The sequence below is a fragment of the Leucopleurus acutus genome (assembly GCF_964270905.1).
Source record: "Leucopleurus acutus genome assembly, chromosome: X".
Taxonomy (NCBI): Eukaryota; Metazoa; Chordata; class Mammalia; order Artiodactyla; family Delphinidae; genus Leucopleurus; species Leucopleurus acutus.
This window is the reverse complement of record NC_139148.1, coordinates 68,618,339-68,754,868: the sequence shown is the minus strand read 5'-3', so window position 1 is coordinate 68,754,868 and position 136,530 is coordinate 68,618,339. Positions and strand designations below refer to the sequence as shown.

The 136,530-nt window shown below is 37.2% G+C and overlaps 1 protein-coding gene across 1 annotated transcript; it reads right to left on the bottom strand.

Moving 5' to 3' along the window:
- Positions 1–21,083: 21,083 nt before the first annotated feature.
- SH3BGRL (SH3 domain binding glutamate rich protein like) lies at positions 21,084–114,146 on the bottom strand. The gene is made up of 4 exons (XM_082865339.1): positions 113,830–114,146; positions 40,647–40,832; positions 36,151–36,231; positions 21,084–22,617 (listed from the first exon to the last, which is right to left on the bottom strand). The coding sequence occupies exons 1-4, from the start codon at positions 113,872–113,874 to the stop codon at positions 22,585–22,587; spliced, it is 345 nt and encodes a 114-aa protein (XP_082721465.1). The 5' UTR covers positions 113,875–114,146; the 3' UTR covers positions 21,084–22,584.
- Between the last annotated feature and the right edge of the window lie 22,384 nt (positions 114,147–136,530).

The window sequence follows — 136,530 nt, the reverse complement described above, 5'->3', positions numbered from 1 at the left end:
ACTGAGATCAGTTGATTAATATCTTTCTATATCTTTGTCTATCTAAGTGAAATAGAGACAGGAAGAAGTTACCAGAATTTTAAATACTTACAAAATAAAGTATGAATTAATAGACATTTCTGTCAGTTTGAAAGTGCTTCAAGAAATGAGGATGAAGGTTTCCACCCCTAAGACTCTACATCTCAGATATTCAATGTCCAAGAATATTGTGGAGTAAGAATAAATATCCATATTTATTTTATTGTGACTTCATATTTTAAGGTCATGTACATGGGGAAATAATACATTTATGGGGTATGAAGAGCAGGTTTATCCCTTTGTGGAATAACTTAATTATGTTCCTGGAGACAAGGCACTTTGTACTTTATTATGAAAACATCATAAAAGGAAATTTTGTCATGCTGCTTGTTTTAGGATACTTATGTGGTATTTTTCATCATACATTATAGTATGAAATGACTGCTACTCTGAGGAGAATTTTTTATCAAACTTAGCTGGCAGCAGTTTGTGAAGGCCCAGGCAAGATAATTAACAAACTCACCTAGACACTTGAGTTTAGTGACTTCATAATTGGGAATTATCAACATTGATATTATAAGTTAATTTTAATTCTTTTTAGGATTTTGAAATGTTTCACAAGGCAAAGGAGAACAAAGAGATTCTGAAATTCCTGAAGATGGAATGAATGGGCAGCAATGACACAAAAGATGTTTACCAAGGTGGATCTACGTATACTTCCACATACATCAGTTACTTCTAATTATGACAATAGAACTGTTTCATTAAAGTTAATTGCTACCTAGACTAATTTGTAATCACTAACATGTGAGTCTTTCTATTTCCATCATGCATTAAAATCACTCTATTACATTGTGAACATTTTATAAAGCTGTGTAAAAACAAAAACTGTTAAATATCTATCAACATCAAACTTTTCTTTTAAGTCACTAATAGCTGTCAATTTATAGTCATGAAATAGACTTTTAATGTAATTTTCAATTTACTTTCAGTATTATTTTTTAAATGTTTCTCAGTATATTTAACAAAGGCCTGCATACTGTACTGGGGCTGTTTAAAAAAATAAAAGAAAAAAAAAAGATCACTGGACTCCATTCCAAATCCTCTCAAATGGAAATAAGGAGGGAATAAGAATTTGTATTGTTAACAAACTCCCCAGGTGACTTGTTTTGTTTTGGTACACTAAACTCTGGGAACCAATACCAAAGAATAACAAAAATTTTAGGTCATCCCTCCCTTGACTTCCACCTGTGCTATAAGGTAGTCTTCCTCCAAAATTTGTTTCTCCTCCTGTGGTTTCTATCTTGCTGAATGGCACCTCCATTCACTCAAACCCCAACTCCGAATCCTGAGTCATTCTTCTTTTTTTTTTCGGTACACGGGCCTCTCACTGTTGTGGCCTGTCCTGTTGCGGAGCACAGGTTCCAGAGGCGCAGGCTCAGCGGCCATGGCTCATGGGCCTAGCCGCTCCGCGGCATGTGGGATCTTCCTGGACTGGGGCATGAACCCATGTCCCCTGCATCGGCAGGCGGACTCTCAACCACTGTGCCACCAGGGAAGCCCTGAGTCATTCTTAATATCGCTCACTCCCTCACCCCTGTATGCAATCAATCACCAGACTCTAGATGAGCTAGTCTTAATACCTCAGTTACTTCTCCAGCTCTCCAGCTATTGCCCTTGTTCCTGTCCTCATCACTCTTGTCATGCCATTGCAGTAATATCTTAACTCCCTACTTCCAGTTTTAATATTCTAATATCTGCCCTTTGCATTGCTGCTAAGTCAGGACTTTTCAACCTTTACTGAACTTTGGAATCACCTGAAGAACTTGAAAAAACATGTCTGGATCCCACCTTTAATGATTTCAATGTGAACCTAAACTTGTGAACAATAGAATTAGAGAGATCTTTCAAAACATAAGTTTAGTCAAGTCTATGTAGCCTGCAGCAAAATGTTTCTCATAGTTTGGTATAAGAAAACCACATTCCTCAGTATCATCTGGATAACTTAATAAATATGTAGATTCCTGGACTTTTCCCCAGACCTCTAAAGCTGGGCAAAGATATTTGGATTTTATATGAGTAGCTTCAGATACCACACTAATTTTTGAGAAGTGCTTATCTATAGGTTAAAATCTAAACTCCATATTCATTCTCTGAAACAAACTTCTGTAGATCATTCTTTTCACACTTTTTAGTTACATCCAACTCTCTCCACCATTAACCCTACTTACCTGTTTGTAGTTTCCTGGATGTATCAGCTTTGCATTATCTTGCCTTTTTTTTGTACACACCTGCAGGCTTACATCATCCCACCATCTGCTTGACAAATAATTACAGATATTTCAAATAAAACTCCTCTAAGGTGCCTTTTGTGACCTCTTCCTCCCTTAGAGAATGAAACACCATTTTTCTTTATGACCTAGATGACCTACTACCTATTTTATTGCAGCACTAGTAACAGTTTAGAACTTTCACCTCCCTTGAAAGTCATAATTGTCAATACTTCTTCAGTGCTCACAGTGTTCCAGACACTGTTCTAAAGTGCTTTATATGAACTTACCTTATTTAATCCTTACAACTCTATGAGATAGGTTCTATAATCATCCTCATTCTATGGATGAGGAAAATGAGTTTCCAAGTAGTAATTTTCAAAAAGCTACACAGCTAATAAGTGATAAACCTAGATTTTGGAGCCATTGGATTGACGAAGTAAAAGGCTCTTAACAAGAAGAGGATCTGAAAGAAGAGAAGGCAGCAAAAAAGTGAATCAGTGGTGTGGGTCCCTATAAAAGAAGTCCCACAGATTGACCCTTCTTATGGTCAAAACCCCCAGAGAGATGGGAGATATAGTCCTTAAAACTCCCAGCTAGTTTTAGGGGAACCAGAAAACAGAAAAGAGTGGTAACTCTTATTTCTAAAGTTGAGCCAGAGAATTCTCACAACCTCTCACTGCACCACAACTGGGAAGTTGCAATTCTTAAGTGAGGGTCTAAGGTAATAGGATTGAGGGCAGCCTTGTAAAGCCTTACATTTCCATTACAGTGAGTGAAAGGGCACCCCAAGCTTCCCCATGCCTCTTATGGGAATAAACAAAGACCAACCAAATGAGAACAATTAAAAGTTATTCAGAGATTGCTATAACTAGTAGTCAGCCACCATCACTTACCTTTTTTAGAAGCTCAAAGGCAGGCAAAGGAGTGGGAAGGCTTTATAATGGAAAAATAGGAAGACTTCAGATATGTCCTGATTGGAAGCTGTTCGCCTTGGGGAAGCTGAAAACAGGCTAACTAGAAGCAGGGCATCCTAGATTAAATCTGTTAGGGGGGCATATTTGGTTTCCTCCACTTACTTCCAATTTGTAAGCAGGACCAAAATTAGGGAAGCTGGCAGTTTATCATGTTCTGGTCTTTTTGGACTGATTCTTACAGGAGGTTGTTTGACTTCCTGCACAGTTTACTGCAGAGGTTGGGGTTTGGCTTCCTGAGTTAGCTGTTGCAGGTTATGTGTTTCAGTTCTATTTTTATATGAGGACTGGCCTTTGTCTGTTTGTATATTCAGTTTCACATTCCACTCTAAGATAGGATCAAAGGTGGCTGAGTGTGAGCTAGCAGATATAGAAACCTTCAAATTCAGGAAATGGATGATGAGAGTTGTTATGAATCTGGTGACCAGAGAATAGAGGGATATAGGCATAACATCTGCAGTTTAAAATCAGTTTATTCTTTAAAACAGAGAAAATGCCTATTATGTGAAAAATGTTCTCTCCTTTAACACCTTATTCCTCCAGCTTTCAGGCAGAGACTAAGAAAACTGAGGAGGATTGTCATTCAGCATAACAACATTAACTGGAGCTGCCCAAAGGACTATTAATCTGGGTAGCATAAAAAGTGCACTGATTTTGCAGATACAACACCCTAATATCCATCCCCTGAGAAGGCATTTTTCTCATGTCCCCTTCTAAATCCCCTGTAATGGATTGAATGATGGCCCCTGAAAAGATATGTCCACATCCTATTCCTTTCAACCTATGAATATTAGCTTATTTGGAAAAAGGGTCTTTGTAAATGTAAGGATCTTGAGATGAGGAAATCATTCTGAATTATCCAGGTGAGTCCTAAATGTAATGACAATAATCCTTATTAGAGTGATATTATAGAAAGAAGAGAAGGCACCATGACCACTGAGGGAGAGATTGGAGTGATATGACCTCTTGCCAAGGAATTTCTGGAAACAACAGAAGCTGAAAGAGGCAAAGAATGGATTCTCCCCTAGAGCCTCCAGAGAGAATGCAGACCTGGTAACACATTGATTTCAAACTTCTGGCCTCCAGGGTAGTGAGAAATTAAATATCTGTTTTTTTATGTCACCCATTTTGTGGTAATTTGTGATGGAAGTCACAGGAAACTAATATTATGCCCCATGTGCAATTTCCCAAAATTAAGATAAAAGGGAATAAAACCATCTAGGGTCATGGGTGAAGTCAAAAGAGGAAGAGGTTTCCCCTTACTCCATTAGAGGATGAACACACGGATGCCGCCAAGTTCACAATACAAATGAGAAAGCTAGTGGAATAAAGCAAGAGTCACCGCGAAGTCCCAAGTAACTTTTATAAATTCTGCAATGCAGATATTTTGAAAAGGCAAGTGGCTACACAATGAAATTAACATAGATGTATGCCACCAGCATTTCTTAAAAATGAAATAAAACACTAGAAAATACTATAGTGCATGACACATCTTTTTTAAAAGTTTTTAACTCAGGACTCACTCAGGATAGAAAAGCAGTGGGTATTGCTTGAAAACATTGCAAGGTGAATTAAAAGCCCACAGACACCTGGGGCAAAAATTATAATTAAGACATAGAATACATTGCTTAAAGCTTCGGAGGAATACCTGAGGAATGAGTTTCTTTGGGGAATTACAGCATTCAAAAGTACCCATGTATACTAGGTAATTTAGAAAGGCAAACAATACCAAGGACAAACAGATGGAAAGTTATACTGTGTTCATGGACTGGAAGAATTAATATTGTTAATTCTCCCATACTACCCAAAGCAATCTACAGATTCAATGCAACCCCTATCAAAATAAGAAGAACAATTTTCACAAAACTAGAACAAATAACTAAAATTTGTATGGAAACACAAAGACCTCAAATAGCCAAAACAATTTTGAGAAAGAAGAACAGAGCTGGAGGAATCATACTCCCTGACTTCAGACTAAAAATGCAAAGCTCCAGTAATCAAAACAGTATGGTACTGGCACAAAAACAGACACATGGATAAATGGAACAGAATAGAGAGCCCAAAATAAACCCATACACTTATACCCAATTGATCTATGACAGAAGAGGCAGGTTATACAATGGAGAAAAGACAGACTCTTCAATAAGTGGTGCTGGGAAAACTGGACAGCTACATGTAAAAGAATGAGATTAGAACATTTTCTCATACCATATACAAGACTAAAGCCAAGTGGATTAAAGACATAAATGTTAGACCAGAAACCATAAAACTCCTAGAAGAAAACATATGCAGAACACACTTTGACATAAATTGTAGCAATATTTTTTTGGATCTGTTTCCTAAAGCAAAAGAAATGAAAATAAAAATAAACAAATGGGACCTAACTAAACTTAAAATCTTTTGCACAGCTAAGGAAGCCATAGACAAAATGAAATGAAAACCTATCAAATGGGAGAAAATATTTGTTAATGATATGACCAATAATGGGTTAATATCCAAAATATATAAACAGCTCATATGACTCAACATCAAAACAAAACAAAACAAAAAAACACCCAATCAAAAAATGGGCAGAAGGACTTCCCTCGTGGTGCAGTGGTTGAGAGCCCACCTGCCGATGCAGGGGACATGGGTTCGTGCCCCGGTCCGGGAAGATCCCACATGCCGCAGAGCAGCTGGGCCTGTGAGCCATGGCTGCTGAGCCTGCACATCTGGAGCCTGTGCTCCACAATGGGTGAGGCCACAACAGTGAGAGGCCTGCATACCACCAAAAAAAAAAAAAATTGGGCAGAAGACCTGAATAGTCCTTTTTCCAAAGAAACCATACAGATCGACAACAAGCACATGAAAAGATGTTTATCATTGTGAATCATCAGGGAAATGCAAATTAAAACCACAGTGAGATATCACCTAACACCTGTCAAAATGGCTGTCATCAAAAAGACCACAAATAACAAATGTTGGTGAGGATGTGGAGAAAAGGGAACTCTCATACACTGTTAATTGTTAATTGGTGCTACCACTATGGAAAACAGTATGGAGGTTCCTCCAAAAACTAAAAATAGAACTAACATATGACCCAGCAATTCCACTTCTAGGTATACATCTGAAAAAAAAAAAAGACACATGCACCCCAATGTTCATAGCAGAATTATTTACGATTGTCAAGATATGGAAACAACCTAAGTGTTCATCAACAGAGGAATGGTTAAAGAAGATGCGGCATATAGATATAGATATAGATATAGATATAGATATATAGATATAGATACAATGGAATATTACTCAGCCATAAAAAGAATGAAATTTTTCCATTTGCAGCAACATGGATGGACTTGGAGGGTATTGTGCTAAGTGAAATAAGTCAGAGAAATACAAGTAGTGTATATCACTTATATGTGAAATATTAGAAAAGAAACAAACTAGTGAATATAACAAAACAGAAACAGACTTAGAGATAGAGAACAAATTAGTGGTTACCAGTGGGGAGGGGAGGGGGGAGGGGAAATTTTGGAGTAGGGGATTAAGTGGTAAAACAATTATGTATAAAATAAATACTATACAAGGATATATTGTACAAAACAGGAAATATAGCCAATATTTTATAATAGCTATAAATGGAGTATAACCTTTAAAATAGTGAATCAATATATTGTACTCCTGTAACTTATATAGTATTGTACATCAACTACATCTCTATTTAAAAAGAAGCCAGAAAATCATAAAAGAGAAAAACCACCTTCACCAGATAAACAAATGCTGAGGAATTTTGTTACCAGTAGACCTACCATACAAGTAATGCTAAAGGGGAAAATGAAAGGACACTAGACAGTAATTCAAAGCCATACAAAGAAGTAAAGAATCACAGCATTGGTAACTACACAGATAAATATAAAAGCCAGTATTATTTTATTTTTGTTTGTAACTCCTCTGTTTATTTCCTATGTGAATTAAAAGATAATGCATAAAAATCTGTGTCATTGGTTACATAATAAAGATGCAATTTGTGATAAAAAAACAACATATAGGGGTGTTTGAAAAAGCTGTATAAGAGCAAATTTTTTATATGTTATTTCAGATAAGGTGGTATCAATTAGAAATATAGAAGGTCAATAAGGAAAAAGGGGACTTGAATAACAATATAACCTAAGCATATAAAGGACTCCACCCAACGGCAGCAGAGTACACCTTCTTCTCGAGAGTATATGGACTATTCTCTAGGATAGACCAGATAGGAAGAATAGAAAAACAAGAGAGCATCAATGGAACCAAAGTTTGGTTCTTTGAAAAGATCAACAAAATTTATAAACCTGTAGCTAGACTGACAAAGAAAAAAGCCTCAAAATATTAAAATAAGGAAAGAAGATGGAAACATTACTATTAATTTTAGAGAAGTTGAAAGAATTATAAGAGAATACTATTAATGATTGTAGAACAACAAATTAGATAACCCAAATGAAATGGGCAAAAATCTGAGAAACATGCAAACTACCAAAACTGACTCAAGAAGAAATTGAAAATCTGGAGAGAACTATATAAAGAGATTAAATCTCTCATCAAAATTTTCCAAACAAAGAAAAGTCCTAGACCAGAAAATTTTAATGGTAATTTCTGCCAAACATTTGAAAAAGAATTAAAACCAATCTTTCTCAAACTACTCTGAAAAATAGAAAACAATGGAATGCTTTCTAACTCATTCTATGAAGCCAGCATACCCTCAAACCAAAGCTAGATAAAGACATCACAAGAAAGGACAATAACAGCCCAATATCTTTTATGAATATAGGTGTAAAGATATTCACAAAATTACTTGTAAACTGAATGCAACAGCATATTAAAATGATTATACACCACAAGTGAGACTTATCTTATGAATGTGAGTGGTTCAACATAAGAAAATCAATTATTGCTATACACCACATTCACAGAAGGAAATAAAAAACACATAATCATTTCAATTGATGCCAAAAAAGCATTTGACAAAATCCAATACCATTTCATGATAAAAAAAAAAACTCTCAGTAAACTAGGACTACAAGGGAAATTCTCCAAAATGATAAAGGGAATTTATTAAAAACAACAACAACACATTGTTAACATCATTCTAAATTGGTAGAGACTGAAACCTTTCTCCCTAAGATCAGAAACAAGACAAAGATGTCTGCTTTCTCCACTGCTATTCAACAATTTACTGGAAGTTCCATCCATAGAAATTAGATAAGAAAAAGAAATAAAAGGCATCCAATTTGGAAAAGAGGAAGCAAAACTATTACTACTCACAGATAACATGATCTTATATGTAGAAAATCTCAAGGAATCCACAAAGAAGCAACTAGAGCTTATATTAATTCAGCAAAGTTGCAGGGTAAAAGATTAACAGACAAAAAGGCAGTTGTGTCTCTATAAAAGAGCAATGAAAAATATGAAAAAAATTTAAGACAACAATTCCATTTACAGTAGCATCCAAAAGAATAAAATAACTAAGCATAAATGTAACCAAGGAGATGAAAGACTTATACACTTAAAACTGCCAATTACTCATGAAGGAAATTAAAGACCTGAATAAATGGAAAAACATCCTGCATTCATGGAATGGAAAACTTAATGTTAAAATGGCAGTACTGTACCCAAATCAATCTACAGATTCAATTCAACCATATCACAATTCCAACAGCCTTTTCTTGCAGCAATGGGCAAATTGATCCTCAAATTCATATGGAACTGCAAGGAGCCCCAAATAGCTGAAACAATCTTGAAAAAGATAACAAAGTTGGAAACTCACAATTCTCAACTTCAAAACTTACTACAAAGTTACAGTAATCAAAACAGTGTGGCAATGGCATAAGGGTAGACATATAGACCAATGTAATTGAATTGAGGGCTCAGAAATAAAACCTATATATCTATGATCAATTAATTTTTGATGATGGTACCATGACTATTCACTGGGGAAAGAACAGTCTTTTTTTTTTTTTTTACATCTTTACTGGAGTATAATTGCTTTACAATGGTGTGTTAGTTTCTGCTTTATAACAAAGTGAATCAGTTATACATATAAATATGTTCCCATATCTCTTCCCTCTTGTGTCTCCCTCCCTCCCACCCTCCCTATCCCACCCCTCTACATGGTCACAAAGCACCAAGCTGATGTCCCTGTGCTATGCAGCTGCTTCCCACTAGCTATCTATTTTAGGTTTGGTAGTGTATATATGTCCATGCCACTCTCTCACTTTGTCACAGCTTATGCGTCCCCCTCCCCATATCCTCAAGTCCATTCTCTCGTAGGTCTGTGTCTTTATTCCTGTCTTACTCCTAGGTTCTTCATGACATTTCTTTTCTTAAATTCCATATATATGTGTTAGGATACGGTATTTGTCTTTCTCTTTCTGACTTACTTCACTCTGTATGACTCTAGGTCTGTCCACCTCATTACAAATAGCTCAATTTCGTTTCTTTTTATGGCTGAGTAATATTCTGTTGTATATATGTGCCACATCTTCTTTATCCATTCATCTGATGATGGACACTTCGGTTGTTTCCATCCCCAGATCATTGTAAATAGAGCTGCAATGAACATTTTGGTACATGATTCATTTTGAATTATGGTTTTCTCAGGGTATATGCCCAGTAGTGGGATTGCTGGGTCATATGGTAGTTCTATTTGTAGTTGTTATTTATTTTATTTTATTTTATTTTATTTTTTTTGTGGTACACGGGCCTCTCACTGTTGTGGCCTCTCCCATTGCAGAGCACAGGCTCCGGATGCGCAGGCCCACCACCCATGGCTCACGGGCCCAGCCGCTTCGCGGCATGTGGGATCTTCCCGGACTGGGGCACGAACCAATGTCCCCTGCATCGGCAGGTGGACTCTCAACCACTGCTGCACTAGGGAAGCCCTATTTGTAGTTTTTTTAAGGAACCTCCATATTGTTCTCCATAGTGGCTGTACCAATTCACATTCCCACCAGCAGTGCAAGAGTGTTCCCTTTCCTCCACACCCTCTCCAGCATTTAATGTTTCTAGATTTTTTGATGATGGCCATTCTGATTGGTGTGAGATGATATCTCATTGTAGTTTTGATTTGCATTTCTCTAATGATTAATGATGTTGAGCATTCTTTCAGGTGTTTGTTGGCAGTTTGTATATCTTCTTTGGAGAAATGTCTATTTAGGTCTTCTGCCCATTTTTGGATTGGGTTATTTGTTTTATTGTTATTGAGCAGCATGAGCTGCTTATAAATTTTGGAGATTAATCTTTTGACAGTTGCTTCATTTGCAAATATCTTCTCCCATTCTAAGGGTTGTCTTTTGGTCTTATTTATGGTTTCCTTTGCTGTGCAAAAGCTTTAAAGTTTCATTAGATCCCCTTTGTTTATTTATGTTTTTATTTCCATTTCTCTAGGACGTGGGTCAAAAAGGATCTTGCTGTGATTTATATCATAGAGTGTTCTGCCTATGTTTTCCTCTATGAGTTTGATAGTTTCTGGCCTTACATTTAGGTCTTTAATCTATTTTGAGCTTATATTTGTGTATGGTGTTAGGGACTGATCTAATCTCATACTTTTACATGTAGCTGTCTAGTTTTCCCAGCACCACTTATTGAAGAGGCTGTCCTTTCTCCACTGTACATTCCTGCCTCCTTTATCAAAGATAAGGTGACCATATGTGCGTGGGTTTACCTCTGGGCTTTCTATCCTGTTCCATTGATCTATCTTTCTGTTTTTGTACCAGTACCATACTGTCTTGATTACTGTAGCTTTGTTGTATAGTCTGAAGTCATGGAGCCTGATTCCCCAGCTCTGTTTTTTGTTCTCAAGATTGCTTTGGCTATTTGAGGTCGTTTGTGTTTCCATACAAATTGTGAATTTTTTTGTTCTAGTTCTGTGAAAAATGCCAGTGGTAGTTTGATAGGGATTGCATTGAATGTGTAGATTGCTTTGGGTAGTAGAGTCATTTTTACAATGCTGATTTTTCCAATCCAAGGACATGGTATATCTCTCCGTCTATTTGTATCATCTTTAATTTCTTTCATCAGTGTCTTATACATTTCTGCAAACAGGTCTTTTGTCTCCTTAGGTAGGTTTATTCCTAGACATTTTATTCTTTTTGTTGCAATGGTAAATGGGAGTGTTTACTTGATTTCACTTTCAGATTTTTCATCATTAGTGTATAGGAATGCCAGAGATTTCTGTGCAGGCCAATATCACTGATGAACATAGATGCAAAAATGATCAACAGAATACTTTCAAACAGAATCCAACAACACATTAAAAGGATCATACACCATGATCAAGTGGGGTTTATTCCAGGAATGCAAGGATTCTTCAATATACGCAAATCAATCAACGTGATACATCATATTAACAAATTGTAGGAGAAAAACCATATGATCTTCTCAATAGATGCAGAGAAAGCTTTCGACAACGTTCAACACCCATTTATGATAAAAGCCCTGCAGAAAGTAGGCATAGAGGGAACTTTCCTCAACATAATAAAGGCCATATGTGACAAGCCCCCAGGAAACATCTTCCTCAATGGTGAAAAACTGAAAGCATTTCCTCTAAGATCAGGAACAAGACAAGGTTGCCCACTCTCACCACTCTTATTCAACATAGTTTTGGAAGTTTTAGCCACAGTAATCAGAGCAATAAAGGAAATAAAAGGAATCCAAGTCAGAAAAGAAGAAGTAAATCTGTCACTCTTTGCAGATGACATGATACTATACATAGAGAATCCTAAAGATGCTGCCAGAAAACTACTAGGGCTAATGAATGAATTTGGTAAAGTAGCAGATACAAAATTAATGCAAATAATTGTCTTTTAAAGAAATTATGCAGGTACACCTGTCTATCTACATGGAAAATAATTAATATGGACCTCTATCTCAAACCATATACAGGTACAGAAATTAACTGAAAATGGACTAAAGACATACGTGTAAGATCAGAAACTATAAACCTCTCAGAAATAAGCATAGAGTTAGATCTTTGTGTCTTTTGATTAGGTAGTAGTTTCTTGCACCAAAACAGAAGCAACCAAACATAAAAAATAATTGGATTTCATCAAAATTAAAAATATTTGCACCTTAAAGAAGACTATCAAGAAAGTGAAGAAACAGCATACAGAATGGGATAGAATATTTGTAAGTCTTGTATCTGGTAAGAGTGGAGTATCTAGAATATATAAGGAACTCATAACTCAAAAACAAAGAGACAAACAATCCAATTAATAAATGGGCAAGGACTTGAATAGACATGTTTCCAGAGAAGATATACAAATGGCCAACACACAGGTAACGATGTTCAACATCATTAGTCATTTGGGAAATGCAATTGAAAAGCACAATAAGATACCACCCCACACCCATTAGGATGGCTATTATCAAAACAAAAAAAATCAAACAAACAGATATTAACAAGTGTTGGAGAGGATGCGGAAAAATTGGGACTCTGTGCACTGCTGGTAGAAATGCAAAATTGTGTAGCCCTGTTGGAAAACAGTTGATCAGTCCCTCAAAAATAACATAGAATTATCATATGACCCCAAACATATACTCCTAGATATATATACATGTACTCACATGTTCATTGTAGCCCTAATCATAATAGCCTAAGGTGAACACAGCCCAAATGTCCATTAACAGATGAGTAGTTAAATTGGTATATACAAACAATAGAATGTTATTCAGTCATAAAAGATTAAAGTACTGATATGTGCTATATCATGAATAAATCTCCAAAACATTATGCTAAGTGAAAGAAGCCAGACACAAAAGGTCACATATTGTACAATTCCATTTATATGAAATGTCAAGAATAGATAAGTCTATAAAGACAGAATGCAGATTTTTGGTTGCCTGGTGCTTGGGGGAGTTGGAATGGGAATAAACTGCTTAATGAACAAGGAGGTTTAATTTCATAAAATAAACAAATAAGGAAACAAACAAAAAGCTGCAGCATTACCTCCTATCTGAGTTTCTAGATTGCCAATCTGCTCTACAAATTCCAGACTTTCCAGTCACCATTATCGTGTGAGTCAATTCCTTAAAATAATTAATATATATTTATAATTCAGATATAAAATAATTCCTACATATATATAGGACATATATATATATATCCTAGATATGCATATATATCCTATTTGTTCTTCTGTTCTGTTCCTCTGAAGAACCCTCACTGATAGAGATTTTGGTACCTAGAGCGGTTTTACAGGAACAGAACCTTAAAGATTGAGTTTTTTCTCTTTTGTTTCTGAGGTTTCTGCAATTGTCTCTCTAAACTTATCAGATTTAAATGCATTAATGACTCTACTTTCAATGGTAAAATGGGAATCAATAGTCCAGGAATTATGTGTTAATAGAGAAATGCAAAATATTGCCATTGGAACTCCTAATAAAATACTTATAAAAGGCAAGGTTCTGGGTGACTATGTATTTGATGCCTTAGAACATTTTTGTCAAACTCAAAAATATAATGAGATTGGTAGACTCTTCCTAATTGCATTAGAGAAAGTGGGGAAAGGAAAAAAATACTCTTTTGTAAAATTTATTTTCCAGTTATAAACATATATGGAGAAATTGATTACATGTATATAAATGTGTATATAGAGAGATAGGTGTAGACAGAGGTGCATACACATATAGATGTGTATTCATTTATTTATTATCATGATTTAGGATGTGTGTGTCACTGGAGATCATAACCAACAAAGTTGGAAAGCCATTATTGTAATGGGTTGAAACAGATGACCCAAACCTAAAATTAAGGCTTTTTTACATTCTTTTTTTAAAAAAATATACATTTTTTCAGACTGTGTGTGTATGTGTGTGTGTGTGTGTATGTGTGTGTGTGTGTGTGAGAGAGAGAGAGAGAGAGAGAGGGAGAGAGAGAGAGGCTGGCTAAAGAACATTTGGATTGTTCTGAGTCCCTTCCTTCTATGACAGGGGTGTAATAATGAGATTAGAATATATTTCAAGTTAGTTTTTAAAAAACAGAAGTATTGTGTATAACATAGCATAAGTAAGCAAGGTATATTTCAATAATCTTACCTTACTTATACAGAGATAGTCTCCTATAGCAGCTTTGACCTGATTTAATTATCTAATATGAAGTCTGTTTATTAAATCAAGTACATTATAAAGATGAGTCATTAATAATTTGTTGGAATAATTTGGGGAGATAATCGATACATCAGTCTATGAGCCTTTGTGTTAAGAAAAGATATATGGTATCTGAGATGTGGAAATATATTGTAAAGTATGAATATATACAGTTAATAATTCCTTAGGCATAAATACTTGTTCCTCTAGTGCAAAGGCTTTCAAACTATTCTTGTTAGAGTCTTAGGAGTTCCCTAGAATTATTTGATGTTTGGCAGAGTACGGGGGAGAAAGTAGAGCCAGCATGACTCATATTCCCCCAAATACAAATATAAACACACACCTATTTTAATCAGAAAAACTCCACGTGCATGTCTTCCATACCGGGCACCTACTTCATATTTACCTTGAAGAAAAAGTTGTACCGATCAGCTTTAAAAAGCACTAACTGGTGATTGCTTCGTAACCAGAAGTGATCAGTATTGGAAATAGAAATGCATGTTTTTGAAAAAAATCTTGAAGTATGCCCTTTATAATGATTTTTTTGTCACTTCACCAACTTCTTTTTCAAGATGACCCTAAGAGAGGCATAGTAGAAACATCACTGGATTGAGTAAGAAACCCTAGACTCTTGAATACGTAACTTGCAAAATATTCTTATTTTGCAAGTTACCAGCTTTGTGTCCTAGGGTAAATCAATTGAGTTTTCTGGATTTCAATTTCCTTTTTGGTAAAATGAGGTTGGTTTAGAAAAGATTAAAGTAGCAAATAGGTTTTAACTCTTGTGCCAAATCTGGTGAGTGTTATTGCCTTTCTAAAGTAATGTGTTTAGAAGGATTCTGACGCACAGTAGGAAAGAGCACTATGATCCTTTAACAATATTTTCCATGGACAATGGAATGGGTAAGGAAAACTTTTGGGCAATTTATTTAACATCCCTGGGCTACACGATCTCTTAAAATCCTTTCCAATCTTAAGGAATGTAACATTTTTTTTAAAAAGTAAAGAAGTACATCAAGTAAAATGTAAAGCATATGAGTAAATGAGTAAATGCAATAAATTTCTGAGCAGATAGAAAATCAAATGACTTGAATGGGGCAGGGAGGGAGGGATGAATAGGTGGAAGAGAAGGGACTTTTAGGGCAATGAAATTATTATGTTACTGTAATGTAATGTAACATTATAACACTCTAATGGATATGACATTACACATTTGTCAAAACGCATAGAATTGTAAAATACAGAGTAAAGCCTAATGTAAGCTATGAACTTAAGTAAATAATAATTTATCAATATTGGTTCATCAATCATAACAAAATATACTCCAATAATGCAAGATGTTAATAATACTGGAAACTGGGAGATGGAGAGGAATATGTGAGAACGCTCTGTGCTTTCTGCTCAATTTTTCTTTAAACCTAAAACTGCTCTAAAAAGTAATCTATTAATTAATTTTTAAATTGAAAAAAATTACATGGACCACTCATTACAAAAGCAGACTGCCAAATAATGGCAGTAGGAAGTTTCAGAGAAGAATAAAAATATATTAAAGGGATTTCCTTGGTGGTCCAGTGGTAAAGAATCCGCCTTCCAATTCAGGGGACATGGGTTTGATCCCTGGTCCCAGAACTAATATCCCACATGCCGCCGCAGAGCAACTAAGCCCGCGCACCACAACTACTGAGCCCACATTCCTCAACTAGAGTGCCTGCGTGCAGCAAACTACACAGCCCGTGTGGTCTGGAGCCTGCACACTGCAACGAAAGATCCCACGTGCTGCAACTAAGACCCAACGCAGCCAAAACAAACAAACATATATATATAAGACTTGCCTACCTCCCTAGCTTCTTATCACAAGCACCCTCACATTTGTAATATGTGTGCTGACCACGGATAGTCTCTACCTTAGCCATGCTGATGTACTTATAGTTTCTTTAATGCTCCATGATGTCTCTCGCATCCAAGCCGGGGAACACACTGCTGCACTCCCCTTACTTTTATACCTAACTCCTTCTTAGCCTCTATGTCTTAGTTTATATATCACTTCCTATAGGAAAGTATGCCTGATCACCTCCTACATACAACACATAATGAGGTATCGCTCCTAAATCTTCTCTTAGCACCACTTACCTTTCTGTATTAGAAATGCCTAGCAATTTGTACATCATCCCACACTACACTATTAGTTTCTTAAAAGTAGAGATAATGTCTTGTTCATGGCAGTATTCTCACCCCTAAAAATGTGCCTGCTATCAATATACAGTATGTGACTAAAAATATGGGTTGAATGATTAATTATAATTACACCTCATAGTAGCACCTTAAAATTTAGACATTATAAAATGTAGAGAAAAAGATTTTTAAAACAAAGTTCTTTGATGGCCAGGAATGCATTTTTTATTTCCTCAGAGCATATCAAATCCATTGCAGCAAACAAAATATGTAGAATGGAGTTGGAAAGGCTATTTGCCATCAGCTACGTAGACTGATGTACCACTTGCTGAGGTGTCAGTCACTATACCAGGTGCTTACTTTGTGGTTTTTCCCACCTCCACTTCAAGCTAGTTATTATAAATTTAATGCACAGTCTTCTCCAATGCTTTCACTTAATATTTTACTAATACTTAGAAATAGCTAAAACCACATGTGATTTGCATATGTTTCCTCTATTGAGAGTAAAATGAAAAGAAATGGAATTATCCATAATTTATCCCAAGCTCCATCTATATGAACAAACCTGCTTGTTTTGACTGACTTAATCAATTGAAGTCAGGCCAGAAGCTGTCAATCCAATACCTTATTTGACTTTTTCACCTGAGTGAGCTGATAAAGTCAGCATAAGAATCAAAATGCTTTGTGAGTGAAGAGACAGATTTAAATTGGACAAGCAAAATCGTTGAAGTAAAATCTATACTTCCTCTTTGTTTTTCTAAATTGCTTGCATGTATTTGCCTCAGAATTCCATTTCACAGCTCAGACTTTATGCTGTCATAGCAACAGCAATATTCAGTAGGACCAGGATTTAATTTTTAAATGTAAGTAAATTTTACAAAAGTATTCAAGCCCCAGAATTTGACTTTATAGTCAATTTTTCAGAAATGTATTTATTTCATATATGGGCCCTAAGAGTAGAGATGGGCAGAAAATGAAGATTCCTTTCATGATAATTTTTAGGGTGACGAAAAACTACAGATGTTAGAGTTACTAAGACTTAGGTAACTACCATTTCCCAGCTGTGTGACCCAAGCAAGTTATAGAACTTCAGTTTTTCCATAAAAAATATGGAGATAATAATATCTACTGTATTAGTTAGGGTTCTCCAGAGAAACAGAACCAATAGAAAAAACACATACATCCATTTAAAATAATTGGTTCATGTGATTGTAGTAGTTGGCAAGTCTGAAAGTTTGAAATTTGCAAAGCAGGACAGCAAGCTGGAAATTCCAGCAACAGTTGACGTTGCAATCTTGATTCCAAAGGCAGTCAGGAGGCATAATTCCTTCTTCCTCAGGAGGTCTAGATCTTTTTCTCTTAAAGCCTTCAACTAATTGGAAAAGGTCTGCCCACAGTATGGAGTGTGACCTGTTTTACTCAGTCTGTTGATTTAAATGTTGACCACATCTATAAAAATACTTTCACAGCAACATCTAGACTGGTGTTTGACCAAATATCTGGGAATTGTAGCCTAGCCAAATTAACACATAAATTTAACCATTACACCTACTTCTCATGACTGTTGTGAAGATTAAGTAAAATTATGTAGGCATATGACCTAGCAGAATGCCCAGAGTTGATTCACAGCCTTCACTATGCCCAGTCACAATCTAAATAATTAGGATTCAAGTGAAGAAAAAAGTGAAGAAGGAAAAGGTGCTCTATATGCTCTGTAGCTCTTTTTTCTTTACTTAAAAGTGGGAGAGTAGAAATTAAGTTGCTAAAACAAGTACCCACTTCTGTCTCTCTGTCTCTTCTCCTACATTAATTCAGCAGTAATGCAAATTAATTACTCCAGTAGTAATATGAATTAATAACTCAAGGTCTTCAAGAATCTCAATGACTTGAACAATTTCTGAAATTGAGACCTTTTCTTTGTCCTTTCATTTTTAACTTTGGTCATGAGGTTAACCTTCCCACAGTATATTTTAATAAGAAACCTAGGAAGATCACCTACTTTTAAGGCTGTGTCATTTTTGCTAAAACTTTGAGGAAACTTATTTTTCTCATAAATCCCATGGCATGATAGGTTGGAGGGACTGAAGGCATACTATATTTCCATGTACATTCCAAGCATGTTAGAGCCAAAGAAAACTAATGTTAAAATGTTTTAACTTGTGGAGGAAATGAGAAAATGAGATATATTTTATCATGAAAAACAATCATGCTGTGCTTTTGTAATGGTGTAGTAAGGAGTATGGCAGAAATTCCCCCATCAAAACTGAAGAAAATTCAAAAGTAACTGAAAGTTCTGGAAGTTGTCCTAAGGGCATATAGCTATACTGGAATAAGAAATGACACCAGATGTTAACTTAATTCCACAGGAAGAAATAAAGAGACCCAAAATTATAAATAAGGTTAATATGCATATAAAACCCCTCTGTATTTATACAGTCCTCTTCCTTGGGGTACTAACGTTTATCCCTTTGCATATAAGACCCCTCAATTGCAGGGTTTTTAGATCCTTTTTTTTTGTCCAGAGGAATCCCCTTTATATTTCATATAGTGGTTTTAAAAAATGAAGCATAAAGGTTATGGGGTGTCATAACAAGGGGACTGAAGAGCACTTCTTCTAGTACAAGTGACAGAAGTGGGATGGGAGAAACGCTTAGTGGTCTGTCATCTTATGCTGAAAATAATCTTAATTTAAAAGGCTGCCTAGCAGAGTAAGATGCCTGCTCCCGCTCTCCAGATACTTCTTGCATGATCACCATTAGGTTCCATAATCTGGAAGCTTGAATGAGCCAGTAGGAAATGAAGGCATTTCCCACACCAGCTAGAATAGTCACGTGATACAAGGAATTCCATTCAATCCTGGGGTTCCTGCCTGTCAGGAGGAAGTTAGGAATTTTTCTCCCTGCTTCCAAAAACCTCTTCCCTTATAGGCATTTCTGGAAAACCTTAGTAGAGCAAAACGAATTTTGCAATCCTGCTTAACTCCCTAACATACCCCAAGAGTCATAGTAGATGGTGCTGTGTGAATATATATATATATATATATATATATATATACACACACATATACATACATATATATATATATATACACACACATATACATACACACACACACATCTGTATCTATATTGGTTTAATTTCATACATACAAGTAGATGGTTATATATTGTTCCCTAAATACTACTACTACTACTACTAATGAAGCTGTTTCTAAAGCTTCTTGTTTCTTGGTTCTGGAAACCAAGAGAGCTTTAACAGTGGGGAACCATGCTACTACCCTGCTTAGTGTGCTGCTTGGTAATTGGAGGGAACAGAGCAGACCAGCACACCGATGGAGGTGGAGACTTTGGGGAGTAGGTATCTCAGAAAATGAGTATACACTCCCAACCTCAGAAAGTTGAATCAAGAGCAATCTAGGAAAGCAGGGGCTCTGTTGCTCATGGAATACCAGAGACCCAAACCCCACCTTCCCGCTGCTTTGCTTTCAGGCTTGTGTACTGGTTTCACTGGCTTAGTTATTGCAGCTTCCTACTATCTCTTGGAGTTTAGTGTGTCTTTAGGACAGTGCAACATCTTTAGTCCTTCTTAAAAGAGGCCTCAGGGTCTTCCCTGGTGGCGCAGTGGATAAGAATCTACCTGCCAATGCAGGGGACACAGGTTTGATCCCTGGTCCGGGAAGATCCCACATGCTGCAGAGCAACTAAGCCCATGTGCCACAACTACTGAGCCTGCGCTCTAGAGCCCATGAGCCACAACTACTGAAGCCCACACACCTAGAGCCTGTGCTCTGCAACAAGAGAAGCCACTGCAATGAGAAGCCCGTGCACCACAACAAAGAGTAGCCCCCGCTCACAACTAGAGAAAGCCCATGTGCAGCAATGAAGACCCAACACAGACAAAAAATGAATAAATAAAATAAAAATTTTAAAAAGTGGGGGGGGGGCCTCAGCATAGCCTTGAAGGCAGCTCTCTAATATTCAGAATTTCACTTGCTTTTCTTGTATCTACAGGACATATAGTATTCAGCTGACAAAAAGAAAGATTTCAATTTGGCAAGACTCAATAAAACATTTTACTTTAAATATACATATATGCTAATTGTAAGGTATAGTCTAGTAGATATACACATCTCAAAAATGTCATCTGTTTTTAAAGAATGTCTATTTTTGACAGTGTTAACTTATTTGATATTAAAGTAAAAATGCCCACATAAAATATTGCAAGTATCATCATCTGCATTTGATATAGCTCAGGAGAAAATATTGAAAAATGTTTTAGCATTTTCCAGAATTTATTACAAGATACCTTGTTTACTTTAGAGTTCTCCATAGCATATTTTTGTACACAAAAAAATGGATTAGCTGTTTGATTCTAGTGTGTATTGCAAAATTCAGAGTCCTAAATAGGAAATTTAGAAAGTTTATTCAAATTGTTTTCTTTCTATTATTTTCTCTTTTCTCCTTCCCCATCATCTAAAAAATATATTACCCTTCTAAAATTATTATTACACTATTTAGAAACTCCATGAACACGAACACAAAAATTATGTTTCTGACAGTACTGAGTTTATTTTAAAGCATTGCATCATGTTTGAATCTCAGTAAACAAAGCCATGTCTTCATTGTATATTGATTTTGGCAAAGAGCACAGACTTGCATACATCAAATGATATGATAAAGTAATTTAAAGTAAAAGGTGTTTGCTTTTAGTAATGTGAAACTAAAGTACAATATTAATGTGGAACTAAAGTACAATATATGTGTCTTCTGGGTGATTTAGGCCATAATGTTTCTTATCTTCTTAGAAGTTTTCAAAATTAACATTTTTTAAATTGATCCTTTTATCTGATACTTACGCTATTCACTGGAATAGAGGCATAGAAAAGATTTTCTCTGCTTAGATTAATGTACTCATACAATATATGCCTAAGCTGAAACCAAAAGATCAAATATCTGAGAGATAGTGGCATTCGTGATCACAAGTGGTTTTAAAAGGGGAAAAATGAGTTCCAACCTATTTTAAAATATTTAATTAAAAGTCTGAGCTCTGGGGCTTCCCTGGTGGCGCAGTGATTGAGAGTCCACCTGCCGATGCAGGGAACATGGGTTCGTGCCCCGGTCCGGGAAGATCCCACATGCCGCAGAGTGGCTAGGCCCATGAGCCATGGCCACTGAGCCTGCGCGTCTGGAGCCTGTGCTCCGCAACGGGAGAGGCCACAACAGTGAGAGGCCCACGTACCACAAAAAAAAAAAAAAAAAAAAAAGTCTGAACTCTTTGCAAAAGGATGCCGTTTTTAACTTATTTGCCATCATACTTCCATAGCATACATATGCATATTTCACTGGGGCAAGCAACTTAGTAACATGATTGCATCATAGCTGTGTAGTTAAGCAAGAAATTTGTCAACTGAATACATCTTTATTTTGGTGGGAGGTCATCTGTTCCGATCACTGAAACATGCAATGAAAGGCTACATTTAGAAGCCTAGAAAACCTGTGGTTCAGTACATAGAAGTTTTAACTACAAAAGAATGTAAATGTTATAATTACCATCAGAAATTACAATGTCTGACATATCATAAACATTATCTGCAACTACTTTTTAATCACAATAATTTCACATCAAAAAGGTACATATTTTTGTTCACTAAAATTGAGGCAATTTGGGAACAAGAGACAGATTCTTTCTTTCTCACTCATCTTTTAAAGTTACTCAATGTAGAGTTACAGATATACTTAAGCTGCAATAATAATATCAAAAAAGGGAACAGGTGTTTGCTTTTTAAAATCACTGAAGTACATAAAATGCCTTAGCAGACAACAATACTATTCCATGACACCTCTTAAAATTTTAAGTTCATCTCCCATTCTCCTCATCATAATGTTCACATTTTAATTATGTATTCATTTTGATTGTTTGCATGTGAAAACAACAACTATCTATTATTTCAACATTAAGCCTATTTCTTTTGAAGCCAAGATAATTTTGCTATTTTATAAAAAGCAGTGGAGACTCCTTTGTCAGGATGCTTAAGGCAGAATGTTTAAGGTTCATGCTTGCTGCTTTGCCTGAGCTTCTGCTTCCTGAAATGAAAAACAAACAACACAGATTTAAATATCACAAAGCAGGCATCCGTGTGTATTTTGGTTAGACTATATTACCTCAAATTGCTAAGAGTATTCAAAATCAGAAAAATAGCCACCAGAAAAGACTGCTTAAAAATTCTTAATAGAAAAATTAAAAAATAGAAACTTCTGCCTAGAAACAGATGTCATAGAGGACTGTCTATAATTCCATAAAAGCAAGTGATTTACAATTATAGTTGACATTTTATTTAAAAGTAGCTAAGTTCCATTTTGAATGATTTTTCACAAAAATTAAGTGTTCAAAAACATTGTCACCTATAGTTACAGTCACGTGAGTTTTGTTTAAGGATTAAGCTACTTAGAAAATGTGTTATTTGCCAAAGTATTGTTGCTTTTAAATTTCATGGCAGTAGGCTCGAAGAGGTAAGGTTGTCTTTCTATTCCTGTGGATGGTGAGTACTTCTAGCATAGGAACTCTGACCTATAGGTGTGCTCTGGCACTTAACATAGTACTTGACACAAAATACACGTCAAGGAAAGTTTCTGGAAATAAGGATGGGTGGCAAGAGTGACTCTGGTGAAAGAAACCTCAGACTTGAGCTGTAGAAATCATGTATGCTAGACAATGTCACTCTAAACATCTGTCACTAATTGAGTACTTGACAGTCTCAGGAGGAGTGACAGCAGCTGCATATTCCAAAATAAGCCTCTAATGCTAACCCCAGAAGAAGGGGAAAAAACAAACAAACAAAAAGATGCTATATTTTTACCAAAAAAAAAGAGAGAGAGAGGTAGAAATGATAGAAAGAAGGAAACCAGAGGACAGTGTAATTCATTCTTAATACATCCTTAACAAAACATATGTAATACACTACTGACTCACCTTCCAAAACTCTTAGTCAAAAACCAAAAACAAACTTCCCTAAGCTCTTTTGAAATTTCTAACATGGTGTTTGGCTGTCTAAATGAATATATCTTAGACCCACATTATGTATTTTGTTTCATTTTATAGAACAAGCTTCCAAAAACTTCCTCACACAACACAGTGAATTTTATACTAAAACCCCTCAGTGGGGCTTTCCTGGTGGCACAGTGGTTAAGAATCCGCCTGCTAATGCAGGGGACACGGGTCCGAGTCCTGGTCCAGGAACACCCCACATGCCGTGGAGCAACTAAGCCCATGAGCAACAACTACCGAGCCTGTGCTCTAGAGCCCGCAAGCCACAACTACTGAGCCCACGTGCCACAACTACTGAAGCCCGTACGCCTAGAGCCCATGCTCCGCAATCAGAGAAGCCACCACAGTGAGAATCCTGTGCACCAAAACGAAGACCCAACACAGCTAAAAATAAATAAATTAATTAATTAATATAAAAAATAAAAATAAATAAAACCCCTCAATAGCATAGCATATATAGGTGGGGAAGCAGTGGTATAAAAATGTGAACACATGATAATGTGAAGTCCTTCTTCTTATGAGCACGTAATGCTTCTGAGTAACTAGTATTTTGGAGACAGCCTAGTTCCCTAAAGTTACACTTATCAATCTTTGTTGTAATTTGTCATAAATTCCTTAGCTCTCACTTATCCTTTTTAATGGAAGAAATTACTAGCATAAAAATCCAAAACAAAAGGCAATTCAAACTTCTTTGTAATTTGTATTTAAGAATACATCATATTTAAATTATTTACTTTTCTAATTATGTTTTATTCATCAAATATGTAAATTGTGCTACAAGCTTTATTATTATCTAAAAGTAAGTAGTCAGTATTTATAGTATCATGAGTTATTTAATCAACCAGAGAGCTCTAGAAACAGGCATATGATGTGTTCTCACCCTCTACTCCCACTATATACATCATTCTATAAATGCATTGGTTTTGAGTTAGATAATCCCAGGTTCAAATTCCATATCTGCTACTGAATTATTATGTAGCCTTGGACAAATTACTTAAATTATCTAATCATTAGTTTCCTCCTCTGTAAAATGGTATTGAGGACACCTAGCTCATAAGGACGAAGTAAAGATAAAATGAGATGAATGTGAACTGTGTAGCTCAATGCTTAGTCCATTGCAGGTATCCAGACTTCTTTCCTAACGTTTTCCTTTCCACTTTCTGCCTAGTCACTAAGACCAACACCACAGCTAAGTGTTATTAACATACAGTTTCTCTTGGAGATGCAATAAAATGGGATGGGCTTACTGGAAATAGGAATGCTTCAAATCTCACAGCAGAAGCAGATTTTCATGGCCCCTCCCTAAAGCTAGGTGGTTTAACCAAAGCCAATAAGAACACTTCTTTAACCAGCATGTTCTATACCCTCAACCTACTAGTGAACACGGCTTTTCCAGAGGAGTGGTATTCCTCTCAACATGAATATCACTGGATTTTTATTTTTTAGTAAAAATACATCAGTTAGAGAATGGAGAGGAAGATGGCGGAAGAGTAAGACGCGGAGATCACCTTCCTCCCCACAGATACACCAGAAATACATCTACACGTGGAACAACTCCTACAGAACACCTGCTGAAGGCTGGAAGAAGACCTCAGACCTCCCAAAAGGCAAGAAACTCCCCACGTACCTGGGTAGGGCAAAAGAAAAAAAGAAAAAACAGAGACAAAAGAATAGGGACGGCACCTGCACCAGTGGGAGGGAGCTGTGAAGGAGGAAAAGTTTCCACACACTAGGAAGCCCCTTCGCGGGCGGAGTCTGCGGGAGGCGGAGGGGGGAGCTTCGAAGCCGCGGAGGAGTGCACAGCAACGGGTGCGGAGGGCAAAGCGGGGAGATTCCCGCACAGAGAATCGGTGCCGACCGGCACTCACCAGCCCGAGAGGCTTGTCTGCTCACCCGCTGGGGCGGGCGGGGCTGCGAGCTGAGGCTCTGAGGCTCGGGTTTCGGTTTCGGACGGAGCGCTGGGAGAGGACTGGGGTTGGCGGCTTGAACATAGCCTGAAGGGGTTAGTGCACCACGGCTAGCCGGGAGGGAGTCCGGGGAAAAGTCTGCACCTGCCGAAGAGGCAAGAGACTTTTTCTTCCCTCTTTGTTTCCTGGGGCGTGAGGAGAGGGGTTTAAGAACGCTGCTTAAAGGAACTCCAGAGACGGGCACGAGCCGCGGCTAAAAGCACGAACCCCAGAGACGGGCGCGAGCCGTGGCTAAAAGCGCGGATCCCAGAGACGGGCGGGAGACGCTAAGGCTGCTGCTGCCGCCACCAAGGGGCCTGTGTGCGAGCACAGGTCACTATCCACACCCCTCTTCCGCGGAGCCTGTGCAGCCCGCCACTGCCAGGTTCCCGGGATGCAGGGACAACTTCCCCGGGAGAACGCACGGCGGACCTCAGGCTGGTGCAAAGTCACGTCGGCCTTTGCCGCCGCAGGCCCACCCCGCACTCCGTGCCCCTCCCCCCCCGCAGGCCTGAGTGCGCCAGAGCCCCCGAATCAGCGGCTCCTTTAACCCCGTCCTATCTGAGCAAAAAACAGACGCCCTCCAGCGACCTACACGCAGAGGCAGGGCCAAATCCAAAGCTGAGCCCCTGTGAGCTGTGAGAACAAAGAAGAGAAAGGGAAATCTCTTCCAGCAGCCTCAGAAGCAGCGGATTAAAGCTCCACAATCAACTTGATATACCCTGCATCTGTGGAATACCTGAATAGACAACCAATCATCCCAAATTAAGGAAGTGGACTTTAGGAGCAAGATCTATGATATTTTTTTCCCCTTTCCTCTTTTTGTGAATGTGTATGTGTATGCTTCTGTGTGAGATCTTGTCTGTATAGTCTTGCTTCCACCATTTGTCCTAGGGTTCTATCCGTCCATGGTTTTTAAAAAATTTTTTTTCTTAATAATTAATTTTAATTTTAATAACGTTATTATATTTTACCTTCGTTCTTTCTTATTTTCTTTCTTTCCTTCCTTCCTTCCCTCCTTTAGACAACGAATCATCCCAAATTGAGGAGGTGGTCTCTGAGAGCAAGATTTATGATTTTTCCCCTTTTACCTCTTTTAGTGAGGGTGTATGTGTATGCTTCTGTGTAAGATTTTGTCTGTATAGCTTTGCTTCCAACATTTGTCCTAAGGTTCTATCCGTCCCTATTTTTTTTTTCTAAATAAGAATTTTTTAATTCAATAACTTTATTATACTTTATTTTATTTTTACGGTATCTTCTTTCTTTCTGTCTTTTTCCTTCTTTCCCTCCTTCCTTCCTTCCTCCCTCCCTCTCTCCCTCCCTTCTTTCCTTCTTTCTTTCTTCCTTCCTTCCTTCCTTCCTGCCTTCCTTCCTTCCCTCCTTTCCTTCTTTCTTTCCTCATACTTATAATAATTCTCTCTACTTTTTCTCCCTTTTATTCTGAGCTGTGTGGATGAAAGGCTCTTGGTGCTCCAGCCAGGAGTCAGGGCTCTGCCTCTGAGGTAGGAGAGCCAACTTCAGGACACTGGTCAACAAGAGACCTCCCAGCTCCACATAATATCAAACGGCAAAAATCTCCCAGAGACTTCCATCTTAACACCAGCACTCAGCTTCACTCAATGACCAGCAAGCCACAGTGCTGGACAACCTATGCCAAACAACTAGCAAAACAGGAACACAACCCCACCCATTAGCAGAGAGGCTGCCTAAAATCATAATAAGGCCACAGACACCCCAAACACACCACCAGACGTGAACCTGCCCACTAGAGAGACAAGATCCAGCCTCATCCACCACAACACAGGCACTAGTCCCCTCCACCAGGAAGCCGACACAACCCACTGAACCAACCTTAGCCATTGGAGACAGACATCAAAAACAGCGGGAACTACGAACCTGCAGCCTGCAAAAAGGAGACCCCAAACACAGTAAGATAAGCAAAATGAGAAGACAGAAAAACACACAGCAGATAAAGGAGCAAGATAAAAATGCACCAGACCTAACAAATGAAGAGGAAATAGGCAGTCTACCTGAAAATGAATTCAGAATAATGATAGTAAGGATGATCCAAAATCTTGGAAATAGAATGGACAAAATGCAAGAAACAGTTAACAAGGACCTAGAAGAAATAAAGATGAAACAAGCAATGATGAACAACACAATAAATGAAATTAAAAGTCCTCTAGATGGGATCAATAGCAGAATAACTGAGGCAGAAGAACGGATAAGTGACCTGGAAGATAAAATAGTGGAAATAACTACTGCAGAGCAAAAGAAAGAAAAAAGAATGAAAAGAACTGAGGACAGTCTCAGAGACCTCTGGGACAACATTAAACGCACCAACATTCGAATTATAGGGGTTCCAGAAGAAGAACAGAAAAAGAAAGGGACTGAGAAAATATTTGAAGAGATTATAGTTGAAAACTTCCCTAATATGGGAAAAGAAATAGTTAATCAAGTCCAGGAAGCACAGAGAGTCCCATACAGGATAAATACAAGGAGAAATACGCCAAGACACATATTAATCAAACTGTCAAAAATTAAATACAAAGAAAGCATATTAAAAGCAGCAAGGGAAAAACAACAAATAACACATAAGGGAATCCCCATAATGTTAACAGCTGATCTCTCAGCAGAAACCCTACAAGCCAGAAGGGAGTGGCAAGACATACTGACAGTGATGAAGGAGAAAAACCTGCAGCCAAGACTACTCTACCCAGCAAGGATCTCATTCAGATTTAATGGAGAAATTAAAACCTTTACAGACAAGCAAAAGCTGAGAGAGTTCAGCACCACCAAACCAGCTTTACAACAAATGCTAAAGGAACTTCTCTAGACAAGAAACACAAGAGAAGGAAAAAACCTACAATAACGAACCCAAAACAATTTAAAAAATGGGAATAGGAACATACATATCGATAATTACTTTAAATGTAAATGGACTAAATGCTCCCACCAAAAGACACAGATTGGCTAAATGGATACAAAAACAAGACCCTTATATATGCTGTCTACAAGAGACCCACTTCAGACCTAGAGACACATACAGACTGAAAGTAAGGTGATGGAAAAAGATATTCCATGCAAATGGAAACCAAAAGAAAGCCGGAGTAGCAATTCTCATATCAGACAAAATAGACTTTAAAATAAGGACTATTAAAAGAGACAAAGAAGGACACTACATAATGATCAAGGGATCGATCCAAGAAGAAGATATAACAATTGTAAATAATTATGCACCCAACATAGGAGCACCTCAATACATAAGGCAAATACTAACAGCCATAAAAGGGGAAATCAACAGTAACACATTCATAGTAGGGGACTTAAACACCCCACTTTCACCCATGGACAGATCATCCAAAATGAAAATAAATAAGGAAACACAAGCTTTAAATGATACATTAAAAAAGATGGACTTAATTGATATTTATAGGACACTCCATCCAAAAACAACAGAATACACATTTTTCTCAAGTGCTCATGGACCATTCTCCAGGATGGATCATATCTTGGGTCACAAATCAAGCCTTGGTAAATTTAAGAAAATTGAAATTGTATCAAGTATCTTTTCTGACCACAACGCCATGAGACTAGATATCAATTACAGGAAAAGATCTGTAAAAAATACAAACACATGGAGGCTAAACAATACACTACTTAATAATGAAGTGATCACTGAAGAAATCAAAGAGGAAATCAAAAAATACCTAGAAACAAATGACAATGGAGACACAACGACCCAAAACCTATGGGATGCAGCAAAAGCAGTTCTAAGGGGGAAGTTTATAGCAATACAAGCCCACCTTAAGAAGCAGGAAACATCTCGAATAAACAACCTAACCTTGCACCTCAAGCAATTAGAGAAAGAAGAACAAAAAATCCCCAAAGCTAGCAGAAGGAAAGAAATCATAAAAATCAGATCAGAAATAAATGAAAAAGAAATGAAGGAAACAATAGCAAAGATCAATAAAACTAAAAGCTGGTTCTTTGTGAAGATAAACAAAATAGAAAAACCACTAGCCAGACTCATCAAGAAAAAAAGGGAGAAGACTCAAATCAATAGAATTAGAAATGAAAAAGGAGAGGTACCAACTGACACTGCAGAAATAAAAAAGATCATGAGAGATTACTACAAGCAACTCTATGCCAAAAAAATGGACAATCTGGATGAAATGGACAAATTCTTAGAAATGCACAACCTGCCAAGACTGAATCAGGAAGAAATAGAAAATATGAACAGACCAATCACAAGCACTGAAATTGAAACTGTGATTAAAAATCTTCCAACAAACAAAAGCCCAGGACCAGATGGCTTCACAGGCGAATTCTATCAAACATTTAGAGAAGAGCTAACACCTATCCTTCTCAAACTCTTCCAAAATATAGCAGAGGGAGTAACACTCCCAAATTCCTTCTACGAGGCCACCATCACCTTGATACCAAAACCAGACAAGGACGTCACAAAGAAAGAAAACTACAGGCCAATATCACTGATGAACATAGATGCAAAAATCCTCAACAAAATACTAGCAAACAGAATCCAACAGCACATTAAAAGGGTCATACACCATGATCAAGTGGGGTTTATTCCAGGAATGCAAGGATTCTTCAATATACTCAAATCTATCAATGTGATAAACCATATTAACAAATTGAAGGAGAAAAACCATATGATCATCTCAATTGATGCAGAGAAAGCTTTTGATAAAATTCAACACCCATTTATGATAAAAACCCTGCAGAAAGTAGGCATAGAGGGAACTTTCCTCAACATAATAAAGGCCATATATGACAAGCCCACAGCAAATATCACCTCAATGGTGAAAAACTGAAAGCATTTCCACTAAGATCAGGAAAAATACAAGATTGCCCACTCTCACCACTCTTATTCAACATAGTTTTGGAAGTTTTAGCCACAGCAATCAGAGAAGAAAGGGAAATAAAAGGAACCAAATGAGAAAAGAAGAAGTAAAGCTGTCACTGTTTGCAGATGACATGATCCTATACATAGAGAATCCTAAAGATGTTACCAGAAAACTACTAGAGCTAATCAATGAATTTGGTAAAGTAGCAGGATACAAAATTAATGCACAGAAATCTCTGGCATTCCTATATACTAATGAGGAAAAATCTGAAAGTGAAATCAAGAAAACACTCCCATTTACCATTGCAACAAAAAGAATAAAATATCCAGGAATAAACCTACCTAAGGAGACAAAAGACCTGTATGCAGAAAATTATAAGACACTGATGAAAGAAATTAAAGATGATACAAATAGATGGAGAGATATACCATGTTCTTGGATTGGAAAAATCAACATTGTGAAAATGACTCTACTACCCAAAGCAATCTATAGATTCAATGCAATCCCTATCAAACTACCACTGGCATTTTTCACAGAACTAGAACAAAAAATTTCACAATTTTTATGGAAACACAAAAGACCCCGAATAGCCAAAGCAATCTTGAGAACGAAAAAAGGAGCTGGAGGAATCAGGCTCCCTGACTTCAGACTATACTACAAAGCTACAGTAATCAAGACAGTATGGTACTGGTACAAAAACAGAAAGATAGATCAATGGAACAGGATAGAAAACCCAGAGATAAACCCACGCACATATGGACACCTTATCTTTGATAAAGGTGGCAGGAATGTACAGTGGAGAAAGGACAGCCTCTTCAGTAACTGGTGCTGGGAAACTGGACAGGTACATGTAAAAGTATGAGATTAGATCACTCCCTAACACCATACACAAAAATAAGCTCAAAATGGATTAAAGACCTAAATGTAAGGCCAGAAACTATCAAACTCTTAGAGGAAAGCATAGACAGAACACTCTATGACATAAATTACAGCAAGATCCTTTCTGACCCACCTCCTAGAGTAATGGAAATAAAAACAAAAATAAACAAATGGGACCTAATGAAATTTCAAAGCTTCTGCACAGCAAAGTAAACCATAAACAAGACCAAAGGACAACCCTCAGAATGGGAGAAAATATTTGCAAATGAAGCAACCGACAAAGGATTAATCTCCAAAATTTACAAGCAGCTCATGCAGCTCAATAACAAAAAAACAAACAACCCAATCCAAAAATGGGCAGAAGACCTAAATAGACATTTCTCCAAAGAAGATATACAGACTGCCAACAAACACATGAAAGAATGCTCAACATCATTAATCATTAGAGAAATGCAAATCAAAACTACAATAAGATATCATCTCACATCAGTCAGAATGGCCATCATCAAAAAATCTAGAAACAATAAATGCTGGAGAGGGTGTGGAGAAAAGGGAACACTCTTGCACTGCTGGTGGGAATGTGAATTGGTTCAGCCACTATGGAGAACAGTATGGAGGTTCCTTAAAAAACTACAAATAGAACTACCATATGACCCAGCAATCCCACTACTGGGCATATACCCTGAGAAAACCAAAATTCAGAAAGTCATGTACCAAAATGTTCATTGCAGCTCTATTTACAATAGCCCGGAGATGGAAACAACCTAAGTGCCCATCATTGGATGAATGGATAAAGAAGATGTGGCACATATATACAATGGAATATTACTCAGCCATAAAAAGAAACGAAATTGAGCTACTTGTAATGAGGTGGATAGACCTAGAGTCTGTCATACAGAGTGAAGTAAGTCAGAAAGAAAAAGACAAATACCGTATGCTAACACATATATATGGAATTTAAGAAAAAAAATGTCATGAAGAACCTAGGGGTAAGACAGGAATAAAGACGCAGACCTACTAGAGAACGGACTTGAGGTTATGGGGAGGGGGAAGGGTGAGCGGTGACAGGGCGTGAGAGAGTCGTGGACATATACACACTAACAGACGTAGTAAGGTAGATAGCTAGTGGGAAGCAGCCGCATGGCACAGGGATATTGGCTCGGTGCTTTGTGACAGCCTGGAGGGGTGGTATAGTGAGGGTGGGAGGGAGGGAGACGCAAGAGGGAAGACATATGGGAACATATGTATATGTATAACTGATTCACTTTGTTATAAAGCAGAAACTAACACACCATTGTAAAGCAATTATACCCCAATAAAGATGTTTAAAAATATATATATATATATATCAGTTATTTTATTCCATATCAAAACTATCAACTATACTGCAATATAAGAAATGCTAGTGCTATGAAATTATCTTCTGTATTAATAGAAGAGTAAAGAGCAAATATTTATATACCATGTTTAACTGCATCTAATATACAAAAGAATAAAAAATTTATTTGTCTTACAGAGGATTCCTTGCCTTATAGAAATATTTGCCATTGGGTACTTTTAAATCAAGCTTTCCAGTGCACTGGCTTTCAATAATTTTTAAATGTAAAGAGAATGTATTCTAATTATTTGGAAAATAAATAAATGGAGTAAAAAGAAAAACATTCATATTATTAGCTATGGTTCCTTTCAGTCTCTTTTTGTCCTGTACTAGATTTTAAATGTAATTATCAATAGAATGCTAATTACACAGTAAAAACAGTTCTGTAGCTCATTATAATGTATCTTTTCACAAACTCTCATTTTTTAATGAGAGCATGAGTTCACTCAGTGGATAAATCATTTCTGTTGACCCTATTTTTAGACATTTAACTTGTTTTCAAATTTTTTAAGATTAAAAATAACATTTTGATTTATTTTTTTATCCATAAAGACTTTTCCATGTATGAATTATTTCATTAGGCCTTACTACCCAGTACAATTACTGGATGAAGAAGTATAAACATTTTTGAGGTCCTTGATATATATTTGCTATTTTGGTTTTCAAACAGTAGTACCAATTTATATCATCACCAGTAATATATGAGAGAATATGTTTTAATGCACACTTCTCAGCACTGAGCATTATCACTTTGTTTTATCTTTGTTAACTTCACAGATGAATATTGTATCTCATTTTATCACATTTCTTTTTATTATGAATGCACTTTTCCAATGCGGGTTAATTAGTTGTATTTCTTATTGCGTATACTTTCTTTTCAGCCAGTTCTTTCTGGAAGACTTATTGTCCTATTAAATTAAAGGGGAAAACTCTGAAAGCTGAGCTGAAGGATAGAAAAATCATCCTTCTGATATCAAATTTATCACTTTTAATCTTGGGGAAAACCTATTAAATACTAACATTCAAAATCTCCCTATTACCAATCCACCCTTCAACTCCACTGTCAATTCCAGACCTCTTTTCTTTATCCCGATCTATCAGCTCCCTCTAGTTCAATCCTTGATAACATCTGCTGTCCTTTTACTCTATTCCTACTTCTAGGGTTAAACAAGGATGAAAAAAAAAACACTGTGAACAAGCTGACTGGTTCCACTGTGGGCTCATCAACTCTAACTTCAACAGGGAATTTTATCTTGCTCAGCCATCCTTCCATTCATGATCTTCGCCTACTCTTTAGCTTATTTTCAGCAAATGCATCTTTTCAATTCTCAAATTTCCCATCACTCCTAGCAGATGATCATTCTTCTTACCTCATACTAAAGATGAGACATTTTCAAATGTGAACTTCCCTAACCTCCCCACACATTAAAATTTCTATTTTTATCCTTCTCTCTTCATTCCATCCAGTCTCAGAAGAAAACTGCATGCCCTCTCTTTTCCAAGACTAACTCCTCCCTTGGATCACTCACTTTTCTGTTTCCTCCATGACTTTTGCTTCATTTCCCTATCACCCAGGTTAGAAGCCTCAGAGATAGCTTCAATCCTTCCCAGTTCTTTCCATACATAAACATCTCATAAATTGCCAAATGCTATCACAAGTGATTTTTCTGTGTCTCCTAAATCCATCTTTTCCTTTCTGTAACTGCAGTCCCACTTTAGGCCTTCTCCATTGCTTTTCTGGACTCTTAAGGAATACTCTAATGGGTCATCCCATCTCTAATATCTCATTTCTCCAATGTTTCACAATCCACACATCTGCCAAATTTATTTTCTTGAGACATAGATCAAATCACATCTTAAAATACAAAGATAATCACATCATTGTCTTCTCTCATTCCCTACCATGGCTTTTAGATGCCTAGAGAATAAAGCCGAAAGTATCTAGCACAGTATTCATAATCTGGCCCCACCCTACCTAGCCAATATTACCTCCTAATGCATCTCCCTTATTTAATATGTTCTATAGTAGATTCATGTTGCATTATACTCTGCTCCCTGAACATACCATTGGGTGCAGGTACATCCCAATGCAGTGGTTCCTATTGCAGCCACTGTGAAAGACGCCTAGTGTTACTTCAGTGTTTTAGAATCCGTAACAGCTCAAATGCCAATTCCTCTGTGGAACCTTCCCCAAACTCCTTAGTAGTAATTTATGATTATTTCCTTTGGATGCTTACTGTACTTTATTCATACCAACCATACAAAATTTACCATACTATATCATAATTATTTGTAGACATATTTGTTGTATAATTATTCATATACATGTTCCTCACTAGGTTATAAACACTTTGAAGGTAGAGATTATGTTGTATTCTCCGTATTTGCCCTATCATCAGTATCAAGTCAATGTTTGACACTCAGTAAATATTTATTGAATGAATAAATGAATGAATGGCTCATACTTTTCACTGAAGGAGAGTCATCAGTCACAGAAAACAGACTATCCTTCCTTTTATACTTCCTCCAATATGCACTGAAATCAATGACTTAACTTGGGTTTTACTAACTTGTTTAAATAAAAATGCCTTACCTAAGATTTCCTACAACTTAAATTATACAAAGCCTAAAATAAGACATTTTATCCATGGGAAAAGAAAGTTTGGCAAGAAAACAGAATTTCATAGTGACTCAGACAACAATGCCTCTAAACAGTCTCTAGTGAAAATACAGACAATAACACAGACTCTCAAAACTGGAGAAGGAGCTGGAGTTTGAAGAATCTGTTTAACAAAAATTAGCTTCTGAGAACAAAATGTAAAATGATAGAGCAGGGGACATACACTTTGATTAAACCAGCCTTTGTGGAGAAGAAATATGGTAAAAGGCAAACGTATATTTAAAGTCCATAGCTCTGAGACATTTTTTTAAACAGGCAACTTAATTTTTTATATTTTTCTTTGTATGATCTTCCCTGGGAACACCACCACTTGAAAAATTAATTTGTTGTTGGCAGGGGAAAAGCTCCAAATTCAGCCAGCAATTTAGTGATGAGTTTTGATACTCAAATGCTCTTAGTTAATTTGAATAGGTGACTCTAGCATTTGATGTCACACAAGGACAATAGATACTGACAAGAAGATTACTTTGAACTAAGATGCTTTCTGTCCACGTAATACCATACATGGCAACTGGAATAATGGTGCCTTTAAAATTGTTAACCACTTATTTGTGAAGGGGTCAATGAGAAATTTGCTGCCTTGGGCAGCTTGATAGGGAAGTCACTCGGCCTACCTTCTATCCACATACTTTATGTATTTAATTATGCACATCTGTCTTCCCTACTAGGGATTAAGTGTATGCGGAGCAGGGACTTTCCTTTTAGCTATGTTGCACTGCCTCTGGCTTAATCTGAGTACTTAATAAAGTGCAAATCTTACTGATTAAAAAAACCCAGCAGCAATAAAATGGCCTATAAAGAAGGGGAAAAATGAATCATACCTTTGAACCAGGTGGGGCTGTCAAGCCTAAAAAGGCATACACTGCATTATTTTCTCTGGCTTCAAAGAAGGCATCATAGTCCTTGATAAAAGAAGGCAACAAGAATTAGCAATATACAACCAACAAAGGAAAGAAAAGGGGAAATTAATTCAAAATTATCTGACTGGTCAATATCTTTGAAGGCAAACAGGCTAGCTAACTTCAATAATGCTAGAATTCTGGAAGGAGTAGTAAAGAGTCAAGGCTCATTGGATCTCAACTAATGTGGGTTAGAAGATATGCTGATCTGTGAGACAGAAATAGCAAAAGGACTTATTTCATACTGCATAGAACTTAAATCTGCCTCAGGGCAAGCAGCTTTCTCCATAGCCCAAAGCAGCCAACTATTTGCCAGTAAGATGTTGCTTACTTTTGGGAGGAGGCTATTGTTCCAGTTTGCCATTATTTCTCTTGCATTATTCATTAAGGTAGAGATGCCCTCAGAACCTACAGCAGACCAGATTTTAGCTATCCCATGGCCATAAGAATAGTAAATCTGTGCTGTGTTCAGAGGAAGGGTATGAGATTTTCATGAAATATGACTGGAAGAGCAAACAATCCGGGGATCCAATAAAAGCTTCACGTGACTAAATTCAGTTGGGCTTCCCATTGTCATCCTCTAAACCACCATGCATGCTCCAAAAGTAACAACCGAACTGCCTACATTTGACTATGACATATAATAAATAGCAAATATACTTAGAAAACACAGCCATTGTCTATACCTGGCCTTAGTTTGTTTGACTTAAAACACACAGAGAGGGACTTCCCTGGTGGTCCAGTGGTTAAGACTCTGCCCTTCCAATGCAGGGGGCACAGTTTCTATCCCTGGTCGGGGATCCCAAATGCCTCATGGCATGGCCAAAAAATTTTAAAAAATTAAAAATTAAAAAAATAATAAAGTGTTTCAAAATTTCTCTAAAAAAACGCAAAAACACAGAGATAAGCTTGGCATTTTGGCTGAGTTATTAGAGGTAAAATGAACTCATAATTTGCTGGCTTCTGTAGAGATTGCCTCACCAACAGATCACCAATTACAAGGTTCTTTTCTAGCATATATAGTTCCTGGTACTTGGAGGATCTGGAGGTATAAAGTTTACGGCCTCTCAAGCCATTGATGACCCTAAATCTGACCCCTAACTCAAGAAACATCAGAATTTCTCTCATTTAGGGACTCTTTTAACACAGTCAGTATTGTTTAGAGCCACAGAGATCTCCTCAAGGATTGTCTCAAAGCATCTTTTTGTGTACCCTAGATGTTGACAAAGGATTAAATCATAAACAACAGGCATTTATGACCAGCCTCCTATATTCTTTAAACTCACTATTCAAAAGTGAAACTAACTGGATCTTGATACAAAATCCATACTGAGACACATGACCTATAAGTTACTCAAGGTAAACAAGCAATATACATCATATCTATACTCAGCCACTTGGAAGTAACCTCAAAATGCTAGTTAAAAGAACGTAACAGTTATACAAGAGACATTTCTTACTATAATCAAATCAATAAAAACAGTCTGTGTCAATCTTTAAACTCATGTGAAAGAAAGTAGATCTTCAAATACATTGAAATCTGATCATAAAATACTATGTAGGGTAATCTAGTTATCTCTGCTTCAGGTGTTTGGGGAATCACAGTACATTATTTGTTGGCCCTGAACTTAGCACACAGAAACAGATTTGTAGCTCTGAGAGAAAAGAATATCATCTTCTCAATTAATCAGGATTAATTAATTTATTGTACAAATATGTATTGAGCACCTACTACATGCCAATCACTGTTCCTGGTGCTAAGAATACAAGAGTAAACAAAACATAGTCTGCTTCTTCTATAGGAATTCTCTTGAGGAAAATATACTTTATTTACATATTTGGGATTCCAATAACATTAATCCAGAATGTATTCTACCATATATTTGTATCATATTAATTATTTCATGAAAATGTGCTTTAGTTCTTCATATACACAGCATAAGCTCTTTCAGAACATAGATTACCCTTAAAAATTTTGTATCGTTTATAGCAGAGCTTCATTTATGTTGGCAGGGTAATTGTTTCAGTTACATCCTAATCTGGAAATAGAACCTAAGCTATAGCTCAATGATTCTAAAAAAGGAGGTAATTTTCCCCCAGGGATGTCTCGCAAAATCTGGAAACATTTTTGTTTTTTCACAACTGGGAGGGTGCTACTAGCACTCATGGATAGAAGCCAGGGATGCTGCTAAACATTCTACAATGCACAAGGGAGCCCCCATAAACCCAACATATCAGTATTGCCAAGGTTGAGAAACCTTGGGACAGTTTAAACAAGGGAATTTAATATGAAGAACCACTTACAAAAGATTAAAGAGCTGAAAGGCAGACAGGAGACGGTGAGGCAGCCCAGAGACTAGAAATAGCAGGAAGCTGCTACCACAGCTACTGCTGAAGGGAAAAGTGGAGAAGGTAGTATTACAGAGCTGGTACCACAAAGGAGATGTAGCCACTGTCATGGACACCTCCAGAAAAAGGGGGGATACCTTGGCTTTTCCTCTCCTCCTGCCCTCCACTCATCCAACCAGTGCATCCTATTACCGGCCAAACCTAATAGGCAGCCAGTTGGCAATGGACACTGGGAAATATAATTTGCTGAGGTCAGCCTCCCACAATACAGAATGAAACAAGAAAAGAACGAAGATGGGATCTTTGAGTAAACAGGAAAATTAACAGCACAGTGGTTTAATAGAATGAGTAAGAACTTCAGAATAAGACAGATCTAAGTTTAAATTCTAGCTGCATCACTTAATAATTGTATGATTTAGGAAGTTAGTTAACCTCTTCTAGGCCTCAATATCTTCATCTATGAAACAGGAATAACAATATCTACACCTCATGAGATTAGTATGAGAACTGATTAATATAGTACACATAAAGTATGTAGCACAATAGCTGACATATAATATGCTTTCTATGAACGGTTGCTATACACTTTTCTCCCTAATGTCTGTATAGGGACAAATCTTAATTATTGTTATGAAACTCCTAACTCAGTGCCTGGCACACAGCAGGCACTCAATAGAAAATGGATTCCTTTTCCATTAACAAATATTTGTTTGATTTGCATCTCACCTCCTGCACCTTCCTTTTCATCTTCCCATTTCTCAGTGATACTTGCCTTTTTTTCCATAACATACTCCATTCCCTTATAGTATGGCTTCCGAGGGAGAAATAAACCAGGTAAATTTGGCTTCTCAAACATCACCCTTATAACCCAAAATGTGTTTCTTTTAAAAAGTCAAACAAATTGAAATTCCTGCTTCAAAAAGGAGAGATTAAGACAATATATGCTGGCTTAGATTGGACTGGATGACCTCTGAGGCCTGTTTCAGCCCCTGAGAGTTGACAATTTGCAGAAATTTCAAATATAGAAGCACTGAGGTTTCACCATCTAAATGAATAGCCTAATTGTCTTTTCCTTATCTACATAATATGTCTTTACACATTGGCCCTGTTTGCAGCAGCAGAAGAAATCTTCTGGCCCCTCCTCAGAAGTGACAAATTCAATTCACAGAGAAAATATTTTATGCTAATGAACTTCTCAATTTTGCCATACCCTCCCCTAGGTGTTCTCCTTCTCACTCCCATATAAACACATGAGTTAGAAGATTTGGATTGCTGGCTCTAAAAACATTTGTTCCTCAATTATGCTAACTCTGAGGACACAGCAAACAGTTCTTTACTGGAAATTCCTATAGCCCTTACATATGCTTTCTGTACCATGTCATCACATGGATGTGGCCTCATAACCACTATCTCTGTTTCAGGTGTGTTTGATTCTACCCACACAACACTCCCAATCAGCTCTTTAAGAAAAGAGGCTTTGTTTTATACATACTTGTACTTGCCATGGTACCTAGAGTGGCCACAGGCTACAAATGTTACTTAAATACACAGTGAATGAACATTGAAGGGAACTACTTCATGGTTTAAATGAAGGCTAACCAAGATGACAAACTTGAAAGCACCAGTCAAAAAGTAAAAACTCTACTCCTGTTTCCCTCATCCATACATTAGTTCAATTAGCTAACTCAAAATTTTAAGAAAATTCATTAATAATATTCAAATAAAAATTTTACTACCTTGAAGCAGAAACTGAGATATTCCTCTTTTTAAACTAATTTTAATCTAAATAAGTAAAACAGCTCACCTGTTTTCAGTGGCTTCTTCATGGACATACCAGAAATAATATAAATGCTCTGGTCTGTACTTATACATTCACAGATAATTTTTTGGGGAATGACTCATCCATTTGCCTTCTAGTAGAAGGCAAAATACCCTAGCTGCCTAGGATGGATGTAGAGGATGAACAGGAGAAATGACTGTATGTAGATATGGGGTGGGAGTAAAAGAAAGTGGATGGGTTTGAGGCAATCCATTTTAAAAAAAAACAAGAATTTTAATTGGTTCCTTACCCCACGGTACTGGCTTTCATTGAAAATTTGAGGTGGCAAGGGGTACCCTGTGGCTGGTCGACTGTTTTCAGGTACATTTTCTCTCATCCACTTCCGATTCTCTTCATTGGCTGCAATATCTTTTTCTTCAAATCCTATTTTGTTAGCTTCTAAGAAACCAAGCACATCTTGCTGTTTCTTCTTAATCTAGGGCCCAAAGGACAAGAAGTTATATTGTTGAACAAACAGCTTTTATTATTTTTATCATATTCAACAAAAAATGTGTTAAGGAACTAGCAGAAATGAATTCAGACATGGATCAAGATTTGTGGTTTAACAGAAGATATATAGTTTTCCCTCTATTATTTTGTTGTTAATGTTGTCTCACAAGTGGACTGAAGAGCTTTCAGTTCACAGATCCTTTTATCAACCCAACTTTTCCTTTTTTTCACTGAAATGCTCACATCTAATCATGAAGAAGAAAAGATAGCTGATACATAGCAATAACCTCAAGTGCAATTAACTCAAAAGTTTGAGTAGTGGCAAGGTGTGTTTCCCGATTATCTACAAGCCTCTCTTAATTTTAGCCTTTGTTGAAAGTCATTCTGAACGACCTGAGTCTACTTCCTGTCTTAATAAGCATCATACAGTTAACAGAAATGAATATTTCCTTGAGAATGTTACAAGACTCTATGTGTCAATTTTCATCATTTGGAACAGAAACTGAACAAGTAAACAAGAGTCTTTTTCATGAAAGTGCTGAGCTACAACAACACATTTAATCAAGATGGGGCTTTGTCTTGTTTTATAATCAACCTGTCGCATTTTCTCAGCTAACACTTTATTGAAGATCAACAGAGGTTCCAACTGTGATGCACTAAAATCTAAAATGATTGTCCGAAACTGTATTTAATAGCTATTCAACAATATTTCTTTGGTGCCTCTTAAGTATGTAAGAAATTTATCAGGTTCTTTAAAATGTCTAAAGAAAAATAGCAGATTCCCTCCTAAAATTACAATCTAGAGGGAGGTATTAGACATAGATATATTAAAATTTTCAATTATAACATGGTATTTAAATATGAAGCTAAGGTGGTCAGGTGAGAGGAGTCAAGTGAATGACAAAGCCAAGAGTGCAAGGAACTTAAAAGAGAGAGCAAGTGCTTATTGCTATGAGTGATGCCACTTAGACTAAGCTTAATACTGACAGCACACATGCTGCATACTACATCCATCTATATTACATGCAGTCTATGGTTTTAGTGAAAGCATGATATACTTAGTAAAGTTTAATATAATTGTCCAGCTGTGAAAAATGAGCTCACAAATATTACAGCATATTGAACTAGAACAATAAAGGTACAGTACTACAAAATAAACTTGGAAACTTTCTAAATGGATGCTCATAATTTCTATGACTAAATTCTTACACATATTGAAGTCTCTAAATGAATAAACACTTGTGTGGGTGTGTATTTTGTCTTTTTAAATAGGTTATAATTTGTGACCCAGTCAACTTCTGCAAAGAGAAATTCAGATATATAAATTCCTTCCAATTGGTTCTGTTTGTTTCAAATGCTGCCACAAGAAGGGCTACACTAATTTGTAGTTAAATAATAAGACTGTCTTTGCCTAGCCAGTGCCTATCGATTTAAGAATGGGGTGAAGGAAGCATGAACAAATAGAATTTAAAGCTGCCTTTTCAGTCTTTTACTAATCTACTTACAAAATACACCCAAAAGGAAAATCAAGTCTGAATCCCCAGTTAGTCTGTTTGGCACTAGACTACTGCAGTGTTGCCACTGTGTAGTCATTTGGTAAACAAAGAGATCTGTGTGCATTTTAAATGAATACTGTCATGAGTCCTTAAGCCACTGGCTTCCTACTGCTTAATCTAATGGTATAACCACAGCAAGAAACACTTGTTTTCAGCTTGCCTGTTTTGAAATATTTTAAAAAATGCTTTGGTCACAATCAGCCATGTAAAGCTTGTAATTCACATCTCTTTACCAACAAGTCTACAACAAATCTATTAAGAATTTTCTTGTTGATCTCCTATCTCTACCCCTAGCTCCCTGGAGTTCTCCTGACAGATGTTCCAAGATGTGGCAGCATAAGAGCACAATGTAAGGTTTGCTATTTTACCGCTGTCTGCCTCCCCAAATACTGTTATTACTTTCTTTTTCAGTTGCAATTCTACCACATTATGTCTAGAGAGATGTTAAGGCTCAAGTAATTTCAGTAGAGCCTTGTGTGAAAAGAGGAGTGTAGATATTTAAAGGTAGTTTCTCAAAAACAGCTATGTCTTAAGGTGGTCACAGTAAAGAAAGTACAGTCATGCCTAATTTTCTGGGTTAAAAAGGCTTTTCTTTATCAGTTCTGAAAAATCTCATCTATCCAGCCCATTCTTTTTAAATTTTATCTTTATTGGAGTATAATTGCTTTACGATGTTGTGTTAGTTTCTGCTGTACAACACAGTGAATCAGCTATATGTATACATATATCACCATATCCCATCCCTCTTAAGCCTCCCTCCCACCTTCCCTAACTCAACCCTCTAGGCCTTTGCAGAGCATCGAACTGACCTCCCTCTGCTATGCAGCAGCTTCCCACTAGCCATCCATTTTACATTTGGTAGTTTATATATGTCAATGCTACTCTCTCACTTCATACTAGCTTCCCCTTGCCCTCTGTGTCCTCAAGTCCGTTCTCTACATCTGTGTCTTTATTCCTGCCCTGTCACTAGGTTCATCAGTACCGTTTTTTTTAGATTCCATATATACGCGTTAGTGTACGGTATTTGTTTTTCTCTTTCTGACTTACTTCACTCTGTATGACAGACTCTAGGTCCATCCACCTCATTACAAATAACTCAATTTCGTTCCTTTCTATGGCTGAGTAATATTCCATTGTATATATGTGCCACATCTTCTTTATCCATTCATCTGTCAATGGACATTTACATTGCTTCCATGTCCTGTCTATTATAAATAGTGCAATGAACATCAGAGTGCATGCATCCTTTTGAAGTATGGTTTCCTCTGGATACGTGCATAGGAGTGGGATTGCTGGGTCATATGGTAGTTCTATTTTTAGTTTTTTGAGGAACCTCCATACTGTTCTCCATAGCGGCTGTATCAATTTACATTCCCACCAACAGTGCAAGAGGGTTCCCTTTTCTCCACACCCTCTCCAGCATTTATTGTTTGTAGATTTTTGATGATGGCCATTCTGACTGGTGTGAGGTGATACCTCACTGTGGTTTTGATTTGCATTTCTCTGATAATTAGTGATGTTGAGTATCTTTTCATGTGTTTGTTGGCCATCTGTTTCTCTTTTTATGGAGAAATGTCTATTTAGGTCTCCTGCCCATTTTTGGATTGGGTTGTTTTTTTTGATATTGAGGTGCATGAGCTGCTTGTATATTTTGGAGATTAATCCTTTGTCAGTTGCTTCGTTTACAAATATTTTCTCCCATTCTTAGCGTTGTCTTTTCCTCATTTATGGTTTCCTTTGCTGTGCAAAAAGCTTTTAAGTTTCATTAGGTCCCATTTGTTTATTTTTGTTTTTATTTCCATTTCTCTAGGAGGTGGGTCAAAAAGGATCTTGCTGTGATTTATGTCATAGAGTGTTCTGCCTATGTTTTCTGCTAAGAGTTTTATAGTGTCTGACCTTTCATTTAGGTCTTTAATCCATTTTGAGTTTATTTTTGTGTATGGTATTAGGGAGTGATCTAATTTCATTCTTTTACATGTAGCTGTCCAGTTTTCACAGCACCACTTATTAAAGAGGATCCAGCCCTTTCTAATCTGGAGCTTTTTCCAGAGTCAGAAGGAACTGCAGTCTCTCTCCATTTCCTTCAGACATGGCTGTATGTGTAGACCCAGGAGGCTGTGAAACAAGGAGCACTGGGAGTACCGTCTATCCTAAAATTCAATTCTTCTGATGCTTGAAACTCTACCATGACCGGTTTACCAGTTTGGTCTTCATAGAAAGGGCAGTCAGTGTGCATATTTGGAGTGGAGGGAGGGATTGCCCGGAGAGAAGAAAGGCAAGGAAACAGTGACGTTTCTTTGTCTGCCTTAGAATTTTGCCAGAGTTGTCCCTATATAATTCTAATAGAAGGGTACACAAAATGTGTACCAGGAATGGCCTCCCAAGATAATCTCAAGAGGAAATTTCCAAGCCTTATTATATGTTAGTACTGGGTTAAGATTTGTACCAGATAAAGACCTTTAAGGAGAAAGGGAACTAAGACTTGTTGAGTGCTTGCTGAGTACCAAACTCTTTGTGAGGCTATGTACATATATCCCCTGAAATGCTCATAACAATTCTGAAAGGTTAGTATGATTATCCCCATTTTACAACAAAGGAAATTGAGGCTTAGATAGGTTAAGATACCTGTGCAAGAAGAATGATCTCTTAATTGCCTGTACTAAATTAAAAATATAAAGCTATCTGACTGCAAAACCCTGTTCTTTTTCAATACATGCAGTACATATTAGAATTCCCAATCTTGCTGGGGAAATAAGACGGAAATATATGGAAGAGTTCTTCTAAACTATGTGATACAAAATAGAAAGACAACAAAAGCTGAGATATCTTATGTTCTCTTCCAAATAGCCTAATTTACTGAATTTGATTTCCTAGTTATTATGGTCTCTTTCCCCTTGACCAGTCTAAACTGAGTTCCTAAGCCCACCAACTTGTGGGCTTGCTTGCACATGGGCAGCATGCACACAGAAGAACTGAATGGAATGTCATGAGGCCTCTGGTTTGTTGCTGACTACACTGAAAACAATGTAGCCCATGTCTCCCCTTTGTCAAGAGCTCGGTCACTTAATAGTTCCGAGTGGGCAAAGCTGGTATAGAGGCGTATTTCTGTACTTTAAATTTACAGAGAAACAGATGAGAAAGTGCAAGGGCATCAGACCCCTCCCATTCTTTACTTTTTTAAAATAAGCAATGTACCCATCACTTTAAAAAAAGAAAGTCCAACAACCTTTTCAAAGAGCAAAATTATCTGAACACAATGCACTACTCACTTGAAAGTAAAAACAGGGACTTCTCTGGTGGAGCAGTGGTTAAGAATCTGCTTGCCAATGCAGGGGTCATGGGTTTGAGCCCTGGTCCGGGAAGATCCCACATGCCGCGGAGCTACTAAGGCCGTGCACCACAACTACTGAGCTTGCGCTCTAGAGCCTGCGAGCCACCACTACTGAGCCTGTGTGCCACAACTACTGAAGCCTGTGCACCTAGAGCCCATGCTCCACAACAAGAGAAGCCATCACAATGAGAAGCCCGTGCACCACAATGAAGAGTAGCCCCCACTTGCCACAACTAGAAAAAGCCCGCGCACAGCAATGAAGACCCAATGCAGTCAAAATAAATAAATAAATAATTTTTTTTAAAAAAAGAAAGTAAAAACAAGCTTTTACTGAGTCAGTAACAGCAGGACTAAAGTTCCTTCTGACTCTGGGAAACAGTATGGACAGAGAAAAGTGCCAGGCAAGAAAGGTATTCAGGAATCATTCCCAAATTCTCATTATCTTATAAAGATGAGATTATTCAGAACTGAAATTTCATTTAGTCAAGAAAAGCCCTTTTAATTCAGAAAATGAGCATGACTGTACTTTCATCTCTTGCAGGTGAATTTCATCCCCACATAGTCTTATCAAATGTACATGCCAAGTGAAGTGTTAGCAGATTAATAAATAATAGACAAATTTGACAAAAGGTTGAAAGCCACAGAATCAAAACATATACTGTAATCCTACTGCTGCTACATTGGTTCCCTGTGGCCAGTTTCAACCTCAACCCCTACTGCTTAACTTTCAAGGTTCTGCATAATGTTCTATCTTCTCTAAAAATATGCATTCCCTGGGCGCCCCACAACATATCAAGCTGCCTTTATTTTTCCCTGAGTTTGCTGTGCCCAAGACCTTAGTGCTTTTCTCTTTGTTACCTTCTACTGCAAGTCTCCCCTCTTTCCACTGATACAATTCTAACTTATTCATCCAGGTGCACTCCCTCTGTGAAACCCTTGGTGGCCACTCCAGTCTTCTCCCTCTGACCTCCTACAGTCAGTATCACCCAGTTTGGAGCTTAATCAAATAGTACCAATGATTGCTAATCTTTTCACATGTCAAAGTCTCATCTCTTCAAGTAGTTGCTAAACCACCTGAAGGTAGGGGCCATGCCTTTTGTTTAAGCTTTCCTACATAGTGCTCACCTCATAGGCTGGACACAAAGTAGTTAATACTGATTGATCTAACAACTTCATTTTAAATCCAGGACCTCCAAAATGCTTGTTTTTAGTTTTTTATTTTAATAAACTTCAATTTTGGAATAATTTTAGATTTACAGAAAATTTGCAGATATAATATAGAGAGTTCCCATATAACTGTCACTGTTTCCCCTATTGTAACACCTTACCTCACAGTGGCACATTTGTCACAGCTAAGAAACCAACACTGATACATTGGTATAGTACTATTAGCTAAACTCCAGACTATTTGGATTTCACCAGTTTTTCCACTATGGTCTGTTTCTTTGTTTCAAGATCCCTTCCAGGATACCACATTACATTTAGTCATGTCTCTTTAGTCTCCTCTGGCCTGTGACAGTTTCTCAGACTTTTCTTGTTTCCCATGATCTTGACAGTTCAGAGGAGTATTGGTCAGGTATTTTGTAAAATGCCCCTCAATTCAGGTTTGTCTGATGTTTTTTGGATGATTATATTTCCACACTCTATGTTTTGGAAGCAATTCAATAAATCAATTATACATCAATAAATCTGGAAAAAAAATAACTCCAGCTATATAAAGCAAGAAAAGTGTCTCTTTTTAAAACTCTTACAGCATACTGTGAATCTGACAATACTTTCTAAGAAAGTTTCAAAAGAGTCAGGGAAGTTTGAGAAAAGTAGGTAGCTATAATCTAAAACCTATTAAAGCCTATTCTAAAGTAATATACATTAGTCTTTGTGGCTGACTGGGCTGGATTTCTCAAAGATTAAGTGTTATCTGGAAATATGTCTTCAAAAGAATTCCCAGGATTAAACATTTCGTGCATTATATTAGATTGATGGGTTCTCCAAAAGGGATTGGAAAAAATGTCATTTAATGGTGGGTTTTAGTTATGTTTTAGCCACTGTTTTCAATATCAGATATTTCCTGAACCCTTGAAGTACTAATGACTGGAATGTACAATATGACAATATAAATTCCAATTACCTAGAATTTGAGTGCAGGGAAATATTGTTGGTTATTACTGTTTGCACATAGACTCTCGTTCATCCCTAACTAGCAAAGTAAGTCTTTATTCTCCAAATTACCACTTGGCAATCCAAGAACAAAGCTGATTATAAAATACAGCCTTCAGAAATCTCCAGACCCAAACAGAGCACCTCATTGCTAGCACATTCCATGGTAGGGAGATAGCAGCTGTTCTAAGCAAAGCTTAGAAGAATTAAAGCTCAAAAATTTCACAAGATTTGGAGCTTTTGGACTCAAAGAAGCTATGGGTTCATCCAGCATATGTTGGGGTATCAGAAGGTATTCAGGAATTATTCCCAAATTCATAGGAATTTTGAGTACAGACAAGACTGGGAGACAGATATTGTCTTATTATTCATACCAGTTATAGAAGGCCAATTAAGTGACAGCTGCTAAAGCAGGTGTTTTGATACATTATTTAACTTAATATTCATAATAACTCTGTAAGGTAAATATTATTACCCTCATTTTATAGATTAGAATATTGAGGCTCAAAAAGGTTAAGTAAATTTACCCAAAGTCACAAAGTTAGTCAGTGGCAGAGCTGGTATTCAAACCTAAATGTCTCTAACTCCAATGATGAAGTTTGTTCCAATACATTGCCCTGTCTAGCTTCAAGATATTTTGCATGGATATTTTTTCTTAAGAGATTTTTATATAAGGTCGACAAGCTCTTACAAAGAGTAATACCACTTTTTGATGTGTTCTTACTATATAATTTAATTCTAAATTCTACTTACCAGACCATGATTTTGTTCCCATTATCATCCAAGTGAGTATGCACACAATTTAATCAATCTTCAAATTATTATGAGCAAAAAGTGACTGGAATACCCAATTCCAACTCTAGGATCCTCTGCTGCTAGGAAAGGATTAGTGTCAGACTCCTGCCTAGGTGATGTTAGACACTACCATTCAGTCAGGAATGCAGTTCATGGACTGACCAAGATGACAGAGTAGGAAGACTCTGAGTTCACCTCCTCCCTCAGGTACACCAAAATTACAACTATTTACAGAGCAACTGTCAATGAGCACAACCTGAAGACTAGCAGAAAAGGTCTTCAACAACTAAAGATATAAAGGAGAAACCACAGAGACAGGTAGGAGGGATAGAGATGAGGTATAGTCAAAAGACCTATACCCCGGGGTAGGTGACCCACAAATGGGAGGATAAATACAATTGCAAAGGTTCCTCCCAAAGAGTGAGGGATCCAAGATGCACAGCAGGCTCCCTAGCCCCAGGGTCCTGCACCAGGAAGATGACCCTTCAGAACATTTGGCTTTGAAGGCCAGTGGGGCTTACTTTTGGAAGAACCAGAATGCTGTAGGAAACAGACACTCCACTCTTTAAAGGGGTACACAGAAGCTCACACACTCTGAGACACAGGGCAGAAGCAGTTATTCGAAAGAAGCCTGGGTCAGACCAACTTTCTGATCTTGGAGAGCCTCCTGGAGAGGCAGGAGGCAGCTAGGAATCACACTAGGACACAGACTCTGGCAGTAGCCATTTCTGTGAGCTCATTCTACTTCAAGAACAATGGTGCCAGTAAATTCTTATTTTTTGTTTCCATCTGTTAATTTTTTTTTAAATTTTGTATACAAATTTTAAAGATTATTTTCTATTTACAGTTACTACAAAATATTGGCTATATTCACCCATATTGTACTTCCCATTCACCCACCCCTGTATTGCCCTTCCCCCTACCCCACTGGTAACTAGTTTGTTCTCTATATCTGTGAGTGTGCTTCTTTTTTGTTGTTGTTATATTCACTTGTATTTTTTAGATTCCACATATAAGTGATATCATACAGTATATGTTTTTCTCTTTCTGACTCATTTCACTTAGCATAACGCCCTCCAAGTCCATCCATGATGCTGCAAACGGTAAAATTTCATTCTTTTTTATGGCTGAATAGGATTCCATTGTATATATGTATATATATACCACATCCTCTTTATCTATTCATCTGTTGATGAACACTTAGGTTGCTTCCATATCTTGGCTATTGTAAATAATGCTGTTATGAACATCAGGGTGTGGTATCATTTTGAATTAGTGTTTTGGGTTTTTCTGGATATATACCCAGGAGTGGAAATGCTGGGTCATATAGTAGTTCTATTTTTAGTTTTTTGAGAAACATCCATACTGTTTTCCATAGTGGCTGCACCAATTTACATTTTCACCAACAGTGTACATGAGTTCCTTTGTACACAGAAAAAATAGAGTTTAAAACACAGAATTGGAAGATATAACAATTGTAAATATATATGCACCCAATATAGGAGCACCTAAATACATAAAGCAAATATTAACAGACATAAAGGGAGAAACTGACAGTAACACAATAATAGTAGGAGACTTCAACAGCCAACTTACATCAATGGACAGATCATTCAGACTGAAAATCAATAAGGAAACACAGGCCTTAAAGGACACAATAGACCAAACGGGCTTAATAGACATATATAGAACATTCCATCCAAAAGCAACAGAATACACATTCTTTTAAAGTGCACATGGAACATTCCCCAGGATAGATCACATGCTAGGCCACAGAACAACTCAGTAAATTTAAGAAGACTGAAATCATATCAAGCATTTCTCTGACCATAGTGCTATGAGACAAGAAATAAAATATAAGATAAACAGCTGCATTTTCTTTCTTTCTTTTCTTTTTTGTGGTACGCAGGCCTCTCACTGTTGTGGCCTCTCCTGTTCCAGAGCACAGGCTCCGGATGCGCAGGCTCAGTGGCCATGGCTCACGGGCCCAGCTGCTCTGCGGCATGTGGGATCTTCCTGGACCAGGGCATGAACCCGTGTCCCCTACATCAGCAGGTGGACTCTCAACCACTGCGCCACCAGGGAAGCCCCCTATTTTCCTTTTTTTTTTTTGATTAATTTTTATTGTAGTAGAGTTGCTTTACAAAGTTGTGTTAGTTTCTACTGTACAGCAAAATGAATCAGCTATACATATACATATATCCCCTCTTTTTTTGATTTCCTTGCCATTTAGGTCACCACAGTGCATAAGTAGAGTTCCCTGTGCTACACAGTATGCCCTCATCAGTTACCTATTTTATACATGGTATCAATAGTGTATATATCAATCCCAATTTCCCAATTCCTCCTGCCCCTCTTTCCCCAATTGGGAGATTGGGATTGACATATATACACTACCCTGTGTAAAACAGATAGCTATAGGAACCTGTTGTATATCACAGATAGCTCAGCTCACTGCTCTGTGGTGACCTAGATAGATGGGATGTTGGGGAGGGAGGTCCAAGAGGGAGGGGATATATGCATACATATAGCTGACTCACTTCATTGTACCGCAGAAACTAACACAATATGGTCAAGAGACTATACCCCAATTTAAAAAAGAAAGCTACAAAAAATAAAAGACAAACACATGGAGACTACACATTATGTTACTAAACAATGAATCACTGAAGAAATCAAAGAGGAAATAAAAAAATACCTGGAGACAAATAAAAACACAATGGTCCTAAAACTATGGGATGCAGTGAAAGTTGTTTTAACAGAGAAGTTTATAGCAATACAAGCTTATCTCAGAAAACAAGAAACATTTCAAATAAAAGTCTAACCTTACATCTATAGGAACTAGAAAAAGAAGAACAAAGTTAGTAGAAGAAAATAAATAATAAAGAGCAGAGCAGAAATAAATGAAATACTGAAAAAAAAACAATAGAAAAAGAAACAATGAAACTAAGAGCTGGTTCTTTGAAAACATAAACAAAATGATAAACCTTTAGCCAGACTCATCAAGAAAAAAAATAGAGAGGGTCCAAATCAATAAATCAGAAATAAAAGGGTAAAAGTTACAACCAACACAACAGAAATGCAAAGGATCATAAGAGATTGCTATGAACTATTATACATTAATAAAATGGGGAACCTAGAAGAAATGAACAATGTCATAGAAATGTACAATCTCCCGAGACTGAATCAGGAAGAAATAAAAAATATGAACAGAAAGATTACCAGTAATGAAATTGAATTAATAATTTAAAATACTCTCAACAAACAAAAGTCCAGGACCATATGGCTTCACAGGTGAATTCTAACAAACATATAGAAGAGTTAAAACCTATCCTTCTCAAATTATTCCAAAAAACTGAAGAGGAAGGAACTTCCAAACTCATTCTATGAGGCCAGCATCACCCTGATACCAAAACCAGACAAAGATCTCACACAAAAGAAGCAAATTACAGGTCAATATCACTGATGAACATATATGCAAAAATCTTCAACAAGATATTAGCACAGCAACTCCAACAATATATTAAAAGGATCATACACCATGATCAAGTGGGATTTATCCCAGGGATGCAAGGATTTTTCAATATCAGCAAATCAATTGATGTGATCCACCACATTAACAAATGGAAGGAAAAAACCCATATGATCATCTAAATAGATGCAGAAAAAGCTTTTGATAAAATTCAACATCCAATTATGATAAAAACTCTCCAGAAAGTGGGCATAGAGGGAACACACCTCAACATAATAAAGACCATATATGACAAGCCCACAGCTAACATTATACTCAATGGTGAAAAGTTGAAATCACCTCCTCCTAGATCAGGAACAAGACAGGGATGCCCACTCTCACCACTATTATTCAACACAGTATTAGCAATCCTAGCCACAGCAATCAGACAGAAAAAAAAAGAAATAAAAGGAGTCCACATTGGAAAGGAAGAAGTAAAACTGTCACTATTTGCAGATCACATGATACTACATATAGAAAATCCTACAGATGCCACAATAAAACTATTAGAACTCGTCAATGAAGTTGGTAAAGTTGCAGGATACAAAATTAATATACAGGAATCTGTTATATTTCTATACGTTAAAAACAAACTATCAGAAAGAAAAATTAAGAAAACAACCCTATTTACTGTCACATCAAAAAGAATAAAATACCTAGGAATAAATCTAAGTAAGGAGATAAAAGACCTGTACTCGAAAAACTATAAGAGACTGATAAAAGAAATTGAAGATGACACAAACAGATGGAAAGATATACTGTGTTCATAGAGTAGAAGAATTAATATTGTTAAAATTAACATACTATCCAAGGTGATCTACAAATTCAATGCAATCCCTACCAAAACACCAATGGCATTTTTCACAGAACCAAAACAAATAATTATATAATTTCTATGGAAACACAGAAGACCCCAAATAGCCAAAACAATCTTGAGAAAGAGGAACAAAGCTGAAGGTATCAAAGTCCCTGATTTCAAACTCTACTAAAAAGCCACAGTAATCAAAACAGTATGGTACCAACACAAAAACAGACACAGATTACTGGGACCGAATTGATAGCCCAGAGGTGCACCCATTATATGGCCTATTAATCTATGACAAAGGAGGCAAGAATATACAGTGGGGAAAAGAAAGCCTCTTCAATAAATGGTGCTGGTATAACTGTACAGCTAAATGTAAAAGAAGCAAACCAAACTACTTTTTCACACCATATACAAAAATAAACTCAAAATGGATTAAAGATTTAAATGTAAGACCTGAAACCATAAAACTTCTAGGAGAAAGCATGTGCAGTATGCTCTTTGACATCAGTCTCAGCAATACTTTTTAGATATGTCTCTTCAGGCAATGGAAACAAAAGAAATATAAACAAATGAGTCTACATTAAACTAAAAAGCTTCTTGCACAGTGAAGGAAACTAAACAAAATGAAAAGGCTGTCTACTTAATGGGAGATTACAAACAATATATCCAATGAGGTGTTAATATCTAAAATACACAACAAACTCAAACAACTAACATCAAGAAAAACAAGCTGATTAAAAAGTGGGCAGAAGACCTGAATAGACAATTTTTCTAAAGAAGACATACAGATGGACAGGCACATGAAAAGATGCTCAACATCACTAATCATCAGGGAAATCAATACCAAAATGAGATATCACCTCATACCTGTCATAATGGCTATTATCCAAAAGACAACAAATAACCAGTGTTGGCAAGGATATGGAGAAAAGGAAAACCTCATGCAGTAACACTGCAAATATAAACTGGTGCAGCCACTATTTAAAAACAATACTGAGTTTTCCAAAAATATTAAAAATAGAACTACCATACAATCCAGCAATTCCATTCTTGTGTGTTTAGCCAAAAAAAAATGAAAACACTAATTTGAAAAGAAACATGGTCACCTATATTCATTGCAGCATTATTTACAATAGCCAAGATATGGACGCAACCTAAGTGTCCATCAATACATGAATGGAGGGGCTTCCCTGGTGGCGCAGTGGTTGAGAGTCCACCTGCTGATGCAGGGGACACGGGTTTGTGCCCCAGTCCAGGAAGATCCCACATGCCATGGAGTGGCTGGGCCCATGAGCCATGGCCACTGAGCCTGCGCATCCGGAGCCTGTGCTCTGCGACGGGAGAGGCCGCAGCAGTGAGAGGCCCACATACAGCAAAAAAATAAAAATAAAAATAAAAAAAATACATGAATGGATAAAGAAAATGTGATATATATACACACTGGAATATTTAATTTTTTTATGTTGTGTATTTTATTTATTTATTTTTAATTTTTTGGGGTGCATTGGGTCTTCATTGCTGCAAACGGGCTTTCTCCAGTTGTGGCGAGATGGGGCTACTCTTTGTCGTGGTGAGAGGGCTTCTCACTGTTGTGGCTTCTCTTATTGCAGAGCATGGGCTCTACGCACTTGGGCTTCAGTAGTTGCAGCACAGGGACTTAGTAGTTGTGGCTCATGGGCTCTAGTGTGCAGGCTCAGTAGTTGTGGCACACAGGCTTAGTTACTCTGTAGCATGTGGGATCTTCCAGGACCAGGGACTGAACCCGTGTGCCCTGCACTGGCAAGTGGATTCGTAACTACTGCACCACCAGGGATGTCCCTACACTCTGAAATATTACTCAGCCATTAAAAGGAATGAAATCTTGCCACATGTGACAACATGGATGGCCCTAGAGGGTGTTATACAAATGAAATAAGTCAGACAGAAAAAGTCAAATACTATATGATATCACTTATATGTCAAATCTAAAAACAAAACAAATGAACAATCATAACAAAAGAGAAATAGAGTCATAGATAAGGAGAACAAACAGGTAGTTGGCAGAGGGAAGGGAAAGCTGGGGAGGAGAGAAATAGGTGAGGGAGATTAAGAGGCAGAAAGTTCTAGTTACAAAATAAATGAGTTAAGGGTATGAAATGTACAGTGTGGGGAATATAGACAATTATTATGTAATATCTTTGTAAGGTGACAGAGGGTATCTAGACTTATTATGGTGATCATATTGAAACATATAGCAATATTGAATTACTGTGCTGTGTACCAGGAACTAACATAGTGTCATAGGTCAATTATACTTCAAAACTAAACAGTAAAACAAACTCATAGAAAAAGAGATTACATTTGTGGTTACCAGAGGCACAGGTTGGAGGGAGGGGAAATTCAATGAAGGTAGTCAAAAAGTACAAATTTCCAGTTATAAGATAAATGAGTGCTAGGGATGTAATGTACAACTAAGAAATATAATTAAAACAGCTATATACTATATATGAAAGTTGTTAAAGACAGTAACTCCGCTGCACGGCCCAGAGGCTGTTGGTTCCGTCCTGCCCGCGCCTCACAACACTGCAGGGCCCAGCATCCCACTTTGGCTGGATTGTTGTTCAAAGAGACCACAAATAGGCTCCTTGGCTCCAAGAAACCAACAAAAAGCGATGTTTTGTTTGATTTTGTTTTGTTTTGTTTTTCCTCGCCATGTTTGGGAAGAAACATCATCAGCCTGAATTGGAATGGTGGAAACGGGACTCGAACTGAGAGTCCTGAAATCTGGATTCCTGCTTACTAATTTAGATACACCAGAAATACATTTACACGTGGAACAACTCCTACAGACCACCTACTGAACGCTGGCAGGAGACCTCACATCTCCAAAAAGGCAAGAAACTCCCCACGTACCTGGGTAGGGCAAAAGAAAAAAGAATAAACAGAGACAAAAGGATAGGGATGGGACCTGCACCAGTGGGAGGGAACTGTGAAGGAGGAAAAGTTTCCACATACTAGGAAGCCCCTTCGCGGGCGGAGACTGCAGGTGGCGGAGGGGGAAAGTTTTGGAGCCAAGGAGGAGAGCACAGTAACAGGGGTGCGGAGGGCAAAGTGGAGAGATTCCCACACAGAGGATCCCAACCGACGTGCATTCAACAGCCCGAGAGGCTTGTCTGCTCACCCGCCAGGGTGGGTGGGGATGGGATCTGAGGCTCGGGCTTCGGTGGGAGAGCAGGGAGAGGACTGGGGTTGGCGGCGTAAACACAGCCTGCAGGGGGTTAGTGCACCACGGCTAGCTGGGAGGGAGCCCAGGGAAAAGTCTGGACCTGCCAAAGAGGCAAGAGACATTTTCTTCCCTCTTTGTTTCCTGGTGCGCAAGGAGAGGGGATTAAGAGCACTGCTTAAGGGAGCTCCAGAGATGGGCATGAGCTGTGGCTAAAAGCGCGGACCCCAGAGACAGGCATGAGATGTTAAGTGTGTTGCTGCCGCCACCAAGAAGCCTGTGTGCGAGCACAGGTCACTATCCACACCCCCATTCAGGAGAGCCTGTGCAGCCCGCCACTGCCAGGGTGCTGGGGTCCAGGGACAACTTGCCCGGGAGAACGCATGGCGCGCCTCAGGCTGGTGCAACGTCACGCCGGCCTCTGCCGCCGCAGGTTCTCCCCGCACTCCATACCCTTCCCTCTCCCAGGCCTGAGTGAGCCAGAGTCCCCGAAGCAGCTGCTCCTTTAACCCCGTCCTGAGCGAAGAACAGACACCCTCCAGCGACCTACACGCAGAGGCGGGGCCAAATCCAAAGCTGAGCCCCGGGAGCTTTGAGAACAAAGAAGAGAAAGGGAAATCCCTCCCAGCAGCCTCAGAAAGAGCGGATGAAAGTTCCACAATCAACTTGATGTACCCTGTATCTGTGGAATACGTGAATAGACAACGAATCATCCCAAATTGAGGAGGTGGACTTTGAGAGCAAGATTTATGATTTTTTCCCCTTTTCCTCTTATTGTGAGTGTGTATGTGTACACTTCTGTGTGAAATTTTGTCTGTATAGCTTTGCTTCCACCATTTGTCCAAGGGTTTTATCCGTCCTGTTTTTTTCTCTTCTTTAAAAAATTTTTTTTCTTAATAATTATTTTTTATTTTAGTAACTTTATATTATCTTACTTTATTTTATTTTATTTTATCTTCTTTATTTTTTTCTTTCCTTCCTTCCCTCCTTCCTTCCTCCCTCCCTCCCTCCCTCCCTTTCTTTCTTTCTTTCTTTCCTTCTTTCTTTCTTTCTTTCTACTTTTTCTCCCTTTTATTCTGAGCCGTGTGGATGAAAGGCTCTTGGTGTTGCAGCCAGGAGTCAGTGCTGTGCCTCTGAGGTGGAAGAGACAACTTCAGGACACTGGTCAACAAGAGACCTCCCAGCTCCACATAATATCAAATGGCGAAAATATCCCAGAGATCTCCATCTCAACAAAAGCACCCACCTTCACTCAATGACCAGCAAGCTACAGTGCTGGGCAACCTATGCCAAGCAACTAGCAAAACAGGAACACAACCCCACCCATTAGCAGAGAGGCTGCCTAAAAGCATAATAAGTCCACAGATACCCCAAAACACACCACCAGACGTGGACCTGCCCACCAGAGAGACAAGATCCAGCCTCATGAACCAGAACACAGCCACTAGTCCCCTCTACCAGGAAGCCTACACAACCCACTGAACCAACTTTAGCCACTGGGAACAGACACCAAGAACAATGGGAACTACGAACCTGCAGCCGGAAAAAAGGAGACCCCAAACATAGTAAGATAAGCAAAATGAGAAGACAGAAAAGCACACAGCAGATGAAGGAGCAAGAAAAAAACCCACCAGACCTAACAAATGAAGAGGAAATAGGCAGTCTACCTGAAAATGAATTCAGAATAATGATAGTAAAGATGATCCAAAATCATGGAAATAGAATAGACAAAATGCAAGAAACATTTAATAAGAACCTAGAAGAACTAAAGATGAAACAAGCAATGATGAACAGCCAAACAACTGAAATTAAAAATACTCTAGATGGGATCAATAGCAGAATAACTGAGGCAGAAGAACGGATAAGTAACCTGGAAGATAAAATAGTGGAAATAACTACTGCAGAGCAGAATAAAGAAAAAAAGAAATAAAAGAACTGAGGACAGTCTCAGAGACCTCTGGGACAACATTAAACGCACCAACATTCAATGTTTAGGGGTTCCAGAAGAAGAAGAGAAAACAAAGGGACTGAGAAAATATTTGAAGAGATTATAGTTGAAAACTTCCCTAAGAAGGGAAAGGAAATAGTTAATCAAGTCCAGGAAGCACAGAGTCCCATACATGATAAATTCAAGGAGAAATATGTCACAACACCTATTAATCAAACTGTCAAAAATTAAATAAAAAGAAAACATATTAAAAGCAGCAAGGGAAAAACAACAAATAACACACAAGGGAATCCCCATAAGGTTAACAGCTGATCTTTCAGCAGAAACTCTGCAAGCCAGAAGGAAGTGGCAGGACATATTTAAAGTGATGAAGGAGAAAAACCTGCAACCAAGATTACTCTACCCAGCAAGGATCTCATTCAGATTTGATGGAGAAATTAAAACCTTTACAGACAAGCAAAAGCTGAGAGAGTTCAGCACCACCAAACCAGCTTTACAACAAATGCTAAAGGAACTTCTCTAGGCAAAAAACACAAGAGAAGGAAAACACCTACAATAATAAACCCAAAACAATTAAGAAAATGGGAATAGGAACAAATATTTTGATAATTAGCTTAAATGTAAATGGACTAAATGCTACCACCAAAAGACACAGATTGGCTGAATCGATACGGAAACAAGACCCATATATATGCTTTCTACAAGAGACCCACTTCAGACCTAGAGTCACATACAGACTGAAAGTGAGGGGATGGAAATAGTTATTCCATGCAAATGGAAACCAAAGGAAAGCTGGAGTAGCAATTCTCATATCAGACAAAATAGACTTTAAAATAAATACTATTAGAAGAGACAAAGAAAGACACTATATAATGATAAAGGGATGGATCCAAGAAGAAGATATAACAATTGTAAATATTTATGCACCCAACATAGGAGCACCTCAATACATAAGGCAAATACAAACAGCCATAAAAGGGGAAATCAACAGTAACACATTCATAGTAGAGGACTTTATCACCCCAATTTCACCAATGGACTGATCATCCAAAATGAAAATAAATAAGGAAACACAAGCTTTAAATGGTACATTAAACAAGATGGACTTAATTGATATTTATAGGACATTCCATCCAAAAGCAACAGAACATACTTTCTTCTCAAGTGCTCATCGAACATTCTCCAGGATAGATCATATCTTGGGTCACAAATCAAGCCTTGGTAAATTTAAGAAAATTGAAATTGTGTCAAGTATCTTTTCCGACCACAACACTGAGACTAGATATCAATCACAGGAAAAGATACATAAAAAACTCAAACACATGGAGGCTAAACAATACACCACTTAATAACAAAGTTTCCACTGAAGAAGTCAAAGAGGAAATCAAAAAGTCCCTAGAAACAAATGAAAATGGAGACACGATGACCCAAAACCTATGGAATGTAGCAAAAGCAGTTCTAAGAGGGAAGTTTATAGCAATAAAATCATACTTAAGAAACAGGAAACATCTCGAATAAACAACCTAAACTTGTACCTAAAGCAATTAGAGACAGAAGACGAAAACAACCCCAAAGTTAGCAGAAGGAAAGAAATCATAAAAATCAGATCAGGAATTAATGAAAAAGAAATGAAGGAAATGACAGCAAAGATTAATAAAACTAAAAGCTAGTTGTTTGAGAAGATAAACAAAATTGATAAATCATTAGCCAGACTCATCAAGAAAAAAAGGGAGAAGAATCAAATCAATAGAGTTAGAAATGATAAAGGAGAAGTAACAACTGTCACTGCAGAAATACAAAAGATCATGAGAGATTACTACCCGAAACTCTGTGCCAAGATAATGGACAAATTGGAAGAAATGGACAAATTCTTAGAAATGACAATCTGCCAAGACTGAATCAGGAAGAAATAGAAAATATGAACAGACCAATCACAAGCACTTAAATTGAAACTGTGATTAAAAATCTTCCAACAAACCAAAGCCCAGGACCAGATGGCTTCACAGGCGAATTCTATCAAATATTTAGAGAAGAGATAACACCTATCCTTCTCAAACTCTTAAAAATATATAGCAGGGGGAAGAACACTGCAAAGTCATTCTAGGAGGCCACGATCACCTTGATACCAAAACCAGACAAGGATGTCACCAGGAAACAAAACTACAGGCCAATATCACTGATGAACATAGATGCAAATATCCTCAACAAAATACTAGCAAACCAAATCCAACAGCACACTAAAAGGATCATACACCATGATCACGTGGGGTTTATTCCAGGAATGCAAGGATTCTTCAATATACTCAAATCTATCAATGTGATAAACCATATTAACAAATTGAAGGAGAAAAACCATATGATCATCTCAAAAGATGCAGAGAAAGCTTTTGACAAAATTCAACCCCCATTTATGATAAAAACCCTGCAGAAAGTAGGCATAGAGGGAACTTTCCTCAACATAAAAAGGCCATATATGACAAGCCCACAGCCAATATTGTCCTCAATGGTGAAAAACTGAAAGCATTTCCACTAAGATCAGGATCAACACAAGATTGCCCACTCTCACCACTCTTATTCAACATAGTTTCAGAATTTTTAGCCACAGGAATCAGAGAAGAAAAGGAAATAAAAGGAATCCAAATCAGAAAAGAAGAAGTAAAGCTGTTACTGTTTGCAGATGACATGATACTATACGTAGAGAATCCTAAAGATGCTACCAGAAAACTACTAGAGCTAATCAATGAATTTGGTAAAGTAGCAGGATACAAAATTAATGCACAGAAATCTGTGGCATTTCTATACACTAATGATGAAAAATCTGAAAATGAAATCAAGAAAACACTCCCATTTACCATTGCAAAGAAAAGAATAAAATATCTAGGAATAAACCTACCTAAGGAGAAAAAAGACCTGTATGCAGAAAATTATAAGAAACTGATAAAATAAATTAATGATGATACAAATAGATGGAGAGATATACCATGTTCTTGGATTGGAAGAATCAACATTGTGAAAATGACTCTACTACCCAAAGCAATCTACAGATCCAATGCAATCCCTATCAAACTACCACTGGCATTTTTCACAGAACTAGAACAAAAAATTTCACAATTTTTATGGGAACACAATAGACCCCGAATAGCCAAAGCAATCTTGAGAAAGAAAACGGAGCTGGAGGAATCAGGCTCTCTGACTTCAGACTATACTACAAAGCTACAGTAATCAAGACAGTATGACACTTCTACAAAAACAGAAAGATAGATAAAGGGAACAGGATAGAAAGCCCAGAGATAAACCCACACACATATGGTCACCTTATCTTTGATAAAGGAGGCAGGAATGTACAGTGGAGAAAGGACAGCCTCTTCAATAAGTTGTGCTGGGAAAACTGGACAGCTACATGTAAAAATATGAGATTAGATCACTCCCTAACACCATACACAAAAATAAGCTCAAAATGGATTAAAGTCCTAAATTCAAGGCCAGAAACTATCAAACTCTTAGAGGAAAACATAGGCAAAACACTCTATGACATAAATAACAGCAAGATCCTTTTTGACCCACCTCCTAGAGAAATGGAAACAAAAATAAAAATAAACAAATGGGACCTAATGAAACTTCAAAGCTTTTTCACAGCAAAGGGAACCATAAAGAAGAACAAAAGACAACCCTCAGAATGGGAGAAAATATTTGCAAATGAAGCAACTGACAAAGGATTAATCTCCAAAATTTACAAGCAGCTCATGCAGCTCAGTAACAAATAAACAAACAACTGAATCCAAAAATGGGCAGAAGACCTAAATAGACATTTCTCCAAAGAAGATATACAGACTGCCAACAAACACATGAAAGCATGTTCAATATCATTAATCATTAGAGAAATGCAAATCAAAACTACAATGAGATATCATTTCTCACCAGTCAGAATGGCCATCATAAAAAAATCTAAGAACAATAAATACTGGAGAGGTGTGGAGAAAATGGGACACTCTTGCACTGCTGGTGGGAATGTGAATTGGTACAGCCACTATGGAGAACAGTATGGAGGTTCCTTAAAAAACTACAAATAGAACTACCATATGACCCAGCAATCCCACTACTGGGCATATACCCTGAGAAAACCAAAATTCAAAAAGAGTCAATTACCAAAATGTTTATTGCAGCTCTATTTACAATAACCCAGAGATGGAAACAACCTAAGTGTCCATCATCAGATGAATGGATAAAGAAGATGTGGCACATATATACAATGGAATATTACTTAGCCATAAAAAGAAACGAAATTGAGCTATTTGTAATGAGGTGGATGGACCTAGATTCTGTCATACAGAGTGAAGTAAGTCAGGAAGAGAAAGACAAATACCGTATGCTAACACATATATATGGAATTTAAGAAAAAAAATGTCATGAAGAACCTAGGGGTAAGACAGGAATAAAGACACAGACCTACTAGAGAGTGGACTTGAGGATATGGGGAGGGGGAAGCGTGATCTGTGACAAAGAGAGAGAGTGGCATGGACATATATACACTAACAAACATAAAATACATAGCTAGTGGGAAGCAGCCACATAGCACAGGGAGATCAGCTCGGTGCTTTGTGACCACCTAGAGGGGTGGGATATGGAAACATATGTATATGTATAACTGATTCACTTTGTTATAAAGCAGAAACTAACACAGCATTGTAAAGCAATTATACACCAATAAAGATATATATAAAAAAAGGCAGTAAATCCCAAGAGTTCTCTTCACAAGGAAAATGTTTTTTTCCTATTTAATTAATTTTGTATCCGTATGACATGATGGATATTCACTACATTTATTGTAGTAATAATTTCATGATTATGTAAATCAAACATTATGTTGTACACCTTAAACTTATACAGTGTTGTATGTCAATTATATCTCAGTAATACTGGATAAAAAATAAAGTTGCATCTTTCTGTGAAAAAAGAGTAAAAGAAAGAATGAAGTTCCTAAGTACACACTGGGCCTGAAGGCCATTGTTCTTACCTTAATATCAGTAAAAATAAAATAAGATAGAGATGTTATTTATGGGTTCAAGGAATTTATAAACTATAAGATTATAAATTCCATACTAGCAGGTGATTTAAGCAATGGAATATACCCATCCCTTAATCAAAGACTGGTCTCTTTCTGCTGAAGGGAAATGTGTGGATTAGGAATGGGCTGATAAAAGGAAACAAAGGGACACAGACCCCGATTTAGGGTGTGCTAACAATGGACCGCAGAATTTTATATGTAGCAGGTCCCTCTCTGCTTTGCACCAAATTTACTCTTACTCTAAATTATAGTATAATAATATTATTGACTAAGTGTTTTTTATGGGCCAGGCACTATACTTGCTTACATTATTTAATTATCACAAAAATCTTATGAGCTGCTATTATTTTCATTCCAGATTCACAGATGAAGAAACTAATATTTAAATGGATTAGAAACTTTCTCCTAAGCACACACTTGCCCAAGATCTGTCAAAGTAAAAGGCACCACTTAAACACTAAACATAATGAATAACAAAATATTACCATACTTGTTATCTCATGCTAATTAGACTGTCAACTTAATGACATCTCCATGAGTGCAGAAATGGCTCATAATTCTTTTGTATCCTTCTTAATTCTAAAGCTTGGTCTAAAGTAAGGGCAAGAAAACCTGTTGATTTTTTTTAAAGTTTAATACACAGGATAGATTTTCCTAGATGACCCCTTCAGTCATTTCCCACTCTGAAGTACTGTGATAATGAAACAAAGAAACATGCCAAAAGCAATAAAAGCCTCCTGGAACTTTAAGACTTGGTAAGAAAAAGTTACCATGAAGAATCAATGATTCATATTAATTCCATTGCTTATACCAAAAGAAGAAAAAGTTATCTTCATTTAAAACTGTCATATGTTTGGACAAATAAAATATGAAGTTGAGAACAGTCCAATTGTTTGGACAAATAAAATATGAAGTTGAGAACAGTCCAAAGTGTTTCCACAAAAGTATCAGTGACTTGTGACCAAAGGTGCCTATGGGAAATGAGTGCTGAGGGGGAAATAGGGTAACAGGTGCTTGAGGCTGTTCTGGCAGCTTTTGGAGTGTCCTTAAAGCAAAAGCCTTCCTTGAAACAAATCACACTGTTAAAATACAATCAAACATCAAAGCTAAATATTTGTGACAATTACTAGTTTAACATAGGTGGATTTTATGTTCCATAAAATTTCAGATTGCTTGCACTAAGAATTTAAAAATAAACGGACCAATTCATTTCAGCTTCCACCTCCCTGCCTTAATCACTATCATTATCAACTCAGTACAGTGAGTTACTATACAGATTTCATTCCTCTTTAGGAGAATTTTGTCATAATAGAAGGAAGGGAATTTGGTATATGAAGAGATATAAAATGAAGAGGTATAAAATGCTGGTGATTTTATAGTCAGCAAAGATGTTCTCCAACTCACCACCTCTCTATGAAACAAATTCTGGCAGTGAGGAAACCTAATTACTAAAACCACAGCTTTCTCCTAAAGCCACACTTCCTGCAAATGCTACAGGGCTTCAAATTCCAGTCAGACAGATTCGCCAGGCAGCCATATAAGGGTAAGCAAAAACACACAAATCCTCCAACAGGCTGATGTAAGGTCACAGGGCAGGCACATGAGAACCAAATATGGTAGTTAAATTCTCCAGCTCACAACAGATACTTAAAAAAAAAAAAACCTGCAACCATGAACTCCAAGTTCTTGAATCACAAGAAAAGTAATAAGCAATTAATCTATTTTTATTAGTGCTGACTGGATGACAAATATGATCCAGTCTACCGTATATTACACCAGCTTTGCCTTTTTCATCCTTTCCTTTTCTGCGGCAGGAAAGGCTACTGTGAAATGTGCAGCCGAAGTGGGCAACAGGGTATTACATCTAAATAAACTAGTCCAATCTGCCTACAGAAAGAAATACAGATTTCCCAAGAGCTCCATGAGAATAGTGTCTGCCCCATTGTAAGGAAGGCACTGTCCTACACTATGACTAAGAAAAATATCCATATAAGTGACATCATTTGATACTAAAGATAAGGCCTGCAGGGATCCTTGTCCTCATTTAAACTCAAGAATAGAACAACATGAAGAAAAGATAATTTCCCCTACTTCTCACTACCAAAACCCCATGATTAACAGCAGGTAAGATACTGTCCTTTTTTCCAATGATCATAGAATTCTAATTAGCATTATCAATATGCCTTGGTAATTTTGAAAGCTGCTAATTCAGTCAAAGTCAAATAAAACCAAAAGCATTCTGAGAGGGTGCATCAAGAGCCATGGAAACCTTCATGTTCCTTGATCCAGTAATTTCACTTCTAGATTCCTAGTCTAAGTAAATAATCCAAAAGAGGGTAGAAATTGTGTGCCTGAAGAGGTTATGCAATGTTTTGGTGTGTTTTTCTTGTTTTCATTAATTTGTTTGTTTTTTAGTGGTGGAGAATTGAAAGATGCCTGCATGTCCAACCATTTATACTTAGTTAAATAAACAGTGATGTGATCATTCAAAAGATTGCTATGAACACATTAAAACTGACCACTGTACAATTATGTAGCAACAAGGAAAAATAGTTATGATATAAAGAGTGAAAAAAGAAGTCTACAGAATCATGTTTTAGCTGTGATTCCAACTGTGAAAAGGAGAACTATGCATGTTTTTAAAAGACTAGACAGGAATTCAAACACAATTATTACAACCTCTTAGAACAGGAGTGAGGGCTTAGCACCTTGCTCAGACGACTAATTAAGCTGTGCTGGGATTATGAGATTATGGGAATTCCCCCTGCCAAACTTTTCCAGTGGTTTTATATAGCTTTACATAATTTTAAAAAATATTTCAAAAAAGTCAATTCATGTATATTGAACTCATAGTAGAGGCAATACAATATAATGGAAAGACCACTGACTATAGCCCCCATGATCCTCACCTCCTGGCATTTACTTCTTTATAGAATCCCTTCCCCTGGAGTGTGGGCAGGAGCTGTTACTTGCTTCCAATCAGTAGAATATGGCAAAAGTGTTGGGATGTCACTCTAGTGATGATGTTATTACACCAGGCTTTATCTTTCTAGCTGACTCACACTAGAGTCTCTCTCTCCTTTGTTGGATACAAAGAAGCAACTGCCAAGAATACAACAGCTTCAAGGAAATGAATTCTGCCAATGACCACATGAGTTTGAGATGGATTCTTTTATAGTAGAGTCTCCAGATGAGAAACCTGTCCTGGTTGACACCTTGATTACAGCATTGTAGGACCCAGCTAAGCTATACCAGGACTCCTGACCTACAGGCACTGTGATATAATAGATGTGTATTATATTAAGCCACTAAATTTATAGTAATTTGTTAAACAGCATAGAAAACTAATACAGAACTCAAATGACTTGGGTTTGAATCTCAGATCCTTCACTTATTACCTGTGTGACAGAGCAAGTTGATTAACCTCTCTGACTCTCAAATCCCTCATTTATTAATTGAGAGTAATAATACTCGCCTCCCAGAACTGTTGTACAGAAAATTACAGACAACAGAAGCAATGTGCCTTTAAAACTGACTGCCACAAAATATGCTAGATTGTAAATTATAAGGTCTCTGAAAGCTGAAACCTCATCTATCTTGCTTATCATTCTATACAGTGTCTATAATCATATCTGACCCATAGCAGGTGTTCTATAAATATGAACCAAATGAATAAATAAATGAGATAAGCTCTCAAGGAAATGTAGCTACTTTAAATATACATAAGGAACTGTAGTTATACATAATTGAAAGAGAACCCCTGCCTTCAAGGTATTAAAAACAATGAATTACCCCATAGTGCAGCAATCACAATATAGGACAGCCTTTCTGGAGCAGTATGATAGTGAGGATATGCAGGTAAGGAGCCAGACTCTGGAATCAAACATAAGAAAATTGTATCTGCACAATTCAATGTAATCTTTCGATAAACTGCTATCAATATCAATAGAAAATATACTTATATGAAGATGATAAAAGAGGTATTTAAATCAAGCAGTGTAGTCACTAGATAGTCACGATGAGTGGTTTGTAAAATGCTGGACTGATGCCTGAACATTTGTAATGTCTAATGACTTTCCTCAGTCACTTCATGGGGCTCTTGAGAAGTAAGGTGGGCTATTTAGCACATCCAGGAAATGTTTGAGGGACCACTCAGAGACTGTAAAATTCTCCATGAGAAACCTCAGAAAGATGCAACTATTTATTGCGTTACATCAAAATCCCAGCATTGTGTTCAGAAAAAGTGTCTACCAAAGTAAAAAAAATTACTCTGGTAACAATCCATTAAAAAGTACTTCTAATATAAAAGAATCTAATAGAAAATTGACTGGCAGTTAAATATTGTCTAGCAATACATTCCTTGAGACCTAGTCAATTTCCATTAAAAACATCCTGCCATATTGTAAAATTGTTCTTTTTCATAGATTGGCTTCTTTTCCTGGCATCTATGAAAAGGCTCCCAATTGATAAATAAATCTGAAGCAGTAGAAAAAATTCCAAAGTTAAGTCAACTTGAATCACAAAACTTATACCCACAATACTCAGCTAGTGTTCACTGTAAAAATCCACCAATATTTGTTTCTGTGAAAAAGGGAAGACCAAAAATATTGGTGAACAATGAGTAAGGAAGTCATTGACTCAATCTCTGAAAGTCCCCCAAATCATTTTGTGAAGAAAAACAATAATACTACACAGACAAAGACACATGCACATTCTCAGAAATGCAATTTCTAATCACTCTAGGTTGAAAGAAAATGATTTCTCCACTTCCTTTTACTTTTTCAGAGGGAAAGGAAGCTGTATTTACATATGACTTACTGAATTTTCAACCCAAAGACATCTCTTTGCTATGACCAAATTCTCCCTCAGTACAATAAAAATATTTTAAGGCAATTACTTTTTCAAATTCAAGAGTCATATTATTGTAGCAATAGACAGAAGGGGAACAAAACATAAAGAATGTTTCAGGGAGGTCTGACATATTGCTAATGGCATCACTCAAAGTAGGCAGAGAATCTCAGTCTAACACCCACCGTGAAGCAAAGCATCAAATGCAGAAAAGAACCATAATCTTTTCACATTGATCAAATTCATGGAAATGGCACAAAATGCTCCAGTTCATCTTCCTTAAATTCAATTTATTTACCCTTAAAATTACTATTTTATCAAATCTGTAATAACAGGAGATAGTGAATCTTTGTATACGTTATCTAATGGGGCAATTTTCACAAATAGTTGTCAGATTTTAGATCACAGGGTCAGCTTTCCAAATAATTAAAACCTTATCTAACTAAATAGCATGCTTTATTACTGTCATATAGTGAGACAAATAGGTATGACTTCACTTTTTTTCATACTGAAAACAAATATAGCCACCCAATTTAAAGCTACCCTCAGTTACAGTCTATTTAAGGTAAAGGACTTTAAGTGGCCTTACACAAACATATGATGATTACATGTTTTTTGCTTTTTTAATGGAATTTGTGAGAATATCCACAAAGAAATGTATATTACTAAATGTTTAACAATCTAAAAGTTTTTTATATGAATGTTTCTTCAGGGTTGTAGGCTCAGTTGGTAGATAATTCTTGGTCTGGTTACCTTCACATACACAAAAAACTGCATGTCCCTGGTCACTCTCTCTAGACCCTTCTGGGAAAATAACTGCTAACCACATCCAGCTAATGGTGGGTCCATAGCATAATCCTTACACCTAAAGGGCTGCTTGTGATTTCAGAAAACACATAAACAAACAAACAAAAAAAACCCAAATACTACCATTTCACACTAACTTCGCTGTAGTACTGATTTTTTTCTTCTATAATTGGTGAGGTGATTAATATTTCATAACAAAGGAAATTAAACACTTTCCTTTCAAGGGAGCATGGCAACTCAGAGCATTCTGTATCCTTGCCCAAACAAATCCATTTGCCATAGGAGAAAAAATTAGTCTGAAGCCTGAACAGTGTGCCCCACATGAACATTCCAGAGAACAATATGAATGTACTCCCAGACTCAAGCCATAAAGCATATTCCAAACTGTCCAGCTGAGAACAATTGCCATGTATTATCTAATTAGTTAAATAAGACTAGGATCAAATGGTCCAAGAAATTAACCAACTAGCAAGCTAAGGCTGCTAAAACAAAAGAGGCCTGAGTCAGGTAGTTCTGTGGGCTCATCAGTGACTTTTTGGTGCAATTTAATTGCTACCATTGTTATTTGGACTATGACCATCGAGAACAACAGCATGTCCAGCAATAGGAACTGCTGTCAAGGATGGTGAAATGTCTGCTATTTTTACTCCACTTGCAAACTAATAAGTAAACCTGCCACAGTTTTAAGGATGGTGGCAGAAAACATGAGATTTCTGGGTCATAGCAACAGCAGTAGCCAGAGTATCAGCATTTTCTTGTACCTATTCCCTGATCCTCAATTCTTATAGGGTGACACAGGGTGCCAAGTTAGGGAACCTGGATCTTTCATAATGAGCAGTAAGCAAATCTTCCCTTTGCTTTAGAGACAGACACTATCTCATTTTTTAAGGCTGTTTGCATCCTTGAAAAGATAATACAGAACAAAAAGTCATTGCCTCTGCTTACAAGATGTACGCAAATACAAGAGATGAATGGAAAACTGTCTGCCAGCATCTACCATGTACAACCTATTTGGCTATTATAGAGTTCTCAGCTCTTGTCCTATACATTTCTGAAGGTGAAGCTAATATCAACATTAAATGCAGTTTTGGGTGATGAAATCCTGTAATTTCACCACCTGGCTGAATAGAAAATTGTAGGAGTGAAGTTGTATAGCAATTCAATTAAAAATAGAAATCATGGATTCTGTAAGACTGAACTATTCTACATCCAGGGATAACACATTCATTCAGCAGTCCCTCATAATATGGGTTGTTTATTGGTAAAATCAATTCTTGTGACCAATGTTACATCTTTAACTTCTCTCACTCTAAACCCAAATATCCATATGTGTGCCAAAAGACAGAAACTAAATCATGATCTCATTTTAAAGTCTAGACAAGCTGCAAAGCATTTATTCTCTCTGTAAACATGCTTTTACCCTAAGGATTTTGTTCCTGATTCAGGAAAAGATTTGTTGAAATAAATCTAATACTAGTCAAGTTTAAAAAAGAAAAAAACCCGGCAGTTATATTTACAGAATTCTTATTGAAAGTAAAGTATATGAAAGAAGGATTTTAATGTCTGGTGTTACTACTAAAATGCTATGTAGGATAATTGCTTTCTATTTTGTTCTGTTTTGATTTTAATCAATATTAAAAGGAAGCATAAATTGTAAGGAATATAAATTGCTGAAATTAAAATACTCATTTTACCTTATGATTTTTAAAGTGTTTCACTGCTTACAACAGATTATAGGACATTTTCCATGGGAAGCCAATAAGATATATTCTCTTCATTAAAATTTATACGCACAGGGGAATGAATTATTCCAAGGAATCACCTCATGATCTGATAGTAGATAATTTACTGACATATATCTAATTTCCCTAAGCATCTGACTCACTCATTCTATAGAAAAGAATCACAGGTATAATTAACAGAAAACAAGTATTGAATCCATGCCTATCATGGCCTTTCTAAAATTTGAATGTTACTTATTAACTCTGTGCAATCTACCAAAGCAATAAAATCTCATAATACCTGTTTGTTGATTGGCAGATATGCAGTTTCCTTAAGCATTAATGGAACTTTTAAAAGATCTACATGAGAAGTATTTGTTAATGATTCTTCATCATAGTATCCTGCAAATTTTTAACATTAGGTTTTAGACACATAAACACTTCGGTGACTAGTCTTGTAGGGTAACAGGGAAAAATCACTAAATCTACTTTTCTTAGTGTAAAAACAAGTAAAAGTGTTGAACATAGTTTAAAGAGATTTGCTGCTATACTGTACTTAATTTAAAAATAATTTTAAATATTTTTTCTATTTTCTTCAGTCCATGAAATCTCCCCCCGCCCACCCCAAAATCTTGTAGATAAGTTCTTGTTCCACAGCCTAGCTCTTCAGGGAACATAAAAGGAGAAAACACCATTCCTGTTTTAGAAAAGTTTAAAATTTAGTAGGACACTAAATTCAATTTGCTACACTTCAGTAAAATATTTGTGATAGGTAAATATTTTAAAATATTTATGTCATGTGCTAAATATTACACTAAGCACTTTACATGCATTATCTCATTTTAATAGATGAGAATACAGCTCTTAGAGCAGTTAACCTTTCCCAAGAAGACACAGTGAGATAATGGTGGAATGGAGATTCAAAGTAAGCAGCTTGACTCCAGCTGCTTGAATCCACCACATTATACAAATGGAAGTTAAGTAATTGAGGTATAAATAAGAAAATAATGCTAGTATATTTTAAATAATTAGGAAAGTCTTCATTCTAAGGATTGAAAAGGAGTAAGGTAACCAGTAGTCAATGAAAAAACCAATGGCTTTAGAAAAGTATAAGATTAAAATATAAAATTACTTTCTTTTAAGACTTACAGAAACATACTTTAAGCAGTTTTATCCATTTTAGTACATATTTTTGTCTAATACATTTTCCCAGCATTACTTTCTTTTCAAAACTAGAACTAAAATTAAAAATGGATTTAAAATGTATAAAAAGCAAGCAATAACCATACAATTTATTAGATTGCCCAACTTAGTTTCTTTTTTTTTTTTTTTTATTTTTAACATCTTTATTGGAGTATAATTGCTTTACAATGGTATGTTAGTTTCAGCTTCACAACAAAATGAATCAGTTACATATATACATATATTCCCATATCTCTTCCCGCTTGCGTCTCCCTCCCTCCCACCCTCCCTATCCCACCCCTCCAGGCGGTCACAAAGCACCGAGCTGATCTCCCTGTGCTATGCGGCTGCTTCCCACTAGCTATCTACCTTACGTTTGGTAGTGTATATATGTCCATGCCTCTTTATCGCTTTGTCACCGTTTACCCTTCCCCCTCCCCATAGCCTCAAGTCCATTCTCTAGTAAGTCTGTGTCTTTATTCCTGTTTCACCCCTAGGTTTTTCATGACATTTTTTTTTTTAAATTCCATATATATGTGTTAGCATACGGTATTTGTCTCTCTCTTTCTGACTTACTTCACTCTGTATGACAGACTCTAGGTCTATCCACCTCATTACAAATAGCTCAATTTCGTCTCTTTTTATGGCTGAGTAATATTCCATTGTATATATGTGCCACATCTTCTTTATCCATTCATCCGATGATGGACACTTAGGTTGTTTCCATCTCTGGGCTATTGTAAATAGAGCTGCAATGAACATTTTGGTACATGACTCTTTTTGAATTATGGTTTTCTCAGGGTATATGCCCAGTAGTGGGATTGCTGGGTCATATGGTAGTTCTATTTGTAGCTTTTTAAGGAACCTCCATACTGTTCTCCACAGTGGCTGTATCAATTTACATTCCCACCAACAGTGTAAGAGGGTTCCCTTTTCTCCACACCCTCTCCAGCATTTATTGTTTCTAGATTTTTTGATGATGGCCATTCTGACTGGTGTGAGATGATATCTCATTGTAGACGGTATGGTACTGGCACAAAAACAGAAAGATAGATCAATGGAACAGGATAGAAAGCCCAGAGATAAACCCACGCACATATGGTCACCTTATCTTTGACAAAGGAGGCAGAAATGTACAGTGGAGAAAGGACAGCCTATTCAATAAGTGGTGCTGGGAAAACTGGACAGCTACATGTAAAAGTATGAAATTAGATCACTCCCTAACACCGTACACAAAAATAAGCTCAAAATGGATTAAAGACCTAAATGTAAGGCCAGAAACTATCAAACTCTTAGAGGAAAACATAGGCAGAACACTCTATGACATAAATCACAGCAAGGTCCTTTTTGACCCACCTCCTAGAGAAATGGAAATAAAAAGAAGAGTAAACAAATGGGACCTAATGAAACTTAAAAGCTTTTGCGCAGCAAAGGAAACCATAAAGAAGACCAAAAGACAACCCTCAGAATGGGAGAAAATATTTGCAAATGAAGCAACTGACAAAGGATTGATCTCCAAAATTTATAAGCAGCTCATGCAGCTTAATAACAAAAAAACAAACAACCCAATCCAAAAATGGGCAGAAGACCTAAATAGACATTTCTCCAAAGAAGATATACAGAGTGCCAACAAACACATGAAAGAATGCTCAACATCACTAATCATGAGAGAAATGCAAATCAAAACTACAATGAGATATCAGCCCAACTTAGTTTCTGATAAAAAGAGAGCTAGGTGTTCCCTGCTTTGGGAAAGTCCTAGGAAATTTCTTTAATTATGTAGTATTCATTTAAAACCAGCAGGCTTTTTTTTTTTTGAAATATCAGAAATTTAGAGTAAGATCTATGGTATAAGTTAAAACTGTATTTCGTTTCTACTCTCCACCAGATGGTATATTATCGAATATATTTCCCTTGAGGCTGTACTGAATACATTCATTTCTAAATCAACACAGCTGCTGACCAGTTCGGAGAACAATTCTCATTACAACTTCTGATCAGTATGATCTGTGGCATTCATCTAGATGAAGGTGTGTTTAGTGAAGATCTGGAAATTCTGGTCTTTCTTATCGAAACACTGTGAAGTCGTTTGACCAAAAGTTAAGGGTGGCATATTTTTTTGTAACTACTACATGTGCAGACACAGATGGAATTTATTTGCAATGTTAAAATTTTCCATTGAAAGGACAGCTGCAATTATTTCACACTTTTCTATCAAGATATCTGGTATATCGGAGTAATTTTCCCTCTAGCCTAGCACAGAGTAGGGCCCTCACCAAACCCTCCCTCATGGCAAGAGAACTGATTTATATGGCATGGCCTGGTCTAGAAAGGAGATACCCATAATTTCTGTTTATTCAGCGGGGCAGCAGGACAAAGAATGAAGGTCTCTAGCTCTTCCATCCAGCAGAGGGAAGGAACACATTTGCATACATTCAATACATGATTCTAATAAATCTACTCGTACAATTGAAAAAAAGATATGCTTGTTTGTGAACACCATTTAGTGAGGGGAAAAAAAGCTTAAATTAAGGTCTAAATTCTGTATTTTTAATGCACATATGGCTCCCCTTATGAAGAACCACTATTTGGCCCTGAAAATTTGTTCTTTAAAGGAAAAAAATTTAGCTGAAGTTTGTAAACTTTATATAAATTAGGCTATTGTATACCAATGAATGCAAACTTTCACCAACCATACCAAAAAATTAATTTTAAAGGAGGAGGAGGAAAAAAGAGATGAGGAAGAGGAAGTACAACACCAAATTTGCATTATAGAAGGTATTATGACTTAGATTAGAATAATCACAAGTCCATAATTCTAAAGCATGGAGACCAGAATGCTGCTTAGTAGACTGAATTTTAAAAGTTAAAACCTCTACTATAGGGAATTCCCTGGCGGTCCAGTGGTTAGGACTGCATGCTGTCACTGCTGAGGGCCCAGGTTCAATCCCTGGTTGGGGAACTAAGATCCCACAAGCTACGTGGTGTGGCCAAAAAACAAAAACCTCTACTATATTAAAAATACTTTTAATTTATTTTTACTTATGCACTGTGAAATTCACTCACTTGGTATGCATTTCTATGGATTTTCACAAATGCATAGAATCATGTAACCACCACCACAATCAGAAAATTCTCTGACTCCCCCGAAAATTCCCTTGTGCTACCCCCTTGCAGCATTAGTCTTTATAATTAAAATTTCAGTTCACAGATATTCTTCTTAACTACTAGTTACTTACTGGTTTCTCAGTTTCTCTCAACCCTTTTGCTGAATTCTTATTATTAGCTTTTTCACAGAAACAAATGGATAAGGGTCTGTATGTCAGGTCAGCAAGTATTTATGAAACGTTTGTTCTGGGCCCAGCATTGCACTACATTCTCTGGGGACTACAAGAGAAGATAAAAATACTACATAAGAAGGGAGCTCATAGGCATGTGAAACTTTACAGCAGTACAAGACGTTATTTGATGGAATGCTTAGTTGTGAGATTATGAAAGGGATTCTTAACTTAGAACTTAGGGTCTGTGACTCCCCTAAAATGTATATGTGTATGTCTTTGGGAGGAAGCTCCAGAGCTTCCATCAGGTTATCAGGGTGACTACAGTGAAAGATCCATATGTGTTTTAGAAAGGAAATAACAATGGAAGAGGCAGGATGGAAATGATTGCTGGTAAATCTTACAATCCAATAAGCAACAGAAAGACAACCTTCACATAGAACTTTAAGTTTTTACACCCATTACTTTCATTTGAACCAAGAAGCATTTGGAGAAGGTTCTTAAGCCATGAAATGAGAGGAGGGAAACAGTGTTTGAGGAAAATTAGAATAGCAGTAGTATGCAGGATGGATGAGTTGATATGGATGAGTTGAAAACAGACTATGGGTAAGAAGTTATTGTTTAGGTTTAAAGGGTACAGGGTCAGTTGGAAGGTGTGAGCTGTAAAAGTGCAGAGGAGAATCTAAGAGACATTATTAAAAGAAAAATTGATAGGCTTCACTGATGGATACGTTGGGAAAGTTTAAGGAATAAGATTTATTTAATCAATCACTCATTTAACATGTATTTATTGAGCCGAGTCTATTAGGTTCCTGGCACTGGTTCTAGGCATCAGAGAAAGAGCAATAAACAAGACAGACAAGGAAGGTTTCTTCCCCCACAGAGTTTATAATCTAATGAGAGGAAACAGTTTATAATCTAATAATAGGAAAACAAATTAATAGACAAAATAATTTCAGACAGTGATTAACTGATAAATTCCATAAGTTATCAAAGTATCAGTATGAAAGATGACTTCCAGGATACAAAGGGACAAGTGCAAGGGAACTAAATATGTACTAATTAATGGACTAGGCTTTTTAAGACAAATTATCTCATTTAATTAAAAGATGATACTTACAATAACATGGAACCACTGGCAAACACAGGACATTGTGAAGGCAGACCTTCGATATGTATGTGTATTGTATATGTTGGGGGGCAGTATATCTAAGAAGGGAAGAATGGTGAGGGGAGTGGCAGAGAGTAAAGACGATGAGTTAAGTTTTAAATAAATTGAGCTAGAAGACTTCTATTTTCAGGAGGAAACAACCCATGAGTATGATAACAAATGTACTATCAGAATTTTTTTAAAACTACCTTGGTACAGCAAAACAAGATGATATATTCAGTAAATGCTATCTTTACAAGTGAAGAGGTTTCAGTTTATTATAAACATATAATGGCTATTCACAGTAGAGAATGAAGAATTGGTAAATCAATTCATTGTGCTTCTCTTTTGCTTTCTACTCTCACAGTTAACTGTTGAGAAAAAGCACGCTTGCTCATCCTACTAGTCCTTGTGTGGAAAAAAAATTCTGAAAAAAATATATACACATATTAACATATAAGTCTTGTTATCCTTACTAGATTACAATCTCCTCAAGGGCAGGTTACATACCTAATTTATGTTTGTGTCCCTCAGAATACCAAACAGAATGCCTTATACATTGCTAGTACTCAATAAATACTTTTAAGTAAAGACCCCTTCAAGATCTTATTTAAAACATAATGCATCACTTTGATGGTTCTCCTGTCCTGAGAATACTAACTGGATTTATTCTATTGGCACTGTTACCACTGTAAGCAGTATTTTCATTTTTTAATCAAAGCCTGTTTTGGTCTAATTCTAAATAAGAAGTAAAGGAACTCAAGAAAAGCAGAATATACGAACTTTTAGGCCCAAGAACTAAGCCAGAAAAGAGTCAGGCAAAGGAGTGAAGTAAGTAAAAATGCTTTGCTAACATCTCTGACTACTCCTAGGATTTTATTTTCCTCTCCCCAACTCCTAAAATGTCCTCTGTTTGTGGACAGTAAAGACTCTTTATTAAAGCTGTTAACCAAATACTTGATGTATGAGCCACTAGAAGAGCTATCTAGAATTGGTTAAAGTTCAAAGATTACTATATATACACAACTGTTTTTTGCTCTCTCCCTGTCTATTTTGAGAAGGGAAACAATTCAAAGATGAAAAATATACCTTTGAGCTACAGGCATGAAATTATGTGCTGCGTATAGTCATAATTCCTCAAGTTTCATAAAAGATGAGGCTCAGTTAAAATTTTCATGTTGATCAACACTTTAAAATTAGGTGGTGCCTTACTACTTATCTACTGTATCACAACTGATTGGCAGAGATGGCTTCATGAACATAACTCAAGTAAACATGACCTGTCCAGTTCTGTAATTTATGTGTCCTTCCACCACTCCTTTTTCTTGGCTTTTCTCACACTTTTTTTTTCTTTTGGTCTGTTTCATAGAGTTATGCGGGTCTACATAGGAAAGGCACATATGTTAAATATAAAGATTTTAGAAGTCAGGATGGGAAACCAATCTTTGACAGACAAAAATCACTCAATAAGAAAGAGGATCAAAATGAATTAATATATATAAAGTGCTTTAAACAATGTCTGACACATATGATTCAATTAATGTTAAGTTGTTGTTATTACTGAAGTTATTATTATATCCAGAGGTGAGAGAGGCAGTATTGGTGTATTGGCAATAATACTGGACTTTGAGTCAGAAAGCTTGTTTAAAAATTTGTCTATTCTACCTACTAGATATGTAATCATAAGCAAGTCACTTAAATTTCTGGGCCTCTGCTTCCTAATGTCCAATAGAGTAACATGGGTGCTTACACTTATAAGTTATCATGAGTATTACTGCAAATGTATGTGAAAGAACTTTGAAAATATAATCAAATAAAGATGTAATTCAATATAATCATCCAACTTTTCTTTCACTATCGTACTCCTCACTTAAGTCTATCTAATTCCCATGGTCTCAAAGTCTCCAGGCTGTGTCTGCTTTCTTACTATAGGTTCCCTGGTACTTCAAAGCCATATCAGTAATTCTTTGCACTATTATCCTATTCTCTCTCTCTCTCTCTCTCTCTCACACACACACACACACACACACACACACACACATACACACACACACATACACACATACAACCACAAAACTTACTGGACTTCAGATCAGTTTCCTTCCTTTTCTCCTAAAATCCTATGTATTATATCTCGGTTGGTTCCATGGACTGAGACTAATTTCAAACACTGCCACTTCTTTCAGAAAGTCAGTATTCATTCTCCAAATTATGTAGTTTTTATCCATTTAAAAAACAGCTGGCTTTGTCTTCCCAGGTCCTCAGCTCTGTAGTCTTATTATACATAGCTACTTGTTGCTTTTTGACGCTGTCCCTGTTGCTCAAAATGCAGCTTCTTGAGTCATATTCCCATAGATTCTAATTCAATAGGTTTACAGCACCCATGAATGAAATTTTGAACAAGCATCCTGTGAGATTTCTGAAGCAGGTGATCCCCATATACACTGTGAGAAACAGTGAAATGTTTATTGAACACCTGACATTGAGTCCCCTAGTCATATCTTTGCTCTTACTGTTGCCTCTCTCAGGAATGATCTTTCCCTTTCTCTAATAATGAAAATATTGCTTAGTTTTTGAGATCCAGCTCAAATGCAGCCTCCTGGTCCATTTCCCCCATACCCAGCAGATGTGCTCTTTTCTATTGAACAAGCTATGGGACATTATCAGCACTGGGGTACAAGGAAGTGATGATAGGGTCTTTAGATTTTATAAGCTGAAGTTTTACATCTGAGTCTGTGCCCTTGAGTTAAGTTTGCTATAAAGCCTGTAAATTGGGTAGACTAATAGAAAAGTAAAAAATACTCAGCATCTGATTGGTCAGGGTAGTAACTCAAACCACATAGAAACTAGAAAGGAGGGCTGTCAGCCATGTCAGGACCAACGATTGAGAATGAGAAATAAACAAATAAAAATAGCTGTCAGCTAGAAAACTGTACAAGTTCAGTAAGGATTAGTCAAGTGATAACATCTCAATGGTCTCAGGGAAAAAGATGGCTAGTGCACAACTGCCTAAGTGAGTTTGTGTGGTTGGTGTAGGTTATAAAATAACAAGGGGAAAAGAAGGGAAAGAGGGAGCTAAGAGCAGAGATGGCAGGGACACTTGAGAAGGATGGAAGCCATGAGTATAGTTAATAAGTGGCAAAATAGAGATCTGAACCCAGATCAATCTGATTTCTCTGTACTAATGGATTTTCAAACCTTAATGTGACTTGGAATATAATTCAGGAGTTCTAGACATGGCCCAGGGATCTGCATTAAAAAACACCCCTCTAGGTGCAAGTGAGCAGTGTGTAAATCATGTATAAGAAACTGAACTACTGCTTCTCAGTTTGCTTGAGGCACTATTTCTCTCCTTCTCCCTATTTCCACTTCAGCCTTTCAGAGATAGCCAACTACCTAGGAACCCCAAGCATTAAAAAGATAAATTCTCTGACCTCTTTCCCTCTGTCCTCTTTGCCCCATTCTTCCAAGATCTGGGTTTTTTAAATTAGAAACTCCTTTTTCTTTGCAGAAATAGAGACACAGACGTAAAGAACAGATGTATGGATACCAAGGGGGGAAGGAGGGGGTTGGGATGGATTGGGAGATTGGGATTGACATATATACACTATTGATACCATGAATAAAATATATAACTAGTGAGAGCTGACTGTACAGCACAGGGAACTCTACTCAATGCTCTGTGGTGACCTAAATGGGAAGAAACTCCTTTAAACTTCCCAAAGGATAAGGACAACTACGTTTCTGAGACAGCTTGGTAGGTGGTCTCTGACAGGCATACTAGATCCCAAATCCTTAAGCTCATAAACACGTTTACTTTGCTAAAGTTAAACATCATCATCATCCCTTACATTTTATCGTATCCACTATGCACTAGGCACAGTGTGAAGCATATCACATTTTCTCTTAATCTTCAAAAGAAATCTGTAAGGTTGATATTATTATATTTATTTGACAGATAAAGGAACAGAGTCTCTGAGTGGGAAAAGTTGAGTAACCTACTCAAGACAACTGCCAGTAAATGGTGGTTTAAACTACTACATGGGATTTGAACTTATGCAGCCTGTGGAAACACAGGTGTTTCATGACTACTTGCCAGCTCATAAATATCTTCAGTAACTACTGGCATGAGGCAAAGACACTGATGCACAAATTTTAAAGGTAGGGAAAAAGGACACAGTCTAAAGCCCAGAATTAAAATCCTTCATGATATTAAAACATACCTGGTAAACCTCTACCACCAAGTTTTACAATCATGATCAAGTATTTGTGTGCCTCAAGATCCAGAAAGGTTTAATAATTTTAGAGGGAGACAGGATGGGGGAGATACAATGATGAGTAATTCCAATTACATCTCATCTAAAAATTTTGAAATTTCCATAAAGTCTATTACGATGTTAAAAGTCCTGTATCCTCTGACAATAGAAGAAAGTTCTTCCATGTTATAGGGGAAAAAAACTCAATGAAGAACACTTTGCTGTAACAGAAATCTTAAAATAATGTAATCAACAATCACATCTACTGGCTATCTTTGGATGTAAAATAATCAGAACAACATTGGAAGAAAAGAATCATTGAAATCTTAAAAATAAAAGTTTCAGTGAACTATTCACAAATGCACTTTGCAAAATTAATCAAAGACAACTAAAGAGAAAGTAAGGAAAACCATTTCCTCATGAATAATGCAGAATTGATTTTATACTTCTTGCTTTATTATTTTCAGCAAGTGAGCAAGTTAAGGTATTTCTATTTTGGCGCAACCTATTTGTAATGGGAAGCTACTTCTTCATGTGCAATTTGAGGAATTTAGAGAGTCAATCACAGAACCACTGATGTTTTTATGCCCTGCTTCAGATGGCCTGTTGAAAATAGATTATTCTGGACCATAGAATGAGTCCAGGCAGTAGATTTAAACATTAATAGTAAAGTCAAAGATGAAATAATCTGTTGAATGATAGTCTAGAAACAACATAAGCTTTCTCAACAGGATATTCAAAAACATTGAGGTAATTAAGATGGGTCTGCCAAGTGAGAAAGTACAACTGCTATAATTTCTATGGCCTCCAGGCTTACCAGTTCAAATTCACACTTTCTTTACCAGCATTAACAGTAGCTGACTTCTGCCCTTCTTATTAGATTAACGATAATGTAAAATGCTGGGTATGGATACTGGCTCTGCAAATTTACTGGCTGTAAGTCCTAGGCCAAGTTATTCAAGCACTTTGAGACTCAGTTTTCCTATATGTAAAATGGGCATAATACACCTACTTCCTAGAGATGTAAGGGCTAAATGAGAAGAGGAATATAAAGTGCCTGGCTTTGAGCCTGGATCCCCAAAGGCACTCAATAAATAGAAAGTCTTTCCACACCCATCTCCTCCTTTTGTCCTACTCATTCTTCAAACTCAAGCCTTACCTTCCCTAGAATATATTTTAGGCGCACTGATTTTTCTTAGATCTGAATTCTTATAGCAGTAGTTTTTGATCTGTGGTCCAGAGATCACTGTGGGGAGGGGGAGGGAGAGGGAAGAACAGTTATTGCAAAAAGCCGACAAATCTCTAAGTACACAAAGCATTTTCTAGAGACTAAAAGAATAAGTTTTGCACTAAAACATACAACTCTTTTCTAATATGTATAGATACTGTTGTGTAAATTAAAATACAAATTCATTTCAAAGTGTTAGCAAATTTATGGTAGTTTTTTTTTTGAAATCTTAACATCTTTATCGGAGTATAATTGCTTTACAATGGTGTGTTAGTTTCTGCTTTATAACAAAGTGAATCAGCTATACATATATCCCCATAGAAAGTGGTATAGTAGTTTTTGTTATTTATTTTCTTAGCCAAAGGATAGTAAAAATTTAACTAATATTATGGTAGATTTCCATATTTATACTCTGAAAAAGCTGACTCCCACTATCACGTGTTTCTACTGTTGTATGACATTCTCCAGTTGTTTCGAGCAAGCCTGGACTAGGGTGAAGGAAGTGAGGTACTCACTTCAACTGAAAATTTGAGGGTCACAGAAAAGCTCAGTAATCAAGATAGATAACATGTTAAAGAAATTTTTAATTAAAAATTAATGCAAATATAGATAATGAACAAAATACCAAAATTTTAAATAAGACATGATCTGACAGGGCCAGGATTGTGGGGAGGTAAATGAGATGAGTCAGACAAGTGCAGGGTCAGATTCTGGTTCATAGGCATTTTGAGGATTTGACCCTGAATGTCTAAAGAAGAATCAAATACTGGGCCATTATTTTACAATACACAGTGTTCATTACAGTTTTTAGCTGGATCTCCAAAAGAGTAAGCTAATCCATGCCGAGAGTGCTTTCACAAATAAAAAGTTGCCGTTGGCACACAAAGAACACTGCAAATATGAGAGCTCTGGGGAAGGCATGAGAACAGAGAGAGAGATGGGTATGCATGTTGAAAGTCTTAATTTAGTAATAGGAAAAAGAGTTCTGGGAGAGTATCAGTGAAGCAGTAAAAGTCTTACTGTTTGGAAAGGCGACAGCTAGCCTACACTTATTTTCCAGAGGGCAGGAGACATCATCTTCTTTATCATCATCATCATCATCACTACTATTTGATGAATACTTAACGGTATGCAAAACACTACATTAAGAGCTTCATCCTGTTTAGTCATCACAATGATTCTGTGATGTATATGTACTATTACCCCCATTTTATTAACTGGGTTTCAGAAGGAATTAAATGACTTGTATACAGTGTTGAACCTAGTAAAGAAGTTTAGGGACAATATGAATATATCCAGGTATACCTAAAATAATAACAATAATAAAAACAATAATAAAAATAAATAATAACTAATAAAATAATAATAATAATTTTAAAAATAATAAAAACAATAATATCAAATAACACTGAACAGTTACTGTTTTAAGCACTGTGCTAAACATTTTATCTCACTTAAACTTTATAGCAGCCAAGGAAGTTAGGTTTAACTATCACTGTTTTTACTCTCTGTGTGTCTGTGTGTGTGTGTGCATGCACGTGCGTGCACACACACACACAGTTGATCCTTGCAGAAGGTGGGAGTTAGGGGTGTTGCATCCCGACACAGTCAAAAATCCCCATACAGCAGGGGAAATCTCTGCCTCAAAAACAAATTGATTGATAAATGACTCACCCACCAGCAGGAAGCTGAAACAGTTTGGATAGAATCAGGATTCAAACCCTAGTTCTTGTGATTCCACACATTGTGATCTCTAATTAAACACTAACTTTTCCCAAACTTAGTTAACTTAAAGATCTGTAAAATGAAAAAAAACAGATACTATATTTATTGAAAAAATCCACCTATAAATGGGTCTGTGCAGTTCCAAAACTTGCTGTTCAAGGGTCAACTGTATAGTTGAAATAAATTTCTAGACACAAGATGGAGCTGCTCCTGCCCAGGGTGCCGTGTCAGCAAACCCAAACATAGACCATTTTCATGTCCCTGTAAATATTCCATTTGACCGAAATGCAGTATATCCAGTCAGCCAATCCCCAAACGCCAAGCCAACCCTGGGCCTTCTTACCCCAAACAAGGTTAACTATGTGGTCCCAACCAATTAAGTATTTTCTATTTTTCTCTTCCTTGTTCATTATTCTTTATCTTATAAAAGTTTCCTGCCCTCTGTCCCATTTTGCAGTTCTCTGAATAGAGGCGGCCTGCTTCATGAAGTGTTAAAGTTTGTATCTCCTAAATTGTTTTATCTAATCATTTTTAACCATATATATAGAGATAGATAGATAGATACATATATATGTACACATATATATGAACATATATGTAATATATTTAGCATCTACTTTGTGGCAGATTATTATGCTAAGTACCACATACATTGTCTCATTTAATTTCATTTGCTCATGCCCAGAGAATATTGCTACTGCAGTCTTGTACCCAAAGCAGCCATTTTTACAACTGGAGTCCTTCTATCAACTTGGCATTAGTCTTTATCTGACTGAGTTCCATATAGTATAAGGCTCCAAAATGTTCTCATAGAGATATTACTGCTATAACCTACAGAAGCTAATAAGGTTATGAAACCAGAATCAAAAAAGACTCTTGGAATTTAAATGGCAAATATTCACATTCTAATCTCAAAAGAAACTGACCAACATGATTGTGTGGTTTTTCTGACAACTACATGTCATTTTTCTATACCAACAACCAATTCTCCAACACCAACTGGGTATCCATCAATACAGTTCTGACACTACCTGTAGTTAGATGAGATCCCACAAATTAGAGGGCTTAGCCCCACAAGACTGCCCTCAATTCATATGCCAACCACAAGTAGGGTTCCCAGGTGACTCACACTTCTGTCTGGCCAACTACAAATTCAAGCTCCCACAAGCCCCCTTCAGCATCGCTAATTCACTAGAACAACCCATAGAACTCAGGAATGTGCTCTACTTCCTATTATAGTTTATTATAAAGGATACAAATAAGCAACCAGTTGAATAGGTAAATAGGGTGAGGGTTGGAAGGGTCCCATGCACAGAAGCCTCTGTCCCTGTGGAGTCAAGGTGAACCACCCCCTGGAATGTGAATATAGTATTCACAAACTTGGAAGCTCCCCAGACCCTGTTATTTAGGAGTTTTTAATGGAGGTTTCATGTAGGCATGATTGATTAAATCATTGACCATTGGTGACTGAATTCAATCTCCAGAACTTCTCCCTCCCCGGGGTTGTGGGGGGTAAATGTTCCAACCCTCTAATCTATTGGTTGGTGTCTCTGGAGACCAGCCCCCCAATCCTGGAAGCTATCTAGAGGCCCCACTCTGACAAGAGCCACCTCATCAGCATAAACTCAGGTGTGGTTGAAAGGTGCCATTATGAATAACAAAAGGCACTCCTATCTCTAAGGATACTCCAAAGGTTTTAGGAGTTCTGTGCCAGGAACCAGAGACAGACAAAAAATATATATACACACATATATATATATAATATCACAATGTTATTCAAATACTTAAATTATGAGTCATTTTGAAAACTGCTAGCACACCTTAATCTTACACATATTGGATAATCTCTTTTGAACTTAACTATACTTAATTTTTCAGCAAAAATTTGACTAGTTCTTCACAAAAATTGACAACACAATCATCATTTAACACATAGCAATTCAGTTAAATTGATAACTACTAGCAGTTGTTAAGAGTTAGGAATCCCCCTTCTAATCAGCTATAGCAACAAGTTGACTGCTTTCTAACAGAGGAAAAATCCCATAATACAGTTTACTACTTTGTTTAGATCCTTAGGTTCCGATAGAAAAGATTATTAAAAGGAAGTGTCCAAAAATATAACCTAATTTTCCTGTTCTAAAAATGACAAACGATATATACTGATACCTTCAAAGGCTAATAATATACACAAAATGAAATTCAACTCTCCTCACTTAAAAAAAAAAAGACACTGTTCTTCACAGCTGTTTTAAATGACAAAAGGAGTTAGGAGTGATAAGTATTTGCTTGCCTCCGAATTTACAAATAAAACTTCATCTGCAAGTCCATCTTTTTAGATATGTCTGGTGAAATGTATTATTTTTGTTGGCAGAAAACTATTTTCATAAAAGATTAAGAGTGAACAATGCTTGTGTTCACAGGCTTCTACTAAAACAATATTTAAACCCATTTCTACTTGAAAATTTTCCAAGGGCAATTCAACATGCTTTTTCTGGTTTCTCTCCCTGAAGAGCCACAGACCACCAACTAGAGAACATATTTGCCTTACTTCAACATATGAACACATTGTTCTAAAAAGCACTGACCTGGGAGTCAGGTGATCTGGAGTCTAGTCCCTGAGCTACAGTTCTTTATATATATAACAAGGAATATGAAATAGCTAATTTCTAAGGACACTTCCTACTCTGCTATGTTGTTGTCCCAAGAAGTCTTCCATTTTAACAACCAGATAATCCAGGTAGGGTAAGGGATGTGCAGTTCTCCCTGAATCTCTATCTCCTCCAGAAACTAGTTGGAAAAGTAAGCCCTTGTTTTACCTGAAAAGTGTTATGTAAAGACGTATACCTTCTAGTGGCCACTCTCGATAGAAGAATTCTCTACTCATTTTACATGAATGAAACTGTTGATGTTACAAACAGCTAAAACTCTTCAACCTAGTATGAAGTAATTAGGAACTCCAAGGAACCAATAATCTCATTTGGGGGAAAGTAATCATGGAAGACACCTAGCATACTTTTGATCTTAAGGCAAGTGAGAGAAATCTGGTTTTCATCCCATTTAGCTCTAAGTACAAATACAGGAATCCACAGGCTTTATCTTCACATGTCGAGTCACTTAAGACCACATATTAAAGGGATGAAAGAACTCAGGGATATTATGTTGATAATAGTGGTGCCACCAATGCTATCACCACTTTAAACTTACAGAAGATTTTAGAGTTCATAAAGTTTGCCATTGTACTATCAAGGCTCTATTTGTTCTATCTTCTGACTTCTACTCCATTTTTATTTCAAATTTTTCAATTTGTTCCAGCTACACCAGGGATTGTCTGCATTCCTCAAGTATGCCAAGCTCATTTCCTCCTCTTGGTCTTTGCAGTTGCTATTCCTCTGCCTGAAATGTTCTTTTTCTTGCATGTCATCTACCAGGTTCTTCCTTTTTTCCTTCAGGACTAAGCTTAATTATCACCTTCACAGTGGGACCTTCCCTGACCACACTACCTAAAGTAAGTCTCTTGTTACTCTCTCATGCTAAACCCTGTCTTCTTCCTTCATGGCACTTATCACAAGTTGTAATTACATATTTATTTATGTGTTTACTAATTTTTCCATCAGAATGTAAGATTAATGAAAGTAGGAGTTATGTCAATCGTGTTCACTGCAGAATCCCTGGGGCCTAATACAGAACCAAGCACATAGAAAATGTTCAAAATATACTTGATAAATTAATATATATTCACTCATTCATTACGATAACCTAATGGAATAGGTAGAACAAGTATTAGTATATTCATTTTTTAGTTGAGGTCACCGAGGTTCACAGAAACTAGGGAAACTATAAGATAGCTATGAATGGTGGAACTAAAACTCAACCTCTGAACTTTCTACTCCAAATCCAGTATATTTTCCACTATACCACATGGCCGGAAACTCTCTAATTACTAGTAACCCCATGTAATTTAATCATTGATACCTCCTCCGTAGCCTCCTAGAAAATGAATTCTAGGCAGCTGAGATGAATATGCATCACAGACTTCCCTAAAAAAGAGTTAACCAATTATCTATGTTCTTTTCAAAAGAGGACCACCATTCCATCCAGGCCACTCAGGATTCCCAAACTTCAGTGGGGCTAATCTTAAAACCTCTAAGTTCTATATGTAACTCACAAGCTATACCTCATGTGTCACACTTCATGTCATTTTGTTGAAAAAAAGAATTTAGAGTTATATACAGAAAACATATAAACAAAGTGGATTAGCTATATACTCTGGACTGTTAAAATGGACTGTTCTTGTAAACACATTAACTATCACAAAGAAATGTCTATACATATTTATGTGCAATCACTGTAATCGTATTTTCTAGAGCCCTAGTATCTAAAATTCCCTGCTTAGTGAAATATATGAGAGAACATGAACATATGAACATGGTCACAGTTTATTTTGTAATAACTTCTGTGAATTACAAGAGAGTGCAAATCCATGAAATGAGTGAAATATGTTATCATGTGGGTTAATACTCCAAGCATTATTTCACCATTCATTGTACTCAACCCACTCTTGGTTTAGGCAATTTAATAGCACGTCTAGCTTACAATAACTAAAAAACAACTGATTTTCAAAAATCCTATGATTTAAAGAATATTTGCAAGTAAAATATTATTATTACTAAAAGCTTAAAAAGCAAATGAAATCATTGTGCCTTTTAGAAACTTATCAAGACAGCAAGTAAAAAATAACTCATTTCTAAAGCAAAAGTGAAAACATAAGACAACTGGTTTCCTTCAAACTAGGAAGCTGTCAACAGTCCCATCTGATAGTTTGTTCAGGAATTATTGTGCATTCTCCACATAGATTCGAGCCTCAAGGGTTTTGTAAGCAATGAGACAGGCTCTCTGTTCTGAAATAGATCAGCAGAGTAAGGGCATATGGCGGTGGGAAATGTACAGAAGAGAACATTTTGGTTGCTTTTAAGCAGAAAAATAAAATAGAACTCTTAAATGAGAGACTAACTGATTGCCTTAGTAATAGCTCTGGAATTTCCTTCAGATCAAAATAAAATGTGGCAGTCTAAAATCCATGAAGTATCTAAAAATTTGCACCACGTTTTTAACTGGTGTTGGGGGTCTAACAACCAATTTCTCATTTGGTCTTTGGCCCTCCATTTTTCATGATGATATCTCTGTTGTAAAAGCCCAAAGCATTTATTTCAGGTACAACTTTACGAATTTCCTCACAACAGGCTTGAATGATCTGTAATATAGGCAATGTTAAATCCATTCTCTTTACCTAAGAGAAACAAAAACATTGACAGAGTTAAGTGACTTGGCCAAGAATATATGACTTATCAATGGCAGAGCTGGGAGTTCTATTAGTTCCTTATGGTCACAAAAAGAAATTACCACCAGTTTAGTAGGTTAAAACAATGCAGATTTATTCACTTACAGTTCTAGAGGTCAGAGTTTGAAATTAGTTTCATGGAACTAAAATCAAGATGGTGGCAGCGCTGGTTACTTCTGAGGGCTCTAGGAGGGATTCTGTTTTCCTTGCCTCTTTTAGTTTCTAGAGGCCACCTGCATTTCTTGGCTTATGACCCCTTCCTTGCATCACTCTCAACCTATTTCCATCATCATATCTCCTATTTTCCCTTCTGTCATCAAATCTTCCTCTGCTACCCTCTTATAAGGACCCTTATAATTACATTTAGTGCCCACCTAGATAATCCAGAATAATCTCCCTATCTCAAGATCCTTAACTGAATCATAGCAGCAAAGTCCCTTTTTCTGGAACCTGTGAAGTTTACCCTTTTTAAGGTAATCTTCACAGGTTCCAGAAATTAGGACTTGGATATCTTCTAGAAGTTCTATTTACTAACTTAGGAGTTAATAGTAGTAGTTATTAGTATACATTAACCAGAGTTTTCTGACAATGGAGCAATCTATTTGAAGAATTACTAGAAGTATCCATGGAGAAGGTCAATATTTAAAAGGCTGTTAAAAAAACATGTTTGCATTGGGTAAAATGTTAGACAGATTGGGCTATAGGTCCAGTTCACCTAAAAAATTATATGGGTCTTGAATTAGACTTCACTGATAGATACAATTCCTTTCACATAAAATCTTACACTAATGTTGCTTATTTTATTAAGGCAATAACATCACTGAGAAAAGTAATTGAGCAACAAGCATTTACTGAACGTCTCTCTGGGCTAGGGACTGAAGACATATATGATATAGTCTCCATCCTCAGAGACTTTAATGGAGTAATCAGAACATAGCTAACAGTATGATGAGTACCCCTTATGAAACATAGAAAATGAATGCTAAAGGAGTTTAGAGGTAGAGAGAACTGCCTTACTTTAAGTAGCCAGAAAAGACTTCATTAGGGAGGAGGGGTAAAGATGGGTAAGACCAAGGCCTGTGGAATGGGAAAAGAATGATAACTCAGGTGGAGGAAACACTGGAAGCAAAGGCACAGAGGTGATGATATACCTGACACATGCAGGAAGTAGTAAACTCAGATGTCTGGACCAAACAGTGCCTCTAGTGCAGCACTTTCCATTGATGGCACACAAGGTGATTTTTAGTACCTGATTAAAGATGTTTCTTTAATTATATGTGTTTATGCTAATGTGTAATAGAAAAAATAGGTAATTAGCACATTAAATCCATGATTTTACTGAAATCATTGTTTGGGATAAATCAAGTGCTTTATTCACACATGCATTCATTTATACATCCACTAAGTCCATAAGCATGTATTCATTACATAGTTCTGGGGACTGGGGACTGGGCACTGTGCTACAGACTGAGAATACAACAGAGGTGCACAAAACAAAGACCCTGAGCCCAAGGAGTTCACAGTCTAGTGGGAAAGACAGATATAAACAGAAAATTATAATACTGGGTTGGCTGAAAAGTTCGTTCGGGTTTTCATATGAAAACCCGAACGAACTTTTTGGCCAATCCAATATGCTATGATATAAAAATATGCACAAGGTGCTACTAGATTATAAAAAGACACATAACCTAAGTTGAGGGTGTCTTCTGGAAAAGATTAAAGTATATTTAGGAAGGTTAATATGAGGATCCTGTGTGGAATGGATTGCAGAGGGAGAGACAATTGAGAGAACGATTTTTCTCCCAATAAAAGATAAAGTATCAATTTAAGTCAGCTGGCATTTTACCCTGTAGTTCTCAGAAATATATATATTATCAAATGGATGCTAAGATTCCTAATTCATGTCCTCCTATTTCTCAAGATTAATATTATCAACATAACCTCACTCATTATGGGGAAAAAAACTTTATAGGAGCAAAAGGTCAGCTAATATTTATAAATACATCGGTTTCACCAAAGAATATTCAGAAGAACATTGGGCTGAATGCAGATGCCTAAAAATGTGACAAAGTCCTAATTTTAAAAAGAAACTTCATTTTTTTCCAAAGAAAAATTAAATTACTACCCATACTTAGGTTAAGGTACAGCAATCGTCTTTCTGAGGCCTTGACTTTATTTACAATATAATTGGTAGTGGCCCAAATTTTGATTAACAGTCCAACTAGGATCATTATGTTTCCTTACTCTTAATTATATAAAATTAATAGAACTGGTATTGGGGGTGGCAGAACTTTCTTCAGGCTTGAAAGCCTTGAAGAAAGGCATGGGTGTTGAGTGAAATATAGTCTCCATTTGTGCAGGGCCTTTAGGAGGATGCCAGGTTTACTTAGCTCTACATTTCACTCATCAGGTCATTATCTGATCTATTATCTTCTTTAGAAAAGACAGAAATTGAGTCAGCTTTAAGCAGCAATCTCCAAGAAGAAACTAACACCACCACCCCCTCATGGTTTCTGTAATGACTTTGTTTAAAAAAAAAACAAAACTGGGGACTTCCCTGGCAGTCCAGTGGTTAAGAATCCGTGCTTCCAATGTAGGGGGTAAAGGTTCGATCCCTGGTCAGGAAACTAAGATCCCACATGCCATGAGGTACAGCCAAAAAAATTTTCAAAAAACACAAAAAGCAAAACAAAACTGTGTTCCCAGTCCCAGAGTTGGGGAAAAAGACTGTTGACAAAAAAAAAAAAGGCTGAACAAAGGATGATTAGTGGTCCTTTTATTATACTATGTCAAAAAATGGAGTGTAAGACAAATGCAGTGGAATCATAAAGGAGACTCAAAATAAGCTTTTGTATAAAATTAAGTTAGTATATACAAACCATCTTAATCTCACAGATTGTGACCCCCCAAAAAGGCCTTTTAGTGTCTATTCTTGATTCACTCACAGTTTTGCTTCGAACTATGTAGTTTGGGGTTAAGCACATAACCTGTGCCTCAGCTTGTCTTCCTGGTTCATAAATTTTACTTTAAAGAAGCCATATTTGGGGTATATATAATACGGTTTCACAAAATTTGTTTAAATTTTAGGAAGGTCTTGAGACCGGAACCTATTGTAAATTTGCCTGAAATAGCTGAAAAATACCCAAAGAGAGTAGATTTTTAATATTTTACAAATAAGCATAAGAGCTACTGACATAGATTCAGAGGAAATGAAGGATAAGGAGGAAATCATCCAAAAAGAGTGATTATCAATGAAAAGAATGTGATCATTTTCAATAGCATAAAATTCTCTTTCTAGAACACAATAATATACATTTATAAGTTTTTATATGTGTCAACTCCAATTCGGAAATGTGAATGTCACAAACAGCATTATTAGCCTATTTTCTAGAGTTGAGTTGAAGGTCCTGTATAATCTTTTCTTAGTACCCTTTTCCTAGCTTAAAATGTAACTTCTTCAGGTCTCAACTTTGTTATTAAACGTCACATTCAACTAACTGCATATCACTGTGCATTCTTACAAGGGCATAGAAAAGAATCAGAGAGAGAGGGAGAGAGGAAGGGAGGAAGTGGAGGAAAGAAAAGAGAGAGAGAGAGAGAGAGAAGAGAGACAACATAAAAGTCTATAGTATTTCTCCTTAACAGTTTAGTTAATTTTCTTTTTTTTTAACATCTTTATTGGAGTATAATTGCTTTACAATGGTGTGTTAGTTTCTGCTTTACAACAGTTCCCATATCTCTTCCCTCTTGCGTCTCCCTCCCTCCCACCCTCCCTATCCCACCCCTCCAGGCGGTCACAAAGCACCGAGCTGATCTCCCTGTGCTATGCGGCTGCTTCCCACTAGCTATCTATCTGATGTTTGGTAGTGTATATATGTCCATGCCTCTCTCTCGCTTGTGACAAAGCGAGAGACAGGTTAGTTAATTTTCAATGGAAAAGAATGATAGGTAAAACTCTCTCATGTGCAATATTAGGATTTCAAAAGAAAACAAGGAGTTGAGATTCTCTTGAAGCCTAATCTTGGACTACTAAAAACAAAATGCAAAATGCCAACTTATAAAAGAAAAATAGAAAAGACCATTCTGCCTTAAGAGTTTTGCCAAAATGTTTCAGGCTGCTAAAGAAAAATCCTTTCCTTTCAAAGAAACTCAAAGTACTTGCTATTCATCACATTTTAAAAAATCTAACATTCATGGGAAGTGGAGATAAGGTCATTTCTTCTATTTTACATGGGGAAAAAAAAGCATAGAGATTAATCATTATCCTAACGCCTTTACTCCCTGATCCAAGGCTCCCTTGTTGATTAGTACACTAATGATCGGAAAGATTCCAAACAAATTACTATTAAACAACATTAAAAAATCACAGCCTTCAGTTCAGAGTTCTAAAACAGCTGTGTTTTCTCTACAACAGTAAGTAGTATAATCCATAATTTTATAACAAAATATTTTTCTCAAAATTGAACCTTTTAAAGGCATCACATTAGGTCTTATGTTAGCCATGTCATATGATTTTTTTCATTAATAACACATTCAACTATTATGAATGAACAATGCCCAATACTTGGACTTAGGGGATTATTGATTTTAAAATGTTTTTTCATGATTTTTTTTTACTCTGATGCTGATTTTGAGATTAGTATAAATTCAATAAATCACATCTCACAAAATAACCAATATATGGGAATATTCTCTTATGGCATGGTCTTAGAGTGTACTAATCTACAGGCATGAACAAGGCCCAGAATGCTTCCTAAAAAAGAGAGGGGCAGAAGAGAAGAGGAAAAAAAAATCAGACCTATTTTAAGCTTTCTAAAACAAGGTAGGTTGTAAACTCTTTCAGGATGAATACCTTGTCCCCCACAGAGCTGAATATTTTTATCAGCAGGTATTCAGGAAATATGTGTTGAATTGATTACTGGTGGATCTCTATGTACTGTACAGTGCTTTACTTCCTTTGCTTCCACGGCTTCAAGAATCTAATCTTTCTCTTCACTATACAAAAAGAGGTAAAAAATAACCTTCACTGGTCACCCAGATTTCCACAATCTTAGTCCCAGAGTCTAGAACAACAAGGAATAGAAAGTAGTACTGTAGCATATTATCAAGGGAGGTTGTATATTTCCTTCTTTGGAGAGTTTTCTAAGAGAAAATTGATTACGATCTTTCTGGGACAGTTCACAGGCAGTCATTATGTGTATAGACTGGATGACCTCCTATGATTCCTTCTACCCAGATGCTTTTAATATTTTATTTTTAGCATGTTTGATGCTGAGAAAAATGGAAAAGAGTGAAAGCCATTTTTGTTTTCACAATGAAGAAGGGACTTCCAGTGTTATACTCTAGGTTTCTTAATAACAAGTGACATTAATCAAAAAATAGATTAATTTTTACCATGCCCTTTCTATCTAGATATAGTTGCTTTAGCCCACTAAAGCACTGTTATAAACATTTGAAAGCCATAATGCTATTTTTTTTTTTTTTTGGCCACCACACGCAGCCTGCGGGATACTAGTTTTCTAACGAGGGACAGAATCCGTGTCTCCTGCAGTGAAAGTGTGGAGTCCTAACCACAGGACCGCCAGGGAATTCCCCATAATGCTATTTTAAGAACAGTCTGGTACTAGGAGAAAATTTATCCACAAGAACAATAAGGCCCAACTGGATTTCGATGCTATTAATCTTGGTAATGGATGGAACCATTTTTGATCAGGTTCAAATGCTTGTGGTGGGGAGAGTTAGAAATATGTTGGGAGGGAGAAGGAGGAGCTAAAATTTTCTTTATTTATCTAATGATTTGGTGGAAACATAAGGAGAAATATTGATTATTTCAGCACTTAGCCTCTTTGCTATATGCTTGACCAAAGGCAAACACTGAATAGCTTCCACACTGGAAAGTCTGGCTCAAGAGATGATCCTTATCAAATTTAGCATAGCAGTGGCATGAGTTAAACCCAAAGTAAATAAAGGGCATTGATACGTAGAACCCTGAACCAAACATTAAACCATATTGTTGGTTTAATCCTATAATCCTTGGGAAAAAAAAAGAAACAGCCAAGGAAAACAGGAAGGGAGAATGAACATAAAATGGTTGGGGTGTTATAAATAAAAGAGTTAATGAATACACCTCAGATTTTTGTAAGGCATAATTGTTTACACAAAAGCTCAAGGTCAGGGTGGTCCCAAAGTGAAGGAATTATAGAGAAATCTAAAAGGCATTTTTCAGATAATGAAAAAGGGGCATAGCATGCTTTGTTCCAGAATCCCAAGGTAACTGATAGAAATAGTTAGGCAATGATACCACAAATCTTTAATTTGTCATCACTGCTACATTTGGCTTTAATCATAACTGTATAATAATCATGCCTGTGAAAAATGTTCACATATAAGAAGAAAGTGCAAATTGTGCCTAGGATCTACTTCCCACACCCTTCTCTAGTGAAATGGCAGGAAAACTAAGTAAAGCTTGAATTGAACTAATAAACTATTGTTGTTTTCAGAATAGTTATTCAAGGAGGAGATCATCATCAGGGTGACTAGAAGGGGTAGACAAAGTACTTTGAGACATTCGTTGGGAGGTAGAATGTTGATTCCTGTGAGACAGCATACCAAATTTCAGGCAAGTAGTTCCTGAGGTACTTCTGCCTTTGAGCCCCTCACATACAACTCCTTATTTGTAGACTGTATAACATAGTCCCTAAAATTGACATCTCCATACTACCTCACATCCTCTGGCTCAGGGAAGAGGCTGAGGAATCTTTATTCCTGGCTTTTTTCCCTTGAGGACCTGGGTCCAGAGTCTAGCCCAGTGGATGGCAATAAATATTTTCTCAATGAATTAATAAATTCGGGGGTGAAAGGAAGAAAATTCCCAACACAGCCTATAGGTCCAGCATTAGCAGGACCTGCCCATATAATTTATTCAAACTGTCTACCCTATGTAAGGCTCTGCACTTGAGCATCTCTGCCAAGTGTTTATATGGTATGTATGTATACATATACTATTAAGTTTGTTCAATGTTTTGACTTGGCTTTAATATCTGTTCTTTTATGTACAGAAACCTGCATTACGTAACTTGAAAACAATTACTATAGTAGAAACAATCTCTATAGCTTGAAAACATATTTAGAAAAAAAATTAATGCTATTATATACAACAACATGCATCTGTCTTTTTTTATCATATTCTTTTACATATAATAAAGGTTCACAACTAATCATATGAAATGAAAATTGCTATACATTTTTATTAAAACAAAATAGACACATAAATTAATGTCCACAATTGCAACTTCAAATATTTTCACGAAGCCTTATAAAGACATCAAATGGTGGTCCTTTTGCAAACATGGGTATAGAATTAGGTCATAATTATCTCACTCATTAGGAAATTGTCTAACTACCTTTCCTTTTAATTGCTTACTGGACAGATACATGTTTTGACAACCCAAAAGTTCAGGTTATGCAATTTTTCTTCCCACAGAATCTCTTAACATAAGCTGTTGCACAATATGGTATTTAATTCTTATAATGATAGCCCCTTTTTAGATGTTCTCTATATATTCCAAGCAATAAGACGTTTATGCACTGTGACCCTAGTTTTATACATTAACCTGAAGGTACAATTCTAATACTTCTCTATTCAACCACGTTATGCAGTGAAAAACTAAAATCCATCTCTGTAAATGAATGATTTTCAAAAAGTAATTAGATATTGATTTATAGTAAATCTACTTAGGTATCCAGACATGAATTATTTAGATAATATTGTGTTAGATGCTTTGTGTTTCAAAACATCACATGGTACATCACTTTTCATGAAATCTAGAGTCACCAAATTTCTGAAAGAATATACATGCTGTGTGGTTGGTGGGACCTCCCTCACACAGTCCCTGACATTTGGGCAGTGTAAGGATCCACTGGGATGTGTAGCTTTAGTTCAAGGTCAACTTTTCGGTAGAGTCAGACTAAATGCCAAGACAGATATATGCATACACCTCTCTTAAGCCCCCATGCAGACCCTGATCATAACCATACAATAAAAGGGATACAAATACATACTAAACAAAAATCATTCTTCAATTTGAACTTCAAAGTATAATGATAAGTCCTAATGCAACTGGACAAAGTAAATATTTAGACACATTATCCTACAATATTTTTATATTTGCCTTTCAACAACTTCTTTTTTAAAAAATCACATAAACTCCAAGTCTGGTATAGAATTGGCCTTATTCTGGATCTTGTCACACTTCCTACTTATACCCTTTAAAACTCACCAGGTGTGGGGGCACCGTCAAGACAGTGGAGGAATAAGTGATGGAGATCACCTTCCTCCCCACAAATACATCAAAACTACATCTACATGTGGAACAATTCCTACAGAACACCAACTGAATTCTGGCAGAAGACCTCAAACTTCCCAAAAGATGCCCTCAGGCGACCTACATGCAGAGGGGGGCCAAACCCAAAGCTGAAACCCAGGAGCTATGAGAACAAAGAAGAGAAAGGGAAATTTCTCGCAGCAGCCTCAGGAGCAGCAGATTAAATCTCCACAATTAACTTGATGTATCCTGCATCTGTGGAATACCTGAATAGACAACGAATCATCCCAAAGTTGAAGTGGTGGACTCTGGGAGCAACTGTAGATTTGGGGTTTGCATTCTGCATCTAATTTGTTTCTGGTTTTATGTTTATCTTAGTTTAGCATATAGAGCTTATTATCATTGGTAGATTTCTTTATAGATATGGTTGATCTCTTTCTTTTTTATCTATCTATCTATCTATTTTTCCCTTTTTTCTCTTTTTGTGAGTGTGTATGTGTATGTTTCTTTGTGTGATTTTTGTCTGTATAGCTTTGCTTTTGCCATTTGTCCTAGGGTTCCGACTGTCCTTTTTTTTGTTCATTTTGTTTTTTTGTAGCATGTTTTTTAGCACTTGTTATCACTGGTGAATTTGTTGTTTGATTTGGTTGCTTTCTTTTTTCTTTCTCTCTTTCTTTTTTTATTAGATCTTTTCATTTTTAATTTTAAATATTTTTTTCTATTTTAATAATATTATTTTATTTTATCAATTTATCTCTTTCTTTCTTCCTTTCTCTTCCTTTCTTCCTTCCTTTCTTCCTTCCTTTCTTTTCTTTCTTTCTTTCTTTCTTTCTTTCTTTCTCTCTTTCTTTCTTTTCTTTTCTTTCTTTCTTTTCTTTTCTTTCTTTCTTTCTTCTTTCTTTTTCTCACTTTACTTCTGAGCCATGTGGCTGAAACAGTCTTGGTGTTCTGGCCAGGTGTCAGGTCTGACCCTCTGAGGTGGGAGAGCCGAGTTCAGGACATTGGTCCACCAGAGACCTCCTGGCCTCATGTAATATCAAAGGGCAAATGCTTTCCCAGAAATTTCCACCTCAACGCTAATACCCAGTTCCACTCAATGACCAGCAAGCTAAAGTGCTGGACACCCTATGCCAAACAACTCACAAGACAGGAACACAACCCCACCCATTAGCAAAGAGGCTGCCTAAAATCATAAAAGGGTCACAGACACCCCAAAACAAACCACTGGACGTGGTCCTGCCCATCAGAAAGACAAGATCCAGCCTCATCCACCAGAACACAGGCACCAGTCCCCTCCACCAGAAAGCCTATGGAACCCACGGAACCAACCTTACCCACTGGGAGCAGACACCAAAAACAACGGGAACTACGAACCTGCAGCCTGCGACACAGAGAACCCAAGAACAGTAACTTAAGCAACCTGAGAAGACAGAAAAATACACAGCAGATGAAGGAGCAAGGTAAAAACTCACCAGACCAACCAAATGTAAAAGAAATAGGTAGTCTACCTGAAAAGGAATTCAGAGTAATGATAGTAAAGATGATCCAAAATAGAATGGAGAAAATACAAGAAACATTTAACAAGGACCTAAAATAACTAAAGAGTAAACAAACAATGATGAACAACATACTAAATGAAATTAAAAATTCTCTAGAAGGAATCAATAGCAGAATAACTGAGACAGAAGAATGGATAAGTGACCGGAAGGATAAAATAATGGAAATAACTACTGCAGAGCAGAAAAAAGAATGAAAAGAATTAAGGACAATCTCAAAGACCTCTAGGACAATATTAAACACACCAACATGCAAATTATAGGGGTTCCAGAAGAAGAAGAGAAAAATAAAAGGACTGAAAAATTTTTTGAAGAGATTATAGATGAAAATAGGAAACTATATGGGAAAGGAAATAGTCAATCAAGTTCAGGAAGCACAGAGAGTGCCATACAGGATAAATCCAAGGAGAAACACACCAAGACGCATATTATTCAAAGTATCAAAAATTAAATACAAAGAATAAATATTAAAAGCAGCAAGGGAAAAACAACAAATAACATACAAGGGAATCCCCATAAGGTTAACAGCTGATTCTTCAGCAGAAACTCTGCCAGCCAGAAGGGAGTGGGAGTGGCAGGACATATTTAAAGTGATGAAAGGGAAAAATCTACAACCAAGACTACTCTACCCTGGAAGGATCTCATTCAGATTTGACAGAGAAATTAAAAACTTTACAGACAAGCAAAAGCTAAAAGAATTCAGCACCACCAAACAAGCTTTACAACAAATGCTAAAGGAACTTCTCTAGGCAGAAAACAAAAGAGAAGGAAAATATCTAAAATAACAAATACAAAACAATTAAGAAAATAGTAATAGAAACATACATATTGATAATAACCTTAAATGTAAGTGGATTAAATGCTCCCAACAAAAGACATAGACTGGATGAATGGATACAAAAACAAGAAACACACTTCAGACCTAGGGACACATACAGATTGAAAGTGAGGGGATGGAAAAAAGATATTCCATGCAAATGGAAATCAAAAGAAAGATAGCATAGCAGTTCACATATCAGACAAAATAGACTTTAAAATAAAGACTATTACAAGAGACAAAATAGGACACTACATAATGGTCAAGGGATCAATACAAGAAGAAGATATAATAATTTTAAATATTACGCACCAAACATAGGAGCACATCAATATATAAGGCAAATGCTAACAGCCATAAAAGGGGAAATCAACAGGAACGCAATCATAGTAGGGGACTTTTAACACCCCATTTTCACCAATGGACAGATCATCCAAAATGAAAATAAGTAAGGAAACACAAGCTTTAAATGATACATTGACCAAGATGAACTTAATTGACATTTATATGACATTTCAACCAGAAACAGCAGATTACACTTTCTTCTCAAGTGCTCATGGAACATTTTCCAGGACAGATCATACCTTGGGTCACAAACCAACCCTTGGTAAATGTAAGAACATTGAAACTGTATCAAGTTTCTTTTTCAACCACAATGCTCTGAGACTATGTATCAATTAGAGGGAAAAAATGTGTAAAAATACAAACACAAGGAGGCTAAACAATACACTACTAAATAACCAAGAGATCACTGAAGAACTCAAAGAGGAAATCAAAAAATTCCAAGAAACATATGACAATGAAGACGTTATGAACCAAAACTTAAGGGATGCAGCAAAAGTAGTTCTAAAAGGGATGTTTATAGCAGAACAATCCTACCTCAAGAAAAAAGAAACATCTCAAATAAACCACCTAACTTTACACATAAAGCAATAAGAGAAAAAAGAACAAAAAACCTGAAAGTTAGCAGAAGGAAAGAAATCATAAAGATCAGATCAGAAATAAATGAAAAATAAATGAAGGAAACAATAGCAAAAATCAATAAAACTAAATGCTGGTTCTTTGAGAAGATAAACAAAATTGATAAACCATTAGCCAGACTCATTGATTAAAACAGGGAGGAGACTCAAATCAATAGAATTAGAAATGAAAAGGAGAAGTAACAACTGACACTGCAGAAATACAAAGAATCATGAGAAATTACTACAAGAACTATATGCCAATAAAATGGACAACCTGGAAGAAATGGAAAAAATCTTAGACAAACACAACTTTCTCAGACTGAACAAGGAAGAAATAATAGAAAATATAAACAGACTAATCACAAGCACTGAAATTGAAACAGTGATTTAAAATCTTCCAACAAAAAAAGCCGAGGACAAGATGGCTTCACAGGTGAATTCTATCAACATTTAGAGAACAACTAACCCCTATCCTTCTCAAACTCTTCCAAAATATAGCAGAGGGAGGAACACTCCCAAACACATTCTACGAGGCCACTATCACCCTGACACCAAAACCAGACAAAGATGCCACAAAAAAAGAAAATTACAGGCCCATATCAATAAAGAACATGGATGCAAAAATCCTCCACTAAATACCAGCAAACAGAAACCAACAGCACATTAAAAGGATCATACACCAAGATCAAGTGGGGTTTACCCCAGGAATGCAAGGATTCTTCAATATATGCAAATAAATCAATGTGATAAGCCATATTAAAAATTGAAGGAGAAAAACCATATGATCATCTCAATAGGTGCAGAAAAAGCTTTTGACAAAATTCAACACCCATTTATGATAAAAACCCTCCAGAAAGTAGGCATAGAGGGAACTTACCTCAACATATTAAAGGGCAAATATGACAAACCCGCAGCCAACATCATCCTCAATGGTGAAAAACTGAAACCATTTCCTCTAAGATCAGGAGCAAGAAAATGTTGTCCACTCTCAATACTATTAGTCAACATAGTTTTGGAAGTTTTAGCCACAGCAATCAGAGAATAAAATGAAATAAAAGAAATCCAAATTGGAAAGGAAGAAGTAAAGCTGTCACTGTTTGCAGATGACATGATACTATATAGAGAGAATCCTAAAGATGCTACCAGAAAACTACTAGGGCTAATCAATGAATTGGGTAAAGTAGCACTATACAAAATTAATGCACAGAAAGCTCTTGCATCCCTATACACTAATGATGAAAAATCCGAAAGAGAAATTGAGGAAACACTCCCATGTACCACTGCAACAAAAAGAATATAATACCTAGGAATAAACCTACCTAAGGAGACAAATGACCTGTATGCAGAAAACTATAAGACACGAAAGAAAGAAATTAAAGATGATACAAACAGATGGGGAGATATACCATGTTCTTGGATTGGAAGAATCAACATTGTGAAAATGACTCTACTACCCAAAGCAATCTACACATTCAATGCAATCCCTATCACCAATGGAATTTTTCACAGAACCAGAACAAAATATTTCACAACTTGTATGGAAACACAAAAGACCCCGAATAGCCAAAGCAATCTTGAGAAAGAAAAACGGAATTGGAGGAATCAGGCTTCCCGATTTAAGAATATACTACAAAGTTACAGTAATCCAGACAGTATGGTACTGGCAATAAAACAGAAAGATAGATCAATGGAACAGGATAGAAATCCCAGAGATAAACCCATGAACCAATGGTCACCTTATCTTTGATAAAGGAGGCAAGAATATACAATGGAGAAAAGACAGCCTCTTCAATAAGTGGTGCTTGGAAAACTGGATAGCTATATGTAAAGGAATGATATTAGAACACTCCTTAATACCATACACAAAAATAAATTCAAATGGGTTAAAGCCCTAAATGTAAGGCCAGACGCTATCAAACACTTAGAGGAAAACATAGGCAGAACATTCCATGACATATCACAGCAAGATCCTTTTTGACCCACCTCTGAGAGAAATGGAAATAAAAACAAAAATAAACAAATGGGACCTAATCAAACTTAAAAGTTTTTCCATAGAAAAGGAAACCATAAACAAGACAAAAAGACAACCCTCAGAATGGGAGAAAATATTTGCAAATGAAGCAACTGACAAAGGAATAATGTCCAAAATTTATAAGCAGCTCATGCAGCTCAATAACAAAAAAACAAACAACCCAATCCAAAAGTGGGCAGAGGACCTAAATAGACATTTCTCCAAAGAAGATATACAGATTACCAACAAACCCATGAAAGGATGCCCATCATCACTAATCATTATAGAAATGCAAATCAAAACTGCTATGTGGTATCACCTCATACCAGTAAGAATGGGCATCATCAAAAAATCTACAAAGAATAAATGCTGGAGAGTGTATGGAGAAAAGGGAACCCTCTTGCACTTTTAGTGGGAATATAAATTGATAAAGCCACTATGGAGAACAGTATGGAGGTTCCTCAAAAAACTAAAAATAGAACTACCATACGACCCAGCAATCCCACTTCTGGGCACATACCCTGAGAAAACCATAATTCAAAAAGAGTCATGTAGGGCTTCCCTGGTAGCACAGTGCTTGAGAATCTGCCTGCCAATGCAGGGGACACAGGTTCGAGCCCTGGTCCGGAAAGATCCCACATGCTGCAGAGCAACTGGGCCCGTGAGCCACAACTACTGAGCTTACACATCTGGAGCCTGTGCTCCACAACAAGAGATGCCGCGACAATGAGAGGCCTGCACAATGTAATGAAGAGTGGCCCCTGCTTGTCACAACTAGAGAAAGCCCTCACACAGAAACAAAGACCCAACACAGCCAAAAATATATTAATTAATTAAACAACAACAAAAAAAGAGTCATGTACCACAATGTTAATTGCAGCTCTATTTACAATAGCCAGGACATGGAAGCAACCTAAGAGTCCATCAACAGATGAATGGATAAAGAAGATGTGGCACATATATACAATGGAATATTACTCAGCCATAAAAAGAAACAAAATTGAGTTATTTGTAGTGAGGTAGATGGACCTAGAGTCTGTCATACAGAGTGAAGTAAGTCCGGAAGAGAAAAACAAATACCATATGCTAACACATATATATGGAATCTAAAAAAAAAATGGTTCTGAAGAGCCTATGGGCAGGACAGGAATAAATACGCAGACATAGAGAATGGACTTGAGGACATGGGGAGGGGGATGTGTAAGCTGGGACAAAGTGAGAGGGTGGCATGGACATATATACACTATCAAATGTAAAATAGATAGCTAGTGGGAAGCAACCACACAGCACAGGGAGATCAGCTTGGTGCTTTTTGTCCACCTAGAGGCGTGGGATAGGGAGTGTGGGAGGGAGATGCATGAGGGAGGAGATATGGGGTTGTATGTATATGTGTAGCTGATTCACTTTGTTATACAGCAGAATCTAACACACTATTGTAAAGCAATTATACTCCAATTAAGATGTTAAAAAACTCACCAGGTGTTTGTCTTATTGCCTGGCCCAGTCTCTATATCACCACCACCACGCCTGAGTGCCCCCTCAATATTGCTCTGAAGATTTAAGTTAAGACATTTATTTCTAAATTTTTTAAGTAGAAACTCATTGAAAAATCTTCACCCCAACCACTTCCGTTTTTTGAGTTCAAAATATTTAGTTGATGTGCAAGACCAATTAATTATGTTTAAATTTCTGAAAGTATGAGATCAGGTTCTACAATTTTCAGTAATAGATTTCCAATGACGATACTTGCAGAAGTTTTCTTCCATAATACTCTTAATTTTATGTCATTTATATTTCACTTGTTAGGGTAATGAGAAACAAAGGTTTAGTGATGTACTCAAATCACACAGACAACAGGACATAACGCATACCTCACCCTAAATCTACATGCTCTAGTTAAAAACTTAAATTCCCTTCCCCAACCAATGTGTCTTATCTACTTTTAGTTAGACTGTCTTACACAAGGTAATTTTCTTATATTGGGATAAAAGTACATGTTCTGCAATCTAACTAATCATATACACTAAGCTATTATGACTTTAATTTTCTGCTCTAAAGAATTTTAAGTTTTTTACATGATGTAACAGGCCACTAGAATTATTCTTGGTACTGCTATAGACCAATTAAGAAGTACTTTTCATGATTTTCCAAGTTCAGAAGAAAAGCAATTTTACAATGACTTTTAAAGTAGTTTCATAGCTACATTCATACTGGGTTATGAATAAATAACACTCAGTAGGCAGAACAGCATAAAGGTTAAGATTATGGGCTCTGGAATCAGACAGACACGAGGGGTGCTTTGCTAGCTCTCTGACATTGCTAGTTCTCTGAGCCTGTTTCCTCTTCCTAAAAATAGGAAAAATAACAGGGGATTAAGAGATGCAAACTACTATGTGTAAAATGTATAAGCTACAAGGATATATTGTACAGCACACAGCATATAGCCAATATTTTATATTAACTATAAATGGAGCACAACCTTTAAAAACTGTGAATCACTGGTTGTACACCTAAAACATATAATATTGTAAACCAACTATATCACAATAAAAAAGAAGGAAAAAAAGGAAGAAAATAATGGACATAATAGGAATACTGACTTCATTGGGTTGTCACAAGAATTAAATAACACACCTAAAGTTCTTACCACTATGCCTGGCACATTTTAAGAGCTCAAAGAATGATAGCTGTTATTATTATCAACTAAAGCTGACAAATTATTTGCATGAGAAATTAAAGTGCAATGTTTTATCATATTTTTAACATATTAAGTACTTGTCTACACTCATCTTGCTTCCAAATCACACTGGATAGAATGGTTTCTCATAAAATACAGCCATTATTAAATATATATTTACTGTTTTAATTTCAGTGTTGAGAAATATGCTGCACTAATGGTAAAACAATTGGCTGAGTAGTGGTGAAACAAACAGACAAAATTTTCCCATGTTGTAACTCTTAACTGGGATGAACTTTCTCCAGTGTCTAAAAGGTGAAGTTCTTTTTGTCTTGACTCACTGCTGGAAATCCCCTCAGCAAAACTGACTCTGCTCTAACTCTATGATAGGGTCTTATTTCCAGAAAGGACTAAGCAAAAAGAACAGAACTCAAAGGCTAGAGTCCAGAACCAGAGTTTACAAGCCATAGATGTACTGCTTTCTTGATCAATTCAGATTTATAGAATCATAAAAAGCCACATTTTAATTATGCTGGTCTATAACCACACAAAGATAGTTTTCAGGGAAGAGAACCAAAGTCATAAAAGTTCAATATGTGTCACAAATGCTATTTAAAAATGTGCCCTTGGTTAGGCAATTTTATTTTAAAAAGAACTAAATTGTATATGAAATTGTTGCTACTAACCTATCTCCCTCACTTCCACCTAACTCTCACATGCAGATTACGGATGAAGACACATTTGCCTAGTTAGGCATCATCCAGCCTTTCTCTTTCTTTTCAGGCATCATCCAGTTATTAAATGGCAGTTATAGATTCCCAATCACATGATAAGATTTTAATGTATTATTGACACAATTTCTGTCCAATATCTCTACTCTAAAAGGGAGTGTAAATAGCACAGTGTTTAGGAGCCAGTTCTGGAGTCAGAACAACCTGGGTTCTAATCCCAGTTCTGCCATTTTTAACTGTTTGATCTTGAGCAATGTACCTAGTTTCTGGGTCTTAGAGATATCCCTTCCACTTACATGAAATGGATCTATTACTAGTACTTACCTCAAAATGTTACCACAAGTATTAAACTAATTGAAATAAAGTATGTAAAGCACTGGGTACAGTGCCTGACATACACAATGCATAAATAAATGTTAGGCTTTACTATTACTAAAGTCAAATCTTGATTAGTCACATTAATGAAAAGTAATGAAACAAAAATCTAGCATCACTAATACTGAATACTATTAAATATATAATTTTTTAACTGGTCATGATATTTTATAGTTTATATTTAACTTTTGCCTGATGTTCTGGCAACCTAAAACAGTTCAAACAAACTAATAAAGCCAGAACGTGAGGGACTGAGCTAGAAAATAATCCCCTTGCTTAGAATTCTTCTCTATTGGCCAAGTGTGAAAAGTCAGCTTTGCTCTCATATTAATAAAAATAGTCATCATAAATGAGCTGCCCCTTCTCTCTAAACATATGTTTGTTTAATTTTGGTCTGCATCAGAGGAAGTAATTAAGTACTGGGTTTAAAAGGTTTTCTGGTGGGTTGCAAATTAGAGCTGAAAGCAAACAGATGGTCAGATAGTCATCAACAAATTGTCAACCTGTTTAATTTTATCAGTAAGAAATGAAACACAACATTCACCCTTGAAAATTCAATTAAAGCAGAAAATATTCCTGTAAAATATGTATGTTTTACGGCACAATATATATTTTAGAAAAGAATTTAGCGATTAACTACAGAGAATTAGAACATTCTATCTGATTGTGTCTGGGGCTTCAATTTTTTTTTCCAGCTCAACCTAGGGGGAGGGTTGACCTTACAGTTTATTGATCAAAACCCTTTCCTCAATAGAGTAACTAGTCTTTGAGTGAAAATGAACCTATTTTATCCCTTTATCCTACCAGATTAGGAAACTTTTACTACCCTTCTGCAATATATTCTTTCTTATAACCATTCTACTTTCAAGTACCATATAATCACCATCATTGATAACTGTGTTTCCCAAGCCTCTTTAAATTGGGCCAAAGTATTCCAAAGGCTTTGCCATTGTTGCTGTGTGTTTAAGGAAATCAGTCACCAAATATAGGGCACCAATCTGAAGGCAATGATCTTGAGTTCCCGCATTTGCCATGGGAGAGCTGCCATTTTCCATTGTTCAGGGCATCCAGAAAGCATATCCAAACAGTCATCTCATGAAGAGTTTCTAATTTTTCTCTTAGTTTATGAATAACTTTACACAGCATTCAAACAAACCTTGGCAGCTACGACAAAGACCATAGCATACATCAAATTGATGTTCAATTTATAAATACAAAGACAGAGAAGCTACCATATATGACAAACCTACAGCTAACATCATACTAATGGTGAAAAGCTGAAAGCATTTCCTCTAAGATCGGGAACAAGACAAGGATGTCCACTCTAGCCACTTTTTTCAACATAGTTTTGGAAGTCCTAGCTATGGTAATCACAGAAGAAAAAGAAATAAAAGGAATTCGAATTGGAAAAGAAGAAAAACTGTCATTGTTTGCAGACAACATGATAATGTACACAGAAAATCCTAAAGATGCTACCAGAAAATTCCTAGAGCTCATCAATGAATTCAGTAAAGTTGCAGGATACAAAATTAATACAGACATCTGTTGCATTTATATACACTAACAATGAAAGATCAGAGAGAGAAATTAAAGAAACAATACCATTTACCATCACATCAAAAAAAAAATAACAAACTTAGGAATATACCTACCTAAGGAGACAAAAGACCTGTACTCCGAAAACTATAAGATGCTGATGAAAGAAATCAAAGACAACACAGACAGATGGAAATATATACCATGTCCTTGGATTGTAAGAATCAGTATTGTCAAAATGACTATACTACACAAGGCAGTCTACAGACTCAGTGCAATCTCTATCAAATTACCAATGGCATTCTTCATAGAACTAGAACAAAAAAATCTTAAAATTTGTATGGAGACACGAACGACCCCAAGCAACCAAAGCAATCTTTTTTGTTTTTTGTGTGTGTGTGTGTGTTTTTTTTTTTTTTGCAGTATGTGGGCCTCTCACTGTTGTGGCCTCTCCCGTTGTGGAGCACAGGCTCCGGACGCGCAGGCTCAGTGGTCATGTCTCACGGGCCCAGCCGCTCTGCGGCATGTGGGATCTTCCTGGACCAGGGCATGAACCCGTGTCCCCTGCATCGGCAGGTGGACTCCCAACCACTGCACCACCAGGGAAGCCCCAAAGCAATCTTGAGAAAGAAAAACAGAGCTGGAGGAATCAGGCTCCATGACTTCAGACTATACTACAAAGCTACAGTCATCAGAGCAGTATGGTACTGGCACGAAAACAGAATTATAGCTCAATGGAACAAGATAGACAACCCAGAAATAAACCCACACAACTATGGCAATTAATCTATGACAAAGGAGACAAGACTATAAAATGGAAGAAAGACAGTTTCTTCAGTAAATGGTGCTGGGAAAACTGAACAGCTACATATAAAAAAATGAAATTAGAATATTCTTTAACACCAGACACACAAAAAAACCCTCAAAATGGATTAAAGACCTAAATGTAAGACCAGACACCATAAAACTCTTAGAGGAAAACGTAGGCAGTACACTCTTTGATATAAATCACAGCAAGTTCTTTTTTGATCTATCTCCCAGAGTAATGGAAATGAAAACAAAAATAAACAAATGGGACCTAAATAAACCCCAAAGCTTTTGCACAGCAAAGGAAACCATAAACAAAATGAAAAGACAACCCACAGAATGGGAGAAAAATATTTGAAAACAAAGCAACTGACAAGGGATTAATCTCCAAAATTTACAAACAGCTCATGAAGCTCAATATCAAAAATAAAACAAATAACCCAATCAAAAATATGCAGAAGACCTAGAGACATTTCTACAAAGAAGACACACAGATGGCCAAGAGGCACATGTAAAGACACTCAACATTGCTAATAATTAGAGAAATGCAAATCGAAACTGCATTCAGATATCACATCACACCAGTTAGAATGGCCATCATCAAAAAGTCTGCAAACAATAAATGCTGGAGAGGGTGTGGAGAAAAGGGAAATCTCCTACACTGTTGGTGGGAATGTAAATTAGTACAGTGAGCATGGAGAACAGTATGGAGGTTCATTAAAAACTAAAAATAGAGCTACCATATGATTCAGCAATCACACTCCTGGGCATATATCCAGAGAAAACCATGGTTGGAAAGGATACATGCACCCCAATGTTCACTGCAGCACTGTTACAATAGCCAAGACAGGGAAGCAACCTAAATGTCCATCGACAGATTAATGGATAAATAAGATGTGGTATATATATATATAATGGAATAATACCCAGCCATTAAAAAGAATGAAATAATGCCATTTGCAGCAACATGGATGCACCTGGAGATTATCATACTAAGTGAAGTAAGTCAGACAGAGAAATACAAATATCATATGATATCGCTTATATGCGGAATCAAAAAAAATGATACAAATGAGCTTATTTACAAAACAGAAACAGACTCACAGACTTAGAGAATAAACTATGGTTACCAGGGGGGATGTGGGGGGGATAGATTGGGAGTTTGGGATTGACATACACACACTGTCATATTTAAAATAAAATGCCTTCCCATGAAAAAAAAAGAGACAGAGGAGCAAAATACTCTTCACCTAAATGCAATTACTTTTGAATCATATAGATGAAGAACTGTGGCTTGTTGTTCTACATCCATATTATCCCAATGAAGAAAATACTGCCTAGTGACTAATGATTTGGCAATCGCAAGTGTTCATTTTATTTGCTTGTTTCTATAACTTGTGCACAGAATAATGCCACAGAGGAAAATCACATATATTTCATTTACTATATGGACAATCCAAGCTACAACTAGTTTATGTTTTAGCAGTCATAAAAGAGATCATTTTACAAAAGTTAGACCATAAATAACACCCTCAGAAATATACAATCTATCTATCTACCACAATCTTAAAATTTCTACATCAAGTACACCTAAAATGCATAGAGACTGTGAAATGCAGATTATTATGGATCTGAGGAAAAGAAGTATGGGAAGAAAGCTCCAAACCAGTTATAATTCTCCAAGCTATCATCTCTCTAGCAATCCTGATCAAAGGCCAATGTTGATTTTTGTTAAAAGTTATTGAAATATATTAAGTTTATTTATAGGTTCTGTGCTTACTAGTCTTTTTCCATTAAATGCAAACTTACAGGACATTACAATTTCGAGGAAAAATATGGCGTATATTATTTTGTTACAATAGGTCAAAACATGCACAAACAGTTTTGAACAGGCAGAAATCACTTCCTACTGACAAACAACTTGGGAGGTGCATTCTTGCTCAATGGTTTTCATAAAAAAAAAAAAAGTATTAAGACCTGAATTTTCACCTTGACCTATACTAGACCAGTTCCAAATCTGCATCTTCTCTATCTTCCTGGCCTTCAGTGAATTTAGCCTACTTACTGACATTCACCTTTAGACATGCTATCCCTCCTCTACACTAGCTCCTCATTTTTCTATTCTCCTGTATGTATATGCCCAAGCAATTCCACTTACAGGACTTACTCCCTTCTGTACCTCTCATCTCATGCATTTATCTCTGCATGCCTCCTAGATGTCATGCATCACTGGGACAATGTATTTCTTTAAACATATGTCATTTGGATTCAAACAGCTTGTGTTGAATTCAAGCTCTGTGGCTTACTATTTGTGTGACCTTGAGAAAGTTGTTTAACCTCTCTGAACCTGTATTTCCTTATCTTGAAAACAGAGATAATCATAGTATCTAACTCATAGGACTAGGAATTGCCAAGAAAAAATGAGATTCTACCCGACACACTTAAGTGTTCCTACTTACTAACACTATTATGGCTACTATCAAGAAATCCATTGCAAAAACTAATGTACCTTGGGCTTCCCTGGTGGCGCAGTGGTTGAGAGTCCGCCTGCCGATGCAGGGGACACGGGTTCGTGCCCCAGTCTGGGAAGATCCCACATGCTCCGAAGCGGCTGGGCCCGTGAGCCATGGCCACTGAGCCTGCGCGTCCAGAGCCTGTCTTCCGCAACGGGAGAGGCAGAAAAAAAACAAAACAAACAAAAAAAACCAATATACCTGCTTTCATCTCTAAACTTTTTTTTTTTTTTTTTTTTTTGCGGTCCGCGGGCCTCTCACTGCTGTGGCCTCTCACTGCTGTGGCCTCTCCCGTTGCGGAGCACAGGCTCCGGACGCGCAGGCTCAGCGGCCATGGCTCACGGGCCCAGCCGCTCCGCGGCATGTAGGATCTCCCCAGACAGGGGAACGAACCTGTGTCCCCTGCATCGGCAGGCGGACTCTCAACCACTGCGCCACCAGGGAAGCCCTCATTTATAAACTTTTGAGAAGCAAGTGCTATACCTCTGTATTACGGCAGAGTTGAGTACAAGTTTGAAAAGTTTTTTTTTTAAATTGGTCTATGAAGGAAAGGGAGTCTTAAGGTCACACTAAGTTGCAATCATCATAGATCCTCCCTTGCCTGATACAACATCTAGTATTGGTTATTTTTATGAAAATCACTAGCAGGAGTAAGAAAATAGTCAAAGATTCATAATCCAAAACCAAAAGCTTTCTTTTAAATGCTCTTCAGAAAACTACACTTAGTCACTTATAGAAGCATCTCACTTTGTACAATTGCTGGATTCGTGTTAGGATGTTTGCCCCAAAATTTCTAAAGCGTATGTTAAAAACAACATGACAGCTTTCTTAAAGGAAAAAACCTTAGTATTGCAAGCTGAAGAGTCCCCATTTATGTTACAAAGGAGCTCTTCTGAAGTATACTCATTTTATCCTGTTTTAATATTATTTAAAAGTACTATAAGATTATAATACAATAAGAATTTATTTTGGCAATATGCAGTAGAATTTTGATATCAGGTTCATAGGAACTATAATTACTGCAACAACAAACAAATTTATAATTACCCATAAGAAAAACAATTGAAACAAAACAAAAAAAGCATAAATATTTCTTATTTGCATAGTCTTCAACAATGGAATCTAATAATGTACATAGTAGGAGACAGTAGTCATTTTTAAGGCCCTAAGAAACTTAAGTCTTAACAAAGAGAGAGGTATAGTTGTTCTTATTTGAATAGAAATTCTGAAAGGAGTTTCTTCTTGAATCTGCTTTTCAGGGAGGGGTAGAAGAGCAAGAAAGCAAAGAATAAATAGCAGTACTGAAACTGCACGTCACCCAAAGTGAAATCACCAAAACTAGCTTCCTGATCTGCCCAACCTAATTAGGGATTTAACTAAAGGTATTAAGCTGATGTTTTAAATTTTACAATTATTTTATTGGAATTGAGACTCTGGGCAGCTTTAACATATTTTAAATATCATAATATATATGGAAAATAATAAGGCAAGAGGCTCATAAAGTGAAGTTCAAAGACAATATAAAAAGTTTTCTTTTTTCCAACCTAAACTTGCTCCAAAAGTGTAACTTTAAGTATTCTATTTCAAAACTGTCTAAACACACCCACAAGTGGTAGCCAGAGAAGACAAGTTGAAGGTTCAAACTCCTTGTGATTTCACGCAACTTTCAGTTCTATTCCAAACCCTCTTAGGGGGTAAACAAAACAAAAACAAAAACACAACAGCAACAGAAAACATGGGATAGCTGCTGCTCTGAAGCTCAGAAGAGGGAGGGGGTTCATACATTCTACATTCTGATCCCACACATCTGCTCTTGCCACTGTTGGCTTTTCTCCTGAGCTGTGAAACACAGAGACACTTTCATTTACCATGAATATACACTCTGCTTTCACTCCAGCTTAGCCTATTTCTCCCCACAATTGGTGAAAATTGTTATTCTAAATTAAGAGCACGGGGGATGAGAGAGGGTTTCCCTATCATTTGAAGAAGCCACGACTGGAATCTGCAAATACACAAGAAGGCACTTGTTAGTTCCCTTCCAGTTCTCAATGTATTTGAAGCAGTTAGAAACTGTTTGAAGTAGCATCTTTTGAAAGAAAAGAAAAGGTCAAAATAAGGGACAATATGGAAGGGAAAAACAGGTCCCTTGTTACATTGTTTAAAAAGAAAACCCACAACTTTATATCATTGTTCCCAACTTCTACTCCCATTCTGTCTAGTTCTAACAGACTCTTTAGGCTGAAGTTAAATACCCCCTCCTACACAGTGGCAAAATATAACTATTTGATTACAAGGGTCTTACTCTGTGAAATATAATCACAGTGCCTCAGTAGGCCTCCACTCAGTCATCATCAGTAACAGCATGTTTTACATCCTTTACAGATGTGCACTCCTGCCCCTGCCTCAGTACCTACAGCAAATATGTGAAATGTCCCACTCTTGAAACTTACCAGTGTGAGACTTTCTTGACTTCTTCACCTAACCCCAAAGACCCTATACCACCATCTCCCATTTACCAAAACTCGGTAGCTTTCTTTTTTCTTCAGAGAAGAAATGTGGGACTAACATCACTAGGCAAACAAAGCTAAACTCCATGGAAAAATGAAATCCATGCAACAAAGAGAAGAAAGGGAAGAAGGGGGTGGGGTGGGAAATGCGGGTGTCTAACGAAGGAGAAACTGCCAGACTAACTTCTGCAATTTAACGGTTCTGGGGCAGCAGGAGACTGATGTGTAGAAAAACAACAAAGGTGGGCTTCCCACTCTCCTTACCGCCGTGGAGCCAGAGGAAGATGCAATATACACACGGATCACCATCTTGGTTGGGAACAGCGGCTGTAGTTGTTTGAGTCCTGCAAACGCCTGGAAAGCAGCTGCAGCAAAGGCTGGAATCAAGCTAGGGGCCTTACAGAGGTTGGAAAAGAAGGATGGGGGAAGGTGGAAGGGGAACTCGCCAGAGCCCCGCCTCCTCCCTTGGCTGCTTTCACTGGGCTCAGAGGGCGGCAGTCCCAGCCCCAAACCCCGGAAGGCACAGGCTCGTTTACATCATTTCTAAATTTTTTTTTTTAATTGGGAATCTCGAATAGCACCGCGAGATCTGTTGAAACATTTATTTTTGACCATTCCTTCTCTGAGAAGAGGGAAAGGAGAAAGAAAAAGAAAGAGAGAGCGTTGAATTAAATTAGATTGCGATGAAGGATATTTTCCCACGTAGACTCAAAGTTCTGCGTGTAACTTCCTGCTCAGAAGTGTATGCAAATAAGATGTCTTCTTTAAAAGAGGAAGTTCTGCGTTGAATCCAGACACTAGTGATAAAGACCAAGTTCTCAAAGCCTCGTGCATTTTAAGACTCCTATTACGTAGTGATTGTTCTGATGTTAGCTGGTGGCAGGAATTGGACTTTGAAGCACTGAGCGCTGCCTTGAAAGGTTTAGGAAAAGTGTCAAGTTTCCCAAAGCCCAGAAACAGCAGGATTGGTTTTCTTTTTGAGTTTTGCTTTTTGTTAAATTACGGAATCCTGCTTCCGTGAGAATTTGCAGGAAACCTGATTGACTGGCAAACTCAAGAATGGAGGAAGAAACTGCAAATCAAAAAAAAAAAAAAAAAAAAAGGAAAATACAGTGTAAGAACATGAAAGATTTCTGTTACGTTTTGTTTGCTTTCTAACTGACTGGGGAAAGGGAGTTTGTATCATATGTTGCAGGAGATGTGGAAATGGTGAACAGAGAGAGCAAATGGTTATTTGTAGCTCTAGGGAAATGAGCAAACAATTGGTAATGCCCAGAGAGGGACTATATACTTCAAAAGTGTAATTTCACCTTCCCAAATTATGTCAAATGAACAGAAATAAGGAACTTGCAAGATGAATGAGAGTGGAGAAAGGGTGTCAGTCGCCTGCCCTACTTCTTTACCTTTACTTTGAAGTTTGTCCTCCCTCTCCATTCTAGTGATTTATCATCTTTGTCTAGGTTCAGTAATTGTAACAGCTTCCTAACTGTTCCCTGTTCACAGATTCTCCCTTCTCCAAACTCTGTGATCCATACAAAAACCTCAAGAGGTGGATATTATCACATCAATTTTTCAGATGAAGAAACAAACCCAGGAAAATACTTTTCCTAAAGTTATTTAGCTAGTAAATTCCAGAGTTAAGATTGGTCTTCAAGTCCAACCAACTCCAAAGGCCACCCTCTTAAATATCATTTTAATACACTGCCTGTAACAGGGAAAGTACTCAATAATTGTTAGCTATTTTTCTTCCTAAAATATCAGTTTCATGTGTCACTAAAGACAATGTAGGCTGAAATACTTAAGATAGGTTTCCAGGGCTTCCCTGGTGGCGCAGTGGTTGAGAGTCCGCCTGCCGATGCAGGGGACACGGGTTCGTGCCCCGGTCTGGGAAGATCCCACATGCCGTGGAGCGGCTGGGCCCGTGAGCCATGGCCGCTGAGCCTGCGCATCCGGAGCCTGTGCTCCGCAACGGGAGAGGCCACACCAATGAGAGGCCCGCACACAGCAAAAAAAAAAAAAAAAAGATAGGTTTCCATTGCTAGATTATGTTTCTAAAGTGCTCCCACCGTAATCTGGCCCTACACTATCCATACAGTCTTACCCTTTGCTCCCCCAAACTAACTTCCTTGAATAATCATTGGTGACTCCCCACTGCAATAACCATACTTATTACCATTTCCATGCCTTTGCTCTTCCTGTTCCTTTCTTTGCCTTTTCCCCACATCGTCATACTTTTCTGCCTTCTCCATCTGTCCAACTCTTACCTTTATTAGATGCAAATCAAAATCTTTATACAAATGATCAGACTGAAGTAAGTCAGGGTGACCTAGCCACCCTCATCATGGTCAACATCAGGGTGACTGTTATTGTGCTTCCTAGACGACAGAACAGGAAAATCTTCCTTCAGGTTGTGATTTGGCATAATGGGCATAATTTGCCATGTAATAACATAATCTAACCTACCACCTCTCAGTGGTCAATATATATTCTATTTGGACCTATAGTTTATTTTGAATTGATAAAAAAATAAAGAGAAAGAAAGGAAAACTCTTCTATGTATTCTACATACGCATATGACAAAATTAACATCTCCAGAAAACTGAGTGGCAGACAGGATTAGCAATGAGTCCAGTGGATCTTATCAGGAACTTTGAGAAATGGGAAGACAATTCCTGGTGTTTCATTTCTTTTAAATACAGATGTATTAACCTAAGTGAAAATTTTCCCCATAAATTCATATATAAACAAAATCTATTGGTCCTTATTAACAATACTAGGGATACAAGGGGCAGGGGGGCTTTACCAATGATTTTATCCTAGAAAATAACATTGTAGGTTATATTATACTTGTTCCTTACTATAGTTAACCATCTCTGGAATGTACATTTTAGAATGGTCATTTTTGCTTCATTTTAATAGTTCATAGAGCAGTCTCCAAAACCATCTGTTCATATAATTCAACTGGAAAGGTTAAGGTCTGATTAAAGAAGATGGATCAAGGGTTTTCAAACAGTATTTGTGACCAATTGCCACAGGAAATCTATTCATTTTTTAATGAAATAATATTTTTCATAACTTATAAAATGATTTTATACTGTGTGCAGAAAACTTAACAAACATTGACAAGAAAAAAATCACCCACATTACTATTTAATATAGTAATACTACTATATTAAAAGTAGTATCTGGAGATAACTACTTTTAATATGGTGGCATAAGCCTTTCCAACCTAGTCAGAGATAGATAGATGAGGGTGGGTTGAGGGGTTGAGAGAAGTGGTAAAGAGGAAGAGAGAGAGAGAATGTATTTTTCCAATTTATTACAAGATACATACTATTTTTTAATTGCTCTTTGTCACTTAGAAAATATATTTTAAAACTTAGCACAGGACAGAAAATATTATCCTACATGATTTTAATGGCTTTACATGATTCCATTTTACAGATGTACCAAAATGTATTTAAACATTTCTGTATTATTGAACATATTGCTTGTTTTTAATTATTCTATGTAGTTAGGACTGCAGTATACATTTATCAATAAATCTTTGCCCACATCTCTAAAAATTTTTTCAAAGTAAATTCCTAGATGTGCAATTGCTGGCAAACTGGAGAGTTACTCCAGCCTATTGTTATAGTGTTATAATTTGGACCCAGTATTGCCCTGATCTGAGAGGAAAAGAATGTTGATTTCATTGAAAAACTAGCTGATGTTTTCCCAATCACAAGAATTCGGTTGGGGAGGTTTGAGTAGAGGCTTTATGGCCATGGTTGTAGAGAATGGAATCTAAGGACAGTTCTTGGCAGGTTTTACTCTCCTCTTCTCCCTCACTGATTTTCCTGATATAAGTCCCTAACGTTTGGAACTTTGCTGAGGTGGCAGGTAAGTTCCTACATATACTTCCCTGCCCCATACCTCCTTAGATGCACCAGGCACTCATACTGGTAATGGCACTAGAATGAGTACAGCACTGCACAGAAACATACATTTTGGTTCTCTGTGCTGAATTTTTGGGCCAACTGCTGAGCTGGAGGGCATAGGACAGTTTCAGTGAGATGTACATACAGTGGTAGAATTGGGGTGAATGGCATGGGCACAGGTGAACAGATAGAATATGAAGGTTACAGAATTGAGGATATCTGTCACATGGAATGGTTTCACACAGGTGTCTAATAAATTCTGGTAGATATGGGTCGTGCATATGACATAGGATGTAAACTAGAAGACGTCTCACATCCAGAAATTCTACCTCAGGTTTCAATCTCCATGCTTCACTCCTCTGAAACATTTTTGCTGTATTCACTAGAGGTTCTGCTTTATGATGAGAAAACTCTCCCACATCAACATTTCTCTGAATTTTCCTTCTATCTCCTTGCCTTAACTGATACTTACTTCGTCAGGACAGCTTTTACCTTTTGCAAGTGGAGACTGCTTATGCTCTCACAACCCTCTCAGGGTTAGTTGTCTCCAGGTGGGTTATTTTCATTCCGCATGCTGAAAGAGAAGGTCTGCCTAGAAGCTTCATTATCTTGCTCAGCAAATTCCCACTCTGGGCAAAAGCAGTGCTAACTCATCACTGAGCTCTTTGAAGTTAAAATTCATCCCCTTTTCTTTTCTTTTTTTTTTTTTCAATTTCACCTAAGTTGTGAATTTATTGGCATAAAGTCGTTGATAATATTGTCTTATTCTCCTTTTAATATGTGTAGAATTTTTAGTGGTATCGCCTCTCTCATTTCTGACATTGGAAATTTGCCTCTTTATTTTTTTTTTCTGATCTGTTTGGCTAGAAGATTATTGAGTTTGTTGGTCTTCTCAGGGAAACAGATTTGGATTTCACTGATTTTCTATCTTCTTTTTCAGTCATATTGATTTCTTCATTGATCTTATTTCTTTTTTTTTGCTTTAGCTTTAATATGATTTTCGTTTTCTAGTATCTTTTTTTTGAACTTTTTTTCTCTACATCTTTATTGGAGTATAATTGCTTTACAATGGTGTGTTGGTTTCTGCTTTATAACAAAGTGAATCAGTTATACATATACATATGTTCCCATATCTCTTCCCTCCTGCATCTACCTCCCTCTGACCCTCCCTATCCCACCCCTCTAGGTGGTCACAAAACACTGAGCTGATCTCCCTGTACAATGCGGCTGCTTCCAACTAGCTATCTATTTTACGTTTAGTACTGTATATATGTCCATGCCACTCACTCACTTTGTCACAGCTTACCCTTCCCCATCCCCATATCCTCAAGTCCATCCTCTAGTAGGTCTGTGTCTTTATTCCTGTCTTACCCCTAGGTTCTTCATGACATTTTTTTAATTCCATATATATGTGTTAACATATGGTATTTGTCTTTCTCTTTCTGACTTACTTCACTCTGTATGACAGACTCTAGGTCCATCCACCTCATTACAAATAGCTCAATTTTGTTTCTTTTTATGGCTGAGTAATATTCCATTGTATATATGTGCCACATCTTTATCCATTCATCCGATGATGGACACTTAGGTTGTTTCCATCACTGGGCTATTGTAAATAGAGCTGCAATGAACATTTTGGTAATTTACTCTTTTTGAATTATGGTTTTCTCAGTGTACATGCCCAGTAGTGGGACTGCTGGGTCATATGGTAGTTTTATTTGTAGTTTTTGAAGGAACATCCATACTGTTCTCCATACTGGCTGTACCAATTCACATTCTCACCAGCAGTGCAAGAGTGTTCCCTTTCCTCCACACCTTCTCCAGCATTTATTGTTTATAGATTTTTTGATGTTGGCCATTCTGACTGGTGTGAGATGATATCTCATTGTAGTTTTGATTTGCATTTCTCTAATGCTTAATGATGTTGAGCATTCTTTCATGTGTTTGTTGGCAGTCTGTATCTCTTCTTTGGAGAAATGTCTATTTAGGTCTTCTGCCAATTTTTGGATTCGGTTGTTTGTTTTTGTTATTGAGCTGCATGAGCTGCTTGTAAATTTTGGAGATTAATCCTTTGTCAGTTGCTTAATTTGCAAATATTTTCTCCCATTCTGAGGGTTGTCTTTTGGTCTGGTTTATGGTTTCCTTTGCTGGGCAAAAGCTTTGAAGTTTCATTAGGTCCCATTTGTTTATTTTTATTTTTGTTTCCATTTCTCTAGGAGGTGGGTCAAAAAGGATCTTGCTGTGATTTATGGCATAGAGTGTTCTGCCTATGTTTTCCTCTAAGAGTTTGATAGTTTCTGGCCTTATATTTAGGTCTTTAATCCATTTTGAGCTTATTTTCGTGTATGGTGTTAGGGAGTGATCTAATCTCATACTTTTACATGTACCTGTCCAATTTCCCAGCACCACTAATTGAAGAGGCTGTCCTTTCTCCACTGTATGTTCCTGTCTCCTTTATCAAATATAAGGTCACCACATGTCTGTAGGTTAACTCTGGGCTTTCTATCCTGTTCCATTGATCTATATTTCTGCTTTTGTGCCAGTACCATACTGTCTTGATTACTGTAGCTTTGTAGTATAATCTGAAGTCAGGGAGCCTGATTCCTCCAGCTCTGTTTTTCGTTCTCAAGATTGCTTTGACTATTCGGGGTCTTTTGTGTTTCCATACAAGTTGTGAAATGTTTTGTTCTAGTTCTGTGAAAAATGCCAGTAGTAGTTTGATAGGGATTGCATTGAATTGGTAGATTGCTTTGGGTTAGTAGAGTCATTTTCACAATGTTGATTCTTCCAATCCAAGAATATGGTATATCTCTCCATCTATTTGTGTCATCTTTAATTTCTTTCATCAGTGTCTTATAATTTTCTGCCTACAAGTGTTTTGTCTCCTTAGGTAGGTTTATTCCGAGATATTTTATTCTTTTTGTTGCAATGGTAAATGGGAGTGTTTCCTTGATTTCACTTTCAGATTTTTCCTCATTAGTATATAGGAGTGCCAGAGATTTCTGTGCATTAATTTTGTATCCTGCTACTTTAATAATTCATTGATTAGCTCTAGTAGCTTTCTAGTAGCATGTTTAGGATTCTCTATGTATAGTATCATGTCATCTGCAAACAGTGACAGGTTTACTTCTTCTTTTCTGATTTGGATCCCTTTTATTTCCTTTTCTTCTCTGATTGCTGTGGCTGAAACTTCTGAAACTATGTTGAATAAGAGTGATGAGAGTGGGAAACCTTGTCTTGTTCCTGATCTTACTGTAAATGCTTTCAGTTTTTCACCATTGAGGATGATGTTGGCTGTGGGTTTGTCATATATGGCCTTTATTATGTTGAGGAAAGTTCCCTCTATGCCTACTTTCTGCAGAGTTTTTATCATAAAAGGGTGTTGAATTTTGTTGAAAGCTTTCTCTGCATCTATTGAGATGATCATATGGTTTTTCTCCTTCAATTTTTTAATATGGTGTATCATGTTCATTGATTTGTGCCTATTGAAGAATCCTTGCATTTCTGGAATAAACCCCACTTGATCATGGTCTATGATCCATTTAATGTGCTGTTGGATTCTGTTTGCTAGTATTTTGTTGAGGGTATTTACATCTATGTTCATCAGTGATATTGGCCTGTAGTTTACTTTCTTTTGACATCCTTGTCTAGTTTTGGTATCAGGATGATGGTGACCTCGTAGAATGAGTTTGGGAGTGTTCCTCCCTCTACTATATTTTGGAAGTGTTTGAGAAGGATAGGTGTTAGCTGCTCTCTAAATGTTTGATAGAATACCCCTGTGAAGCCATCTGGTCCTGGGCTTTTGTTTGTTGGAAAATTTTTATTCACAGCTTCAATTTCAGTGCTTTTGATTAGTCTGTTCATATTTTCAACTTCCTCCTGATTCTGTCTTGGCAGGTAGTGCATTTCTAAGAATTTGTCCGTTTCTTCCAGGTTGTCCATTTTATTGGCATAGAGTTGCTTGTAGTAATCTCTCATGATCTTTTGTATTTCTGCAGTGTCAGTTGTTACTTCTTTTTCGTTTCTAATTCTATTGATTTGAGTCTTCTCTCTTTTTTTCATTATGTGTCTGGCTAATTGTTAATCAATTTTGTTTATCTTCTCAAAGAAACAGCTTTTAGTTTTATTGATCTTTGCTATTGTTTCCTTCATTTCTTTTTCATTTATTTCTGACCTGATCTTTATGATTTTTTTCCTTCTGCTAGCTTTGGGATTTTTTTGTTCTTCTTTCTCTAATTACTTTAGGTGCAATTTTAGGTTGTTTTTTCGAGATGTTTCCTGTTTCTTGAGTTAGGATAGTATTGCTATAAAATTCCCTCTTAGAACTGCTTTTGCTGCATCCCATAGGTTTTGGGTCATCGTGTCTCCATTGTTGTTTCTAGATATTTTTTGATTTACTCTTTGATTTTTTCAGTGATCTCTTTGTTATTAAGTAGTGTATTGTTTAGCCTCCTTGTGTTTGTATTTTTCACAGATCTTCTCCTGTAGTTGATATAGTCTCATAGCGTTGTGGTCAGAAATGATATTTGATACAATTTCAATTTTCTTAAATTTACCAAGGCTTGATTTGTGACACAAGATATGATCTATCCTGGAGAATGTTCCATGAGAACTTGAGAAAAATGTGTATTCTGTTGCTTTTGGATGGAATGTCCTATAAATATCAATTAAGTCCATCTTGTTTAATGTATCATTTAAAGCTTGTGTTTCCTTATTTATTTTCATTTTGGATGATCTGTCCATGGGTGAAAGTGGGATGTTTAAGTCCCCTACTATGAATGTGTTACTGTCGATTTCCCCTTTTATGGCTGTTAGCATTTGCCTTATGAATTGAAGTGCTCCTATATTGGATGCATAAATATTTACAATTGTTATATCTTCTTCTTGGATCAATCCCTTGATCATTATGTGGTGTCCTTCCTTGTCTCTTCTAATAGTCTTTATTTTAAAGGCTATTTTGTCTGATATGAGAATTGCTACTCCACCTTTCTTTTGGTTTCCATTTGCATGCAATGTATTTTTCCATCTCCTTACGTTCAGTCTGTATGTCTCTCTAGGTCTGAAGTGGGTGTCTTGTAGGTAGCATATATATGGGTCTTGTTTTTGTGTCCATTCAGCCAGTCTGTGTCTTTTGGTAGGAGCATTTAATCCATGTACATTTAAGGTAATTATCGATATGTATGTTCCTATTCCCATTTTCTAAATTGTTTTTGGTTTGTTATTGTAGGTCTTTTCCTTCTCTTGTTTTTTCTTGCCTAGAGAAGTTCCTTTAACATTTGTTGTAAAGCTGGTTTGGTGGTGCTGAACTCTCTCAGCTTTTGCTTGTCTGTAAAGGTTTTAATTTCTCCATCAAATCTGAATGAGATCCTTGCTGGGTAGACTAATCTTGGTTGTAGGTTTTTCTCCTTCATCACTTTAAATATGTCCTGCCAGTCCCTTCTGGCCTGCAGAGTTTCTGCAGAAAGATCAGCTGTTACCCTTATGGAGATTCCCTTGTGCATTATTTGATGTTTTTCCCTTGCTTCTTTTAATATTTTTTTTTGTATTTAACTTTTGACAGTTTGATTAATACTTGTCTTGGTGTATTTCTCTTTGGATTTATCCTGTATGGGATTCTCTGTCCTTCCTGCACTTGATTAACTATTTCCTTTCCCATATTAGGGAAGTTTTCATTGATGTCTCAGAGGTCTCTGAGACGGTTTTCAGTTCTTTTCATTCTTTTTTCTTTATTCTGCTCTGCAGTAGTTATTTCCACTATTTTATCTTCCAGGTCATTTATCCATTCTTGTGCCTCAGTTATTCTGCTATTGATCCCATCTAGAGTATTTTCAATTTCATTTACTGTGTTGTGCATCATTGCTTGTTTCATCTTTACTTCTTCTAGGTCCTTGTTAAACGTTTATTGCATTTTCTCTATTCTATTTCCAAGATTTTGGATAATCTTTACTATCATTATTCTGAATTCTTTTTCAGGTAGACTGCCTAGTTCCTCTTTGTTTGTTAGGTCTGGTGGGTTTTATCTTGCTCCTTCATCTGATGTGTGTTTTTCTGTCTTCTCATTTTGCTTATCTTACTGTGTTCGGGGTCTGCTTTTTGCAGGCTGCAGGTTTATAGTTCCTGTTTTTTTTGGTGTCTGTCCCCAGTGGCTAAAGTTGGTTCAATGGGTTGTGTAGTCTTCCTGGTGGAGGGGACTAATGCCTTTGTTCTGGTGGATGAGTCTGGATCTTGTCTTTCTGGTGGGCAAGTCCATGTACTGGTGGTGTGTTTTGGGGTGTCTGTGGGTTTATTATGAATTTAGGCAGCCTCTCTGCTAATGGGTGGGGTTGTGTTCCTGTCTTCCTGGTTGTTTGGCATAGGGTGTCCAGCACTGTAGCTTGCTGGTCGTTGAGTGAAGCTGGGTGGTGGTGTTGAGATGGAGATCCTGGGGAGATTTTTGCCATTTGATATTATGTGGAGCTGGGAGGGCTCTTGTGGACCAGTGTCCTGAATTTGGCTCTCCCACCTCAGAGGTAGAGCTCTGACTCCTGGCTGCAGTACCAAGAACTTTCATCCACACAGCTCAGAATAAAAGAGAGAATAATTAGAAAGAAAGAGAGAAAGAGAGAAAGAGAGAAAGGAAGAAAGGAAGAAAGGAAGAAAGGAAGAAAGAAAGGAAGAAAGGAAGAAAGAAAGAAAGAAAGAAAGAAGGAAGGAAGGAAAGAAAGGAAGGAAGGAAGCACGGAAGGAAGGAAGGATGGAAGGAAGGAGATAAAATAAAATAAAGTAAGATAAAATGAAATAAAATTATTAAAATAAAGAATAATTATTAAGAAAAAAAAATTTAAAGAAAAAAATGACGGATGGATAGAACACTAGGACACATGTTGAAAGCAAAGCTATACAGACAAAATCTCACACACAAGCCTACACATAAAAACTCACAAAAAGAGGAAAATGGGAAAAAATAAAAAAACCTTGCTCTCAAAGTCCACCTCCTCAATTTGGGATGATTTGTTGTCTATTCATGTATTCCACAGATGCAGGGTACATCAACTTGATTGTGGAGCTTTAATCCGCTGCTTCTGTGTCTGCTGGGAGGGATTTCCCTTTCTCTTCTTTGTTTGCACAGCTCCCAGGGGCTCAGCTTTAGATTTGGCCCTGCCTCTGTGTGTAGGTCACAGAAGGGCATCTGTTCTTTGCTCAGACAGGACAGGGTTAAAGGAACAGCTGCTTCGGGGGCTCTGGCTCACTCAGGCTGGGGGGAGGGAGGGGTGCAGATGCAGGGCGAGCCTGCGGAGGCAGAGGCCGGCGTGATGTTGCACCAGCCTGAGGTGCGCCGTGCGTTCTCCCGGGGAAATTGTCCCTGGATCCCGGGACCCTGGCAGTGGATGGCTGCATAGGCTCCCTGGAAGGGAGGTGGTGATAGTGACCTGTGCTCGCACACAGGCTTCTTGGTGGCGGCAGCAGCAGACTTAGCGTCTCATGCCCGTCTCTGGGGTCCGCGCTGTTACCCGCGGCTCATGCCCATCTCTGGACCTCCTTTAAGCAGCACTCTTAATCCACTCTCCTTGTGCACCAGGAAACAAAGAGGGAAGAAAAAGTCTCTTGCCTCTTCAGCAGGTCCAGACTTTTCCCCGGACTACCTCCCGGCTAGCCGTGGTGCACGAACCCCCTGCAGGCTGTGTTCATGCCGCCAACACCAGTCCTCTCCCTGAGCTCCGACTGAAGCCTGAGCCTCAGATCCCAGCCCCTCCCGCCCCGGTGGGTGAGCAGACAAACCTTTCGGGCTGGTGAGTGCCAGTTGGCACCGATTCTCTGTGCGGGAATCTCTCCACTTTGCCCTCTGCAACCCTGTTTCTGTGCTGTCCTCCACGGCTCCAAAGCTTCCCCCCTCTGCCACCCACAGTTTCCTCCTGTGTAGGGCCTTCTAGTGTATGGAAAACTTTCCTCCTTCACAGCTCCCTCCCACTTGTGCAGGTCCCATCCCTATTCTTTTGTCTCTGTTTATTCTTTTTTTTCTTTTGCCCTACCCATGTACGTGGGGAGTTTCTTGACTTTTGGGAGGTCTGAGGTCTTCTGTCAGCATTCAGTAGGTGTTCTGTAGGAGTTGTTCCACGTGTAGATGTATTTCTGGTGTATCTGTGGGGAGGAAGGAAATCTCCATGTCTTACTCTTCTGCCATCTTCCCGATTCCCTTTTCTCTCATCCCCTTTTCTTACACTGGTAATTCCTCTCTTTCTTGTCAAGGTCTTTGAAGTTTATAAGATTTTGTTAAGTGCGTTCTAAAATTCTAAAGTTCCTTTGATAAGAGGGCTGGCTGTTCAGATTACCAAGTCCACCATTGCTAGAGCAGAAATTTCCCCTACTTTTAAACTGTGAGAAAGCTAATATGTTATTTACCCTATAACACAGAAAGAAGACTATAAAACCACAATTAGGAAATATTTAATGACATATCTACAAAATATTACCATGTCAACTTCTTTAAATATTAAACTTGGTATTCATAAAAATTTCATTTCATTTGAAAATAATTTGGAGTTTAGATTTTTTTCTACATCAGCAGAATTCCCAAGTATATACAATAGCTGCAGAGAAATAACTGTCAAGCATAATTTAATCAATTGCATGGTGCTGAATGATTTTAAATTTAAAACAAAGTATAAAATCTTAATAATAGTTTTTTTAAAATATTTATATCTAGGTAAGAGTGTAGGTACATTTGAATTTTTATATTTTGATACACTGTGGAGTAGTGTCTCCAAAATGAGAGTGCCTCTTTTATATATTTTTTTAACATCTTTATTGGAGTATAATTGCTTTTCAATGGTGTGTTACTTTCTGCTTTATAATAAAGTGAATCAGCTATATGTATACATATATCCCCATATCCCCTCCACCTTGAGCCTCTCTCCCACACTCCCTATCCCACAAGTCTAGGTAGTCACAAAGCACTGAGCTGATCTCCCTGAGCTATGCAGCTGCTTCCCACTATTTTACATTTGGTAGTGTATACATGACCATGCCACTCTTTCACGTCGTCCCAACTTACCCTTCCCAATCCCAGTGTCCTAAAGTCCATTCTCTATGTCTTTGTCTTTATTCCCGTCCTGACCCTAGGTTCTTCAGAATCTTTTTTTTTTAGATTCCATATATATGTGTTAGCATACAGTATTTGATTTTCTCTTTCTGACTTACTTCACTCTGTATGACAGAATCTAGGTCTATGCACCTCATTACAAATAACTCAATTTCATTTCCTTTTATGGCTGAGTAATATTCCATTGTATATATGTGCCACATCTTCTTTATCCATTCATCTGTCGATGGACACTTAGGTTGCTTCCATGTCCTGGCTATTGTAAATAGAGCTGCAATGAACATTGTGATACATGACTCTATTTGAATTATGGTTCTCTAAGGGTACATGCCCAGTAATGGGATTGCTGTGTCATACAGTAGTTCTATTTGTAGTTTTTTAAGGAAACTCCATACTGTTCTCCATAGTGGCTGTAGCAATTTACATTCTCACCAACAGTGCAAGAGGGTTCCCTTTTCTCTACACCCTCTCCAGCATTTACTGTTTGTAGATTTTTTGATGATGGTCATTCTGCCTGGTGTGAGGTGATACCCCATTGTAGTCTTGATTTGCATTTCTCTAATGATTAGTGATGATGAGCATCCTTTCATGGGTTTGTTGATAATCTGTATATCTTCTTTGGAGAAAAGTCTATTTAGGTCTTCTGCCAATTTTTGGATTGGGTTGTTTGTTTCTTTGATATTAAGCTTCATGAGCCGCTTGTAAATTTTGGAGATTAATCCTTTGTAGTTGCTTCATTTGCAAATATTTTCTCCCATTCTGGGGGTTGTCTTCTCATCTTGTTTATGGTTTCTTTTGCTGTGCAAAAGCATTTGAGTTTCATTAGGTCACATTTGTTTATTTTTGTTTTTATTTCCAATTCTCTAGGAGGTGGGTCAAAAAGGATCTTGCTGTGATTTATATCAGAGTGTTCTGCCTATGTTTTCTTCTAAGAGTTTTAGACTGTCTAGCCTTACATTTAGGTCCTTAATCCATTTCTTGTTTATTTTTGTGTATAGTGTTTGGGAGTGTTCTAACTTCATTCTTTTACATGTAGCTGTCGAGTTCTTACAGCACCACTTATTGAAGAGGCTGTCCTTTCTCCATTGTATATTCTTGCCTCCTTTATCAAAGATAAGGTAACCATAGGTGTATGGGTTTATCTCTGTGCTTTCTATACTGTTCCATTGATCTATATTTCTGTTTTTGTGCCAATAACATACTGTTTTGATTACTGTAACTTTGTAGTATAGTCTGAAGTCAGGGACCCTGATTCCTCCACTTCTGTTTTTCTTTCTCAAGATTGCTTTTGCTATTCAGGGTCTTTTGTGTTTCCATACAAATTGTGAAAGTTTTTGTTCTGGTTCTGTGAAAAATGTCAGTGGTAGTTTGATAGGGATTGCACTGAAGTTGTAGATAGCTTTGGGTAGTATAGACATTTTCACAATGTTGCTTCTTCCAACCCAAGAACATGGTATATCTCCCCATCTGTTTCTATCATCTTTAATTTCTTTCATCAATGTCTTATAGTTTTCTGCATACAGGTCTTTTTTCTCCTTAGGTAGGCTTGTTCCTAGGTATTTTATTCTTTTTTTTGCAGTGGTACATGGGAGAGTTTCCTTAATTTCTCTTTCAGATTTTTCATCATTAGTGTATAGGAATGCAAGAGACTTCTGTGCATTAATTTTGTGTCCTGCTACTTTACCACATTCAAAGATTAGCTGTAGTAGATTTCTGGTAACATCTTTAAGATTCTCTATGTATAGTATCGTGTTATCTGCAAACAGTGACAGCTTTATTTCTTCTTGTCCAATTTTTATTTTTTTTTCTTTTCTGATTGCTGTGGCTAAAACTTCCAAAACTATGTTGAATAATAGTGGTGAGAGTGGATAACATTTTCTTGTTCCTGATCTTCACGGAAATGGTTTCAGTTTTTAACCATTGCGAACGATGTTGGCTGTGGGTTTGTCATATATGACCTTTGTTATGTTGAGGTAAGTTCCCTTTATGCCTACTTTCTGGAGGGTTTGCATCATAAATGGGTGTTGAATTTTGTCAAAAGCTTTTTCTGCATTTATTGAGATGATCATATGGTTTTTCTCCTTCAATTTTTTAATATGGTGTATCACGTTGATTGATTTGCATATATTGAAGAATCTTTGCATTCCTGGGATAAACCCCACTTGATCATGGTGTATGATCCTTTTAATGTGCTGTTGGATTCTGTTTGCTAGTATTTTGCTGAGTATTTTTCCATCTTTGTTTATAAGTGATATTAGCCTGTAGGTTTCTTTCTTTGTAACATGTTTGTCTTGTTTTGGTATCAGGGTGATTGTGACCTCGTAGAATGTGTTTGGGAGTGTTTGTCTCTTTGCTATATTTTGTAAGTGTTTGAAAAGGATAGGGGTTAGCTCTTTGCTACATGTTTGATAGAATTCGCCTGTGAATCCATCTGGTCCTGGGCTTTTGTTTGTTGGAAGATTTTTAATCACAGTTTCAATTTCAGTGCTTGTTACTGGTCTGTTTATATTTTCTATTTCTTCCTGGTTCAGTCTCAGAAGGTTGTGCTTTTCTCAGAATTTTTCCATTTCTTCCAGGTTGTCCATTTTATTGGCATATAGTTGCTTGCAGTAATCTCTCATGATCCTTTGCATTTCTGCAGTGTCAGGTGTTACCTCTGCTTTTTCATTTCTGATGTTATTGATTGGAGTGTTCTCTCTTTTTTTCTTGATGAGTCTGACTAATAGTTTATCAATATTGTTTACCTTCTCAAAGAATTAGCCTTTAGGTTTATTGATCTTTGCTATTGTTTCCTTCATTTCTTTTTCATGTATTTCTGATCTGATCTTTATGATTTCTTTCCTTCTGCTAACTTTGTTTTTTTTTTCTTCTTCTTCTTTCTTTAGTTGCTTTAGGTTTAAGATTAGTTGTTTATTTGAGATGTTTCTTGTTTCCTGAGGTAGGACTGTAATGCTATAAACTTCCCTCTTAGAAGTGCTTTTGCTGCATCCCATAGGTTTTGGGTCATCACATATTCATTGTCATTTGTGGGTAGGTATTTTTCTTATTTACTCCTTGATTTCTTCAATGATCTCGTGGTCATTTTGTAGTGTATTGTTTAGCCGCCATGTGTTTGTAGTTTTTACAGATTTGTCCGTGTAATTGATATCTAGTCTTATCATGTTGTGGTCTGAAAAGATACTTGATACAATTTCAATTTCTTAAATTTACCAAGGCTTGATTTGTGACCCAAGATATGATGTATCCTGGAGAATGTTCAATGAGCACTTGAGAAGAAAGTTTAATCTGCTGTTTTTGGATGGACTGTCCTATAGATATCAATTAAGTCAATCTTTTTTTAATGTATCATTTAAAACTTGTGTTTCCTTATTTATTTTCATTTTGGAGGACCTGTCCATTGATGAAAGTGTGGTGTTAAAGTCCCCAACTATGATTGCATTACTGTTGATTTCCCCTTTTATGGCTGTTAGCATTTGCCTTATATATTGAGCTGTTCCTATGTTGGGTGCATAAATATTTACAATTGTTATATCTGCTTCTTGATTTGTTCCCTTGATCATTATGTACTGTCCTTCCTTGTCTCTTGCAAGAGTCTTTATTTTATAATCTATTTTGACTGATATGAGATCTGCTACTCCATCTTTCTTTTGATTTCCATTTGCATGGAATATCTTTCTCCATCCCCACTCTTTCAGTCTGTATGTGTCCCTAGGTCTGTAGAGAGCATATATTCAGGTCTTGTTTTTGTTTCCATTCAGCCAGTTTATGTCTTTTGTTTGGAGCATTTAATCCATTTACATTTAAGGTAATTATCTGTATGTATGTTCCTATTTTCTCAGTTCTTTTTGGTTTGTTATTGTAGGTCTTTTCCTGCTCTTCTGTTTCCTACCTAGGAAAGTTCCTTTAGCATTTGTTGTAAAGCTGGTTTCGTGGTATTGAATTCTCTTAGCTTTTGATTGTCTGTATAGGTTTTAATTTCTCCATCGAATCTGAATGAGATCCTTGCTGTGTAGAGTAATCTTGGTTGTAGGTTTTTCCCTTTCATTGCTTTATTATGTCCTGCCACTCCCTTCTGGCTTGCAGAGTTTCTGCTGAAAGATCAGCTGTTAACCTTATGGGGATTCCTTTGTGTGTTATTTTTTGTTTTTCCCTTGCTGCTTTTAATACTTTTTTCTTTAATTTTTGATAGTTTGATTAATATGTGTATTGGCATGTTTCTCCTTGGATTTATCCTGTATGAGAGTCTCTGCATTTCCTGGACATGATTCACTATTTCCTTTCCCATATTAGGGAAGTTTTCAACTATAATCTCTTCAAATATTTTCTCAGTCCATTTCTTTTTCTCTTCTTCTTCTGGGATCCCTATAATTGAAATGTTGGTGCATTTAATGTTATCCCAGAGGTCTGTGAGACTGTCTTCAAGTATTTTCATTCTTTTTTCTTTATTCTGCTCTGTGGTAGTTATTACTAATATTTTATCTTCTGGGTCACTTATCTGTTCTTCTGCCTCAGTTATTCTGCTATTGATTCCCTCTAGAGAATTTTAAAATTAATTTATTGTGTTGTTCATCATTGTTTACTTGCTCTTTTGTTCTTCTAAGTCCTTAAACTTTCTTGTGTTTTCTCCTTTCTATTTCTAAGATTTTGGATCATCTTTACTATCATTGCTCTGAATTCTTTTTCAGGTAAACTGCCTAATTCCTCTTCATTTGTTTGGTCTGATGGGTTTTTACCTTGATCCTTCATCTGCTGTGTGATTCTCTGTCTTCTCATTTTGCTTAATTTGCTGTGTTTGGGGTATACTTTTCACAGGCTGCAGGTTCATAGTTCCCATTGTGTTTGGTGTCTGTCCCCAGTGTCTAAGGTTGGTTATGTGGGTTGTGTCAGCTTTCTGGTGGAGGGGACTGGTGCCTGTTTCCTGATAGATGAGCATGGATCTTTTTTTTTTCTGTTGGGCAGGACCACATCCGGTGGTGTGATTTGTGGTGTCTGTGACCTTATTATCATTTTACGCAGCCTCTCTGCTAATGGGTTGAGTTGTGTTCCTGTCTTGCTAGTTGTTTCATGTGGGGTGTCCAGCACTATAACTTGTTGGTCATTGAGTGGAGCTGGGTCTTAGTGCTGAGCTGGAGATCTCTGGGAGAGCTTTTGCCCTTTGATATTACATGGAGCGAGGAGGTCTCTGGTTGCCCAATGTCCTGAACATGGCTCTCCCAACTCAGAGGCACAGGCCTGACATGCAGCCAGAGCATCAAGGCCCTTTCAGCCACACAGCTCAGTTGAAAAATGAGAAAAGAAAAGAAAAGAAAAGAAAAGAAAGAAGAAAGAAAGGAAGGAAGGAAGGAAGGAAGGAAGGAAGGAAAGAAGGAAAAAAGAAAGAAAGAAAAGTTATTAAAGTTAAAAAAAATTAAAAATTAACAAAAATTAAAAACAAAATTAAAAAGCAATTAAAAAAAAAGAAAATAATGGACAGACAGAACCCCAGGACAAATGATAAAAACAAAGCTATACAGACAAAGTCACACAAAGAAGCATACACATGCCCACTCACAAAAAGAGAAAAAAATATATATGTGTATATATATATATATATATATATATATAAAGAAAGAGAGCTACCAAATCAATTAAAAAATCTACCAATGGTAGTAAACTCTAAATACTAAACTAAGATGAACATAAAACCAGAAACAAACTACATGCAGAAAGCAAGCCCCAAGTCTACAGTTGCTCGCAATGTCACCACCTCAATTTTGGAAGGATTTGTTGTCTATTCAGGTATTCCAGGGATGCAGGGTACATCAAGTTGATTATGAACGTTTAATCCACTGCTCCTGAGGCTCCTGGGAGAAATTTCCCTTTCTCTTTTGTGTTCACACAGCTCCTGTGGTTCAGCTTTGCATTTGGTCCTACCTCTGTGTGCAGGTCACCTGAGGGTGTCTCTTCTTTGCTCAGACAGGATGGGGTTAAAGTAGCAGTTGATATAGGGGCTCTGGCTCCCTCAGGCCTGGGGGAGGGAGGAATACAGAATGCGGAGTGAGCCTGAGGTGGCAGAGGCAAGCATGACGCTGCCACAGCCTGAGGCGCACCATGTGTTCTCCCGGGAAAGTTGTCCCTGGATCACGGGACCCTGGCAGTGACGGGCTACACAGCCTCCTGGGAAGGGAGGTGTGGATAGTGACCTGTGGTTGCACACAGGCTTCTTCGTGGCTGCAGCAGCAGCCTTAGCGTCCCATGCCAGTCTCTGGTGTCCACACTGATAGCCGTGGCTCGTGCCCATCTCTGGAGCCCATTTAGGCGGTGCTTTGAATCCCCTCTCAAAGTGCGCCCTGAAACAATGGTCTCTTGCCTCTTAGGCAGGTACAGACTATTTCCCGGACTCCCTCCAGGGTAGCTGTGGTGCACTAGCCCTCTTCAGTCTGTGTTCACACAGCCAACCCCAATCTTCTCCCTGGGATCTGACCTCTGAAGCCTGAACCTCAGCTCCCAACCCCCACCCACCCTGGCAGGTGAACAGGTGAGCAGACAAGCCTCCGAGGCTGGTGAGTGCTGGTCCACAATGATCTTCTGTGCGGGAATCTCTCTGCTTTGCCCTCCACACCCCTGTTGCTGCGCTCTCCTCCGTGGCTCCGAAGCTTTCCCCCTCTGCCACCCGCAGTCTCCGCCCACGAAGGGGCTTCCTAGTGTGTGGAAATCTTTCCTCCTTCACAGTTCCCTCCCGGAGCGGCAGGTCCCGTCCCTATTCTTTTGTCTCTGTTTTTTCTTTTTTCTTTTGCCCTGCCCGGGTACTTGGGGAGTTTCTTGCCTTTTGGGAAATCTGAGGTCTTCTTCCAGTGTTCAGTAGGTGTTGTGTACGAGTTGTTCCACATGTAGATGTATTTCTGATGTATTTGTGGAGAGGAAGTTGGTCTCTGCGTCTTAGTCCTTTGCCATCTTGAAGGTCTCCCAGTGGCTGGGATCTTGATGGTATTCAAAGAGCCTTGATAGTTAGCTGGAACCACCAACAATGTTATTCAATGATTCCCTGGTCCCCACCTCTCTGATTGCTCTGGCAGATGGGAGACTAGGAATATAACATTTTTCTTCTACTAAGAGACAGCACATTATTACAAAAATATCTAAATCCAAAAACACAAAACAAAAACAAAAACCCCCTGCACTCTGAAGGACTTACTGTTGTTCTTTCCAAGTTTCAGCAGCAAGGGCAATATCTGCAGTGGAAATAGGGTAGGTCAATGACAGAGTGTTGTACTTAGGATTTCTAAGCCTGTCTCAGTCACCTGCTACATGGTGTTGTGCATCAGCAGGACACGACTTTAGGACTTGGTGCCACAAATTGTCTTGGTTGGGTCTAGAATTCTGATTTCTCCCAAGACATTATGTCCATAGTTGTGGCCGCTAGAGGGTGCCACATACTCATGGGAAAAATGTTCTGTGCTTGGAAAAGCAAGACAACATTGTTAGCTCTGTACAGAATTCCAGAAGAGAGTTAGAATGTCATTTCATCCATTGTCCCTGAACAGTAACAAGAAAATATCTCAGGGAACAATGGGACTCCAGGCAAGAGAAACAACTATTTCTGAAAACCTTTTGATACCTAGAGTAAGGGTCACTGGCCCCTTATTCTTTCATTGGTTATCACTGATTCGAGAAGAGTAGTGAGTCAACCTGTGAAGATAACTCATTTGTCTTTAGAAGAAATGTGACGAAGTTAGAGTGGAGGGTGATTTCTCAGGTATTATTTCTTCCAAAGAGTGGCCTGCTCTGAGGTCCCATTCTCTCTCTCTCTCTCTCTCTCTCTCTCTCTCACACACACACACACACACACACACACACACACACAAACACATACACATGCAAACACACCATGATTTATGTAATTATAAATCTTAAAAGGGCCTCAGAAGCCAGTCTAAAGCCCTAGCTTCCTCCACACCCTAGTAATAATAACCTCATCAAGTAGTTGCCTGGGCAATGCTTGTGAACACCTCCAGTTACAGTGAACTCACAATTCCTGAGGCATTCCCATTCCATTTTGGCGTGAGCTCAAAACTTTAGAAAATAATTTATGAGGTTGAGCTGAGAACTATTTTCTTTTATTTTTCTTTGATACTAATAATTTCCAGTTATTAACTCATTTCTATTCTTGTGAAAGCCTTTGTAACGGAGGACTTCTCTCCTCCAAGTTTATATTTCCAGTTTTTCTAACCATTGTTCATATGCTGTGATAGATGTCTAGAGGTCTCTCCTCTGAATATGCTCTGGTTTGTCAATTTCTCTCTTCTGCAAAGGGTGATCCCCAGAACTGAATATCATGCTCCAAGCATGGTATGACTAGCATCATGTAGAGTACTATGAGGCTCTCATTCAGGACCCAGTGTTTCTCTTTTAGCTCTCCTGTTAGTGGGGAATGGTAATCTTATTGTGCATTTCCCTGTATACTAAGAAGTTGTGCACCTTTTCATACATTTATTGTCTTTTTGATATTTTATTTTGCAGTATATCTGTTCAGAACTTTTGCTCATTTTTAAGTTTGTGTGCCTTTCTTTGTCTGTATCCCAAATAGCAGCTTTGTGTCCCTTATCTGTACTGTAAATAACGTCTTCCAGCCTGACTTAATAGTTTCATTTTATAAACAATAGCTCTTAATTTTAATTTATTTAAATACATCAATCTTTTCCTTTATGGTTAATTGGCTTCATGTCAATTATTTAAGAAGTCTTTCCAGACCCTGAGGGCATGAAGATGTTCTCATATTCATTTAAAAAAGCTTTATTGTGGTGGTTTTTAAATTACTTTTAGAGCTACAATCCACCCAGAATTGATTTTCATGTAAGGTATGAGATATAGATAAAATTTAATTTTTTTCCAAATAGATATCAAATTATTCTAGCACTAGTAATTGAAAAAAACATTCTTTTTGCACCACTTTGCAATGTCACTTTTGCCAAAGATCAAGTGATCATACATGCATGTGTCTGCTCCTGGTATCTCCCTTCTATTCCACTTGTCTGTTTATCTATCATTGTGTCAATACCACACTACCTTAATTACCATCAATTTTACTATGCCCACCTCTGGCGCAGACCGCAGAGACGGGCATCTTGAAAACTTGTAGAGCAAGTTCTCCTATTGTGGCCTTCTTCATTAAGTGTCTGTTTGTAGTCATTTATATTTCCTTTCAAAAAGTTAGAATGTCTGTAACTGCAATATAAAAACACAATTGGAGGAGCTTCAAGATGGCAGAAGAGTAAGACGTGGAGATCACCATCCTCACAACAAATACATCAAAAATACATCTACATGTGGAAAAACTCCTACAGAACACCGAATGAACTCTGGCAGGAGACCTCAGACCTCCCAAAAGGCAAGAAACTCCCCATGTACCTGGATAGGGTAAGAGAAAAAAGAAAACACAGAGACAAAGAATAGGGACGGAACCTGCACCAGTGGGAGGGAGCTGTGAAGGAGGAAAGGTTTCCACATACTAAGAAGCCCCATCGCCGGTGGAGAATGTGGGTGGCAGAGGGGGGAAGCTTCGAAGCCAAGGAGGAGAGCACAGCAACAGGGGTGCAGAGGGAAAAAGAGAGAGATTCCCGCACAGAGGATCAGTGCCGGACAGCACTCACCAGCCTGAGAGGCTTGTCTGCTCACCCACCGGGGTGGGCAGGGGCTGGGAGCTGAGGCTCGGGCTTCGGAGGTAGGACTCCAGGGAGACGACTGGGATTGGCTGTGTGAACACAGCCTGAAGGGGGCTAGTGCACCACGGCTAGCTGGGAGGGAGTCCAGGAAAAACCATGGAACTGCCGAAGAGGCAAGAGACTTTTTCTTCCCTCTTTGTTTCCTGGTGCATGAGGAGAGGGGATTAAGTGCGCTGCTTAAAGGAGCTCCAGAGACGGGTGTGAGCCGCAGCTATCAGTGCGGACCCCAGAGATGGGCAATAGCTAAGGCTGCTGCTCTCACCAC

Bases quoted from the DNA above. Each gene is read 5' to 3' on its own strand.
- SH3BGRL (XM_082865339.1), bottom strand. From the start codon at position 113,874: ATGGTGATCCGTGTGTATATTGCATCTTCCTCTGGCTCCACGGCG. The intron at 40,833-113,829 runs GTAAGGAGAGTG...TTTGGGCCCTAG, and splicing joins CTTCCTCTGGCTCCACGGCG to ATTAAGAAGAAACAGCAAGA. The intron at 22,618-36,150 runs GTATGATTCATT...TTTTCATTTCAG, and splicing joins CAGCCCCACCTGGTTCAAAG to GAAGCAGAAGCTCAGGCAAA.